Source organism: Sinohyriopsis cumingii, chromosome 18 (assembly GCF_028554795.1).
Source record: "Sinohyriopsis cumingii isolate HCF-2022 chromosome 18, ASM2855479v2, whole genome shotgun sequence".
Lineage (NCBI taxonomy): Eukaryota > Metazoa > Mollusca > Bivalvia > Unionida > Unionidae > Sinohyriopsis > Sinohyriopsis cumingii.
Genome location: NC_142978.1, coordinates 31,171,447 through 31,283,679, shown reverse-complemented (window position 1 = coordinate 31,283,679; position 112,233 = coordinate 31,171,447). Strand labels below are relative to the sequence as shown.

At 36.9% G+C, this 112,233-nt stretch overlaps 2 protein-coding genes across 2 annotated transcripts; one reads left to right on the top strand and one right to left on the bottom strand.

The window, feature by feature from the left end:
• Nucleotides 1-3,701: 3,701 nt before the first annotated feature.
• Nucleotides 3,702-38,858, top strand: LOC149776320 (putative actin-related protein 2/3 complex subunit 2). Its single transcript, XM_089942806.1, has 11 exons — nucleotides 3,702-3,865; nucleotides 9,000-9,034; nucleotides 10,617-10,675; nucleotides 12,668-12,721; nucleotides 14,183-14,228; nucleotides 20,699-20,885; nucleotides 26,760-26,853; nucleotides 27,517-27,643; nucleotides 29,019-29,119; nucleotides 32,849-32,949; nucleotides 36,783-38,858. The coding sequence occupies exons 1-11, from the start codon at nucleotides 3,792-3,794 to the stop codon at nucleotides 36,805-36,807; spliced, it is 903 nt and encodes a 300-aa protein (XP_089798932.1). The 5' UTR covers nucleotides 3,702-3,791; the 3' UTR covers nucleotides 36,808-38,858.
• Nucleotides 38,859-41,981: 3,123 nt separating this feature from the next.
• Nucleotides 41,982-58,784, bottom strand: LOC149776319 (collagen alpha-4(VI) chain-like). The gene is made up of 7 exons (XM_089942805.1): nucleotides 58,275-58,784; nucleotides 57,331-57,476; nucleotides 49,961-50,081; nucleotides 48,153-48,278; nucleotides 46,477-46,590; nucleotides 43,807-44,358; nucleotides 41,982-42,857 (listed from the first exon to the last, which is right to left on the bottom strand). The coding sequence occupies exons 1-7, from the start codon at nucleotides 58,333-58,335 to the stop codon at nucleotides 42,280-42,282; spliced, it is 1,698 nt and encodes a 565-aa protein (XP_089798931.1). The 5' UTR covers nucleotides 58,336-58,784; the 3' UTR covers nucleotides 41,982-42,279.
• Nucleotides 58,785-112,233: the final 53,449 nt, after the last annotated feature.

The following is a 112,233-nucleotide window of genomic DNA, read 5'->3' as shown; positions in this document are numbered from 1 at the left end:
TTAGAATCTTATCGACAAATCTCCACTAACCAGTCTGGAAACCTAATCATTTGTGGCTACATCAGTGCTCACAATGAACTATGAGGAGAAAGTAGAAGGGATAAAAGAGGCAAATTAATTGAAGAATGGATTGCTGAATCAAACCTAACTATACTCAATGATGGGTCTAAAACTCGACTTAATCCTGAGGATGGCTCCCTCTCAGCAATCGATCTTACTATACGTGCACCCAAACTAGCCCAACTTATAAACGGGTGGGTTGATCAAGATAACACTTTAGGTAGCAACAATTTCCCCATCATGATCTCCCTCCAAATATCAGTTCAGCACAACCCCCTTATAAGGTCGAAGCTAGATTATGGATGCCAAGTTTACAACTCGGCGAAACATACATTACTGAACAAACTGGATACCATCCAAAGGAAAGCATTATCTGTTTGCATTTGGCACTCTATTATCGACATAACTGGACGAACTTCAAGTCCTCACCGGTGAACTGTCATTAAAATTAAGAAGACAGGAAATGCTCCTCCAATACTCCAATCGACTAACAAATCACACCGACTCGCATCCTACAAAAGTAATCATTAGCAAATGCAATAAACCGTTTAGCCGCAAACTAGTTCCTAACCCACCAGGTGGTAAACAAATCCTAGAACTCAGGGAAAAGCTGCCAACACTTGCTCTACAAGAAGAGTACACTCACTCCCCTGACCCCGCCCCTTGGACAGCCCTTATCCCTAGGATCAACACTAGAGTCACCAATTATGGAAACAAATTGGAACAAGAATCTAAACTCAAAATCATCGTATCAATGGAATAACAAAACACCTACTCCGGCTTCGTAAAAATTTTCACTGACGGGTCCAAAATAACCGAACCCCCGAGAGCAGCAGCTGCAGTGGTTATTTCCGAATTCAACATACAAATGGGATCCAATTTACCAGACCACCGCTTTACTTTTACTACAGAGTTCTGGGCAATAATAGAATCATTAAAATGGATTAAAGACCAAGAAGTTCCAAAATCAGTTTTCATCAGCGACTCACATAGTGTAATAGAATCCATCAAATCTCACAACACCAAATCAAGAGAGCAATTCTTGGCTAGATCTTTCTATATGCTTAATGAATTATCCACAGAGGATCAGAGAGTTGAATTCATGTGGGTACCCTCGCATATGGGAATCCCCGGTAATGAGCTAGCCGAAAAAGTCGCAACAAAAACATGTTAGGGAACCCTAACCCTGCCCCACTCAGATATAGCATAACAGAAGCCCAACGCATAACAAGAAACTATATTATCCAGGAATGGCAGGAGCACTGGAACACCATTACCAAAGGCAGGATACTCTGCTCCATTATAAAAGAAACCAATAAGTCCATCAAACCACCCAAAGTGAACAGCCTGGACCAAAACATTATCAATCGTATCGTAACTGGAAAAACAAAATTAGCAGGAAGTTTTGTCAAACATCTAGGACCCAAGCCTGGTAATATCAATTGCTATCACTGCAAAACCATTGAAGACCTGCCACATATATTCAATAGCTGCTCAAAATATCAGGTAGCTAGAATGGACTTTCAAAAAGCCCCCCCCCCCCCATTTGAAACATTACCACTTACCCAGATATCCTCAAAAATAACAACCCCAACATAAATCTGACATACCAAAACATACTTAAATTCCTAGACACACCCAAGCTGAAAGAAAAAAATATAAAAAAACCCTAAAAACATAAGATAAACAAACCGACCTCACTTAAAAATAAATTTCCACTAGCAGATTGTCACCACTGACATGTCCATGGGGAACCTGAGTACTCAGCAAGGGTGTCCCTCTAGCACAAAAATAAGAACCTGTAAAACAGACATAACCCACCCAAATACTCTCTAAAACCAGACTAATATACATAAACAGACGGGCGCTTATGATACGTACCCAGGGACCTGACTACTCAGCAAAGGCCAGAATGCTCTCTCTCTCTGAACAATTTCCCATTAGTAAATTGAGAATGATTAAACGAAGTTTACTCGGATAAACTGACAATAACGACTTGGTAAATGATGTTGACTCTTCCCTCCTAAATATTGGCTGAGGTCCTTTTCATAACTGAGCAGAAAAATTCCTCAAAAATCCGATCGTAGCATTCGTATTCTATTGGAGTATTGCGGTCAGTCTTAATTTAGTTGCAATTATTATGATAAACATAATGCCCATGGCTGATATACATGCATGCGATGTGAGCTATTTATAGTATGCCCCTGATGTTGCGTATTGCAACCCGAGTGTAATTTAAAAAAATATTTCATTGTCGTTTTGTCATTGTCATTGTTATCTGCTTCTAACAAATTCAATACACAGCAATGGCCCAATGTATTACAAGTAGAAAGAACAAGTGTATTAAATCTGTTCGGAAATACTCATCTCGATTAGATGTGCATAGATATAAAATTAAAAGTAGGCAGTCCAAGTTTGGATGGAAAACTTTTATTTTGAATTTTGCTTCTGCACTGAGAGACATTAAAAAGTCCTTGATTTTCGGAATGTTTGTTGGTTATGTACATATGATTCATTTTGTTTTAATGGCACCACTTTGCACACGTTATTGGTTATATCATACTAAAGAAACGGGGGTTAAGTGACTTTTACAGCGCCATAAAAGCATCCGACTTGGGCTGGCCTGATAAAAATACATTCCAATTAAATCTGTTTTGTGCTCGATTTCCTTCCGTTCCAGGCGCAAGACGATAAGCACTTCTTGCAGTATTGGGATTCCTATTTGTGTCTTGTTGTGTATCCATTTCTGTATTTAGCGTTAGCGTAATCCTACTGCGCTTGCTTGTACACTCGCATGCGACAAAAATTGATCAACAAAGTAGTTATTATTTAATTTGAAGGAAGCTTGACTTTGATGACTTGAATCACTACATAGAGAGATATATAAATGAATAAAAGAGCTCTCTAATTGAATTTGAGAGGTCTCTAATTTATTTGAAGACCTCTTCAATTCCTTTATAGATTTATCAATTTAGAGAGGTATATATTAGAGAGCTCAAAGATCGAATTACTTATCTCTCTTCTTCATTTGCAGAGATCTCCAGCTGAATTATAGATATCTAATCTCCAGTTGAATTACAGAGATCTGCATTTCAAATACAGACATCAGCGATTATTAATTGAGGATAATCATTGAATTAGAGAGGTCGCTAATTTATATAAAGAACTCACTAATGGATATATATGAGATGCCGTAAAGGAGAAATCCAATACCTCATGTGTTCACTTGTAGAGCTAATTTATTTGGAGAGTTCTCTAGCAGAGAGCTCTGTATTAAATGTAATATGTGTAGAAACGAATGCACATATATTTGTCCACGTCGTACAGCAAGCGTGTTGCATGGGTTCGTCATCCAAACAAACTGTTGCGTGGATTCAATTATTAATTGTAATTTTAAAAAATTAATTTTATGCATTATTTTAAAATTTATTATAATTTTTTCTGTTGAAGAAAAGAAAGCAAAACAATAAAAATAGAAACCAGAAATATAGTATAACACCACAATCAAAGAGCAAACCAAAAATAAATAAATAAACTGTATTACCAATACTATCCGAACGTGTTAGCAGTGTTCGTTTTTCGTTCTATATTAATATTCTTATTTTTAAAGGGAGTTAATCAACCAATGAAACTAACTCTTTCAATCAGCTTAGGTTTCTGCTTCCGCCACACACCCAGTGGGCACTATCGGAGCAAAGTAGTTGAATTTTTGCTTCAGGCTAAGTTTCATAATGATTCTATTAGAAATAAATAACAGAATCGTCGAAGAGGCTCTTACACTTAAAATTAAGAATGCTAAGGAAGGGTAAGGAACTTTGTTTGGTACATTTGTCGGTGAATTTTCAGCCGGTAATTGTTTCAGGTCATTCGCTGTCATTTTACACTTCCGCATATCAAGTCCTGCACTTTAACCAAGTTCGTACAAATTGTGACTGCGAACAAATAGTTTTGAAATTCATATGAAGCCAATGGCTTGAATTTTTACTGATATCGCGATTCATTACCTTTAATTATGTAGGATAGACTTATCCATGAGTTAATTTAATTGGGGCATACTGTAGAACGGCATCGTTAAATTTCTTGTCGCGTACATACTGCATTTTATTATCGAAGAGTTTTTAGAGTTTGAAAGCGTGGAAATTGACTCGGACATACATCTGACAGAACCATGATCTAAACCAGTAGATTTACAAATTTTGATCATTTTGAGCAAAATCTGATTTTGATTGGCTTCAAAACCAGATTTTGTTTTTGATTTTTTCTTCTTCTTGGCACAAGTTTTATGTTTCAAGGGGATTGAAAACAAAAAAAGCAAGTACATTTTTTTTGGGGCCATGGTATATATTCTCTTCATGCAACAGTAAAACAGCAAGTTTTGAACATGAATTAGATTGTGATGGAAATTTTTACAGTAATAATGCTCACATATTGTCAAATAAATGAAAAAGGAAGTGTTGTTTATCTTATAGTTCACTGCAAAGAGTTTATGTATAAAGTCCAATAGCATTTTTAGTTTCATTTTGAAGACCACTGATGATATACACTGTGATTATTAAGTGTCACACTTGAGAGGCTATCAATAGTTTTCTGGTCCAGACTTTTCTTTGAATCACTTTATTTGCAAAGAATTGAAATTATTGTAATGACATAACAACTATGCCCATCCTGCTCTAACTTTAACTTTCCTGTTGTGGTGGTTTGTAATGTTGCTTAATACACTCTAAGCCAAGTAGGAAGTTCCTGACTAGACTTGGGATGTATTCAGCCTCAAGAACTTCTTTCTCTTTTTGACTCAGATCCAAAAATCTCATGGAAAGCGTCAATACTGTAAAGTTAAAAAGAATAAATTGATCTAGACTTGAAACAAAGAATGAAAAAGTACATGATGTATTTATGCTTTTATTAATAATTTATCCCAAAATAAAATAAACGCAGTTTATTGACCACATCAGGACAATAAATCAGTGGACAGTTTCATACTTTGTTGATTGATTCATGTTTTACCGAACTGTTCAAGTACTGCACAGTTGCATATGATTGTGGGGGTAATTTTGGTTAATAGATATGTCCATTCTGGAATATTTGATTTAATCGTAAAGGAATGTATGCACAAAAATAGACAATTAAACAACATAGCTGCTAGCCATGATTCACGGTGTGCAATACTCCACTGGAAAAAATATACTCCATGTACTCCACTGAAAAAAATATCTTCATATATAGAGAAGTGCTCAGAAACTGAAAACAAAGTAATGAAAGGATCATATAGAAAAATAAATGTTATCAGCAGTGTATGCTACAGTGAATTCAACTGTTTCTCACAAACAAAAATGTGCATTCTCCTACCACTATCTAATATAAGCATGTTTTGGTGCCTCTACCACCGTTCAATGTAAGCATGTTTGGATGCCATGCTATATTTCCATACACTTGCTTCTTGAAACCCTATGTCAATAATTGCCATACGAATGGACAGTTCATTGAGCCACTTGATGGAAATATCCTCTCTTGTAAAACAGTGTTTCAGGAAGTACATTTATTTATGCTATCAAGGCGCATAGTATTAGGGTTAAATTGGTTATTCAGTATATTAATGTATCAATATTTTTTTCTATATCAATAGTCATATTGATTAAGAGGTGAAGAATCAATACAAATTGATATTTACTCTATACAAGCTACTTTAATCTTCTGCAGTTGTGAATAAGTATTAGTCATTTGTATTTTTATTCCTTAAATTGGGAAGTCATCTGAGGTATCCACAGCAGGTACATTCATTTGTCTATGTTAGTAACAAAGAAAAACTATTGACAACATCTATGAAATTAGCAAACACAAGGTGACTAACTCACCTGGTTTGAAATCTGCCACCCACCCCTCCAGTTTCATGCTGATTATTTTAGTCAGCTCAGCCACTAATAACATATATCAGTGTAAAGAAGACATTCCAGATTTGTTCTTACAAAAATGGAATTGAAGCTGCCTCGCTTGGCGCTCAGCATTAAGAGGTTAGTATTAGGACTGGTCGGCCTGGTGTGAGGATAATGTGACTGGGTGGGACATTATGCTACATGTCTGCAGCATGATGCCCCAGTGCTGGACATCACTATAAACTGTCACACTGCAGACATCATAGCGATATGACTGAAAAATTGTTAAAGCTACGTTAAAAATCAAAATCTCACACACATACACCAGATTTGTTCTCCATATTGATCATTTACTAATCATGAGGTTTCAGTGTTGCTTCACATCTTGTCCACATGTTTTGAATATGAGGGCTATGCTAATTTGATGTGTTATCCTAGTTGGTGGTTACTGTTTGTTGAATTATGGAGTAACACTATTACTGCAGTGTATGTGTGTGTGGCAGTTTCCAAACTGCATAAGTTACTGTCACCTTGTTAATTAGCAGAAGAGGAGATGGTGTTTTTAATAATTTCCCATTTCACTCATGGAAGCAATCATCTTTGTCAATGGTAGTTGTTTTGCATCTGTAGGAGGTACAGTGTGAAGGATTTGTAGTTATCTCCACTGCCATACTCAGATTTGTTCTAGATAAGATTTTCCTCGCAGAGGGAACTTGCACTTTTTTCTATTTTGAAGATAATACCTTAATGCCATCAAAATTTGAGTGAAGGTATGAAATTGGTACATGTATTCAAATGTTGTAAAGGCATTCGTTCATTGCAAAACAAAGTTGGCATAAGTGTATTGCTTCCCCCTACATGGTAGTGAAATGAAATGTAAATAGCAATCAGAGATAATATAATATTGGAAATTCAAAACAAATGAAAATGGCATATGTTGCCTTTGCAGATGGAATCGTGTGGCACATTTTTTTAAAAATCATTGGTTGTCCCTGTGCAACCCAGTTTTGGAAATAATCAGTAAGATATATCATATTTCTCCCAACTTGAATGATAGTAGAAAAATGAATGCAGCCAATAAACAAAATTACAACCAGGTTTGGTGAGGTTCTATGCCAGTGAACAGAGACCCTCTGACTTTACTTTTCTACTACCTGTATATGTGCTCACGAGTTCAATTCAAATGCAAATGGCACAGACCCAGTTCTGACAGGACATAATGTACCAGCAGATTTGGAATAGCATAGTTTGTTAGGAGTAATCAGCAGAACAAACGTAGATCCAGATCTGCGGGCACATTATGCTATGGCAAATCAGGGTCTATGTTGTTTGCACATGGACTTTACATTTCTATGCTCTTTATTGATGCACAGTAGATGCACATTATTTGGAAGTTGTTTGGGATTGACTGGTTTCTTGAGTTTAGTTTTATATAGACATGCCATTCTATTGCTCATGGAATATTGGGGCACCAGTAATTGTTTTGAGTTTTGGGGAAATAGGACTTGGGAATAGTTTATTTTGCAAACTTAATTTGAAAATTTTCTACATTTTGGTGAGTCCTTAAAAGCCAAACATTTTGTAATTTTTGGGAGTTTGTCATACAGTTAACAGAAAATAGGAAGACAGGGCCTGTAGCCCATGATCAAGACATTGTGTTAAAATATGCGACCTTGGCCTCAGTCACTAGAGGTTGAATAAGTCTATTAATAGTATAGCTTTCTGATTATTTATTCAAGATACTAACAGATTCATTATATTTTCTAAATCTTTCGACAGACTCTCAGTTGTACAGGAATGAATCATTATGAAGCTAAGTTGGATCATTCTGCAATATGCTTGCTTGAACCTTTGATCTTGGGGTCAAGGTTGTAGTCATGGAAAAATTGCATTAAGGCTTGGTTGGAGTTGATAGACTTTGTTCACATTTAGGATAAATCATGATGAAGCTAAGATAATGAAATGTTTGACATGTCCACTGAAGGTTGCACATTTTACTTCATTGCTTTATTGATGGGATTTACATGCAGCCTCAGGCCTTCTGATATTTAGATTATGCAGTTTAGTCTTAGGAGGCACTGCAGTGCAATTAGCACACCTTAGTGACTATGTGAACTGAAAGTGTGAAGGGGAATTGGTGCTGGTTGAAGGATCTGAACAGGATCTGAACAGGTTTTACTAACACCCACAAGGAAGATAACCCAAACAATCACTATTTATTACTTCCCTTTTATATTTTGTTACCTGGGTGTTCCAGCATTTGAATGGTCTGTGTGCAAAAGCCTTTACTTCATCAAAGATAACTAATAGTCTTTTTACCCAAGGTGTCTGTCTTGTAGTGAAGTATAGACATGTAATTTGGCAGTACTTAATTCCACAACAGTAAGCCCCAAAACCTGAAACTTGAGAATTTTTGTTTGATGACAATTTACTTAAACTAATGAATGAAACCAAATCCAGCCTTAAAAACAGTTGAAAAATTCAGTTTATTTTTCAGATAAAAATTGTTTTGGGTTGGCAGTTGAGAATTTGGAACAGTATGAAAATATAAACTGTTACAATATGTATTGGCCAAATTGTACCTTACTGTACCCTTCCCTTTAAAATGTCTGGTTTCAGAACTTAAGTTGTGGAAGAAAAGAAAACTGATTAAAGTTGCAGAAAGGTTGTTAAAATCACATATGCCATTTCTTAAAAAGCTCAGCATTTGCTATTACATAATATGCCACCTCGCTTCAGAAAGTATTTTATTTTCACTCTTAAGCTCTGAAGGTTCATTCCATGAGTTTCAGTTTCCACCCCACATTTAGACACCCAAGGATATTCAACACCCAGGTCTGATCCAAAGGTGAACACAGGCAAGAAAATTCTTACATATAAACTATAAGGCCAGTATTTCTTCAAATGGTTGTTGATTTAAATATTTTTTTCTTATTTTATTTCACTATAATTTGTTTTAAAAAGCCACTTTTTATATTTATTATTGTTAATAAATATAAAATATTTACACATTTTTATTGACACAGCACTTTAAACATTTAGTTAATTTGTTTTATTTCATTGTTTCAGTGGGAAGCCAGATAGTATAGACATCACACTTGCAGGTGAGATGCCATAGTATTATATACCCTTTATCCTTTGAATGGTAAATTTGTTACTTTGCAGCATTGGGTAATTTGTTGTACAATCTGTTTAATTTTATTGCACATATATGACAAAATTTTGTCAAAGGCTTGTGAGTTTTGTAGAAATGAATACAGAAGGTAAGAAAGTTAATTTTTAGAAAAAAAATTAGAACAGTGTTGCCCCTGCATCATTAGTAAGGGCAAAGTACTGCTTGCCTGTCAGGTTATTTTAAGCTTGGCAAGGTTACTTCTAAGGGTGTTTGTTTTGAACTCTACTGCTACAATTAAGTTCTTTTGAAAGTCAAGATGGAAATTTCATATTGTAGCTTTGTAATATATATATATATATATATATATATATATATATATATATATATATATATATATATATATATATATATATATATATATATATAATCTGAGTGATTTGATATTTTTTCAAACACTTGTCCATGACATGTTTTTTTTTCTTCAGAAAATTTACTTGTACCACCTACATTATTTTGGTCCCAAAATTTCAATTTTTGACCTGGGTTTGTCAAGATCTATGCAGTTTAATCCACATTAAAAAGAAAAGAAGCAATGTACAAGATATTTATTTCTTCAGACTCTTAATTCTTTTGTTTTTATATTTGTTAATGTAAATTATATGCACAATTTTTTTATATCTTTCCACTTTCACTTGAATTTACCTTTGCCATGTTTTTTAATTGGCTGCACAGACTGAAAGTAGCCCTGTGAAGTTTACTCTGTATGACGGATTTATTTCAACATTTTTCATGAAATTTTCACCATATATGTAAAGTCTTCTGCAAATCAGCATGACCTTTTCAAGAGTTGCTCCACTGATATCAAAATAGTTATGATAATTAGTGGGTAAAGCATGTGCAAAAATATAACTACCTGCATTGAAGACTGTTAAACATTAGGTAATACTCTTCTGTATTCGTAAACTGTTTAACTTTTGTGTAATTGATCTGTCAATCCACTTATTCTCCATCATTAAAAAACTCCCTCGTTATAATGTCCATGGGAGCCATAGAGTATACTTCCTTATAGTGTATCTACCTTGTAATGAAGTACAATATACAACACTACCTCATTTAAACACTGCCCGTGAAAGCCATATAGTATACTGCCTTATAGTGAAGCTACCTTGTAATGAAGTACAATATACAACACTACCTCATTATAACACTGCTTTATAGTAAGACTGCCTTATAGTGAAGTATGTCATACAGTATTCCCTCATAATGCTGTCCATGGGAGCCATAGAGTATAGCACTCAATAGTGAGGCTGCCTTATAGTAAAGTGCATTAGACATACAATTATATTACCACTTGATGAAATGGAGTCCATGATCATACTTGGCTCATAACAGGAAAGCTGATGTCATTAGTTGAGGGAGTGTTGTATGTAGCAGTGAGTTTTAGTGTGCATGCATAATTCTTTAATGGGTGTATTTTTAAATGCAGGTAGCTATGCTGTTTTTAAAGGTTAATGCTAGATTTTGTTTAGAGTGAGAGTAGATATAAGATAAATTGTTTATTTATTTTGCAGATTTTGATGGGGTATTATTTCATATATCAAACCAGAATGGTGAAAAGACAAAAGTAATGGTAAGTCAATCAAGTATTATGTCAAATAATATTACTAAATCAGTATATTTAAATTTGTAAGAAGTTTAGACGAAGTGATAAAAATTGCATAATGTGTTGTTACCTGATAATTGTGGCATTGTTAATATCAACCTGGGTGCGAGAAGAATTTTTTGCATTAAACTTCATTTCTCACTTACTTTTGCATGTGCAAGCATTGATAACAATTTTCTTCACTAGAAAATGTACCTGCTTTTCTTGCTTTAAAGGCTTTGATATTTTGGGGTTCAAGGGATTAGTTTGTTGATTTGAGGCATGTTCTGTATTTAGCTCTTGTTCTAAGATTTTATGATTAGACTTGAAGTGTTTGCTTGTTACAGGAGGCTGATACATACTTACTATTTGGCAAATAATTTAGTGAATAAATATATGTATTCTCCCCATAAAAAAAGCAACAAGTGAATTCATTGGTATTGGAAAATTTCATTGAGGAACTCAGGTTTACTACTGGATGCATATTTGAAGTTGTATGATCATTTGAACTTTAAGTGGAAACATAGATAAAGAAAAATGATACGTGATTAAAATGAAGTTAACAAAGTTCATGGCTGTTTAATTCATCAGAGTATGGTCTTTTTACCTAAGAATCTCTCTCTTTTAAAAGACAAGCAATTTCCAAACAAATTTTCTACCTATCTGTTGAGCTAATTTTGGTAACATGTATGTTTGTCTTTGCTCTTGTAATTATATCTGCTTTCTTCCTATTTCTTCTTCATCTGCTTATTTTTATGTACTATTTACTGTGAAAAGTCGTATCATTATATCAGTTATGTTATAATTTGGAGTTGAATTTGTCTTCATTGGACATAACATTTCACAAATCTTGCTGAATAATGCCATACTCTTCACAAATCTCAGCCTGGCCAAAATGTGCCTGATTAAGGAATTCAAAGCTATCAGTATGGAAAAAATTCTGTAAAAATTATTCCCCTTTCTGGATTATATGTCAATTGGCTAATTTTGTTTGCCTTAAATGTGTGATTTGGCATAATTTGTTTTTCATTATAAAGTTAACTTGCCTTTGTCAGTGATAACAGCACCATTTAGTACCCTAAAATTTTATAAACTACAATTTTGTTTTTCTTCATTTTTTTTCCCCAGGCTATGGTTTTGTTTTTCCATTGCTTAGAGATGAAAAGTCTAGTGAGTTGGGTGACTCAGGCCTATTCATGACAGTGGGTTACCTTCCCTTGGTAGCATAACCCCACTACCGCACTGCTATAGACACAGTGGTAAATTTCCATCTGGAGAAACCTGTACCTGGATAACTTTATGACACTTAATTTACATTGCATTGACAGTGTCCTTAATTTACATTGCATTGACAGTGTCTTTAGCTCTTACATGTGTTTGGTGTAGAATGTGAAGATCGTGTATAACGTGTCTTAGAAAATTATTTTGGTATCATTTAACTTCAGCAATGAAAGACAAGTCCAGTGGCAAGAGGGGAGACATAATATACTGATGGCATCAGAGTGTAATGTGTCTGAGGTGCCACACTTAGTAATTTTCCTTTACACTTGTTCCATAGTGGATTTCAATGCATACATATTGAATGTTAGTAGGAACCAACCATAGCTTTCATTTACTAATAGACAAAGGCTTAGATGACCAAAGGTCAGAACATCATTATAGCAGTTATATGTTCTGAAGGTATAGGAGTGTGGAATATTATAGTATTCCTAATCCTAGTACTGCATAACCTGTTTTGAGAAACCATCTCTTGTCAACATAAATGGTCTCAGAAGACAGATGGTTGTCACTTTAAAAAAAAATGATTTCTATATTAAGAATCTGGTCAGAAATGACTGATGGTCTCCCAGGTAAGTGGTTTCCGTACAAATGGTCTCCCAAACATCTGGTTATACAAAGAATGTTCTGGTATATTAACATGACCTTATGTTATGTAAGTTTTAAATTTATGAACACACGTGTAATATCCTCTTTTGACAGGTCAGCATCTCACTCAAGTTCTTCAAGGATTTGCAAGAACATGGGGCAGATGAGGTGAGGCAATAAAAAATTTTCTTAAGTTTTGTTTGTTATAACTCTACTCCTGTATGTACATGCTTATAAGTCAATTCAAACTGCCAACAACAAAGATCCTGATCTGCTGTCGCATAATGCACCTGCAGATCAGTGTCTATGCTGCTTGTTTTGAAGATTACTCCTAGCAAACTGCACAGACCCATATCTGCCAGCCAGCACATTATGTGATTGCAGTTCTGGGCCTGTGCAGTTTGCAACTAGACTAGTCTTATAAGTGAGTGTATACAGTGGCCACACAAGTCTACAAGAATCCAGAATTGTTGTTCCTTGTGGTTTTGTTGATCTTGAGAATACATTTTGCCATTTTGTCTTGCCTGCTTAATCATAGACAAGGCAAAGAATCTCTCATTATGTTGCAAGTTTTGCTGTTCGTATGGATAGCTGTCATTCTTTGACTTACAGTCAGTACAATTTTGCCCTGTTGCACTGATCCACCCCTAAGGCAATGTCGGTCTGTTCAGTTTTTTTAAGGAATCCCTCCATATATACAGCATGATGTCCATCCTGTTTTGCCAAGAATAGTTTGTTTCTAACATTAGACATTTTTCTGTATTTAACTTGTTTGAACTTTTGATATTGAAAAAGCCATTAAGACTATGTGAAAGAACAAAACTCAAATTATAATCCCAAAAGGAAATCATTTGACATGAGTGGTTACCTCCCTTGACATTTTTTTTTATGGCTTCTGTATAAACATTTCATACACAGTATCATTTCAATAGAAAAGGCTTATAAAAAATGTAATTTTTCTGAATAGATTATTTCATAAAGACTTGAAGCATTGACTGTTCTTTAACTAATTTTTGTGGGTAACAATTTGTGTGGATTATGTGGTTGTTCTGATCCATGAAATTTAAGACTGATTCAGGAAGCTTTACCCTTTTGCTGCCTTCCTCTTTGTCAAAGTCAAGATCACCCAAATATCTATACAGTTTTGGATGAATTCCTAAAAAAATTATGGCATGATGTCTATTCTTCTTTGCCAAGAATAGTTTCTACCATTGTTTACTTTATTCTGCAAAGATATTAGATGAAATATTTTGATGTATGTATATGAGAAACACTTTTTAAAAAAATAAAACAAAAATATGCTAGTCACAGATGTTGGTTAGGGGATTTGTGTTTATGAGAAAACCTATTTTTATATGCTTTTTTATTACATCATATTTGCTTCTGTCAGGTGACATTGAGTTTAGTTTCAGTTGGTGTCGAGTTCCTCCTTGCTATTTGAGTTTAATTCAAAGTGAGTTACTCTGCTGTCCTGTAAGTTTGACCTTTGAACAGTTTCTATGTTCAATAATAAAATAATGGTGGCTGACATTTTTGCAGATATTTATGCATAACTTAGTGTGCAAGCTGCTTTTTCTTCCATATCCTCTATATCTGCATCTTATAATTAACCTATACTCTTGATTTCAGTTGCTAAAACGAGAATATGGTAGCTTACTGGTACCAACAGAAAATGGTAAATATCCAATATTTTTGCAATAATTTATAAAGTGCAATTAATACTTTGACATTGTATTTTTCAGGACTTATTATTGTTGGAGTATTTAGGAGTAATTCTACACCATTTCCCCCTTTTACATGCTATAATAAAATACGCAGTATTCCATTCATAAAATCACAGGGATGTACACTATATACTCGCTTATGATTCGGGTCAAATGCAAGCAACATAGACCCTGATCTGCTGGAGCATCGTATGATGGCAGATTTGGGTCTATACAGTTTGCAGTTGGACCTGACTTGTAAGTGAGTATATACAGTGAGTCAGCAATCTTGATCCATTCCAGTGTGGTGGATTTATGATATTAATAATCATCAAATATGACATGACACTAATTGAAGTAGATAAAATTCAGTTATGAGCTTTAATCATAACCACACTTATATACACTTATAAGTTGAGTCCTAATGCAGACATCTTAGACCTTCATTTGCCATAATATCATTTTCTGGCAGATCAGGGTCATGTGTTTTTGTTCTCCTGATTACTCCTATACTGTATGTCAGCATGGTTATGTAGGCACATTTACTCAGCTTAAATATTAATTGTTGTTCATAAATTTAATACTAATATCGTTTAATCAAAAGTCTTTTCAGTCCTCACTGTTGAATGTACCTTAAATGTCATCTGAAAATTCCGGATGAAAATTATTGATTGTTATATACTTTTACAGTGGTGGTCAGGTACTAAGCTGAGTAAAAAATAACAAATATCAGGGTATAATGAATTTTATTTCAACACAGGCAGCTTTCATTGGGGTATTATACACGTGACATTCAGTCTGGTTTGACTGCTCTGGTGGCCTAAGTGGTTAGATTGTCTGCCTTGGATGTGTGATGTTGTGGGTTCAAACCCCAGCTGAGTCATACCGAAGAGTTATAAAAATGCTACTAGCAGCTGCCTCGCTTGGTGCTCTGCATTAAGAGATTAGTGTTAAGACACAGACTTTCTTGAGTTTGGATGATTAGTATTATGACTATGATTTAGTGATACAGACATGTACAACAAACTCGTAGATCTAGAGGCTAAGAAAAGGTCAGCTACAGTTGGCCACAACTTACTGACATAATGATAAATGAATTCTCTTGGGGTAATAAAGCATATAAACACTTCCTTGGTGAAATATAATTTTACAGCAATAAAACTGCCACACTGCAGACAACAAGATAGCAATAGGACATGAAAAATGTTAAAGCTACATTAAAAAATCCAAATCACACACACACACACACACACACACACACACTGCCCAAAATTTTCTAGGGAGGTCTGTTTGAAAATAGTATTGAAAAACAATAAAACATTTAGCTTTAGAAAAATATTCAATTTTCCTTACTTTGTTTTGACAAAGTGTTGCATGGTTCTGCTTATGTAAAGATGGTAATCTTGAAAATAGGTTACTATCAAAAACAGGTGGCAGGTGTAGAGTACAAGTCATCATTTGCAACTGTTACTTAATGAAGAATGAAATAAAGTTAATTCCTTCTAGCAGCAATAAGCCTAATAATCACTTGATTAGAATATGAAACCACCATTAAGTCTAATAATCACTTGATTAGAATATGAAACCACCATTAAGTCTAATAATCACTTGATTAGAATATGAAACCACCATTAGCCTAATGATCACTTGATTAGAATATGAAACCACCATTAAGTCTAATAATCACTTGATTAGAATATGAAACCACCATTAGCCTAATAATCACTTGATTAGAATATGAAACCACCATTAACCTAATGATCACTTGATTGGAATATGAAACCACCATTAGCCTAATGATCACTTGATTAGAATATGAAACCACCATTAAGTCTAATAATCACTTGATTAGAATATGAAACCACCATTAGCCTAATGATCACTTGATTAGAATATGAAACCACCATTAAGTCTAATAATCACTTGATTAGAATATGAAACCACCATTAGCCTAATGATCACTTGATTGGAATATGAAACCACCATTAAGCCTAATAATCACTTGATTAGAATATGAAACCACCATTAAGTCTAATAATCACTTGATTAGAATATGAAACCACCATTAGCCTAATGATCACTTGATTAGAATATGAAACCACCATTAACCTAATGATCACTTGATTAGAATATGAAACCACCATTAACCTAATGATCACTTGATTAGAATATGAAACCACCATTAAGTCTAATAATCACTTGATTAGAATATGAAACCACCATTAGCCTAATGATCACTTGATTAGAATATGAAACCACCATTAAGTCTAATAATCACTTGATTAGAATATGAAACCACCATTAAGTCTAATAATCACTTGATTAGAATATGAAACCACCATTAAGTCTAATAATCACTTGATTAGAATATGAAACCACCATTAAGTCTAATAATCACTTGATTAGAATATGAAACCACCATTAAGTCTAATAATCACTTGATTAGAATATGAAACCACCATTAAGCCTAATGATCACTTGATTGCAATATGAAACCACCATTAAGTCTAATAATCACTTGATTAGAATATGAAACCACCATTAAGCCTAATAATCACTTGATTGGAATATGAAACCACCATTAAGCCTAATGATCACTTGATTGGAATATGAAACCACCATTAAGCCTAATAATCTTTTGATTGGAATATGAAACCACCATTAAGCCTAATAATCACTTGATTAGAATATGAAACCACCATTAGCCTAATAATCACTTGATTAGAATATGAAACCACCATTAAGCCTAATAATCACTTGATTAGAATATGAAACCACCCTTAAGCCTAATAATCAATTGATTAGAATATGAAACCACCATTAAGCCTAATAATCACTTGATTAGAATATGAAACCACCAATAAGCCTAATGATCACTTGATTAGAATATGAAACCACCATTAAGTCTAATAATCTTTTGATTGGAATATGAAACCACCATTAAGCCTAATAATCACTTGATTAGAATATGAAACCACCATTAGCCTAATAATCACTTGATTAGAATATGAAACCAACATTAAGCCTAATGATCACTTGATTAGAATATGAAACCACCATTAGCCTAATAATCACTTGTTTAGAATATGAAACCACCATTAAGCCTAATAATCACTTAATTAGAATATGAAACCACCAATAAGCCTAATGATCACTTGATTAGAATATGAAACCACCATTAAGTCTAATAATCTTTTGATTGGAATATGAAACCACCATTAAGCCTAATAATCACTTGATTAGAATATGAAACCACCATTAGCCTAATAATCACTTGATTAGAATATGAAACCAACATTAAGCCTAATGATCACTTGATTAGAATATGAAACCACCATTAAGCCTAATAATCACTTGATTAGAATATGAAACCACCATTAAGCCTAATAATCACTTGATTAGAATATGAAACCACCATTAGCCTAATAATCACTTGATTGGAATATGAAACCAACATCAAGCCTAATGATCACTTGATTAGAATATGAAACCACCCTTAAGCCTAATAATCAATTGATTAGAATATGAAACCACCATTAAGCCTAATAATCACTTGATTAGAATATGAAACCACCAATAAGCCTAATGATCACTTGATTAGAATATGAAACCACCATTAAGTCTAATAATCTTTTGATTGGAATATGAAACCACCATTAAGCCTAATAATCACTTGATTAGAATATGAAACCACCATTAGCCTAATAATCACTTGATTGGAATATGAAACCAACATCAAGCCTAATGATCACTTGATTAGAATATGAAACCACCCTTAAGCCTAATAATCAATTGATTAGAATATGAAACCACCATTAAGTCTAATAATCTTTTGATTGGAATATGAAACCACCATTAAGCCTAATGATCACTTGATTAGAATATGAAACCAACATTAAGCCTAATGATCACTTGATTAGAATATGAAACCACCATTAAGCCTAATAATCACTTGATTAGAGTATGAAACCACCATTAGCCTAATAATCACTTGATTGGAATATGAAACCAACATCAAGCCTAACGATCACTTGATTAGAATATGAAACCACCCTTAAGCCTAATAATCACTTGATTAGAATATGATACCAACATTAAGTCTAATAATCACTTGATTAGAATATGAGACCACTATTAGGCCTAATAATCACTTGATTGGAATATGAAACCACCATTAGCCTAATGATCACTTGATTAGAATATGAAACCACCATTAGCCTAAGAATCACTTGATTAGAATATGAAACCACCATTAAGTCTAATAATCACTTGATTAGAATATGAAACCACCATTAGCCTAATAATCACTTGATTAGAATATGAGTCCACCATTAAGCCTAATAATCACTTGATTAGAATATGAAACCACCATTAAGCCTAATGATCACTTGATTGGAATATAAAACCACTATTAGCCTAATAATCACTTGCTTAGAATATGAAACCACCATTAGCCTAATAATCACTTGATTAGAATATGAAACCACCATTAAGCCTAATAATCACTTGGTTGGAATATGAAACCACCATTAAGCCTAATGATCACTTGATTGGAATATGAAACCACCATTAGCCTAATAATCACTTGATTAGAATATGAAACCACCATTAAGCCTAATGATCACTTGATTAGAATATGAAACCACCATTAGCCTAATAATCACTTGATTGGAATATGAAACCACCATTAGCCTAATAATCACTTGATTAGAATATGAAACCACCATTAAGCCTAATAATCACTTGATTAGAATATGAAACCACCATTAGCCTAATAATCACTTGATTGGAATATGAAACCACCATTAAGCCTAATAATCACTTGATTAGAATATGAAACCACCATTAAGCCTAATGATCACTTGATTAGAATATGAAACCACCATTAGCCTAATGATCACTTGATTGGAATATGAAACCACCATTAAGTCTAATAATCACTTGATTGGAATATGAAACCAACATTAAGCCTAATAATCACTTGATTGGAATATGAAACCACCCTTAAGCCTAATAATCACCTGATTAGAATATGAAACCACCATTAAGCCTAATGATCACTTGATTAGAATATGAAACCACCATTAAGTCTAATAATCACTTGATTAGAATATGAAACCACCATTAAGCTTAATGATCACTTGATTGGAATATGAAACCACCCTTAAGTCTAATAATCACTTGATTGGAATATGAAACCACCATTAGCCTAATAATCACTTGATTAGAATATGAAACCACCATTAGCCTAATAATCACTTGATTGGAATATGAAACCACCATTAGCCTAATGATCACTTGATTAGAATATGAAACCACCATTAAGCCTAATAATCACTTGATTGGAATATGAGACCACCATTAAGCCTAATGATCACTTGATTGGAATATGAAACCACCCTTAAGCCTAATAATCACTTGATTAGAATATGAAACCACCCTTAAGCCTAATAATCACTTGATTAGAATATGAAACCACCATTAAGCCTAATGATCACTTGATTGGAATATGAAACCACCCTTAAGCCTAATAGTCACTTGATTGGAATATGAAACCACCATTAAGCCTAATGATCACTTGATTAGAATATGAAACCACCATTAGCCTAATGATCACTTGATTGGAATATGAAACCACCATTAAGTCTAATAATCACTTGATTGGAATATGAGACAACCATTAAGCCTAATAATCACTTGATTAGAGTATGAAACCACTATTAAGTCTAATAATCACTTGATTGGAATATGAAACCACCATTAAGTCTAATAATCACTTGATTGGAATATGAAACCACCATAAAGCCTAATAATCAATTGATTAGAATATGAAACCAACATTAAGTCTAATAATCACTTGATTAGAATATGAAACCACCATTAAGTCTAATAATCACTTGATTGGAATATGAAACCACCATTAAGTCTAATAATCACTTGATTGGAATATGAAACCACCATTAAGTCTAATAATCACTTGATTGGAATATGAAACCACCATTAAGCCTAATGATCACTTGATTAGAATATGAAACCACCCTTAAGTCTAATAATCACTTGATTGGAATATGAAACCACCATTAAGCCTAATGATCACTTGATTAGAATATGAAACCACCATTAAGCCTAATAATCACTTGATTGGAATATGAAACCACCATTAAGCCTAATAATCACTTGATTAGAATATGAAACCACCAATAAGCCTAATGATCACTTGATTAGAATATGAAACCACCCTTAAGTCTAAGAATCACTTGATTGGAATATGAAACCACCATTAAGCCTAATAATCACTTGATTAGAATATGAAACCACCATTAAGTTTAATGATCACTTGATTAGAGTATGAAACCACCATGATTAATGTTCTGAAATATCTCTCCCTTATGCTGCTTTTTTTATACTGAATTATTTCAACTAATTTTTAAATCTTTTACAGGGTACAATGCCTCAGTGGTGATAGACCTAGAAAACATACCTTCCAACTGGGAGGAAACTGTGAAGAAGATTGGTCTATTGAAAAGAAACTGCTTTGGTTCTGTGTTTGAAAAATATTTTGAATTTCAAGCAAAAGGAGAAGGTGGTCACAAAAGAGCTGTGATCCATTATAGAGATGATGAAACAATGTAAGGATGAAAAATTATTTTTAAAAGAATTATGTTCACTCCAGGGTTGAGCAGATCTTTTTCATACACTTGGTAAAATGAAGTCTCTTGCCATGATCATGTTGTTATAATTAACACCAAGTTCAGTACCATTCCTCTGGGGTACACAAAGAATTTCCGTATTAAGAAAATGGTTTACCATAATGGGCTAGACATTGGGCTGTGTTAAAGAAAGCTCTCATGTTTTGTTTTAATGTTAGTCTGATTTTGTTATGAGAAGGCCTTTTGTGTGACATGTCAGCAGATTAAACTTCAGGGATTTTCTGGCTATTGTCATGCATATAATTTGAACTGTCATGAGATGTGATTGGTTCAGTTCCATTGACAAATACACTGGTTGAATTTCCAACCTGTGCAAATGTGGGGCATTGTTTTGCAATAACAGCAAAGCAGTTTTCCTTCTGAATCAACGAATTGAAGCCAGGGATATTTATCTACCCAATGCTGAACATTTTCCAATCTCAAAATAGGGTTATATTTTACAATTTTTTGTTGCCACAAAGTCTGGCTTATATCTTTTTGGAGAAATAGTTGCCTTGCACTCGGACATAGTATTACCAGTCAATACATGATATAAATAAACACACATAGAGGGGTAGAATTGAGCCTTTAGTAAGCCTTGAAGGTGTAAATGTCCAGATAAAAGTTAATAAATTGATTGTTGCATGAAAATAAGCACTTGCCCAACTATTTTTAAAATAAGAAAAAGCACTTGTCCTGGACAAGTGACTTACTTGCCCAACTTCATCCAGGATGTTAGGCTGTGTGATTTACCATTAGAGAAGAGTAATTTTTGTAAATCTTTCAGAAGGATTGGAATCTTTGTCAGTTTTGTGCTAATACTTGGTAATAAAGTTTAAAGCAAAAAGAGATGACTGTTTCTTCAAACAGAGGCTCTTCTGTTTGGGGGAGATAGGTAGATGCAGACAAGTAGACAGTAGATGCAGGCAAGTAGACAGTAGAGGCAGACAAGTAGACAGTAGATGCAGGCAAGTAGACAGAAGTTTATTCAGTTTATTATGGTGTAATGTGTTCAAGCATCCTTGATGCTCTCCCAGTTAACAATAATGTATCTGGAAGCAACCTTGAACCCACAATTAACAGTAATACATCTGGAAGCATCCTTGATGCTCTCCCATTTAACAATAATACATCTGGAAGCATCCTTGATGCTCTCCCAGTTAACAATAATGCATCCTTGATGCTCGCCCAATTAACAATAATACATCTGGAAGCATCCTTGACTCCCTCCCACTTAGCAAAAATATATTTGAAAGCATAAGTTGCTTTATAGGGATATACAGTAGTCCCCCTCTTATAAGGCCACCTCTAATGCAGCAGGGAAGTGGCCTTATAATGCGGGTGGGCTTTCTAGAGGGGGATGACAAAGGCGAATAGTAAATACATATGAAAAAAGTCACAAGTACATTTAATTTTAAATATTTAATATTTTAATTAAAAAATCACATGCATGATGTGAAATAAATGTAAAACAAACTTTGTCATCATTTTCAAAAGAATGCTATGAATAACCATTGATATAGTTTTAAAACTGTCTTTATAATTATGTTACAGTTCACATCATCTGTCACTTTGTTGGTAACAGTCTAAAAAACAAACCAGTCTCATCACATTAAAAATATCCTTGCTGTCATATCCCCTGCATATATTGTGTAGTCTTTTGTTCCAGTCTTCGACAACTTCATTATTAACATCAGCTGATTCGCCGCTAATGACAGAACACTTGATATTGTGTCACACTTGAAATCTGTACAACCATCTGTTACTTGCGCCACAAGTTGCGGTAAAGTCGTCATATCCCAATTCAACCGACAAACTTTTTGCTTTTTCTTGTCTTTCAAATCAGGATACAAACGTCTCCTGGCTCAAACAATCTTCCTTTCTCTGTCCATTTCACCTTTCCATTTCTGCAGAATTGTTTCATTATCTTTCACGATATTGTTTATCTGAGTCTTCCCGACATTAGTTTTCTGCAAGGATCCTCGACGCCCCCCCCCCCCATCAGTTGAATTACTTTCACGTTCTCCTCTAAACTGAGAATTTTTATTTTCCTCGATGACATGTTGATCTTTTTGCAGTAAGTTATTCATGTTGCCAACTACAATACTGATAAAACAATTTTGTATGCATCTAAACAAATTGCCGTGTGTTTTTAAAGGAAGTGATCTTGTCACGTGATTCGTTAGTCACAGTCTGGTACCCTATTGTTTTTATACATTTCTTGAAACTAAGTGAAAGAAGCCAAAACGGCTTCGATATGTACCATTAACATCACGCAGATTTGACCTCGCGGCCGCTAAGATTCGTAATTTTGACAATTATTGTCAGTAGTAATAGCCACTGATTACCAAAGTGAACAAGCTCAACATCTTGCTAAGGGAAGCCATAAAGGCTATTAAACCATTTCCTGCTGACTTGGGTATTGTACATCGATACTGCCACTTCTCAGCTGTTACTACTGTTTGATAATTGTAATCTTAACAATTATCAGAGTGACGAAACCGGAAATCTTATGATAACACAGCAGTAAGGCTAATTGGATTACATGTACGTACCCTTTTGTATGGATTAAAATTTGAGTCTTTCTTGGTTTTTATGGAATAAATTTGGCTTCTCGTGAGGCGTAAATGATATAATATTAACCTTAGTGGTAAATGTACTTTACTCAACACTTCTTTCAGTAACAAAAACATGACATCGGGAAACAGAAATCGGATTACTTAACACACATTATGAATAAAATACTGGTTCTGGATACATATTCATATAAAATGCGGCTGCTTGTGAGGGGTAAATTTTATAATTTTGCACTAATTTGCTGGTCGCGTTAGCCGGGTGGCCTTTCGCGAGGGGTACTTTTGAACACAAACTTATCGGTGCCAACGGATTCTGGCCGTAAGGAGCGGGTGGCCGCTGGTCAGGGGGGCCATTCAAGAGGGGGACTACTGTATGGGGAAGCAAGGGGAAGATGGGATGACTTATGGTATAATTGTTTTAAGATTATTTATATGATGTAAGCTAATATTAGACAGTGACTGGATTTATTTGCTTATTGCCTTTATTATACCCTTCTATAGAGGTGGGGGTATATAGTAATTATGTCTATCCATCTGTCCTTCTGTCTGGCACACAATCTCAAATCTCACTAGTACCATTAATCCTTGCTAGTACAATTAGGACTGTAGCGTTTTAATGGATTGCCATGAAACATGGGAAATGTTATGGTCATTACTTGAAGTTGTGCATTTTGACCAGTTGTTGACTCCTATAGTTTTTGCTTTAGTTATTGCCTTTTTGTCTTTTACCCTAATGCAGTTAGTCCTGCAGATGGATTGCCATGGAAACTTGATCACTATTTTGGTTATCGCCTGATAATGTGCAAATCAACAAATCACTTTGCTCCTGCAGTATTTAGTTCTGATGGTAATAAACCAGAAGAGCATATGGGATGGACTCTTGTCCATCATCCAGCATCCATCTGTAAGCTTTTTTCTGCGGCTTGTGATAAACTTCTTGATGGATTCCCATGAAATTTAATGCATACATTCACCTCATTGTCTCATTGGTTGTAAATGAAAATGGTACTGCTCAGACATCAAATATGGCCACCACATGAGCCATCTTAAAAACCTTACCACTAATCCACCTGAAAAGATGGTCATATTGACAAGGAACTTTCACTAAAAGATTTCATTATGATGTCTTGTTGGTCCTAAATAAAATGGTGATGATCTGACATACTGTATGGTTACCACAGCAGCCATCTGGAAAATCTTGTTATTGCTACTGAATGGAAAGTCATCAGCATAAGGTTTTCACCAGAAATCTTCTTATGTTTGGTCTTAATAAACATTTTGACTATATCTAATATGGCCACCACAATTGCCATCTTGAAAATTGTAGCACTAGTTCTCCTGGATGGAAAGTCATATCAACATTGGGCTTTTATTAGAAGACTTCTTGGGAGCCCCAGGAGGCCAAGTGGTCTAAGGCACTTGTTTTCACAAATCACTGACCTATGTTTACATGGGTTCAAGTCTTGACTTGGCACTTGGGTATGTGAAAAAGCTTGCATTAGCTTACCACGTTTCTGGTTTCATCATTCACCAAATATACTGGCTACCATATATACCCTATGAAGTGCTGAAAAATGGTGTTAAACCAACAAAACCTCAACCACCACAAACCAGAAAACTTCTTATGATATCTATTTATTATTCAGTCTGATATCCAGTGTGGTCACCATATCAGCCATTTTGAAAATCTTGTTATTGCTGCTTCTTCTAAATGGAAAGTCATATTGACATGGGGACTAGTAATCATATCTAGTGAGTTCTGAATAAAAATGGTGTCATTCTGAATAGAAATACAGCTGCCATGGCAACCATCTTTAAAATTATTTTGTTGCTACTACTATAGAAAGTCATATTACATGGGTTTTCACTGAAAGACTTCTTATGATGTATAGTTGGTCTTGACTGAAAATGATAATGACCTGACATCCAGTATGGCTATCGTGGCAGTCAGCCTGAAAATCTTGCAACTTCTCCAGAAGAATTGACATTTTGTTGACATGGGGGTTTTCACCAAAAGACTTCTTACAATATCTAGTTGGTCCTATGGAAAAGGGTGCCTCACAGAAATCCAGTAATGTTGGCATTATAAACTAATTCTCCTAAATGGATGGACATATTGGCATGGGGTTTTAACCAATAGCATCTTTTTGGCTTCTAATTGAAAATGGTGCTGATTTGGTTGTAACTGGCTAATTTGAAAATCTTTTAGCTCAAGAATGTCAGAGATGGTTTCAACACTCAGCATTTTTTTAAATACAATTTGTCTTTTCATGATCAACATCAGATCACTCTTTCCACAGTATTTAAGAGTTATTGGCCTTGACTTGCAGATGAATGCGATGTATGAATGAATCTTCTTAGCACACCTAGTTTCACACATTTTAATTGATTGCTATAAAATGTGGGAAATATTATGATTATCATCAGATGATGTGCATGTCAACAATCACCTTGCAGCTGCAATTTAAAAAAAAGTTATGGCCTTGTTTGTCATGCAGCAGAATGCTGTGTTTGACAAGACAAAATCTTCTGAATGAAGTTTATCTTGCAGTATTTTAATGATTTCAGTCAGTGTTGGTAAATGTTTACTGGTTATTATTTAAAAGATGCACACATTTATGAATCTTTCTGCTCCCATAAAATTTGTAAGAGTTATCGACCTTTTTGACTTACCATATGTACTTGCTTATGAAATAGTCCAGCCACAAACTGCACAGACTGGGTCTGCCAGCACAGTATGCACTGGCAGATCTGGATCTGTGCAGTTTGTTGGGAGTAATCATAGACCCTGATCTGCAGGTACATTATTCTATGGCAAATCAGGATATTTGACTCAACTTATATGTGAATATATATGCTAATAGCTGGCTACAGTGTGTAATTGTATCTTGTGAATCCAACTACTCTTGCAGGTTTTGTTGGACTGTTGTGAAATTTTAATACATAGTCTAGTGATCATGCAATGATGCATCACATTCAAGGATATTCATGTTGACTAGTCGTTGTGCTGACTATTTTCAGAAGATTTGTGCACCCTTTTTTTCTTCTTTTTTTTTATACTGTAGGCTCATTGCTGCTATCTGATAGAAACAAGAAGGTGTGGATATATTTGCTGTTTTACACGAGCAAATTGCTTACAATTCTTTTGGATAAATTTAGATAATTTACAATTTACAGAGAAGAAAAATTTTGATCTTTAAGATTTCAGTTTCACATTTAATTTTTGCCCATATTTTAGGTACGTGGATGCGCAAAAGGATAGAGTAACAGTAATATTCAGTACAATATTCAAGGACGATGATGACATAGTAATTGGCAAAGTGTTCATGCAGGTTTGTATAGGAGTTTGTGCATATTGTACATTTCTGTATAGCTATGCATTATATAACAATCATAACAGTTTTGTCTCTTGTTCAGTCTGATGTGAAACTTTTCTTCTCTTAAATGAAATTTTTCAAATAGTTGTATAGATTTCATTTTGAAAACAACTGAGATTCTTGTTTTTCACATGGCAGAAATCACTGATTTTATTAATTAAAACCACAATATATTGTCAGAGAGTGCAGTGACATTGAATTAATATAAAGAAATCACACTTTTGTATAACATTGCATCATAATGTCATGACAGTATTTAAACCTATCATGGGTTAAAAGGCAAATCAGCCTGTGGTTGGATTTCTTGACTAATCTTGTATTTGGTTATTGTGCGTATTGTGGAATGTTGAGCAATATCAGGCCCACATTGGACTCTTGTCTTAATTTTAAATTAAAGGTGGTTTGGGTTGCCTGATTGGCTGGTTTGGGATGACATTAAAATTCCAATTATTCGATATTGTAGTTAGATATCTGCATTTTATCACAGGTATTTAAAGACTTTTTTCCTACATTATTCTGTTGTTTTCATGTCAGAATAGTAATCAGTACTCTCTATCAGGTGAATCTGGTCAATTTTTACAAAATATTTTTAAAGCTGAATAATGGATTTAATTTCAGGAGTTTAAAGAAGGCAGGAGAAAGTACCAGCAGGCCCCTCAAGTTTTATTCAGTCACAAAGATCCACCCCAGGAACTTCAGAATACAGATGCCAGGGTGGGGGATAACATTGGATACATCACATTTGGTAAGAAAGGGATAGGCATTGTTCTTGATGGGGTTTGACTATGTTACTTTAATGCTTGTGTAAAGTGCTGAATAGGTTGGTTTAAATATCTTTGATTGTTGACAAGTGAAGTTTACTCTAGAATGCTTTCAAATCAAGAATGTCATCTAGTGAACTTTAGTGTAACATGCTGAGTCCTGAAATGCTAGTTGATATATGGTACTGAGTAGTGGAAGTTTAATGTAACTTGTAGTTTGATATGGACTGCAGATTTATGAAATTTAACGAACATGCTCTTTAATATAGAGTGCTTATAAATGATGTTTAATGTAATATCTGGTGAATACTGAATGTAAATTAATGTAGTTTTATTATTTTGTGTTTGTATTTCTTGTATTTCATGGTATTTTATTGGCTTCAGTGGCCTAAGTGGTTAGAGTGTCCACCTCAGATGCAGGAGGTCAAGGGTTGAAACCCTGGCTGAGTCATGCCATAGACTTATAAAAATGGTACAAGCAGCTCAACATTAAGGGATAAGTGTCATGACTGGTCAGCCTGGTGTCAGGATAATGTGACTAGGTGGAACCTCATGCTACATGTCAGCTGCATTGATACCCCAGTACTAGACTTCACTATAAACTGCCACACTACAGACAGACATAGCGATATGACTAAAAAGGTGTAAAGCTACATTAAAAATCCAAATTACACACACACATTTTTGGCTGTAGAATGCCAAGGAAATAGGAACTTACCCAGGCACACATTGAGGCAGCCAATTTAGTCTATGCAGGTATGGAACCTGTTACCATTAGATTACAACTCTGATGCCCTAGCAGCTGAGATACTGTTATTTCATTGTAAAGTGCTTATGAGTTGAGCACAGTGCATCATATGTATAATTTGATTATCACAATTATATTCAACGTCTTAAAAAATACTCTCTGTCTTTGTTTCTCTAGATGATTTTAGTTACTAGTTGTGTGATTGGTTGGATAAGTCAGAGAACCTAGCATTCTCTTATAATTTTCCAAATTAAAATATATATTATTGCTATTTTAATCAATCTAACTGAACTGAAATCTTTCAGGAAAGCAAAATATTCGATAAATAGGATGTACAACCCAATGCCAACAACATGGCTTGTAATAAATTTGCTGGTAAATAACTTTACTTTATGGATATAATAAGTTTAAATATTACAAATATGTGAAAAGGATATTATCCACAAAAATATACAGGCAATATTTCTGATTACAATCTATTGTTACCCAATTATGATGAATCAGTTCCTTATGCTGTTATTGTTATTGTTTCTTTGCCTAGAAACAAGTAGAGATACTCTTGAAGTTTGAAAGCCTACCTTCAGTATATAAGCATTCTTTCTTCTTTGCAGTGCTGTTTCCTAGACATACCAGTGCCAGTGCTCGAGACAACACTATCAACTTGATCCACACATTGAGGGATTATCTACACTATCACATCAAGTGTTCCAAGGTCAGTCAGTGACAAGACAAGTCTTCTTTCTTACCATCTGGACAGAGTTATCCCTAGCTTTTGTCATGGATAGATTCATGTATCAGACCCTAAGAATTAAGTTCACATGATTCCCATGTATTGTTGTTCTCTTGACATCATAGATGCAATATTGAAATGTTCAAATTATCACTGACTTGTCGTCTTTCAGATTTATTCTGCCAAGTTTTAATGCATGTGAAAGGTGAAATAAAAAATGTGTTCAGGGTAAGGAAATGTAACTTTGGTAAGAAAAATTGTATGAAATAGATCTTTGGTAATGAATACCATTGTTGGAGATGGTTTTTGTTGGAAGAGTTATGAAGATGGATTTTGTTGGAATAGTTATGAAGACCATTGTTAGAGATGGCTCTTTTCAGAATAGTTATGAAGACCATTGTTAGAGATGGCTCTTTTCTGAATAGTTATGAAGACCATTGTTAGCTATGGCTTTTGTCAGAATAGTTATGAAGACCATTGTTAGAGATGGCTGTATTCTGAATAGTTATGAAGACTATTGTTAGATCCGGCTTTTGTCAGAACAGAGAGAAAATGAGAGAGAGAGAGAGCGATATTGAGTAAAAAGTAGTCTCCATTCGTATGGTACAGTAATTAAAATTTAGAAAAATTGACAGTACATTTCTTATTTGTTCTGACTTTTGCTTTACTGAATACCCAATATTAATAAAAGCAGACCATGTCAAGTAAAACATGTCAAAGGGGAGAAGGACTCAAGAAAATATTAACTGTAAAAGATAAGTTTACAAGCCTTTATATGCAAGGAAATCTATTATACATACAATTTTAACAGGCTTGGTTAAATTGAAATTTCTGAAAGATTTGCCTGTTTTTCTTTGAATTAAATTTATGGATTGCTCTGGCATGGTCAGAGTTGTTTTCTTTCTTATTATTATTTTCTTTGAATTTATTGTCATCAAAACTCATACTGTGATCATTAACAGTTATGTAGTCATTTGTTTGAAAAGGGGTCTTAGTAAGATTTCCTCAGTTTGGAAAATATTTCCACTTCTTTGTCTTCATGTACTTTTTATGTACTGGGTTGGACTCTTAATACCTTCTTGAATGAAGAAAAAGGCTTGAAAAAACATGTAATTTTTTCCTTCTAGGAACATATATTTTTAGCTCTGCTGGTCATAGATCACAGTGACAATCTTAAAAATCTTGCTGTCTCCCAGAATGGATGATCATTATGAAATATGATTTTCACCAAAAAGAATCTAATAATGTTTTTTGCTTTGTCAGAATTGAAAATTGTGCCACTTTGTAATTCTTTATGTGTACTAAGGCTGCTAATTTGAAATTCTTGTTATTGCTGAAGATTATTAGAGAGATGTTCCTGGAAATTATTTTTGCCTAGTAGAGCATCAGCCCCTTCAAGGGTCTCTTGTTTTGAATGCTATTTAGATACTACTTAGGAAACCCTTTTGGCAGGATACATCCTTATCACAAAAGTGGGTTACTATGAGCAATATTTCATGTTTTGAATGCTATTTAGATTAGATACTGTCTACTTAGGAAATCCTTTTGGCAAGATACATCCATGTCACAAAAGTGGATTAGTGTGAGCAATATTTCATGTTTTGAATGCTATTTAGATACTGTCTACTTAGGAGAATGAAACTCTTTTAGCAGGATACATCCTTGTCACAAAAGTGGTTTACTACAAGTAATGTTTCATGTTTCACTCATTTTGCATAAATTATTTGTTTGAAGATTCCTTATCAGATCCTGTTCAAACTGGGATCATGAAATGTGATTGCAGGTGTCTATGTTTGTAGCCTTGCTTTACTTTTTTGTGGTTTTGTAAATAAAAAATATTGTTGTTGGTATATAAATGTATAGATTTGCCCTTTCAAAATTTGCATATTTTGTAGGCATTTCAAATCATGGTTTAACCTCTGCAAAGATAACAAATGCAAAAGAAGAAAACTTTTTCAGCAGAAAATGCAGTCGCTTCAGTTGTTAAAACAATACTGTCACCTGCATGAGCACAAATAAAACACCTGTCAAGGCTAGTTTCTAAATGCTCAACATCAAAGGGAGGTGATGCTGTCAAGTAAAGTATATGTATGATCTCTTACTTGAAACACTGTCCATAAAGTTTTACCATTTATGAAAGCAGAGCATTACCACAAAAAGTGATAAAATTAAACTTAGATCCTGTCAGTTATTATTATCATTCCACTTGTAAACCAAACATGTGACCAGATGCCCCTTGCTCCATGCAGTTAGCAGGCAGTGTCAATATTTGATGTATTAAGGGCATCAGTGTGAGGATGCTAACTAAATCAAAAGAAAATCACTCACTTGTTTGAGCCTGCCTCATGTACAAACATTTCAGCTTCTAGATGTGACAATAAATAAAAATTACATGAACCAAGAAAATTTCAAATCTTACTTCCACTACCTGAATGTTAAACAGGTCCAGAGGTCTCGCTAGGATTTTAAAACTAGGAGTCCATGACTCCTATTTTGGAAAAAACAGGAGTCCCACCAGCAAAAGTTGCAGTCCCCTACCAGAAGCATATTGGGCATACCTAAAGTGGCTAAATTTCCAGATGATTAGAACCAGTGGTTGCCAATGAGTTTAATTTTCTAACTTCTTAACACCACTGACATATAACTCTTCGTTGTCCATTGAAGTGAGAGTGAATCATGTCAGGCCAAGGAAACGTCTTACTCCATGCTCTAAGCTAAGCATAACACATGGTGTTCCATGTGAAATATCAATTCTAGCAACTTCTAGCACGCTGTTGAATATTATTACAATCTTTGTCAATTTGCCCTTTAACCCCAAACTACTTATCCAGTTTGCAAACAGCATTTTGTCTAACTCTCAACATGTCTTGATTTCGAGGTCACATGCACTGCTTATTTGGCTACACTTGTTGTTGTTGTAGGGTTTAACCTCATTTTTCAGCACATGGTAGGCTATACATGGCAGCCAGTATTAATGGTGGAGGAAGAACCTGGTAAAATCCCAGAAAGAACCACCGACCTATGAGAAACTACTGGCATGCTTTCTCACGTACCCACATTGGCCAAATCGGAGACTCAAACTCACGCAGCATCTCCATATTAAAAAACAGATATCTATAATACTACTCTTCCAATAATTATGCTTAGATGATCCATTGTTATTACTAATGCACTCTTACCATAAAACAGGTTGTTATGACCTTTATTTGTTTATTTTAGTAAGTTGAATTTTGTGTTTTATGTTCATCTGTTGGATTCTGCTCCTGTTAGAATCATGCTGCTTGATAATAGTATGTATCTCTGAGTACCTGCCCCATACAACCTAAACAGATCACTGTGACCTTTCTATGCTTTGATATAGAAACATGCTGTCTTTTTATAGTATCCCTACTTTGATATAGAAGAAAATTCTGTCCAATTATACTATTCTTGAGCTGTGCTATATAATTCTTTCTCATTATAATATCCCTGCTTTGATATAGAAAATAATTCTCATTATAATATCCCTGCTCTGATATATAAATAATCATTATATTTTGTTTTATGACTTTTATGCTCTTTCACATGGGTCACTTGTCAAAGGTCAAGGTCACTTGAGTCTGACTATATTTCCACATGATAAAACAATGTTTTTGATGGAGTCGATTAAAAGCTTTGTTGAGGTCAGCTGTGTACTTAGTGATTACATTATTGTTCTTGATTTTCCTGCAGGCCTACATACATTCAAGAATGAGGGCTAAAACATCAGATTTCCTGAAGGTCCTAAACAGAGCAAGACCTGAGCAGAAGGACAAAGAAAAGAAAACAATAACGTAAGGAATTCCATTGTATTCGCGGTTGCCCACATTCCTTTAAATTTGTATTCCCATTCATGACAGTAGCAGAGGCATATAGTGTTACCCTTTTCTGTCTTCATCTGCTACACCTTTATTAGGTCAGTTTTCTGGTACTATGGATGGGTCTCTGTATTCCATGAACACATTTTTGGTTCAAGTATGGCTAGACAATAGAACCTAAATTTACTTTAATATCAAAATCAACCAGATGTATAAAAACATATTGTTTCATAATTGGCCAGTTCCAACCTGATTGATACAAGGCAATTTAAGCCTTGAAAATTGTTCAGATTTCAGAATTGTATGTATTGGTTGAGCATTGTAAGATTTTTATTTGGTCCAGTTGATCCATCTATAATTCCTACTGTCTGTCCAGAAAAAATCTTTTTAGCATGATTAAATTAAAAAAATCCAACTTTGACAAATGGAATTTTTACAAGCATGTATGAAATGTAGATGTCATAATTAAATTTGAGCGTCACTGCAATCAATTTTAGCTCAACTGGTCATAGACAAGTTTGTTATTGCTTCATCTACATTTTTTGGAGGACTGCAGTAAAACATATTCCTCACATGGTCTAGTTTTGGTCTTAACTGAAGATGGTTTCTCTTGTCAAACCTCTAATATGGCTGGCTCTGTGGCCATCTTGAGAATCTTATTACTATTCTTTCTGAATAGATGGTCATATCAACATGGGATTTTCACTAAATGACTTAAAAGGTTGGTCCTAAAAGTGTAAGTGTTAATAATGATGCTTTTGTGCCTTTTTATGTGCAGGTTTTCTGTGTACTATAGAAAACTCATGTATATTACTGTATAGCTTCCGCTGTTGTCAGATATGTAAGTTTTCTATACATGGTTGACTTGTTTAGCATCCAGCTTATACATATATTTGCTATAGGCAATGTTTCAGTGATTTTACCTGTATAGGCAGCCAATTATTGGCCTTCCTACAGGTATCATACTACTAGAAATAATTATTTGGCATCCAGTTGGTAAATGTATTTATTATAAGTAACACTTCAGTGATTTTATTTGTTGAGTCAGTAAAAAATTAGCCCTTTTTCAGGTAACTTATTACTAGAATGGATTATTTAGCATCCACTTAGTAATTATTAAAAGTGACAATCTTAATCTTTACCTGTAGAGGTAATGTGCCCCATGTTACGGGTATTTTTGATTTTGTGTAACTATGCATGGAGACTCCAGGTTCATAAGGCAGGACACATGCTGCACTATGAATAGATGTTGTCTGTTCTGTTTTGTCTTGCAAGAGCAGTCTGACAACCATTCTACATGTGTAGTTTCTGCTGGTTATCATTCCTTGACTTGCATATTAATGGACAAAAGTCCATGGACAGCAGTTCTGTGAGACCTAATGGGAAGGCTCAGAAAGCATACCTTGAGGGACAAAACATCATCAGTTTGTATGCAAGGGTTCAAAACCTTATCATTAACTTGCGAGTGAGATGGAGAGCAATAACAGCTACAGTTGCATTCTCGCATATCAGAATTATGGACCTGCTATGTGGGTCAATATCTAGTACCCCATTTCAACCTCATTCATGACCAGGCTTGGCCATATAACTGATTGCAATGGGCCACAACCACAGTCAATCATACAGCACCAGCCACCAGACAAATGAACTTGTCTAGTTCCTTGACTTGCATCCTCAGCAACCATAAAGTACAGAGTAGCTCAACTAATTGTGGTAATTGAACATCATCAGCAATATACCTATCTACAGTATTTTTCAGTAAGGCTGAATACCTTGTTTATTGTTATGGAAGTATATGCTAGTTTCAGGACATTTCAGAAATCTGTTTATCATCATATTTGCAATTACCGACAGCAGTGACATTTGAGATGTACTCCTTGTTAACATTGGGAATAATGTGTACATGCACAGTATTCAGCAGAAGCTAAGCTCAGAGTGACTGGTTTACCCTTTTTTGAAGTCTGCCGCTAATTAAATGAATGAGGTTTATGTTCAGTTTACTTGCTGTTTTTACAAGACACTATTAGTGATTCATTTGAATGATTATGGCAGTTGATTGGCAGTAAACTTTAATTTGTGGACAAATTTGCCAAGATATGCCAAAATCAGTGACAAACACTTTTGAAACTGTGACATCCTTATCGGTGCTTATACTAGGTTGACACAGTAAAATAGCTGCATGGCAGAAAATGAGTTGGGATTTTAATTTATAGTTATAAAGTCAGTCCCACTCATATCACATGAAAGTGCAAATACTGTATTTACCCATGTACATATCCATACTCAATTGCAATATCAGTGTACATCATCCTTTTATTTAATGACAACTGTAAATAAGTCATAGGTGGCTGGAATAAGTTGCATTTTTATAATTATAGGTTACTGCATTTGTATTGGAAAATATGAACTCCTTTTTTTGGATGGAATACTGCACAACCTTGGGACTGCAGTATATCCATCTGACAAAACGAGTTCATATTTTCCCATACAAATGCAATAACCTTTTTGTTATAGGCTCATTTTCTTATTCTGCCAAAGGCTTAATTACATAAACAAAATACACTACAAGAAACAACGTAAATGAATGTATGCCGTATTCCAAACTAAATACAGAAGCGCAGATTCATCATTACACAACAACAACATTATTAATGTGCACATAACTCCGCCCAGATAAATTTGAACTTGTCACACACTAGACACGAGACATAAGTTTTGAAAGAAAATGGCGTTTTTGTCTACTTAAAATTGAAATTTGGAGTCATATTGTGTATGAATGTGCATTGCAACAAGTTTTCCATTTGATCTGGAATGAAAATTTTTTGATAATTTTGTCGATTCTACGAAATTTCATGATTATGGACTGGATTCATCTGTGCAAGTTGTACATGAAATACATCGGATTGAAGCAGTGCGGGAGAAGCGTGTTCACATCTGCAAGTGTGTTTGTTCTGTCATTGACTATTTAAAATCATAATGTGGGAAAAATATGAAGTGGTTCAGTTGCAATTATCAAAAAGACACTATTGAATTTAATGTTTATTTCATTTTGAGTGCAGTAAGGAGGATGTAATTGCACTTGGAATATAATGGAAATTACAGTTCAATTTTAAAATGTGTAATCAACGTATGACATGGCTCATGTAATTCGGATTTGCAGAACTAAGAAAGTACATTTTGAGGAAATTCTGAATGTAAATCTGATTTTTTGCCATTTTTATTACGAGCTAAAGGAGACAGTTTATGCCTTTATGACTTGCATGTTATTTGTAGGTACCAAGCAATTTTATGAAATCTGGCATCTATCGCCAAAATCCGAAACATTGTATCAAAAATGTTAATGCGGAATGTGGCAAAGCAGCATTATGTGGCAGTCCACGAAACATCTGCTTCAGTTCATTCAGAAACAAATTTAATCAACCAAAACGTAAAGCATCTGCTACATGAGAGTACATGATTTGTTTACATAGTAGTTCCTAATACACTATTGAGCACACATGCCCTGCATGTGAGTACAATATGAAGGTGTACAATATTGTAAAATACTGAACGATTCTGACAATGTAAAGTTAACAGAAAAAATAAATGAGCATATAATAATGGTTGGGAAGTCATGGGTTTTATTATTTGGGAATATAGGTTGAATAAGTGAAGTTCATATGCTTTCTGGTGGTAGAATTCTTTACATCCTGGAGAAAAAATCTTGCATATAATACTTCCGGACAATGGAAGTTCTTCATTATGCTGTGTTCACAAGTCTTCTCATTGAAATTATCTAATTTATTTGTTTTGTTTTTTTTCTTTTTCAGTGGAAAGACATTCAGACAAACATAAGAAGCTGCAACAGGCATTGACTTATATTTGGTGAGGGTATCAAAGATTATCCGTTTTCTCATCTGGAAAATTTTAAAAACTTTTTTGCAGGTGGAAGAGATCCTATGCAAATTGCTAGAATTATGTCAAATCTGTGCTTCATCAGTGAAGGAGATCCCTTGCAAAATTCTTAAAGAGGAAGGCCATATTTAAAAAAAGACTGTATCACACTGTAGCTTGCATTTCAAGTTACAGCTTACATGATTTGTTGAAAAGTTGACTGACTAGATCAGACTGCTCACTGTTATAGATCAGTCTTGTTAATCTAATAAATTAATGCAGCATTTAAATGTAGGTTGGAGTGAAAGGCACTTAATTGAATCATCTAAAGCTGACGAAGGTAATCCATACTGTAAATGTATGTTGACCAGTCCACTTAAAACCTCTTGGGGAGGGAGAGGGTTTGCCTGTGGAAAAAGTGCCTTCCAACAACTGATTACATTTATTCCTAGAACAGTCCTGACTGTGCACTTTGAACTATTTTTATTTCCATTGACATTGATAAAGTTGTTGACACTTGGCTTGCATGAAAGTACTAATACTGTACTGATCCATGTACATATCCATAACCAATTGCAAACACTGTACACCCAGATATTCTATCACATCATGTACTGGCAAATAAGGATAAATGCCATTGCCTTGAAATCATTGAGAAAAAACCCATCTGCCTCTACATCATTATATGCTGACAGATCTTAGTTTATGCTAGTTGCCCAAAAGCATTCATAGAACAAATAGTATAGACCTTGATCTCCCATCATATTACATGACAGCAGATCGGGGTTTACAACATTTACTGTGAAATTCTTATCTAATATGAGCAAATAATGGTTTGGTCGTTTCTGTTGACGGCATTGGATCAGCTACTGTTATATGTCCTTGGGCAAGGCATTTTATTCCAGTTCCATGTTATGCAATATGACCTTCAAACTTTCACTGTGCCATAAAACAGCAGTACGCATATTACCAGCTCTGTACTCTGAACTCGTACATAACAATTTTCACAGTTTAGCTGAACATTTAATTGGTAATAAATTGTGTGTGTCTTGTATTTATAGCAAAGACATTTCTCATTATATAAATAAATTCATGGTTTGTTGTTAAGGAAGATTTGCAGTAATTGTTGGTGGTCAGATTTAACTAAAATTGACATTTTTTTTCAAACTTTCTATGGCTTTGTTTGCTAACATTATTGAAGTGGAACCACTAAATTCATGGTTGAAGTGGTATTGTAAGGTGTCTTTATCTGGAATGAATTACTGGTGTAAGACTTTTCTCTCCCAAGATGAAACCATATGTTTCCTTTGTGTGTTACACTTTTGTCTTTCTCTCTTCCTCTTAGTGTCTAGATCACCTAGCATTTATGACAGCACAAAGTAATACTTTGCTACATCCAAGATATAACTTACATTAGGCAAACGTCAGTTTATGGAGTTTGAAACATTTTGATACATTTCTGGATCTGAGACTGAAATCTTGGATTTGAAATCTGAAACCTTCAGTTGTAAGAAGATTGAAGCTAGATTCATACGTAAATTTCTCAGACAGTTGTCAGCCATTATTAACTTTTTCCCCCCAATTTCTGCTGCATTCAGAAACATTTGATTGCCATTTGTCCATTGTGGAAGTCGCTAGGGCTGACATTGATTTAGGATAGATGAATTAAAAGCTGTGAACTGAATATGCTCAAACAAAAATATGCTTTTCTTTTATCTTCAGTTCTTTCTTTGCATTTTCCTTTTTTTTACAACGGGATTATCTCCGAGGAATGAGTTGGCTGAATCAGTTCATCCATGCAATAAGGGCCCCACATTAAATGTCTCTAACAGGATAGTGTAATACAGATGTATATGTACTGATATTAACTATAAATAATAAATAGTAATGAATTATTGTGATGTAAATGAACATAATCATTAAAAATAGATTTGGTGACTGATTTAAATATTGCTAATATTCAACTATACTTGTAATAATTTTCAATAATAATAAAGTGTAATCTTTGACAACATGCTGTTTTTTATTTGTCTCATAATATTCTTAATAATATGTACAGCAAAGTGAGATGTAAGTATTATTTTTTAAGGTTTTTGTATATACCCACCATATTGTGGAGTATATTCTATGGTCCATCTTTCCATCCAGACTTACTTCATTTCTGTGCATTAACTTGAGGTTTCCAGCATAGACTGAATTATATTGTCTTAAAGCAAGTAACAGAAAAGAGTGAGAAGCAACAAGCCTTGAACAATTCCACAAATAATTTATTTCCTCAGAATACAAAGTGGGAATGTTAAAAACAATAGAACTTAACAGTATTGCAAATTAAATTCCAAATAATCATAGAATTACAGACACAAGTCCTAATGATTAAAGTTTGGAATAAACTTTAGTGGAAATTCAAATTAAATTCAACACTGGAAGTGTTGATGTGCCTGGAGTCAGCCCTTGTAGTGGTGATGTGCCACCAGTCTTTTGTTAGATTACAATAATACAATCCAAGAGTATATCCTTATTTAAAATTTCACTATAAATTCAAGTCTTTTGTTTCCAAGAGTGTTATTTTTTATGGGCACTTTGTGTTTCTAGTGAATAAATAGTTTGAATAGATAAAATTCTGACCCACAAGGTCTTGAAACACGAATGAATGATTTCTAGAAGAAAAAAACATATAGTCCTCTTCTTGACCTCTGTCATAATTATCATCTTCTAGTTAAAACTATTACATAATGGAAATTAACCTTCTAGAAGGTTTTTAATGTTTACAAAATAAAATCTTTGTATTAATTAGAATATAAAATGTATTGAACAGAATGTCCTTGACTTGGGCTAAGATAATAATCTTAATAATTAACCCATACTGACAGGAAACTATTTGCTGTGTATTAGTGTTTTACATATTTAAAAAAATGATTCAGGTCAAGTAGGTAATGAACTTTTGGAAAATGTCCAGTCCAACATACTATTGTCCATAGCATAAAATAAAGTGAAAGAAAAAATAAATAAAAAAAACTAACAAACAATGTAAATTAAATATACATTACATCTGTTACAAGACTTTTAAAGTAGCTTGCATTTGTTTTGAGGGGAAAAAAATATTGATTTTGCACTCCAAAGCCCAAATCTCAAAGACTGAATAAAGGAATATTTGAACAATACTGTGTAAATGGCTTGCATTTAAATCAAGAAAATGCCTATTGATTTGGGGTAAAAGTATCAAGTATCAGACCTGCATCCACATTTACTAACTGGCGTCCACATATACTAACCAGCATCCATACTTACTAACCAGTACACTGTTACTGACCATGCACATTGACTAACCAACACATACTAAACAATATAAAGTAGGTGGTACAGTGAGGAAGAGCAACACCTATACAAATAAAATACAACCCCAAACCAAATGGTAGTGAAAGGAATTTTTTTTTTATAAGCACTCATACATTCACTCACATATGCAATCACTGATATGTATACTGTCACCCATCTAAAGACAATGGGGTGGGTAAGTTTTGTATTGAAGATAAACAGACAAAAGACAAACATAAAACCTTAAGTGTATTTTTTACAGAGGGATTAGCCCTGAGAGAGGATGCTTTGTTTTATTTTGTTTGGCCCAAGTTGCCTTATTGACCATACCTCCTAGGCCTGGATCTCCATACATCACATGATTCCGGGACTACTCGGCCCATAGCAGAGTCAGCCCATTAACGTTATTTTTTTTCCTTCAGTTTTATCAAATATTTAGTTACTTTTTAAATTATTTCTTACAGAAAAATTAATCCGGGATTTAAATCGGGCACATGAAACCTCTAATTGACAAAGCCTGTCTAGCTGAAAACAAAATTACTTGAAACCTTTTAATTCTGGGATTTATTTATCACAAATTTGAAAATTTCAAATTCGATGTAGCGAAACCTACGAGTATATGAGTTTTATTAGATTATTAGAAACTGTTGAAAACCTCAAAACTTTTACAATTTTAAACTTCAATTTAATTAGTTAAATAGTTAAACTGATTCATTTTTCACCAGTTTCAAATATGCGGCTCGCATCGTTTACAGCAGGCAGCCGCTGAATCACTGATAAATGAAGTCTAATAGGTGAATACTTACATTTAAGGTTGTCATAGATATAAGGGTAAAATAATATTTTTTTTTTCAAGTAACAAATTTAGTTAGAGAAGACTATATAGCAACATTATATATATATATATATATATATATATATATATATATATATATATATATATATATATATATATATATATATATATATATATAGAGAGAGAGAGAGAGAGAGAGAGAGAGAGAGAGAGAGAGAGAGAATATATAGAGATTCCTTTTTATCACAGTTTTATTTCAGCAGAAATTATTTAGGTAGACGAATGAATAATTTCGTTCATTCCGACAGACGCTGTACCTTTCATTTGTTATGCGTCAAAATAGTCCCAAACAAAGTTGAAATAGCAAAAGTATATTATACATTTTTGCTAACTATAAATCAAGGAATAAGCTCCATCCAAATAAACAGAACATTTTACAAAAGACAAGATATTTGCCAACACAAAATGTCAAATGCGTGTGATGTCACATTGTTTGATACGGTGCGCTTTACCGGACTGAGTCGGCCTATACAAGACAGTGCGAGTGTTTACGTTGTAATTTAACATTGCAACTAAACATTACATTGTTGCGATGTTTTGTGAAAACAAGATTACTGGATGCAGAAATGCACATATTTACTGTAATGTATTTGTCACCTGATAGTTGCAGTATTTGATTTGGACATTAGATTGTACAGAAGACGTAAACAAATCTCTTTTTGAGTCGGAATTGCATCACATATTTACCGCGTAAATATGCTGTGTTTGATAAAGTTCTTTTAGTAGGGGAGACCGGTTTATGTCAAAAGTCTCCTGTGGGAAAAAAGGTGAGTTTATTTACTTCAGTAAGTTCACATTTAAACCAAGCTTGTATATAGTATTTTCCATGCTACAGATATACCGCTACTCCATCCTCACCCCCACCCTCGATATGATCTGAGCAATACTGGTAGTCTTACTTGTTGCTATTGTTCTTGTCTTGGGGGGGGGGGGTCGACATTTTCATGTTATTTTCATGTTGGCAATATTGAAACAGACGAGACTATCTTCCCCAATTCCCTTTCGCGAGTTGAAGAAAATATATGGCGGCCAAAAATGTGCGGATTTAAATCAGTGGGCGTGTCTTTGTGCAAGGCACTTTATTCCAATTGTCTTGGCACTAAATCACCTGCTTGTGTTGCTGTGCCGTAAAACACCAAACCAAACCAAGATATTAATTTCATTTAAAGTGACTATGAATACACTTAGATTATATCATAGACTGCAAGCTTAACTTGTCTGTTGTTTACTGTGATTTCTAAACCTCATTAAAAAACATACTGTTAAAGATTGCAGGTATTGTATTCGATTACACCTTTGAGAGATTTCAGGACTGAAATATCAGTATATTGGTCCTCTCCAAGGTGATAAAACATATAAGGATATGAAGTAATATCTAACAGTTTCTCTCGATTAACGAAATTTCCATGTCCTATTGCTACAACGATCTTCCCTTCATTCCTTAGAATCTCGATTTTCTTGCTTGCTCCAGTGTCGATGTTGTTTCCATTTGTTAGAAATATAATTACTTGTCGCTTCCCTTCTCTTGCGCCACTTGCACTTGTGAATCCATTATTATACACAAACTCTACAGCTTTTGTGATGTTTGCAGGCTTTGGATATTGGTAAAGAACTGAAATCTCTCGGTGCATTTCAATTGCGGAGGAATATTTTTGAAATCCGAATACAATTTCCGGTTCCGCTGCATATCTTATGAGACTGGCCCTCACTTTATCTCGCCCAATCGTCAAAATCGAGGTAATATATTGCAAGGCGTCCAGAGCACCTTGGAATTCAGACAAAGCCACAGAACTGCTTGCATCCAGGACGTACAACACGTCCGCGACCTCGTTCAAGCAAGCTATCAGACAGAAAGAAAATATTTAATAATAGTAATGTAATGAAATGAATTACGAAATTCTGTATCCAATAACGTTATGGCCCTGATAAGAGATTTGGTGAAACGACCTTGATTTAAGTGAAAATACGTCTGTGAAACTCAAGCCATTGTTATTTTCTGTAGTCTAAATATATCTTCAGAAAGTCAGTTAGGAAAGTTTGGTGGAAGAACTACAATTTGAACGTTTATGTCATAGTAGCCATTTCATCATTCCCAAACTGTGTAAAAAGAGTTATGGACATTTATAAGCTGTGCTTAAGCATACCAGACAAAATAAATGTAAATCCTACATGTAATTTATTTGTCACCAATCTATTCATCTTGTCATTATTCATACATTATCCTTCATCCAGCCATTTCCTGAACAATCTATTCATATTGTTATCACCCATACATCATCTGTCATCCAGCCATTTCCTGAACAATCTATTCATCTTGTCATTATTCATACATCATCTGTCATCCAGACATTTCCCGAACAATCTATTCATATTGTCATTATTCATACATCATCTGTCATCCAGCCATTTCCTGAACAATCTATTCATATTGTCATTATTCATACATCATCTGTCATCCAGCCATTTCCTGAACAATCTAGTCATATTGTCATCACCCATACATCATCTGTCATCCAGCCATTTCCTGAACAATCTATTCATATTGTCATTATTCATACATCATCTGTCATCCAGCCATTTCCTGAACAATCTATTCATATTGTCATCATCCGTCATGCAGCCATTTCATGACCAATCTCACCATCGAAGGTTATTTTAACATTCATTAGTAAATCATTTTTCCAAGAAACATTAAACAGCAGGGAACAAAATCTGAGATATTTGACAAAAAACCGTTTCGGAAAAATGAAACAGAAGAACAAAGATACTATGCCCAGTTATCTATTTACCTTCACATACGTAAGATCCAATTTGTGTCTGAATGTTGTTCAGACCATCGTGATTCGATACTGTAAAAACTCTGTTATCATCACTTGCAATGTCTTGAAGTTCTTCATGTAAAATTTGGGAACCAATTCCAATGGCGACAATATTCACTCCAGCCACCTTCAATAGGTCTGCTTGACCTTTTGTGTCCAATTTATCAGAGGACATGCCATCAGTTAGAACTATAACATACTTTCTCACCATCCTTGTCGACTGAAGGAGAACGGTTCTTGCTGCGCTCAAAGCGGCGCCTGTATACGTTGATCCCGGTTTGTACTCAATATTGTCAATGGCGCCCAACACACTGTTGTTATCATTGTGGGTCGTCCAATCGAATTCCACCGTTGCGTCAAAGGAAAATGTAATGACGCTAACCTGAACATACATCGGACCTACGTAGACCGACTTGACAAAATCTTTAATAAACTTCAACTGTTTGTTGAAATTGTCTAATTCCTGACTCACAGAAGAATCAACCAAAAATACGACATCTGCGGGGCCCTGCTTGCACCTATCTGGAGAAAAGGATTGATTAGACTGAACAAATAAATTATTTTCTTTACGTAAAAACAAACCATCAGTGTTACTGCGCTGTAAACATCACATACCCCATACCCTTATAGTATTTGCTCACATACCCATCTGCTTGTACACCCCAAGCTTTTGATTTTGAAAACGAAAAGCATCAATAATATACAAAATGCACAAAACTTACTTATTTCATTCAATGATTTATAATTTCTAACTCGACTGTCACTAGTATTTTCACTTTCTTCGCAATTTTTAACCTACCGGAACTTGAACATTAACGCGGCGTTCATATTTTGTGGGCGAATCTGTTTTTCACACATCAGCAGTCATATAGTTCACTGTGTTCCGTAAGCTCCGGATAATTTCGGTATCGTCGAATTGTTTTGTTGGTGGGAAATATTAGAATTAGACATCGCACACTACACAGGACGCAGCAGACACAGTGTATGTATGTATATATATATATATATATATATATATATATATATATATATATATATATATATATATATGCGTGTGTGTGTGTACTCATTTTTTTTTTGCTTCCTTAACTTTACATTGTCAGGATCGTCCAGTATTTTTCTATACTGTACGGCTTAATACTTCACGGAACGTTTGTCTAAAAATAGTGTCGTGTGTTAGGAGCTTCTTTTGATTGTAAACAAACAGTATACGATCATGTAGCAGACGCCAGAGCTTTTCATTTATTAGATGTGTCTGTGGATGAACTAAACAAGTTGTTTGGTCCAGTTTGAAAGTAGAGATGATAAAGCTGACGATGTGTATAAGTTCATTGAGAAACAAAAGAAATTTTCAACCAAACAAACGAATGAACGTAATATTCGCAATGTCCATAACAAACGTGGGAGACGCAGTATTGAAAATACAATTCTAATAATTTTAACAATTATTTAGGAGGACTGTTTATAAATATTTGCAAATCGAAAGATTTCGACTATGACCCAATCAATGGCAGAATAGAGACACAGCTGGTGTTGAATCATGGCCAGTGCCTCTACTACTCCAATCAAATATATATCGTAGGGAATTGACCTAGCTTGTATATCCAGTTCATCGCAAATAGAAAAGCAGAATTTTAGTTGGATCGACAGAAAAACAAAATCCATCCATTCCAGACCAATGAAAAAGTTGGCTCAATGCGCATTTATTCACAATATGACTCTAGATTTCAATTTTAAGTAGACCAAAACGAGAATGAGTAATTTTTGTGCATTTTTTAAAAATGATTTTGATATTTTTCGTTTTCAAAAAATCGCAAGGGACGTGAAGACTGATGGTGGAGTGGGCGATACAATAGTAAAAATAAAATATGATTGTACTTGAGGTGCGGACGCGCGCGCGTGTGTGTGTGTGTATGTGTATGTGTATGTATGTGTATGTGTGTGTGTGTGTGTGTGAGAGAGAGAGAGAGAGAGAGATGTCAATTCGACGGTGGGACCTCTGGATATGTAATATAAATGCTCAGTACATCTTATACTGTTATACTCAGTGAATGACGTAAAATTGCCAAGGCCTCGATTCACAACATTGTCGAACAAGAAACACAAGTACATGTAAGCCAAATTTCGAGAACAAAAAGTTCTTAAGGTATCATATTGTTGTGCATATCTGTATCTTTCGACGATACCTGGCCATGCTCTTAAGCTTCGAAACTTTTGTGAAGGAAATTAAAAATCAGGCTCAAAAACTAAGATATTACATGTACAATACACAGCTGTCATTAAAATTATGCTAGTAGAAAAATCGATGTAAAAAATAAACGCTCAACTTTTAATGCTTCTGAATTTATTATAATTCAAGTTATCGTAGTCATAAAATATATAAATTTCAAAAAAGGAGATGAGCTCGATGTTTATTATTTTTAAAATAAAATATGTTCGAGAATAAGTGGCCTGGATAAAACATCTTACACGTTGAATGAGCCTTGAATTTTCACCAAAACGAGAACTTCAGAGTAGTGCGGGTTCGATGGCCTTTGCACCGCACAGAGAGAGAGAGAGAGAGAGAGAGAGAGAGAGAGTTTGGTACGAAGACAGGCTGTTATAACGATTAGATGGAGGGATGAGCAAAAGATGACAAACCTAATTCACAGTCCTTGCCAACGAATCTTTCTGGACAGCTACAGTTGTAATCGTCGAGAAGATCCCCACATACGCCATCATGTAAGCAAGGGTCCGATTGACACTCATTTATATCTAGAAGGGCAATTTTGACGTACAATTTAATTAAATGTAATTCACTTTTACGTTATAAGACTATTTAAAAACAGAAACGGATTTAAAGAAATTTCGTGGTGATATTCTTTCTGTGATCAATACATGTCAACTTTCAGACGACTCTAATCGAATAGGCAGAGCAGCTGTCTGGGTAGGACAACGCGGACAAAATTCAGGGAGCCCACAACGGTCAGGGGGCCACCGCCATCACAATTTGTAATTCAGAGGGACATAGTCACATATTGGAGGATTTATCCGAAGGCCCACAAATCCTGTCCGCAGTCCTGCTGATATAACAAAATATCAAATTCATATATAGTAGGTTTTATCAAGCTGTGCTTTTCAATTTGTTCCAAAACAGATTCCTATTACAGCTAAGGAACTTTTAGCTCCTCGTGCTCAGCTTTAATGAGTCATTATCGTTATCTACTGCCTTTCTAAAATGTTCAAGGTGGCAGGATTCAGTTTCGTAAATTGGCCCTTGGAAAATTTCTTTACTTAAGGCTATGGTGTAATTTTCTTAGCTATTATTGTTTACTATTCAAAGATGCGGATATATTTGTGAACTAGGTGTTTCGGGCTTATGTTGTTCTTGAAATTGATGACAGGCAGATACACCTTCCATAGTTACTCTGCAATATATTGATAGTGAAATACCAATAGTCGGCTAGGAAGAAGAGCTAGCCTCACACAGCAGTAAACACGTGGGTCCGGGGCAAGTAGAATGTCTCAAAAATGGCTTGGATGACAACTATATTCAACTGCATCAGCCTGTTTAGTACACACTGTTTTTCAGAATTGTCATCTAGGAAAAGGGCTTGTGTTTGCACTGTGAGCATCACATGGTGTAAAAGATGACCGTCGGACATGAAAATTGCAAGTAGAAAGTTGGGATTGGGGTGTTTAAACTTCTGCTTTGAACTGCCTTTGACTTCTATGGTCTAGTGGATACTATTCTTATGCTTTGTTTTAATATAGATATCCAAAAATATGGACCTTTTTGACCTCACTTGTGTATTTCATTTTTTATGAATTTGTATACTAGGTCGCTGATTGCGGCATTAAATTTGTACATAAAAACTGGCCCCTGGCCCCTGCCCCCCCTCAAATTTCGTCTGGAAACATTGCTGTGATACGGCTGTTTAGTGCTGTAACAGAAAGCATCACAATGAGCCCGCCCCCTAGTGTCTATAATGAGGAACTTTATTTAGCTACATACATTATGAAAGATAAAATAAGTATACAGCGAAGCTCCATCACAAATCAGAAAAGGGTGGGTTCAAACGGTAATGAAATGAAAAGTAATTATAAACTTCTACATTTAAGTTAATCTAGAGTGTGAACGAATATAATTACAAAAATACACACGGACGCCAAAGTGATCTCTATATCGTTTTCCGCCAAAGGGCGGGCTTTACAGAAACTATTTTTTTAAAAACACCTTTTGTTTTTGTTTTACTGCTCCCAAATATAATTTAACCTTACGCTGAAGTATGAACAAGACACCTTAGTTTGCTACTTGCAAACATCTGTTCACTTACCAATGTTGCAATCCGAGCCAGTAAACCCAGGCTGGCAATCGCAGGTGAAGTGTGTAGAATTTATGTTGTTACATGTTCCGCCATTCATGCACCTAGAAAATCCTGGCCCAAGGACATCACAAATGTCTGCAATATATTCCAAAGTATAAATCTATCTAGGTCTGTAAACTGCATGCATGCTTTGTTCTCATCTTTTCGCCTCTTAATAAGAAACGGATTCGTATATATCTTAACTTACAATCTCTTGTATCTCGTGCACACTGGCCCAAGTGTATATGAAAGATTTTACAGATGTACATTGAAAATAAAACTCTTAACTTATTAATTCCTAGAAGAAAAAAAAATCACTCTTTACAGGATATAGAAAACAAGAGCACCCGACACTGTTAATAGTCCTGTGTGTAGGTACTAGAACGGCACGGTTGACTCTAGACATTATTGATCAGTGGGTCTCAGAGACTTTGATCTTCACCTCTTAACCCTGTTACCCCCGAAAGCAAACCCTTTGCGATATTTGTTAAATACAGTGTAGCAGGCGAACTGTCTTATGTGGGATATTCTGACCGTAACCACTGAGCTTTGTAACCCAACATCTGTAGAGTATTTCTTTCCAATACGAGCAAGTTTAGAGCCATCAGGTGGTGTATAACTGAAATTATTTTACGTAAACACTCCCTTGTTTGTATCACTGTGGCCTTAACCGTCGACCTTCTTATCCCCAGGTCAGTAGTTTTCTTTCGTGCTCCTAGTGCAAGTTATCTACAAAGTTTGGTCGTTATATGTGGTCAAGAACTGAATTTCATGCGTGGAAACAATCTTATTTGACTTTCGTTGACCTTGATCTTTGACCTAATGAAACTTTATATAGGTATTTTTCTTGTCTTAAATAATGCCCATCCTCAAAGTTTGATCGAGGAAAAAAGTTAGAACAAAATGCTTCTTGATGAAATCCCTTCTGCCATATCCTTGTCTTTTTACCCCAAATTTAGTAAGTGATTTTCTTTCTCCACGCGCAAGTAGTCCACAACGTCTTATCAATATATGTGGTCAGAAACTAAAGCTATTTTGCATAAAATAAATCATTTTTCTTCTCGATCCAAAATGATTTTGACATTAGACATTTTAAACCCTAAATAAAATGTTCCTTTCTTACCCCCACTGCAATCCTTTTTTCAAATTTTGTGGAGGCGATCCGGGAACATGTTCAATGTGTGGAAACTACTATTCTTTTTTGAGTTAACATGACCTTGAATTTGAAGATTGTTTGTTTTTTCTTTTTCTCCAGGTGCAAGCTATTTAAAGATCTCGGTCAAGGTATCCGAGCTACAACATAAAGTTATTTTCTGAGACATATTTCTTGTTTTAATAACAGTGGTCTTGATCGTACACTTTTTGAATCAAAATCTATATATCTTTTCTTATTCCAAGTGTAAGTGTAACCTGGACAGCATTATAACATGATACACTATATCTTACGGTGGGCGGATATACAGTACAAATATATCAATGATTTCGCCTTTAATTAAAGAGATAACGAAAGGAACGTCAAATGTATATGCTTCTGCGCATGCTCACTTTGAAATGCTTCTATTTCCTGTACAGTGCTTAAAGAGATCCGTATTTTGTAATATCTACTAAAGATATGACGGACCTAAACGTGTTCGGCATTATTTGAATCCAATGTAATCTTTCAATTTTAAAATTTTGGCTTGTTTCATTTTCTGGACTCTTATAATGTTACTCTGGGGGATTTTGAATCCAGCAACATTCAGAAAACTGAAGATACTTGAAACAACATTCATACATACTCTTACAGTCAGTCTGATAATGTGCAGGACACCAGTGGTGCTTTTCACTTATGGTACATGTTTGGTTCGCTGGGCAAGCTCCTGCGGCTTTCGTGCACAAAAAGTCCCTGACTGGCTCCGTCTAAGGCAAGGAAAAAACGAGTCCTTTAGTAACATAAAGTTCAAAGTGTTTGTGAGTGAGTGTGATTTGGATTTTTAACGTAGCTTTAACAATTTTTCAGTCATATCGCTACGATATCTGCAGTGTGACAGTTTATAGTGATGTCTAGCACTAGGACATCATGACGCAGACATGTAGCATGATGTCCCACCCAGTCACTTTATCCAGACATCAGGCTGACCAGTCCTAACACTAACCTCTTAATGCTGAGCGCCAAGCGAGGCAGCTGTTTGTACCATTTTTGTAAGTCTATCTTATGTCTCGGCCGGGTATCGAACCCACGACCTCCCGTATCCGAGGCAAGCGCTCTATCAACTAGGTCACTGGAGCTGTCTCAAAGTGTTTCTTGTTAATAATTGCACTGTCCCAAGTAAAGATCAAGCTAAAGATCATTAAGTTTCATTGTCTAATTTAGGAAGAAAATTCACAGAAAGCTTGATTCAGATGTAGTCCTAATCTAAATTTAAATGCTTTCAAAGTTATAAAATAACTATCATGATCGTGGTTTCATTGTGCTAGAAGAATTCAACGTCATTTTTTAATTATACGTTTTATTTTCATTTTTAAATCTGTACTTACGCAATCAGCACCCTAATTTCTTGTTAATGAATTAGTCTGATTCTCATATAAGTCAACATAAATTACACTTCCATCTTGAGAAGTCAAAAATACATTCAACTGGCTTACAGGTTTTATTTCTACGACTTATTATCTGCACGTTGTGCTAGTGAGCGTAATTAAAAAGAACACGTGAATATGGATTCCAAACTCATTCTTGTAGTCTAACATTTTACTTTCCGTATTGTAAAGAACATATTAAAAAGCTTTTATTATGTCTCTTTTATAAAACCCTTTATTTTGCGTGATTATGCCTCTATATATACGGCAGGTGCATAGTTTTTAGGCTTGTCAGTTCCACGCATGCGTACATGTGCTGTGTTCTACTTCACATCGTTGATTTGAACACAGGGGTTCGTTACAAAGAGACCGCTCCGGTGGCCTAGTGGTTAGAGCGTCCGCCTCGGATGCGGGATGTCGTGGGTTCGATCCCTGGCCGAGTCATACCAGAGACTTAAAAAATGGTACTAACAGCTGCCTCGCTTGGCGCTCAGCATTAAGAGGTTAGTGTTAGGACTGGTCGGCCTGGTGTCAGGATAATGTGACTGGGTGGGACATATGTTACATGTCTGCGGCATGATGCCCCAGTGCTAGACATCACTATAAACTGCCACATTGCAGACATCGTAGCAATATGACTGAAAAATTGTTAAAGCTACGTTAAAAATCAAAATCACATCACATCACACATCGTTACAAAGAAAATTTGGAGTCTCAGTCCTTGAATCAAGGGACGGGGTTCTAATCTGTAACAATATAGCACAAGAGAAGACACCAGTACTCACCCCTCGGGAGTTCCAACACTGCTAGTGCTCTTTGCTTCCACTAGATATATAGAATGTCTCGTAGGAGATTAGACAAATATTAAAATACCTGCAGGTACGTGTAAACTACAACGTCACACAACTGAGATAGGTCTTTCATGCAATCTGTTTAATTCAGCTCATTCATCGGGTGGCCGAGTGGTCTAAAGCTCTCGCCTTTACTGCCATCTCACCTTTGTGTGGGTTCGAGCTCCTGGCTCTGCCAATGTGGATATGTGAGAAAGCTGCCAGTAGATTCCCGTAGGTCGGTGGTTCTTTCCGGAGTTTCCCCGAGTTCTTACTCCATCAGTTATATCAGCCGACATATATTGATTATCTTGCGCTGATGAATGGCGTTAAAACCACAAACAACAACCACATTACGTATTTATTGGTTGTAAGATATGTGATATTGCTTTTACTCTGGTAATTTTATGTCTGGAATGTAACTTGTCAAACTTTACTGTTGCATAGGTCTTTGTGTTTTGTGTAATCGTGTATTAGGCATTTTACCTTTTTTTGCTTCGTCTTGCTTTTGTGTGCCTTTCTCTGGATACATAAACCTACTAGGCACTGAGTTGCCATGATTGTGTTGATGTGCCATTAAATCACATCCATCCATTCATCCATCCATACATACATACATACATACTGTTCAATTTTTAATATGCACGAATCTAAGCTTTTGACACCTGTTTTAATGTTTGTATGCATGGTTTACATTATTTATACTTGTCTGTGTGGGTCTTTAAGTACTGTCTATGTGTGGGTCTTTTAGCAATGTCTGTGTGTGGGTCTTTTAGTAATGTCCATGTGTGGGTCTTTTAGTAATGTCTATGTGCGGATCTTTTAGTAATGTCTTTGTGCGGATCTTTTAGTAATATCCATGTGTGGATCTTTTAGTAATGTCTACGTGTGGGTCTTTTAGCAATGTATATGTGTGGGTCTTTTAGTAATGTCCATGTGTGGGTCTTTTAGTAATGTCCATGTGTGGGTCTTTTAGTAATGTATATGTGTGGGTCTTTTAGTAATATCTATGTGTGGATCTTTTAGTAATGTCTATGTGTGGGTCTTTTAGTAATGTATATGTGTGGGTCTTTTAGTAATGTCCATGTGTGGGTCTTTTAGTAATGTCCATGTGTGGGTCTTTTAGTAATGTCCATGTGTGGGTCTTTTAGTAATGTCTATGTGTGGATCTTTTAGTAATGTATGTGTGTGGGTCTTTTAGTAATGTCTACGTGTGGGTCTTTTAGTAATGTCCATGTGTGGGTCTTTTAGTAATGTCTATGTGTGGGTCTTTTAGTAATGTATATGTGTGGGTCTTTTAGTAATGTCTTTGTGTGGATCTTTTAGTAATGTATGTATATGGGTCTTTTAGTAATATCCATGTGTGGGTCTTTTAGTAATGTCCATGTGTGGGTCTTTTAGTAATGTCCATGTGTGGGTCTTTTAGTAATGTCTATATGTGAATCTTTTAGTAATGTATGTGTGTGGGTCTTTTAGTAATGTCTATGTGTGGGTCTTTTAGTAATGTATATGTGTGGGTCTTTTAGTAATATATATGTGTGGATCTTTTAAAAATGTATATGTGTGGGTCTTTTAGTAATGTATATGTGTGGGTCTTTTAGTAATGTCCATGTGTGGGTCTTTTAGTAATGTCCATGTGTGTTTTTTTTTTAGTAATATCTATGTGTGGATCTTCTAGTAATGTCAATGTGTGGATCTTTTAGTAATGTATGTGTGTGGGTCTTTTAGTAATGTCCATGTGTGGGTCCTTTAGCAATGTCCATGTGTGGGTCTTTTAGTAATGTCTATGTGTGGGTCTTTTAGTAATATCTATGTGTGAATCTTTTAGTAATGTCAATGTGTGGATCTTTTAGTAATGTATGTGTGTGGGTTTTTTAGTAATGTCCATGTGTGGGTTTTTTAGTAATGTCCATGTGTGGGTCTTTTAGTAATGTATATGTGTGGATCTTTTAGTAATGTATGTGTGTGGGTCTTTTAGTAATGTCCATGTGTGGGTCTTTTAGTAATGTCCATGTGTGGGTCTTTTAGTAACGTTCATGTGTGGGTCTTTTAGTAATGTCCATGTGTGGGTCTTTTAGTAATGTCTATGTGTGGATCTTTTAGTAATGTATGTGTGTGGGTCTTTTAGTAATGTCTACGTGTGGGTCTTTTAGTAATGTCCATGTGTGGGTCTTTTAGTAATGTCTATGTGTGGGTCTTTTAGTAATGTATATGTGTGGGTCTTTTAGTAATGTCTTTGTGTGGATCTTTTAGTAATGTATGTGTGTAGGTCTTTTAGTAATATCCATGTGTGGGTCTTTTAGTAATGTTTGTGGGTCTTTTAGTAATGTCCATGTTTGGGTCTTTTAGTAATGTCTATATGTGGGTCTTTTAGTAATGTATGTGTGTGGGTCTTTTAGTAATGTCTATGTGTGGGTCTTTTAGTAATGTATATGTGTGGGTCTTTTAGTAATATATATGTGTGGATATTTTAGTAATGTATATGTGTGGGTCTTTTAGTAATGTATATGTGTGGGTCTTTTAGTAATGTCCATGTGTGGGTCTCTTAGTAATGTCCATGTGTGTTTTTTTTTTTTTAGTAATATCTATGTGTGGATCTTTTAGTAATGTCAATGTGTGGATATTTTAGTAATGTATGTGTGTGGGTCTTTTAGTAATGTCCATGTGTGGGTCCTTTAGCAATGTCCATGTGTGGGTCTTTTAGTAATGTCTATGTGTGGGTCTTTTAGTAATATCTATGTATGAATCTTTTAGTAATGTCAATGTGTGGATCTTTTAGTAATGTATGTGTGTGGGTTTTTTAGTAATGTCCATGTGTGGGTCTTTTAGTAATGTCCATGTGTGGGTCTTTTAGTAATGTATATGTGTGGATCTTTTAGTAATGTATGTGTGTGGGTCTTTTAGTAATGTCCATGTGTGGGTCTTTTAGTAATGTCCATGTGTGGGTCTTTTAGTAACGTCCATGTGTGGGTCTTTTAGTAATGTCCATGTGTGGGTCTTTTAGTAATGTCTATGTGTGGATCTTATAGTAATGTATGTGTGTGGGTCTTTTAGTAATGTCTATGTGTGGATCTTTTAGTAATGTATGTGTGTGGGTCTTTTAGTAATGTCTACGTGTGGGTCTTTTAGTAATGTATATGTGTGGGTCTTTTAGTAATGTCCATGTGTGGGTCTTTTAGTAATGTCCATGTGTGGGTCTTTTAGTAATATATATGTGTGGATCTTTTAGCAATGTATATGTGTGGGTCTTTTAGTAATGTATATGTGTGGGTCTTTCAGTAATGTCCCTGTGTGGGTCTTTTAGTAATGTCCATGTGTGGATCTTTTAGTAATGTCTATGTGTGGATCTTTTAGTAATGTATATGTGTGGGTGTTTTAGTAATGCATATGTGTGGGTCTTTTAGTAATGCCTATGTGTGGGTCTTTCAGTAATGTCTATGTGTGGGTCTTTTAGTAATGTATGTGTGTGGGTCTTTTAGTAATGTATATGTGTGGGTCTTTTAGTAATGCATATGTGTGGGTCTTTTAGTAATGTATATGTGTGGGTCTTTTAGTAATGTCTGTGTGTGGATCTTTTAGTAATGCCCATGTGTGGGTCTTTTAGTAATGTCTATGTGTGTATCTTTTAGTAATGCCCATGTGTGGGTCTTTTAGTAATGTCTATGTGTCGGTCTTTTAGTAATGTCCATGTGTGGGTCTTTTAGTAATATCTATGTGTGGGTCTTTTAGTAATGTCCATGTGTGGGTCTTTTAGTAATATCTATGTGTGGGTCTTTTAGTAATGTCTATGTGTGGGTCTTTTAGTAATATCTATGTGTGGGTCTTTTAGTAATATCTATGTGTGGGTCTTTTAGTAATGTCTATGTGTGGGTCTTTTAGTAATGTTTATGTGTGGATCTTTTAGTAATGTATGTGTGTGGGTCTTTTAGTAATGTATATGTGTGGGTCTTTTAGTAATGCATATGTGTGGGTCTTTTAGTAATGTCGATATTAAAACTCAGTAGAGCTTATGTGATTGTGAAATCCAACTACACACTTTTTTGGGGGCCTAACTACTGGAAGCTTCATTAAAGTTATAACTTTGTCAACACAAAATTAACGAAAAGGAAAAGGTTGAACTCAGCATCAGCTATATAGACTCACACTTTGTGACCCGTGGATTCTTTCAGCGGCCATTGTCTAGTGCGTAACACGTCTGACTGTCATGAGAAAGATTGGTTAGAATCTGTTGTCTCCATTATATTTTTCTGCACGTGATGTTACTTCATTGCCCTTATCTGACCATGCAGCTCTTCGTTTTACACAAAATTTGAATTTTGTTTGCTCAGTTATAACGTTATAAGGAAGTTCAATACTTATTTTTAGGTACAGCTTTGCCCATGTGAACTTGCTGGCTCTACGCTCTTTACCAGTTTTAGAGTTAGTACACGCTAGGGCACAAGGGAGTAGGTGTAGAGGGGTTTCGAAAATCCACGTGACTGCAACATTATAACAGTTCCCTTTGAATATAAAAAATGGATGTCCATCTGTTAAAGTGTCCTTAGTATAGAACATCAAATAAAGCAGGAATAAACTTGCATATAGGCTAGAAACCTGCCTGTGATAATCCAGGGTTACTTATTGGGGGTTCTGGCTAAAAATATTTATAATGTTTACTACATTTTGTACTTTGTTTATATGAAATACAGATAATTTAATAATAATAATAATAATAATAATAATAATAACTAGAAACGTACTCGTTCTATTCCGTTCTTATGCTTATTTTGTAATTTTATGATCGATAACGATTGAAATATCTCCAATAAAGAGACCTCTCTCTCTTCACGTACGCGTGAGTGTGTGAGCGTTAGTGTTTCTGTGTGCGTGTGCATCCTAAGTAGTTATGAAAGTTGTTAAATAATATTTCAGAATTCGTCAGGTCTCTATTACTTTTCATATTTTTGTTGTTACATGTCAAAATTAGATGGCCCGAATTGAACTTTTGTTTTTACATTACTCATTTCCTAAATATGTTCCAAACTTTATGGGGGGGGGGGCATATTTCAATTAAAATTTTATTGGAACAGTCTTATTTTTAAAAAGAATAAAAATTTAGTTTACATTGTAAAGAAAATGAAAACACTATCGTAAGCGGTGCAAATAGTCCCCCACCCCCACCCAAAAAAAAATGACCTACGCAGTGAAAATAATCCGTTTATGAAAACACTAACGTAAGCAGTGCAAATATTCCCCGAGAATAGTCTTTCATTATTTAACAGATTCGTAACTTGTCCATTCAAGTACATGTATTTACGAGCATCAATATATTTTTCTTGGTGTAAATCTGCCCTTGTATCCATCCTTTGTTTTGAAGACAGACATATGTCTTTATATATTGTCGTAAATGCTAATAAATTCATAAGATGGCATCGTGCTCACCTTAAAGAAAGTTGCAAACGGGTCATAAAGTTCCACGAAGAAGTATAGAACGCTATCAATTCCCCCAATTTGCCTTAATTTCGAAATTGGTACAAGACACAAACTTAACACTCAGCAAACAACGATGCTTTTGTGGAGTTAATACGGGTATTGGTCCTTACACCATCAGTGTCCTTCACACAAATGCACAACCACAAAAATCGTTGTCAACGATAATAAATTTACTCATCTCATGTAGCTTTCCTATTTGAAATTTGAAATTGTTGGTCAAAGAAATTTATATAACTCTACAAACATGTACTTTTGTTGCACATTTACGGGGAAAATCAATCTATACATACGTGACACTGGTTGTGAAATGTTTCACAAGTTGATTCAAGATGCGCATCAAAGCACCAATCGGGATTCGATCCTAGGAATGATTTGGCACTTTTCTCGCCAATCCCTATACCTTCCGGGAGATGAGTGTGATTTTCGTGAGATTGGACTGTAAAACAGAGCGAAGTTAACATTATCCCAACTTCTATAACTTCCGTTTCCGGTTCATTAGATGAGACAAGTATATAATGAATAAAAAATACAGATTTACTTTTCCATAATCATTATGATCTAAACCATTTAGTGTTTCTCTTCGAGTTCGGACAATCTAGCCCCAGCGAAGTAAAGCATACTCAGGAAAACAAATAATATCTTGACAGAGACTGAATACTGATGTGACGTTTTTTTAAATTTGGGATTGCATCTGAAATTACATCTGTGCGGATTTCTCTAAAATATGAGAGCAAAGAAAGTATTGTGTTTATCTGAGCTAAGTTTCTTATTTTTCTTTATATATTTAAAAAACAGAAAAGAAAAATATAAAGGATAGAACACAACACACTTTTTACACACGCTATCTAAGGTACGCGTTATGAATTTTTGTATCCGCAAACAATTCTTGACAGGACGGTAGATATACAGCTATTGACAAAGTTATGCCAATTCAGCTGTTGACAAAGTTAAGGCAATTTAACAAAGGTACGTTGAATTGTTAGAAGAAACAAAGACTGACATCCTTCACCTCTTTCACAACGTTCTTTGCAGAATATTCTTAACTCTGGTGGGACCACCCTGTCCTAAAAAAGACATAATGAAGGAAAGAAAATTGAAGTGCATCTCAAGTCAGCAGTTGTAGTTCAGTTATCCGTGTGTGTGTGTGTGTGTGTGTGTGTGTGCGTGTGTGTATTTTAAACGTGCTTGAATTAATTAATCTGTTAACAAAAATATATTTGAAATAAATACCTACCTGCCAAGTATAGAAGACAAGTCAAGGGAAGAAAGGAGAAGGTACGAAAGGAAACAGCCATTGCGTCTTATGGAATACAGTCAGCTCCAGGTCGTATTCAGAGCAGAATGTTTATGTAGTCAAGTTTGTCAGAAACATGTACAACACATCTATGTCGCTGCTGCTAGGAACCAAGTTTGCTTGTACAATAGTCTTCTTCATGTTAATCACAACAAGGAAGTTATGGCTGTTTTCGGGTCGTCTTGACACACACTAGGTTTAATTTTACGGTGATCAAATATCAAGCGGCAAATAATGTTGGGCCATTGTTCGCTGTTAAAATATATATGCGTGTGGTTCTTATCGCCCGCTAAGAGCAAAGAAGGTTGTTATTGTTGTTATTGTAGGGTTTTACACCATTTATTAGCACAAAATAGGCTATACATGGCGGCCAATATTAATGGTGGAGGAAGAACCCGGGAAAATCCCGGGAAAGAACCACCGACCAACGAGAAGCTACTGGCAAGCTTTCTCACATACCTACATTGGCCGAACCCACGCAGACAGAGATGAGATGGCAGTGATCCGTAACGGTGAGCGCTTTAGACCACTTGGCCACTAAGAGGCCAGGCAATAACACTGGACAACAAATTTTTACAAAAGTCATGTTACTGAAATAAAATTAGTCAATTCTTATCAATTTTTATGTGCTGAACACGAATATGACAGTCAAATTGCAAAATTGGCTCTAGTTTTTTTGTAATCTGCAAGAAATTAATGTTTACATAACGAAATGCATTCCAATAGTAAAAAGTCAACTGTAATAGCCTACCTATAAAAAATCAAGTCATTGACTACATCTTAGATTTCTTCGCCTGTCTCTTGTACAGCTGTTCGGGAGCATCTCTGAGGAGTGTCCAGCTGCCTTAAGTTATCGTATGTCTCTTTCATGTGGACAGCATACGCTACTGGAATAGATGGAAGAATGTTTCCATTGTGCAAAAGCACAGCCTTGAGACTCAGTTTCGAAGAGTCCACAAATAGTCTCCATTCTTGTGGGTCATGAGTGATTTTTAAAGCATTCATGAGGCCCTCAATATCGGAACAGAATATCAGATTACTTTCCTTTCTGAAGAAAGGCTCCAATTGCTGGTGGCGCTTTCGATATGCAGTAATTGTGACATCTTCTTCTAGAAGATTCCATTGTTGGAGTCTTGATCCTAGCAATTCTGCCTTGTTCTTTGATAAGTCCAAATCACGAATCAGGCCATTTAGTTCTTCCTGTGTTATTCTGTGTGGGGTTGATGATGCACCACAGTGAAAATCTGGATCACTGCATGCTGATGGACCAGGAGAAGAACAGGTCGACTCACCTTTGTCTTCGTCAGATGAATCAAGAGAATATTCTGCTGGAGGTTCTGGAATAGGAAGTCCCTCACCATGTGGAACTGGTCTCAATGCAGACGGAATGTTTGGGTAGACTATTCTCGACTTCTTTCGCTTCGTTATTCCGCCGGAAAGAGGAGGAACCAAGCAGAAGTAACAGTCATTTAGGTGGTTGCTTGGCCCTCTCCACACCATTGGGACTGCAAACGGCATTGATGACCTTTTGCAATTCAACCACTGTGAAAGCTGTGTCGTACATGTAGCACAGCATATATGCGGAGCCCAAGGCTTGTCTTGGTCACCAACCTTGCATCCGAAGTAAAGATGATATGCCTTCTTCACTTGAGAATTGATACTTTTCTTCTGGTTGGCAAATGTCACTTCCCCACAAATATAGCAAAAATTGTCCGCGGTATTAACACACTTTCGAGGCATTACTGTTCTTTATTGTACGTAAATGGATAAAATAATAAGTTTTATGTAACAGTAGCTTGAACTGTCTCGCACAACGTCTAAAATATTTTAAATGCTGAACCTATCTGATTGGGCTTTATATAGTACACTGCTTACGTCAGCTTCAGCAGCCGCCTGGCATTAGTATAATAGGCCTACACATGTATAGTACACTGCTGACGTCAACTTACTTCAGCAGCCGCATGGCATTAGTATTGCATTGCATCAGAAAATGATGCAATCAACTGTGGATGATGTGAGCATGATGGTATTATGCAATGTTACATCATTATTCCGGATGTTGCTGCAGTCCTACTGGAGAAATTTACACAGTGAAACATAGAAAATGAGGTATATGAATATCTTCAAAACGAGAGCCAATACAAATTTTTCACGGTTATATTCGTGTTCGGCACACCAAAATACTACAGATTAGGGCCTTTTCAAGTCAGTAATGATTTCACTGTTGACCAGTGTAATTCAAGTAGGACTAAATGAAAATCGTGACAAAGCCCCGCACCGGCACCTCAATAATTATGTTTGCATGTCCGGACAGGGCTCTGAAAACATATACCGGTATGTTATAATGACAGAGCTATATGCCTCGAACAGGGCTGGGACCTCCACCTCCAATCACCCCTACACACACACACACACACACACACACACACACACACACATACATATAAGGATGGATAAGAAGGATGGATAGGATGGATGGAATGGATGGATAAGAAGGATGGATGGAATGGATGGATGAAGAGATAGATAATAAGAACTGGAACTTATAGGGTGTCCTAACGTTCCAAGCTAAGTAAGCCTTTTATCAGGGGAGAAAAATAACAGAATAAATACACAGAAAACAATACTTTAGAAAAATCCAGAAAGAATCCAAGATATGATGCGACGATAGTGTTTTGAAATCATGGTCTTTTCATCCAGACTCTAGGCTTACTGTGTGATGTCTCCAGGATACTAGAGTATGGTACAATGCATAATTGATAGCTGTCAACGATATACGATGCTAAAAAGAAACTTTGTTGAAGCAAAACTAAAAAAGGCTTGTCTCCCTATCTCAGAATTAATCTATACTTATTTTCAGTAATAATTCAAGCTATAATTGCATCGCGATCTTGAAAGGATATAATTTAACATCAGTTTGTAACAGACACAGGAGGCAAATTACTTACTTTCATCCCATCAGTAAACAAATCACTCTTCCCGATTTGGGGAAACCCCGTTCTGGCGTTACAGGAAAACCCAGGAGTCTTCTTTTTATTATCAAAATCTTCTGGAACTACGTCAAAAGTTGAGCTGAACGATACTATTGACATTCTTAATAATAAAAACAGTATATAGCATTAAATGTAAGTGCACTGATTAAATAATATTCGGTGTAGGGCGAGAGTTACATGTGAGCAAATACGGCAATTTTGTTTTATATCCTTTACAACAGTAGAATAACTTTCATAAAAGTGTCAGAGAGGAAGATATATTAATCCCAGACGCAGTTTCAAATATTTACAGTGGACTGACATCACATTCTGTTTGACTAATATGGCAGGTAATATCGTATGTTAATTGAAATCGATACCTTTGCTTGAAGGGTCTTCCGGTTGAAAACAAATCAACCACAAGGGCATCGAATTCATATGTGACTGGTTATAAATATAAATCAATCACGTATGGATAACTCTCCGGCGCAACCCATGTATCAGATTTATTTTATTCAAAATTTAAACGGCTACATGTACATTTTCAGACGTTGCCTATACATTCTTAAGTTCTAAATCTTTACTTGTGAAGTTGTAACATTACACGAGTTGTGTACACATTCATACATACAAAGCTTTTGCTACTTAAGTTCTCATATTACAGGTTAAAATAAATTACATCCCGGTCTACGAACACCAATGATATTTCTGTTCTAGGTCATATGGTGCACAACGAATGGCAAAGCACAATGTCACAGTCCAGGTAAAGAATGCTGATATCACAAAATAACTTAAAATGATTTTAATAACATCAATAAGGATACAAGCTATATAGTGATTAACTGGACGGTTTTCAGAGAAATTAAAGAATTCTTTATTGAATTTGTCATTAAAAAAACCCAACAAAACGGTATTAAGGGTCAAGGTGCACTTGTTTACAAGTTTGGGTGGAATCAAAGTATAGTCAATGATAATTGTGTTACTATATAATAATATGACAATTAAAAATGTTAGTGTGGCAACATTAAAAAAGACATCCTATATTGTTTTAAAATGATGCAGACATATACAGATCACATTCAATGGCCGTATTATCTAGACGAGGAACCATCAACTCTGAAATTAAAGTAGATCTTGAACATCTCATCAATTCTACAAGACCAATTCACCGATTCAACATACAACTGAGATTGAATTTAACGACAACAACCTTAGTTTTAACGAGCACGCGATACCTCTTCGTATGAAGAAGCTGTTTCTGAAGCAACAATAGTAATGTAAAATTTTACATCAATAGTTTCATACAAGCACTGAAAATGCTCCAAATAGCTGACAGAAAATGTTTCATTTGTAAATGGATGTTTTATTCGCTTGGTTAATATACGACCGAAGCAGCCACCCAAGTACCCCCACCCCAAAAAACTGCAACGGGTGGGCGAAGGTAAAAACTTCAGGATAATTAACAAAACATATTCCACGAGGAAAGAAGCATTTTGTCTACATTGCTAAGCAAAAGAAGTGTATCACACTAAAAATCATGCCATGTAATGATGTTCTTTTGGCTAATCCAAGTATCTACTCGACTATACTGTTCAAACCTGTTATGCTCAAATAAAAATAATGATTCACCTGATGTAGGCGTACCTGGGAGGTTATGTGGAATTAAAGTAGATTTAGGAGGACGATATTGTATGATGTGCAGAATGAGAATGAGGAGTCGGGGAGGTGGTGGGCAAGTAAGATAAACAGTACATTCTGCTAAATATGTTATAAAATGAACTGTTAATATAGTTATTGCTTTCGCTGCACCAGTTGCAGCTATTGTTACACCCTTGTCTTTGAACACGTTGTCGCAGCTTTTCACCTGATTGTAAGTTTTCCTCACCACATAATTAATTTCCCAGTGTTTACTCTGAAGCCGACACCCAATTTTACTAGGTTTCCTACTTCACGGACTTTTATAAATTCATCTCTTTCAACCATTTCCTAAAACAAAACAAATCCTAAAGCAAAACAATTCTTTCTTTGAATCTTTGTCTTTGCTGGTGTCCATTTTAATCAATACAGCATGTTTAAACATATTTCAGCATCAGATATTGTGCCAGTCTTCGTTGTTTATGTATCCACTTGTGTATCTATTGATATAATCTCTGGAATTTGTATCGGTTTTCTGATAGTAATTGGTACTTCAATAAGACGTTTACGTTGCATTTCTTGTAATGTGGGCAAAATCACCTTCATATACAGTGTTAACAAATGTTTCTGGTTTGACTTTATACAGATCCAATTTTATTTGGGGGGTTTTCAGCCTGGATCACACGTGGATTGCCTGTTCTTCATATTCAAATTATTTCTCCATTTGTGTCGCAAAATATAGTGTGTAATCTTTAACTCTAAAATCATTTTCACCACCTTCTTTTGTCCTTCGCGTTTTTTAGATCGCGAATTGTGTACACCTTGTGGTATCTGTTGACAATATCTATTTTGGGAATGTTTTGGGGAGCTTTAAAACCTTCTCTTGCTTGGCTATGGCCACCTAAATGTGTCTAAATCTTTTCGAATTTTTCAGTTTATTTAAAGTCATCTCTGATGTAGTTTGCAGGGCTTTAATACTCTTCCATACCAAATTTGACCACCTTCTGTAAGCTGTTGTTATTGAAATGGCCAAAAATGGACACGTACTTGTTGGGTACAAATATAAGTACTAGTTTATAACATTTATATACATATCTATTTCAAGATAATTATAGGGAAAATGTATTTGACAATACATTTTAAAATCTTGTCGCTAATGGAGTTAGAAATATTAAAAAATTCAACTTTTTATCCCTGATACGCTTCCATCTCTTCACTCGAAGGAATTTCGTTACCGTTTGATCTGTTTTCCTGACCAGTATGTATTCTTTAACTGCCAGGTTGATATATCTTGTTGTGTTGTTTGGATCAGACAAATCAAAAGTGGCACGTGACTTGATATGATCAGGATCATCTTCGCTTATACATTCAGGTTTTATAAAGTTGGACCACCTCTTGTATTAGTAGATATATATATAAAATATAGTGCATTGAATGCCGTGCCCGATTTAGTATTCTCTCTTCACCCATACAAAACCTGAATTATAGCCAAATGTGATATTTTGAAGTCTCAATGACTGGCAGTTTTGTTTCATGAATCCCTTTCAAGGGCATTTGTTATCGTTATTCCACTAATTAAATGTTCTTTCGTCGCTGCATGTTTTATTATACTATCTTTATAATTGTTTCTATATTCTCTGCTTGGGCTCAGACCATATCATTTCTTTATATTCTCTACAATTAATCTTTCACATTTTTAATACAAATAAATGGACCAAGAAAGAGGGCAAGATACAAACGAGGTAACCTTGCAAAGGAAAAAGGATCATCGTAGAGTTGGATTTAGTATGTAACTTGGAAAGTGTTCAGATGAAGTTGAACGAGTTAAAGCTGGATAATTACAGAAGGAACACGATGTTGGAAGAGTATTTACAATAGCACTACTATTGCTGAAAAATAAAAGCACACAAGCAAAGAATTGCGCAAGGTATGACAGCATATTGCAACCCACGACAGAGTCATTCATTCCATTACCTGTAATGCTTTCAGAGAGAGTTTGGTCTGAATAAGTTTTCAATTTAATAATTCGAGTGTCTTTTGCCCGATTCACAATCGGCTACACAATAGCGAGTGAACTTTTACTTGACAAGATTTTAGCAATACATATAATCTGCAAAGCAAAATGATTGAAATCGGCAACAAAGCAACAGTTACATGGGTAAAATACGTTTTAATCAAAGAGATTAAACATTACAAAGACAAGAGAAGAAAATGGTATGCAAAAATTTAAAACAGTTAGAAGCAGGTATTTAAACAATTTTTTATGTTGACTGGGATTTGAACATCCAGACTTTTTTTCCCCATCTGGACTAACTACAGGTATGGTTGTTCCATTTACGACCACAATATTTAACACTGCTTAATATCAGTTGTTTCGCAAGCTTTGAATGAAAAATTAATTCGCAGCAAAGTTTTAAGGCATGATGAAATAATCACATAATCCCTGGCTAATTTGAAATGTATAGATGAGTGGTAAGTAAAGCAATCGCTTAGAATGAAACCATTTTTATCTTTTACGAATAAAGCGGATACAAAGACAATCCCCCCCGCCCAAAAAAAAAAAAAAATCAGTAACGGGAAGAAACTAAGATAAAACCTTCAGGAAAGCAGGTTGAAAATTGAAATTCCAACAAATTAACTTTTCAAATCACCAGATCTATATTATGATCAAAGATTTCCTCGATAACGAGACCTATTCAGTATTTGTTATACTTGTAATCAACATATATGTTTGAATCATACTTAGACCTGAATAAAACTTTCATTTTTGTGTTATATATGGTTATCTTGGTTCCATAATCACTGAAGAGGGATCAAGAGCAGAAATTTTGTCAAGAGCAGCACAAACAATGGCAGCTATGTGTTCATTTTATTTTGTCCTGAATTGTTTGACATGTTGGGCGGAAACATGGATATGAGAAAGGCCATGCTCAAGAAAAACGAATTACCAATCATTTACGACAACGAGTCTTTTAGCAAGTTATTTCGTGCCCCGGTAGAACTGAACCAAGGACTGAATTTGATGTTTGTGTACTCCGATGTGGTGGAGTATAACGTGGTGGGACGCACCTCTGTGCCGTTACTGCGTGTCATTCCTTTCAAAGTGGATTCTGCCACGGTCACTGACGAGGAAGGTGGAAACACTTACCACGTCCACCGCGAATTTGTACATCCTCACTATTTGCCTGTCAGCAAGTCGTATTTGGACACGGTCAACATTGCTATAAAAGGAGATCTGGGACAAAATATTCCATTCACCAAAGGAAAAGTCACGGTGAAACTCCATTTTCGAAAACGGTTCTCTCACGATTCGTAAGTCATGTATCCAGTGTACCGAGGGGTTGCTCGACAGCGAGGACACGGTTTAGGAGATATGTTACAATCGGCCTTTCGTTCGGTGTCCCCGGTGTTGAAACCGATGGTGACACACGGATTGCACGCCTTGAAAGATGCGGCACTGACACAAGGCAAAGAATTTCTCCAAAATGTCATCATCGACAAACAAAATCCTAAAGAAGCCTTCATGAGGGCAGGCAAAAATGTCTTGCTGCAAACGGGCAAAAACCTTTTGGGCCGACGAGACACACCTATAAATGCCCTGCACGCTATCGAGTCAGGCATTCAGCAAGGACAAGGCAGAAAGAGACGACGAAGAAAACACCCTTTCACCAGACTTCACACGTCTAAAGCTAGAAAGGCAAAGAAAAGAAGAACCGTTCGAGACTTAGAAGTTTTCGATTATTGAGAAAGAGAAAAAATGATGCACCGAGAGTCTTGCGCCTGTTCCAAGTCGGAAGTGGATCTGTTTGCCATGCCCCCCACCATGATGACCATGCAAGAATCCCAGTGGGTGGAATTTCATCCCGTCTCCTCTTTGACGGATTCCGCTCACATCGAGTTTGAAATCAAAGGACAACCCGAAGATTACATCGATCTGAATAGCAGTTACCTGTATTTGAAAGTGAAAATGATCAAAACGGACAACACCAATCCAGGAGGCGATGCTAGAGTAGCTCCTGTCAACAATTTCATGCATTCCTTGTTCAGCGAAGTGGACTTGTACTTGAATAACAAACTGGTCAGCAGCAGCATGGATACTTACCCATATCGTGCCTACCTGGAAAATCTCTTGACGTACGGAAAAGAAGCCAAGAATACTCATCTGGATGCTTGCGTGGCATGGAAACCTGACACGGCAGTTGTAGGCAGTTTAGCGACACAGTCCTGACAGAAGATGACAATCCTCACAATGTGGGGTTTAACGACCGTCGTAAGAAAATTCTGCAAGGGCGATGTTTAGAGCTGATGGATCGTTTGCATTTGGACATGTGGTTGCAAGAAACGTATTTGCTGAACGGGGTGGATATCCGTCTGAGACTGAATCGTAGCAGTGCCGCTTTTCATTTGATGGCCCATGCCAATGAATACAAAACTATCATTCAAGAAGCCCGACTTTATGTCCGTCGTGTGGAAGTGTTACCTAAAGTGGGAAACGACGTCAGTCAGACGTTGAGTAGAACGACCGCCAAGTATCCGATACGACGCGTAGAAGTGAAAACGTTCACCATTCCCGCTGGACAGCGATCCATGATCGAAGATCATCTGTTCCAAGGACAGTTACCCAAACGTTTGATTGTTGGTATCGTCAGGAATTCAGCCTTCAACGGAACCCACGATCAAAATCCTTTTGAGTTTCAACATTACAATGTGTCCAAGATCGAAGTCAGTCGCGACGGCAAGACCTTGTGTACCCGACCCTTTGAGCCCAACTTTGGTGTCGCGAAGAATTATTTGAGATCGTACTTGTCCCTGTACGAAGCCACCGGACAGTTAGGAACCAACACCAGTCACGGTATTTCGTACGACGATTATGCAGGAGGCTATGCTTTGTGGGGTTTTGATTTCACTCCAGACCAAGGCAGCGACGAGGGACATTTCCACCCTATAAAATCGGGTCAGATTCGTGTGGAACTTCAGTTTGCAAATCCACCTCCAGATCACACAGTGAACGTCATCCTGTATGCAGAATTTGACAATACCATAGAAATCAACAGTTTGAGAGAAGTCATTCTAGACTATTAGAAGCCATGGAAGACTGTTATCCCTCTTTGCCTAGTGGAGAAACTTTGAAGATGGAATGTGAGGAGACCGGGGAAGAAGAATCTCAAGACAAAGACGAAGAAGTTATCATGATGAAGTCAAGATGGCCAGAACAAGAAGCCCATTTAGTCTCCTGTTTTGCCAAACACTTGGTCGAAAAAATGACAGAATTGATCAAGAAAGATTGCTATGGATGTCAAAACGATCATCCCAGTCAAATTCAACACGATAAATGCCTAATGCTGAGTCAAGAAGAAAAATTGAACGAGTATCTGGACGAAGCTTGGAGTCTCATCTCGGACGAAGTCGTGTTGCATCAGTGGTATAAAGACTTGCGTGAACATTCTTGTCCACCATTAACCACTCAAGAGATCCATCGTATCGAAGCTCTCCTGAATCAGAGTGGGGAGACGAAGCGAAGAAACGGTTATTTGTCAGAAATTTTCAAGCAAAAAGTCAGGATCGAATTGATGACTTATTATTATCTGTGAAGAAGAAAAAAAACCACACAAAACATGGATACCTGGGAACTTTATTACCTTTTGAACCACAGTTCGTACACTGCTTCTTGGAATCCTGTCGTCTGTGCTAAAGATGAACTCCCTCATCGCAAACCTCAAGACCATCTAGCTTATGTGATCAACACGGACGACAGTCATCTCCCAGGAACCCACTGGGTAGCCGTCTACTTTCCTCAAGAAGGATGTGTGGAATATTTCGATTCGTATGGATTGCCCCCTTTGGAAGACGATATCATTGACTTTATGAGAAGAAATGCTCAGACCACCCGATTCAATAATGTGAAATTACAAGGCACAGATTCCTTGGTGTGTGGACAGTACTGTGTGTATTTTCTGCATCATCGCAGTCTGGGTTATTCCTTAGAACATTTAGTGACTCATTTTGATCCTCGTTCTTCTTCTAGAAACGATGTGAAAGTAGATCGATGGTTTTGTGACCATTATGCTTATCTTTTGTCTCAAGCTAGGAAACGTAGTGTCCATCAATGGCCTAATGACTTCCAACAGTGGAAATCACAATTTCATTCACAACGTTGTCAGCCCTGTTTAAAGTAGAGTGTTAATTGAAAAAAATGTTTGATGTTATATTGTTGGATTATTGTTAAAAATGTTATAGTTGTTTGTTAGTGTTAAGTGATTTTGAATAAAAAAATGTTGTGTTTTGAAAAAAATGCCTTTGTCTTTTGTTTGGCTATAGGAATTTTGATTCATGCTCTTTGACTTCTTACTATCCCTCTCATGACACTCATTGAACGTTGCGGCTCGAAAACCGTGGAGGGATGTTTTCCTTCACGTCCGCGCTTTGACTTTAAGAACCGGGGTAGTTTCCAGTCTAACCATCCATTGTCGACTCATCCTTCTACGAAGATGTGCTCCAAACTAGCTAAGCTAAACGAAGCCTACGTGAATTTGCATAGGGTCAGACACAGTCTGATACCGAAGCCAGAAGAGATAGAGAATGTGAGAATGTTAAAAGTCACTGAAGACCTGATAGAAGAGCTCTTCAGAGAAGAAGTGAACAGGGAGAAAGAAGAATGGACAGAGAAGTACAGAGTTCAGAAACAGCAGAGAGAGCAGCAACAGCAGCAGCAGCAGCAGCAGCAACCTGAACCTGACAGAGGCTTTGTCGATTGTCGTATCGACACCAAAGAGTTCTTCTTCTCTTTCCGAAGAAGCAGACCTATCGCCAGAAAGTCTATCGTCAGAGGACATCGCATTCTTAGAAACTAAAAGATTGCCATAGCAAACAAAAAAACAGCCCTTTTCAGGGCTACCCATACCTCTAGAAAAGAAATAGTAATCCATTTGCCAATGTGTGTATGTAGAGTAGTGTGAATATAAACACTGACTCTTTTTTATAGTGCGAGTGTATGTGTTTGTGTATATGATTGTGTGTTTGTAAGTGCTCACGTACGTTGGTGTGGATAGTAGATTAAGATCATGGTTTTTTTTTGCTGTTGACATGTGGGGAGAGTAGATTTGGGGTTTGATTGGATTGCTTTGCGTATGTGGATAGTATATTATTGGTTTAATAAAATTTTTTAGAATAGTGATGGGTAGTATAAAAAGTGAGTGAGTGTTTCTTTGGTTATGATCTAGGTAAGATCAATTTTGTTTTAGGGGGATGTTTTCCATCACGTCAGCGCTTTCAGTATAAATTAAAAATCGTTCGGCAGTCTAGCTACCCTTGTTGATTGATCAACACCACCAGAATGAACACCAGACTAGCTAAACTGCTTGAACTTCATGTACACCTGGAATATGCCAGGCGTATAGTGAATGAGCTGGCTGCAGAGGCCATCGTAGAAGAGGGAAGGATGAAAGAGGAGGAGAGAAGAAACAAAGAAGAGGAGGAGAGAAGAAACAAAGAAGAGGAAGAAAAGGAGAGAGGAAATTTCAGAATCCCAGAGACAGAAGATTGGGGTTCTGAAGCCACTTATCCCGCCTCTGGTCTCTCCCAAAAAAGAATGAAAAGAGACTGGGGAAGAAGATGTGTGTGTGGTGCCAGGCCTGGAAGGTGCCATCATTAACCAGGTGTCACTGGAGTTCAAAAACAAACAGCCCTTTTCAGGGCTAACCAATACTCTCTAAAAGAAATAGTAATCGATTTGCCAATGTGTGTATGTAGAGTAGTGTGAGTATAAACACTGACTCTTTTTATTTGTGTGTGTGTGTGTGTGTGTGTGTGTGTAAGCGCTCACGTACGTTTGTGTGGATAGTAGATTATTGGGTTTTGTAAGAGCTTAAGTTGGTTTGTGTGAATAGTAGATTAGGGTTTCATTTTAATGCTTTGCGTGTGTGGATAGTAGATCATATGAAATGAGAAAAGTAGGGGATGTTTTCCTTCACGTCCGCGCGTTGTTTGGTTATGATCTAGGTAATATAAATTTTGTTTTAGGGGGATGTTTTCCATCACGTCCGCGCTTTCACTATAAGAACCCACAGTGTTCGTCGTTCAAACCATTCTACAGAGAATAAAAAAGAAGATGGCTTCAAACCAACTTGATAAAATGAAAATATTGCAAGACGTCCTGGACAATTTGGGTATGATGGAGCAAATGTTAGTGAGGCTAAACGAGGATCACTATTCTTATAGTCAAAATCGAGTGAAGATGGAGATCAACAATTTAAGAAAAGTAAAGGACATGATCAGTGGTCTGATGAAAGAAATAAAGGAGGAAAAGGAGGATGAAGAGGAAAGGATAAGGATGAGAGAATGGAACGAAATAATTGAAAAAGAAGAAGAAAATGAGAAGAGGAAGAAAGAAGAGGAGGAGAAGCGGAAAGAAGAGAAAAAGAAGAAAAAGGAGGAAGAAAAGAAAGAAAAGAAGAGAAAAAGTGTAGGACAGAAAATAAGAAGCTGGTGAAGAAATAGAAGAAATTAGAAGAAGAAGAAGAAGAAAACCAAAGGCCCTTTTCAGGGCCACCCACATTTCTCGAAAAGAGATCGACTTTCAATTGCCTACCCCATTTTTTATTTAATATGTGTGTGTGTGTGTGTTCTATCCCTCTCCCTTATTCCCTTTCCATAGACCCCTCAGGTCGGGACCTTATTAAAATAGGGTCCCGACCCTGTTCCATTTTGTCGCTCAACAGACCCACAATCTATTCCCATGTTAAATTTACATTGTCCCCATATTGTCCCATGATTTTTCCCCAAGTTAAATTTCCATTGTCCCCAGATTGTCCCATGATTTTTCCCCATGTTAAATTTCCATTGTCTCCAGATTGTCCCAAGGGGTCCTGTAATGGTAATTCCCATTGTCTCCAGGGTATCCCACTTCACTACTGTCATTATAGTACATTAATATACAGTAAAATCCTGCAATTTCTGAATGACTTTGATCAAAGCCAGCTTGGGTCATGAGTCCTTTTCCGGGTCAATGAAAACAGTATTCTTGACCATAGTTCATATTTACTTGACTTCTACGTTTCCCCCCACACTGCTTTACAACCAAAATAAAAGGCATCTCAAAATAAAGAATGACTCCTTTCCAATCATTCCATGGTAAAAATCAGTCCCTGTCATGAATGTTGCACAGTAAAAGGTATAGCCAAAGAAGAAAACTTAGAACTACTTTGATCTACACCCAACGGGAAACATTTTTCTCCTGGCCTGACCCCAGAAAATGCCTCCTAGTGGTCATCTCAGCACTTCCGTTCTGGATTACAAATGACAGTATGAATATCAGATAAGGGATACCTTCTACAGAGTATTATGCACGTGTGGGTTCGTGTTCTAATAATGTAACGATAAAAGTATGATAAAAGCTGGTGAAATAAAATATTGTTAAGACGATACTATTAATTATTAATAAATGATATATGGATAAAAAGAAAATCAAGGCAATGTTTACTGGTCTAAAATTCAATTTAGACACTTTCTGCAATCAACGATACATGCCATAAAGAGTAACGGATTTCTTCGGTTAGTCTATTCCACTATACAACTGTGCTATAATAAAAAGCGTAATAGTAACATTTCGCAACTGTGTGTTTTGAGCGTATAGAAAATGGGTTTATACTTCGGATTTATCTCCTGAGTTCCTGGGGGTCAGAACGAAGTGGTGTTGCAATTCACGGAAAACAGTGTTACTGGGATCATATGGCTGCAGTCTTTGTCATAAATGAGATATGTACTTGGTAACTATAAATACTGGCTAACTGACTTTTAACTGAATCTGGATGACCAAAAATCATATATCAGAGGAATCCCTAAGTGTTGTAATTGTCTTAGCACTATTTTATATGAAAGTAATGTTTCATTCACAATGACGACCAATTTATCGGGAAACCAGATCACTATGTGAATACCTATTCCGCTTTGAGATATTTCTTTGACACACACACACACACACACACACACACACACACACTTTCTTCTTTGTTCTGTTTTAAGCAATCAAAATTAGTATATATTTTCTAAGACATATGGGTTGCCTTGATACGAGTAGTTTGAAAATGGTCAACATAAAATTCATTGATTTTCCAACATTCCAGTGTTTATCTTTATTCAACGAAGCCTTTGATTCAACATTGTATATTCAATGATTTATGTTAAATATGTTATGAAATTTATAATGTGTTTTAAAACGTTTTGGCAAAATATCGCAACCCAAGAAATTCCAGCACTTGTATTGCCGACAAAACCAGTATGACACACTATAAAAATTATTGTGAAGTGGAATGTAACAAAGTTACAAACCAGACTTTTAATATTGATGCGTGTCACGTTCCTGGTTGACTCAGATTACATAAACAGACACTACTCTCTCTCTCTCTCTCTCTCTCTCTTTCTCAACTAAAATAGCCCATCTACTAGGCTTTGTGTTTATGAAAACAAATAAAATGCTTCTCTCTTGTATATCCATGTGCAATGTTAGATTGTGTCCGCGTATATGTTTTATGGCGCGTTTGTATGTGCTTTAAGTTACCCATTTTAACCGTCATAAAAGAAAAAGTAATCTTTCTCTGCTTTAGAGCTAAAAAGGCAAATATTACAATCAAATGAAAGCCATGGCTTGTGTTGTGGACAACAACCAACAACCCCTCCCCATCTCATTCTTGTGTTTTTCTGTAATTCGATACTTTGTTTTCATTCGTAACTGTAGACCATGATATATTACTTTACCGTCTCCAGCATGTATGTGGCATTCATGATACAGCCTTACTGTGGTTCAAGTCCTACTTTGGTCAACAGGACACAAACTGTATCTGCCAATGGAATACACTCCAGCCCAGTTGATCTATGTTGTGGTGTTCCACAATGGATCTGTTCTTGGACCTGTTCTCTTCATTCTGTACACTCAGCCGCTCTCAAGTGTCATATGTCATCATCCAGTATCTCACCAATTGTACGCTGATGACACCCAAATATACAAATCTAGCTACCCAACTGAAGTTGATGATACCATCCAAGGTGTAGAGAGGTGCATTTCTGATGTGAAATCATGGATGACATGTAACAAGCTGCAAATGAATGATGATAAAACTGAGGCCATTCTGATCACAACACAAAGACTTTCTCATTCACATCCTTTACCTCAAACAATAAATATCAGCAACACCAACATTAAATTCACACAATCAGTACGAAACCTAGGTGATACTCTGGACAGTACTCTCACATTGCACCAACCTATCATGAACATATGCAAGGATGCATATCTTGCGCTGAGACGCATCAGCACAATTCGCAAATATCTTTCAGTTGATGCCACTAAAACACTTGTGTGTTCATTAGTACTTTCAAGACTGGACTATTTTAATTCAGTTCTGTCTGGTTCATCTCAATATCTGCTCCAGAAACTTAAAAAAGTTCAAAACACAGCTGTTCGGATCATACTTAGAGTACCACGATCAGAGCACACCTCCCCGCTGCTCTGTACCCTACACTGGCTATCCATTCGATCCAGAATCAAACACAAAATTCGTTCTCTGTGCAACGTTTTACTGTCGGACTCTAGTCCAGCATACCTAGCCGACCTCACCCATGTGTGCACACCAGCAAGATACTTACGCTCCTCTTCTAACAATCGTACACTCATTATTCCCACTATGAAAACAAAGTCATATGGACAGCGTTCTTTTGCATACCAGGGCCCAACAACGTGGAATGAATTGCCCACTGAATTTAGACACAAAGACACAGTGATCACATTCAAGAGGGCTCTCAAAACTCACTTATTTCGACTTCAAGAACAAACTTAAAGACCTAATAATGTTTCCTACCTTAAATATTCTCGGCATGTTTTTTTTAATGTTTTCTAATTTCATGGTGTTTGTTTTTGTAATCATATCATTATATGTTTTTTTTTATCTTATAGGTGTTGTCTAATGTTGTAAAGCGTTTAGAGCTTCTAAAGATTAGGTGCTATACAAAGTCCTCATAATTATTATTATTATTATTATTATTATTATTATTATTATTTTTAAAGTCTTACATTAGCTAGCTGTTCGTTAAGTTTGTTTGTGAGAAAATAACGTTTTCTTTTAAAGTACATCGTCTTCGGTGATTATTGTTTATTTTTTAATTCTCAATCTATCTCTATGTTTTCGATCAATGTATCTTTTTTATTTTTCTCTTGAGGAAGCATGTTTGAAAGCGAGTGCACTAAAACAAATATATTCCCATCCATTTGCATGTGCTTGTAAGCATGAAAACAAACATAATGCCCACGGACTTTGCATGCAAGTTTGTTTGTATATTAAATACAAAATAGTATAATTATAAGAATTTTAAGTATGTTTCTTAACATTATGTTAACATTTCTCTCGAGGACCATATTGTCTCAAACATGACTTTAAATTTCCATAGATTCCACAGTGAAATCCACAATATTAAATTACCATTATAGTCTATAGTAGTCCAAACGCCATCCTATTTAAATGTCCAAAATCTAATTTTAAATTCGTCTTGTCCATATGGGCACCAATAACTACTTCCATATATTGAATTAAAGATTTTGAGGCAACACGTGAACTGAAATATTCATGGAAAGATCAGAATCTTCACAGCAATATGGAAAGTGGTTATGAATGTCTTCCCATTCAATCACAATCGGAATCTGCCATTCCACTTCAGAATATAAAAGAAGAAAATGACAATGGCTATAATGCGACTATATTGACTAACAAGAACAAGTTTAAAAGTTAAATTCGTCAGATCAGGTATCACGGCACTAATTTGATATGGTTTCCTGGTGACCCTCCAGTGACCACTCAAAAAATCTTACATAGTTTGTTTTATTGTGAGCCACGAAATTAAGAAAAATGCTGGGAGCCTTTAATTTTTTCATCTAGAGGCAGATGTTTAGAGTAATATACCCACCGTATCGGTATCTTCTGGCATGCTATTCAAGTCAAAGACGCTGATTTTAAGTGAAGGGCAAACAGGCAAAACTTTAGGTACCGGGCTTGCACTTAGTTTTGATGGTTACCCATTTGAAGAAACTAACACTGCATTAACATGTTGCACAACGTGTGTCATTTTCTTAGGGCATGTTTTTGTGTCAATGAGACAATCTTCAAATTGAGATAAAGCAAGAGTTGTTGTAACTTGTGCATTTCTATCATGTGTGAATGACTGAGATGCTATGTGCACGATATAATTCAATTGAATTCTTCTATTGTAATGTATATAAAGAATTATGGGGCCAAAAGAATAAAAAAGACAACACGTGTTTACTTGAAGATGAGAATATGTGTTTCCTATCGACAGGAAAAAAAGACAAGTTTTAATTTTAAAGTCAGATTTCAAGCTGGAGCAAGTTAATTTGTTTCCTTTTTGTACAAGCTGTTCTATCTTATCTCCTTTTTATTGTATCCACTCTTTGCAAAATATCTACCTGCAATTTATCTTCATTTTCCTTTCCTGGCTCCGATATATGTACGGAACAGGCACGTGTAACTTTTGTGGTGTTGCAAATATTATGTATTGTTTTGTCCAAAAACAATATCACAAATTCTGACAAAAATGTTTACAAATGTAAAACAACAACAATAAAAACAATCATCGTGAAGACATTTAGAGCAACCTGGTCGTGCCAATGAGACAATAAAAATGGTAAATCTTAGAATAATATACAGTCCATATCTTGAATCTCATTTTCTGACCTCAGATGAAATTGGGGTAATTATCTATTGACTAAATATGCATGTAATAAAATATGTTCTTTTCTCAACACAACAGGAACTCAACTATATAACTATGTAGGAAGCGTTACTAAAATTATCAATATTTGTACATTTCATTTTTTTTTTTTAATATTTCTGAATTTTTCCGGAAATGTCTCCCAAATGTCTCACAATGAACATAAGTAAAACATTTCAACCTGGCTCGGTCATTTCCATCAAGTCGGAGAAACCTCCCAACGCAAAAGACTGAGGTTGTGCCGATTGCACATTGGAGGGCAACGATTTTGATTCGTTATGTCTTAGCTACTCTGGTATTTTCCAGTTTAGGCTGAGATGTAGCAATGTTTTTGAAAATTGGCTCGCTAAGGAAATAACTAATCACTGAAGCAATCACGGAAATATTGATAGAGTGGACACCCATAAATTAAGTTCGCATTGATGGCTAGGAGGGGGCTTGAGAAAAGCGTACGCCTCCGCATGGAGAGGGGGAGGGGTGACTGTTAATAAGTACATACGTTCTGGCAGTCAGGAGGTCAATATACATGAGGTATATAAGCTATTTTATTACAAAATTATAATATTTTAGTCTGTAATGCGCCTGTAACAAGCCCTTAAACGAATTAGTTTAAAACTGCTTTTCTGATTAATAAATTTATTTCATCTTTAATAGTTCGATTGTCCCAGCTATTGTGTGTGTGTGTGTGTGTGTGTGTGCGTGTGTGTGGGTGGGTGGGTTGATAAACATGCGTACGTGCGCGTGTGGTAGGTGGGTACCAAAGTGTACGCTGTGCAACGGAAGGGGTCGAAACTGGCTGACTTTTTGCGTAGGTACTTATAGACGTCCCCTTTTGTGGATAAGACACGAAGCAATAGTTTCGAATGTCTTAAATAAGTTATGAGTGACTTAACGCACAGATAGTATAGAATAGGAAAATTAGAACGTAGTCATCAAATGGTCAGATAGTGAACAACGTTAGCCTGTATTAATTGGCAGTAGGAGAGGGTTTTGTCGGGTTTCCCCTTTATACTGATATAAGCAAATGCCTGTGGTCTACACTGGCCACAGTTAGATAACTGTTATATGACATTCATATTTTTCCCAATGCAGTCCTTAGCTGGAATTTATATTAGATTCAAAGGTCAATATAGTAAACGTGAGAATAGTAGTCATCAAATCACTCTATAATCAACAAATTTACTGATATTATCTCTAATTTTTGTCATCATTTACGATGCAGATGAAATAAATTGACGCATCTCTTAATACAAAGTTTATCGATGATCAACCATGTTCTCCATTACGGTATTAATGCTCAGTCTCGGAGGATATGACTGATTATAAATAAATTCAGATGGTTTATTTTATGGAATGCAATACATTATGTTATTTGCTTCATGCTGACCGAACAACAGTCGGTGAATTTTGTTGTATTAAAGTTTATTTATATTTTATTACTGTTATACTTTACCAGCTGGTTTCGAATTGTGGTACTTTACTTCGATTTCGAAGTATTCCATCCTGCTGACGATTCTCCCAAGTTCAGAAAACCTGTATTTATTTTCATCTTCAATTAAACAAACTATATTATAATGCAGGTCAACGATGCGTTAAGCATCAAATATGGAGAATATTTTCAAAATGTACAATGGCGTGTTATTACAGAGCATTATTTATAGACTAAAACTCCGCACCTCTGATAAAATTTACTGGCACCAAATTCCCAAAATTGACTGTTAATGATGTCTCTGGATTTGTACGTATGCATTAGCTTATATATATCAGAGCACAGAGACTAACCACTCCTATAAACGTGCAAGCAAACTCGAAGATCCAAAATCTCGCAAATCATGGAATAGATCTGAGGAGATGAAAGGCATTGGTCCCAGGCTATTTCAATATAACAAAGTTTCGTGGTGAACAGGCAAGTTTTTTCTTCTTCATCTGGACGAAACGAATCATCCATAATCTTTATAAAAGTGGTCAAAAACATGCTTGTGTTCTTTATATCAACATATACACAGTCACATTTCGTAGTGGATTTAATATTTGCTAAAAGCTACGATATGTAATGATACGTCGAGCAAGCATCATGGCAATGCAACCCTTTCTCGTCGAAAGCATTTCATTTAATTAAATACAGAGAAAATTATCAATCTTGTGTATAAATCGACAAAACGTGACCTCCAGAAAATTAATTAGTTTACAGCACGGTCCAATAATATTTCAGCTTTAAATATGTTATATAATGAATCCTTGTAGATCTTATGGAACGAGTAGAGTTACGGTTGCTTATGTCAAATGTGAAATTTACAACTCCAGGCGATCTGTTGAGCGAAGCACATTTCCGATTAATGCGCATGCGCGCAATGTTTCTGCTGTAGAATGAAACTTGTTTTGGATCGCCATGTCAGTCCGAATCGGTAGTACATGCAAGCAGCTTATATGACTTTAGGATAAATATCAAATTTAGCAAATTTTGTTTGAAAGGTTATATGTATATCTCTTTTTATTTGGACAATAGCACATATCTTCTTTACTGTTGATCTCACTAATAAATAACTGAAGTTCCTACTGATAGTGTTCTCGTCGTAGTATTTTCCGAAGCATGAGAGATACTGGTAGGCATGTATTGGAGGTTCTATTATAATACAGTATACTTGCTCGTCGTCATTAATCTTTGTCATTCTATTGTGAGGATTGGGTGGTGCCCAATCTCTCCCATACCAGTTCATTCTGTCCCAGTGTCGTAGTTCAAGGAAAGACACTTTACTCCAATTGGCTGGGCACGATGAAACCTCTTTTGTATTGATGCGTCTTTAAGCCTTAAATAAACAAAACAAAATGTATCCGCATTCATTAGAAGTTCACTATGCACGCACCCTTTGATATAACCCGTCTGCTTACTCGGATATTAGGAGAAACATATACAATCCTTAAATATCTTTATTCTTTTTTTTCTCAGAATATAGGACACATGGGGATTTTAGCCACGATCTTGGACTTCATTGTCATAAGCTTAGGACTTGCGTGCACACATTATATGTGGAGCCTCTTTAAAGATTTTAGACAACGGAGAGGGAACCGTTCTAAGCTTACTGCATACACAGTCTTGCTTTGTTGAGCCCGCAGTATTTGTAGCCAGTCAGCTATTCCGTTTCGGTTGTTGCCGGTAACAGAGCAGCAAACATCCAATTGTGTACCATGTAGATATGACGTAGATTGTTGGTCACTTGGTGACTGTTGCGTAGTTTCACTATACTTATTTATTAATTCTTCTTGTCAAAGCACGCAACAAGTTTGGCAACGATCTAATGCAAACATTATCTCAGATTTCAATTTTGAAATGATCGCATATTTTCCAGAGGCAGATGTGGGCGTCGAGATGATGGCAGTATTTGGGTGTGTTAGAAACGAGGGCACTTTTCTTGATTATGATCTACAGGCTCCTGTTACATCAGTGATTACACACGTTACATACAGAAATATATATTGTGCCAGGTGCCACGGAGATCATGACGTCATTCGTTGGGACAGATTCGCAGGTTATGAGACATCATTTGATATAAATGCCATCTCTACCATGACTGAGTTTAAAAACCCTTTTTCAGAATACAACTGTTCCTTACTATATGAATTTCCTTTGAGCCTACCGCTTCTTAAATTCCAGCCATGCTTATCCAATAGCGATGATTTCGTCATATCAGCTTGTAATAAAACTTGTAATAAAACTGGATTGTGGATGAATTATGGCCATGACATAGAATTGGCATGCGAAAAATTAAAAACTAAGGATATCTTTTTATCAAACTTTCGCAACATTTTCTGTTATGTGCAATCCCAGCATTGTCACTGTTCACCATGCCGTGATTATCGACCGTTGCAACCTGACGGGAGAATGCTAATTAAACGACAAAGGTCTAGAGGATATATGTCTAAATCAAACCTGACGGGAGAATGCTAATTAAAGGACAAAGGTCTAGAGGATATATGTCTAAATCAAACGTCCCTATATACTACTATCAAAGGCTAAGACCATAAACAACTCATATCGTATGCTTTGTAACGGAAAAGAACCATTTAGTAATACCTTCGAAATTCACCAAGGGAATCTTATCTTTATTATATCCAGTTCTTTGAATGGACCTGTTGCACGTATAAAATTCTCAGAAACCTCATTATCGAATTTATCAGGAAATAGAACATGTTGTATAAATTTGCTATTAAAAGTAAATCCTTACAAATGCATTTCCAATGAAATACGTTTTTTTTTTAAAACGCATCTCTCAAACTTTAATGGAGTATTTGTCCAATTTCCGACCACGTGTATCTCCCCAATTGTTAGGTAGATAAATGTCGTGTTTTTAACTTTTTTGTTCAAATTTGTAGATTGTTAGGGTAATTATTTAAATAACATAAAACATAATACATTTTTGTCCATGTCAGTAGAATAATCTTTAAGCTAATTTTGTAAACATGTTTCTTTGGATGTGAGTTAGGACATTTGTCTTTCCATTCGAAATTCCTGGTTTTCCAGATGTCTTTGCATTAAAAAGTGACCTTGTTTAAAACTTAGAATGTCCTAAAATGAACATTTAGCCCTCATCCTGGTCCTGTTATTGTGTCTTAGGTTTTATTTTAAGGTAGTTGATATCGGAATTATTTAGTCCTATCTTAACATCTGTAGTGTAGTCAGTCTTTTGTGTTCAGTTATAATTTGAGAGATTTATTTACTTAAATTTTCATTGGAGTTACAAAGAAACTCATTGATACCTTTGGACTAAATCAATATTTAGGGATTCTTGGGAATTCATTTAAAACTTTCTGGATTATATCTTTGTGATGCACCGATAGTGTTAGCACATCGACATCTGTCTGGCTATTGGTACATCAGCACATTCAAGATTGAAATTATTATGACAACTCCATACTTTTGTACTTTTAGGACTACTTGAGATTAAATTCACAAGACTGTAAGTTACTTTTAAAGTTTTACTTTGTATTATAGGGAAATAAATTATATGTTGAATTTTACTAAAAGTGCTTATTTTGCTCTTTTGCCTTACTTAGTTTAAGACCATAGAGTCGTAACGCTATTACCTCATAAAACAACATCCAGATCAGTAGATTTGTTCACTCATACCTATCGTTTGTAAACTTTTGCATTTTTCCCACAGAGGTAGAACAATATATTCAATTATTTGTATAAATAAAAAGAGATAAATTCTCATGAACAGTCATGTATTTTTGCATTCCTAGACATGGACCATTATTGAACAAATGCATACCTATGTACTTATGAATCTACATCTTCGAATTCACATTAATGGGTTTGTTCGTTTTTGTGGTCTTTTTCAAACATCAAACACCATATTTTTATTTGCAAGTGCTATGAATAAGGTTGCAAGAGCGGATACGTGATTCCAGATTATCCATCATGGTTTGCTAACATTACTTCATCGTCTGCAAATAATAACAAAAGCAGAGACAACTTATCAATAGAGGAAACATCACCTAAATTTTCATTATGATGTTTGTTTGTAATAATATCGTTTATCACAAAATGCAAACAAAATAAGTGAAAGCTACTCTCTATTGTATCTTACACAAAATAAAAGTAATATCAGTACTAGGAGTACTATCTGTAGCAGGAGTAATAGCAGTACTAGGATTAATAGCAGTAGTAGGTGTAATACCAGGAGTAATAGCAGTACTAGGAGTAATAACAGTACTAGGAGTAATGTAAGGAGTAGTATTAGCAGTAATCGCAATGATAGCAGAAGTTTTATAGTTATTATTATTATTATTATTAGTAGTAGTAGTAGTAGTAACAGCAGTAGTAGTAGCATCAGTAATAATAATAATAATAATGAGGATTTTGTACAGCGCCAAATCTTTAGAAGCTCTAAGCAGTAGTAGTAGTAGTAGTAGTAGTAGTAGTATTTTATGTATTATTAATCGGAATGAGGTGGTGTTGGGCTTCAAAATACATCTCCAATGTCATAACAGTTCGACGCATTTTTTGAAATGTGCACAAGCACACAACAAACACACACACGTATGCACAGACGGAGGGATAATAATTATCTACCGTATTCTCAGTAAATAAACATGCATATATATATATATATATATATATATATATATATATATATATATATATATATATATATATATATATATATATATATATATAAAGCACAAAGCCATATTCGCATCGCAAAAATAGCCAACCACTGCAACTCCAATCGAGTTCCTCGAGATGCTACTGACTGAATCGAGCCCTTAATCGACATAGAACGCACACGTAAGGAACGATAATGGATAATACAATTAAAAACTCATGTAGATTTCGGCCTAAATAAAAAAACTCAAACTTTCCTTTTGCAATCTTATCAACATTACAGACAGTCATCAGAGTTTTTTTCTCACATGTACGCAAATTTTGCGTTAATATTTACTCAAGTAATTCCCGAAGTAATGACATTTATTATTATTATTATTATTATTATTATTGATGTTGTTGTTCATTATCGCACCACAACATTCTTTTGACATCTTTACTTTAGTACCTCCAATAATAATTTTACATTGATATAATTTCTTTAGTAAATTTTTGGAGTTGGTGATGAGGTTTCGTCACGCTGTTTCTGTCCTTTCTCGACAACCTGGATATAAATCAAAACATAATGGTTCTCTTTGTGATAGACAAAATAATCAAACTCGAGTTGTTTCACAACTGTTCCTTTTGATATCTCTTGCAGCCGCCCCCCCCCCATGTCATGCAACCATGTAGGAGTTCTTAGTTTTTCTTGATTTTGTGTTTAGTGTTTGTTTTGTGTTTTTCTATTCCGATTTGACCCTGACGGATAGCTTCTTTAATGCGCAACATTGGAAAACCATTTGAATTAGTGATTTTTTCAATTTATGTGTGTGTGTGTGTGTGTGTGTGCAAGAGAGAGAGAGAGAGAGAGAGAGAGAGAGATTTACTGGATTTTAAATTTATTTATGTATTCTTTTTATTTATCTTTACGTGAGGAAAACGCACCAAAAACAATTTAGCAATTTAAAATAATTTCATTGGTACATCACTCTATATATGTAAACTAGTGACGATCGTTTCAGTCAGAATAAACAGCAATCCTATATATAAATTAAGCAAATAAACAGTTTCATTATATGCTGGGATCCATAATTTAGTGCTCCCCTGTGTACGTCTTTTTAAGAGTGGGCTTTCTGAACAATTACGCAGGTCATTAGGCACCCGCAGCAAAACAGATTTATTCTAATGCCAGAGATATGTTTGCATTAACAAAGGTCATAGGCTAGGATATACTGTATCATCAACGCTTAGCCTGGCTTATGTTAGTTCAGTTTTCTGTTTATTATTTATGCCGAATAGTGCCCTTGCATCATATTTTCAATGATCGAAAGTGTTAGTTTAAAATGTTACTCTTTCATTTCCCACAAAAGTGCTATTGACCAGTCATGGCAATAAGATTTGACGATAAATAAATAAATAAATTAATAAATAATGCTTATTTTCCCTTCAATAAAAGTTGTAAATGCTGTGAAGATACATAATTGCATCGTATATACAAACAAACACACATCAAGCTTATCTGAAGCCGAAAATGAGACAAGTTTCTATATAAAACTGTAGTTTTTCATGCAAACTTAAAAAGGTGACAACTGTTAGGTAATCTACGGTAAATGTAATTTGTATGTCCCTGTATTTGTGGTAAAGTTTGTATTCACTACATGCGAAGGATAATTGTATTTTCTACCTGAACTGAATCGTTGAGTTTGGTTTTGTGAATAACGCGTTTATCTCAATCTGAGTCTAGAAAAACATTGGAAATTCGCCTTGAATTACCGTGTCTACCTGTTTTGTTGTTGTTGTTGTTGTTGTTTTCTTTTTTTTTTATAAAACGCAGATTAGATTATAATTTTAGAAACATACCTCCTAATTATAACTAAGATTTAATCTTGTAAACGTTTGGAACTTTCCAAATGAAATTTTCCGTCAGGTTGCACGTTTTTAATAGAAAATGTTAATTGTGTCATGCGGTCAAGTAGAGGACCATATACTCCTTTTTTATATAAATTATTGATTTCTGTTGTAATATCTGAGCAGAATCCGTTGTATTATTGTTGTGTTCAGCATTGAATTTGGGCTGGAATTTATTTATTCAAATTATTTAATTCATGTTATTTTTCTCAAATTTTTAAAACAATAACATTTCTTGGAAGTGGAAATTTTGATTTCATAGTAAATTTGAAATAAAGATATATTCTTGGATTGTACTAGTGTGATTCAACTGTTGTTACATCACTACGACACATGCGACAACATACACATCAACACTTCTAGCGTGAGATTTTGTTTTTGCGGAATACCAAATCATTATTACCTGTATTATAAATTGCTGGATAATTGGAATTTGTTTTGTAATACCGTAATTGATTTTTATAGTGTCATTTTGTATTTCACAGAAAATAATTTGTTGCATTCTACATAACATGTTGGCTTTCACTCTTTTCTGGTTAAGCCCAAAGAGTTTTACTATTTTGCTAATAGTCTATAGTCTATTTTTGAGCTAGCCAGAGTATTAATTGCACTGAAAACTACCTAATGTCACGTGTGATTTTTTTTCTTTCTTTTTCTTCTCCTCTGTCATGGTTGTTCTCTGTTTCGTTTCGCCACATTTTTCGAGTTGTCCATGCATGTGGATTCTGAGTTGTACTGCGTTCCCACTGCAAACACTAGTGCTTGTGAGTATTTTCTTTCACTGAACCTTCCATGCATGAAACTTAGGATCGTACTCCTTTTCCCTTTGCAAAGGATCAGGGTGAACGTTTCCGCCCCCATCCCCATTTTGTTATCGCTATTATTTTGAAGTGTCTTGCCATAGTCATTAAAGTCCAGTGTGGCGCTGTTTGTGTGTGTAGTGTTGTAACTATGTTTTCTGTATGGGCTGGCACTATCTATGTCATATCGTAAGAGTTACGGGTTAACTATTTAATGTTCAGTAATGGCATGATACATTTGGTAAATACTCCCTGAGGAGTAGTACTGTCAGTAACTGGAAAGTTGTGTGGTGGCTTTTCAGCCGTTTATACTCGATGGAATGCGTAAGGCGTGGTGTTGCAATCGGAAAACCAAAATAGTGTCGTTATCTGAGAAATCCCTTGTAATTTTTTATGCCGTCAATATGAGTTGGTGATGATACACGTGGAATTATTATCCGTCTGCAAGTTGTCCTCAAAATAGGAGATATCCACGCATAAACTGACGGTAAACATTGAAGCACAGCGAGTCGCTAACACTTCTTAAATTTTCTGCTTCTCATGGAGTCAGCGTATTCTGTTTAGAAGTCTCAATTTGTTACAAAATGTATATCTGCATTTTTTCATTTTTTCATATGAAAATGTTTATGTGTTAAATGTTGATGTCTTTCCATGACGCGTAAAGCCTTACCGGAATGAATTAGTTTTAAAATTGGTGATTTGTAGATCCTGATCACGCTAAAATATCCATAGTACGCTGTATCTTTCCAAACGCAACGTTAAATTCCCATAGATCCCCTATCGACCCAAAGGCTAATTTTAAGTTCCTTTAGCGCCAATAACGACCCAAACGTAATTTGATTAATTCCTATGTTTATTTTCATCATCAATGCAGCGTTGGATTCATCTTTTCAGATCTAGTGATTTTGTTTTGGATAAAATTCTTTACATTTTCATTTGAAATTTGCCTTCACTTTTATGTTCAAAAATTGTAAAGGTAAAAATGTGTTTAAAATAAAAATTGGCACAAAGTAGCAACCCAATAAATTCCGTTACTTGTAACTATACATTAGACAAAATCAGCATTCAACTGTAGAAATTGTCACTTGGTTGATTGTAACAAAGTTACAAAATAAAAATTCGACATTGCTGTGTATCATGTTCCTTGTTGACAAGCAGACGAGACAGATTTTGTGAATTTAGGTCCGGCGTTTGTCTGTAATTGGGTTCATTTGTTATATCTAACTATCGCATTTATACAAGTTAATTTTCATCAGTTTGTAGCATGTTATGTTTGATACTGAGATAAATATTGAAAGTTGGTTGAGAGGGGTTATTGATTGTGTGCTGAAGCAGATCGTCTTTTAGTAATTATTTTATTTTTTCTTGATTACACTTTTTATATCTCTTTTTCGATCAATGAATCTCTCGATATCTCTCTTTTCTGAGGTAGTTTTTGATAGGATATGTGTTAATTAAAACAAAAAATACCACCTGACTTTTTATGTGAACGAACGTTTGTATGTATCAACTAAAAGTATCCCCTTCCCTTGTACGTGTAGTTGAGTTTGTCTGTTTGAAAACAAATACAATTCTCCTCCCCTTTCATATGCATGTGCGTTTTAGTGTTACATTGTGTCTTCGTGTATATCAAATGTAGACCCATTGTAATGAAAGTCTTCCCACTCCAGCATACTCTGAAGCAGTCAATCCATTTCATAATCTTTGGGGGTGGGGTGACGATGACGATAAATGAGACATAAGAGTTTTGTAGTTTTGGTGAGAATGATCTAGAAGAGTATTTCAGATTATTTTCTAATGTATTTGTACAATCTTTAATTAGTAATAATGTAAAACAGAATTTATTAATTTTAATTTTAATGCGACTTTACTGTTTTAATCAAATTAGAAAGAACAAGTTTGAAAGTGGAGTTTACCAGTGCAGGTGTCACGCCACTAATGTGCTACGGTTTACTGGTGGCCTTCAAAAGATGGCCAACAAGTCTAGATTGTTTTATTGTGTACATGAAAACCAATAATAATGAGTGGTGACTTACGTTGTTCCATTGCAGAGGCGGAACTTTGAACTACTACACGGTGTCACCGGTATCTCTTGGCATGCTATTCAAGCCAAGGATGCGGATTTCATTTTCAAAGTGAAAAACAAATATGCATCATATTCTTGTACTGACTTTGCACGTAGTTTTGATGGTGACACATTTAAAAAGACTAAAACTCCATTAATGTACTGCTCAACGTGCGCAGTTTTCTTTGGGCAATTTTATCTCCAAAATATTTGCAAATTGAGATAAATCAAGAACTGTTAGGATCTGTGTAAGTCTTGTTCTGCTTGATTGGGTGAGATGTTATGGGCATGATATAATTCAATTCCTTTTTTGTTTTTTTACATCAGCAAATATGTAACTAAGTGCATGAAAGATTATGTAGGACAAGGCATTTAAAATAGGCAACATCAGACACAGTATGTGTCATTTCAAATGAAACATCATTAAAAGCAAAAATATATGCATTACAAATGTCGTTAATAAACTGTTGTTAATTTTACAATTAAACTTTAAACGTGTACACAGAGAGACACAAACACACTAAAACAATCTTTCTAATATAATACAACAGTTAGTAACAGGTGACAATGCTCTATTGATTAACTGGTCGATTGATGGAAGACAACCATTAAAAGATGCGACACCAGACACTTATATTTTTCTTCATATCAAAGGAATCATGCAAAAGATGTCCTATACATTTCGTATAATATGTTCACTGTTGTGTAATAATTGGGATCATTATGAATATACAAATTACAATCCCAAAAATGTATTATCATCTTCAATAACCAGTTTGGAACTGGGCAAAATATCAGTTCTTTAAGTATGATTGGCGCTTTCTATATACCTCTTTCAGTTTCATCACTTATAAAGATAGTTGCAGACAATGTTGGTGTATATTCATGGTTTACATGATAATGTCATATTATCAATTAGAAGATCTATTTGCCAGTGTAGTTTTTATGGCAAACAGAAATCAAATTTGAATCAAAGGATTTTGTTGATCCAAACAAGATCAAAACCGAGATTATGAAATACGTGATATTAAGATTGGTTTAGGCCAAGAGACTTACTGATTAGAATAGAGTAGAATCCTGGAAACACAATAAAACCAAAGGCTCTTCTGACGTCTAGTGTTTTAAAAAATACCGTTTAGGACTGTATGCAAAAGCAAACATACACACGAATATGTGCCTATCTCTCTAGCAGTCACCTATGTAGTTCAAAACGAGGGTAATTTTCACTTGTGTGAAAGCTATTTGGTCAAATAACATGACAAACACATGCAATTTATGTTTGCTAATTTACAGCTCTAACCTTTTTGCTATCATTTATATATCACGTGGTTCTCATTACCGCCCACAATCAATGGTCTGTATATAAATTAACTGGAACCATAACTAACCCAGATGAACCGGAGATCTGGACTTACAAACATAATAGTATCTATTTGATGAGAAGAGACTGATTCATGGTATGTACTCCTCACGTGGTTCACATTACCGCCCACAAGCAATTGTCTGTATATAAGTTAACTGGAATCATAACTAACCCAGATGAACCGGAGATCTGGACTTACAAACATAATAGTATCTATTTGATGAGAAGAGACTGATTCATGGTATGTACTCTCTCTCTCTCTCTCTCTCTCATATAAATATTAATACACAAAAACTCTTTGCTATGCACGGTTAGTTGAACATATTTATGCACATTTTGCGAAAATGACACACGGTTAAAGGAATGGTAGATAACGAAAACGTAAACTACATATTTCAATGACTTTATATGTTTCAAGTGATAGAACACACGAGGCTAGAAGAAGATTTTTTTAAAATCTAGGAAATAATTCAGTTTTAAATTGTTACCGAACGTTATACGTCCACAAAGCTCCCAAAATAAAATCAAGATGCGAACGGTTCAGCTGATGCGTTCATGCTTTATGACGTCACATTAATTTTGACGTCAAAACGTTAATGAAATAATTTTGATCAACTGATTAATTAACATGTTATGCTTTAATGCAAGCCTATAAACCACGACAGTTAACAAGAAACAGCCTTCACATAACCCTCCCCATTATAATTAGGTAATATCCGCTTATATGTAGATATACAATAACATTACTGCAAAAGAAATGCATCGTAAAATCACATCTAATGGTTTAACTTAAGGTAATTCTTCTATTTGTTATCAATGAATATTTTTACATAAAGTACACGCGAATTTCTAAGATATAACAATATCCCTGTTGCCATATAAAATAGTTTCCGTATTGGTATGCTCAGAATTACCTCCCTTAAAATCTTAGAGCTTTTCATACCTGCATCAGTCATTCTACTCATCCCTATGTCCATAAGGTCATATCCTTCTAAACCTTAGGTTCAAATTTACTAAAACTGGTGGCTTACTTGTTTATGAAGCAAAAATATGCAAGGCGTGGATTATTTTGGGCTCTTTTAACAGCAAACTATTAGATGGTGGTTAAAAAAAGATTTATATTAAAATTATATTCTAAAACTTTTAAAACGCTTTTGCACGTGGTTATTACATGGGCGTAGAAGAACGAAGACTGTACTGTAAAAACTTCTTCTGATTAGGCCATATAAAAAAGCGCTGACATTTGATATGTTAGCCATAGAAGTAACTTTAGTTTCAATGGTCAATAGATTCGAGCTCCAGTTTTGAATATATCATCACGCTAACATTGGAGATGGAAGGAATGGATATGTACAAACTCGGAACGTAAGAAATTGATAGGTTTTAAAGATTGACATTAATATTAAACATTCAAATATCGGCAGTCTTCATGCTTTCAACTGCAACCTTTGACAGTCGGTAATAATATCTTCCAATTTAATAAACATTCCAGATTTTCTTCCTAAGACTCTATTTATATACCTATTTTATCGCACATTGTTTCACTAAATATTAAATACCCATAAAGAAGTGTGATACAGTTAAAATATTTTTAAATTGCATGAAAAAACTGAAGATTTCTTGAAAGGTTAGGAATGATATAACTTATTTTTCAAAAATATAAATGCTGCAAATTGTACGATCATAAAAGAGAAAACCCATATTTGATCCTTTCAAAGATATACATATCGCAAAAGCTGTGCTGACGTGCAGTTAGACCCTAATACAAACATACAAACTGTCTCAGACAGTGATTAATAAGTGGACCTTGACACATGCTTCCAAGAACAGATAACCATTTAATATAACTGTCTGCGGGTACCCCTGGTGGCCGAGTGGTCTAAAATGCTTGCCTTCAACGACCACTGCCAGCTCACCTCTGTCTGCGGTAGTTTGAATCTCGGGCACGACCAATGTGGGTATGTGAGAAAACATGTCAGTAACTTCCCGTGTGCCGGCGTTTTTATTGCTACACTTTGTCAGATGTCAAACAAAGAGGTACACGCATGTTAATGGATCATATTACTGTTAGGAGCTATATCTATTATTGCGAACCAGTCTAGGGACGAGAGACAAGCCAATCATTTCCATCACTGATTCAGATGTTCCTGCAGAAATCTAAAAACTGAATAATACAATTTAAATATATACAATGATTTAATAAATGCAACAAAAGTTAATATATAAAGCACAAAGGAGATTAATTTCAGATTACATTTTATCATATATGACAAGCTTGTGGTAATTATAGAAATAAAACTAATGAAAAGTGTGTTGGAAACTTGGAAATCAAAACTGCCGTAAAATGTTTGCATTATTGTTATATAATGATTCAACAATCCTGTATAACTCTTAGAAAACACGTATAGAGGTGCGAGACAATGTAGTCATTCAATACTTTGCTGCAGGATTCTAAAAGTTAATAATCAAAAGTTGTCAAATCAACAATGAACTCAGATTTGCTCACTTGTTGTTGTTTTAGGTTTTAACGACATTTGTCAGCACAATATTGGCTACACATGGCGGCCAGTGTTAATGGTGGAGGAAGAGTCTATTGAAAACCCCGGAAAGAACCACCGACACACGAGAAACTACCGGCAAGCTTTCTCACATACCCACATTGGCCGAGAGTAGTTAATGGGGATCTTATAGGGTCTATGGGATTTATCATTACAAACACCCTTGGGAACATATAGGGTCTATGTAAATTTAACATGGAGAAAAATCGTGGGAACATATAGGGTCTATGGGAATTAACATGGCCAAAAACCCTGGGACAATATAGGGTCTATGTAAATTTAACATGGACATAAACCCTTGGGACTGTATAGGGTCTATGTAAAATTGAAACAGGGAGGGTCTCTATTTTTTTTTAAAAAAAATAAAAAAAATAAAATAAAAAAAGGGGTAGGCAATTCAAAGACTATCTTTTTTCGAGAAATATGGCTGGCCCTGAAAAGGGCCTTTGGGTTTTCTTCTTCTTCTTCTTCTTCTAATTTCTTCTTTTCCTCCACCAAGTTCTTATTTTATCTCCTACACTCTTCTTCTCTTTCTTTTTTTTCTTCTCCTCCTCTTCTTTCTTCTTCTCTTCCTCCTCTTCTTTCTTCCTCTTTTCATTTTCTTCTTCTTTTTCAATCTTTTCGTTCCATTTGCTTATTCTTATTCTTTCCTCTTCATCCTCCTTCTCCTCCTTGATCTCTTTCATGACACCACTAATCTTGTCCTTTGCTTTCCTTAAGTTATTAATTTCCATCTTCACACGATGGGGACTATAGGAATAATGGTCTTCAACCAGTCTTAATAGCATCTGTTCCATTATTCCTAAGTTGTCTAAAACGTCTTGCAAGGTTTGAATTTTGTCGATTTGGTTTGACGCCATCTTCTTTTTATTCTTTGCAGAATGGTTTGAACAAAGAACACTGTGAGTTCTTATAGTGAAAGCGCGGACGTGAAGGAAAACATCCCCCTAAAAAACATAAAATGGATCTTACCTAGATCATGACCCAACAACGCGCGGACGTGAAGGAAAACATCCCCACTTTTCTCATTTCATATAATATAAACCTCAACTATACTCTCCACATACGCTAAGAATCAATAAATAAACCCATAATCTACTATTCACACAAACTTACTTCATCATTTACAAACACAAACACACAATCACATACACTCCCACTATTAATAAAGAGTTAGTGTTTATTTTCACACTACTCTACCTACACACACACTGGCAAATCGATCGTTATTTCTTTTCTAGAGTATTGGGGTAGCCCTGAAAAGGGCTGTTTTGTTTGGAACTTCATGGACACCTGGTTAATGGTGGCACCTTCCAGGCCTGGCGCCACATACGCATCTTATCCCCCAGTTACTTTTTACCTTTTGGGGGGAGAGAGCAGAGGCAGGATATGTCGCTTCAGAATCCCAATTTTCGCTCTCTGGGATTTTGAAATTTTTTCTTCTCTCCTTTTCCTCCTCCTCTTCTTTGTTTCTTCTTTCCTCTTTATATCTTCTTTCTTCTTCTTCTTCTTTATATCTTCTCTCCTCCTCTTCTTTGTTTCTTCTTTCTTCCTCTCTTATCCTTCCCTCCTCGACAATGGCTTCCGCGGCCAGTTCATTTAATATGCGCCTGGCATATTCCAGATGCACATGAAGCTCCAACAGTTTCTCAAGTCTCGTGTTCATTTTTTGGTGTTGATCAATCAACAAGGGTAACTGGACTGCCGAACGAGTTTCAATTTATACTGAAAGCGCGGACGTGATGGAAAACATCCCCCTAATAACATAAAATTCATCTTACCTAGATCATGACCAAAAAAACAACAACGCGCGGACCTAAAAGAAACACTCACTCACTTTTTATGCTACCCATCACTATTTTAAAATTTTTTTTATAAATCACTTCAATAGACTATCCACATACGCAAAGCAATTCAATCTAACTCCAAATATACACCTCAAACACTAAGAAAAGATATCATTTTAATCTACTATCCACACCAACTTACTTGAGCTCTTACAAACACAAACACACCAACACATACACTTTCACTATCAATAAAGAGTTAGTGTTTATTTTCACACTACTCTACCTACACACACACTGGCAAATCGATCGTTACTTCTTTTCTAGAGTATTGGGGTAGCCCTGAAAAGGGCTGTTTTTTTGTTTGCTATGGCATTCTTTTTTAGTTTCTAAGAATGCGATGTCCTCTGAGGATAGACTTTCTGGCGATAGGTCTGCTTCTTCGGAAAGAGAAGAAGAACTCTTTGGTGTCGATACGGCAATCGACAAAGCCTCTGTCAGGTTCAGGTTGCTGCTGCTGTTGTTGTTGTTGCTGCTGTTGTTGCTGTTTTTGAAGTCTGTACTTCTCTGTCCATTCTTCTTTCTCCCTGTTCACTTCTTCTCTGAAGAGCTCTTCTATCAGGTCTTCAGTGATTTTTAACATTCTCACATTCTCTATTTCTTCTGGCTTCGGTATCAGACTGTGTCTGACCCTATGCAAATTCACGTAGGCTTCGTTGAGCTTAGCTAGTTTGGAGCACATCTTCGTAGGAGGATGAGTCGACAATGGATGGTTAGACTGGAAACAACCCCGGTTCTTAAAGTGAAAGCGCGGACGTGAAGGAAAACATCCCCCACACGGTTTTCGATTCGCAACGTTCAGTGATTGTCATGAGAGGGATAGTAAGAAATGAAAGAGCATCAATTCAACATTCTTATAGCTAAACAAAAGACAAAAGCATTTTTTCAAAACACAACATTTTTTATTCAAAAATCACTTAACACTAAACAACAACTCTAACATTTTTTAACAATAATCCAACACTATAACATCAAACCATTTTTTTTCAAATCACTAACATTTTTTCTCAATGGACAATCTACTTTAAACAAGGCTGACAACGTTGTGAATGAAATTGTGATTTCCACTGTTGGAAATCATTAGGCCAGTGATGGACACTACGTTTCCTAGCTTGAGACAAAAGATAAGCATAATGGTCACAAAACCATCGATCTACTTTCACATCATTTCTAGAAGAAGAACGAGGATCAAAATGAGTCACTAAATGTTCTAAGGAATAGCCCAGGCTGCGATGATGCAGAAAATACACACAATATTGTCCACACACCAAGGAATCTGTGCCTTGTAATTTCACGTTATTGAATCGGGTGGTTTGAGCATTTCTTCTCATAAAGTCGATGATATCGTCTTCCAAAGGGGGCAATCCGTACGAATCGAAATATTCCACACATCCTTCTTGAGGAAAGTAGACGGCTACCCAGTGGGTTCCTGGGAGATGACTGTCGTCCGTGTTGATCACGTAAGCTTGATGGTCTTTAGGTTTGCGATGAGGGAGTTCATCTTTAGCACAGACGACAGGATTCCAAGAAGCCGTATACGAACTGTGGTTCAAAAGGTAATAAAGTTCCCAGGTATCCATTGATTTGTGTTTGTTTTCTTCTTCACAGGTAATAATAAGTCGTCAATTCGATCCTGACTTTTTGCTTGAAAATGTCTGACGAATAAACGGTTATTCGTTCTGTTTCCTCACTCTGATTCAGGAGAGCTTCGATACGATGGATCTCTTGAGTGGTTAATGGTGGACAAGAATGTTCACGCAAGTCTTTATACCACTGGTGCAACACGTCTTTGTTCGAGATGAGACTCCAAGCTTCGTCCAGGTACTCGTCCAATTTTTCTTCTTGACTCAGCATCAGGCATTTATCGTGTTGAATTTGACTGGGATGATCGTTTTGACATCCATAGCAATTTTTCTTGATCAATTCCGTCATTTTGTCGACCAAGTGTTTGGCAAAACAGGAGACTAAATGGGCTTCTTGTTCTGGCCATCTCGATTTCATCATGATCACTTCTTCTTCCACAGTCTCCTCACATTTCATGTCCCAAGTTTCTTCACTAGGTAAAGAGGGATAACAGTCTTCCATGACTTCTAATAATCTAGAATGACTTCTCTCAAACTGTTGATTTCTATGGTATTATCGAATTCTGCATACAGGATGACGTTCACTGTTGCTGGTAGTTTATCTGCAAACTGAAGTTCCACACGAATCTGGCCAGATTTTATAGGGTGGAAATGTCCCTCGTCGCTGCCTTGGTCTGGAGTGAAATCGAAAGCCCACAAAGCATAGCCTCCTGCATATTCGTTGTACTCAATGCCGTGACTGGTGTTGGTTCCTAACTGTCCGGTAGCTTCGTACAAGGACAAGTACGATCTCAAGTAATTCCCGTCACCAAATTTAGGTTCGAAAGGTCGGGTACACAAGGTCTTGCCATCACGACTGACTTCGATTTTCTTTACGTTGAAGTGTTGAAAGTTGAAAGGATTTTGAGCGAAGGCTCCGTTGAAGGCTGAATTCGAGACCATACCAAGGATTAAACGTTTGGGTAACTGTCCTTGGAACAGATGATCTTCGGTCATGGAATGCTGTCCAGCAGGAATGGTGAAGGTTTTCACTTCTACGCGTCGTATGGGATACTTGGCGGTCGTTCTGCTCAACGTTTGACTGATGTCGTTACCCACTTTGGGTAACACTTCCACGCGTCGTACGTAGAGTTTGGCCTCTAAAATTGTGCTTTTAGGATTGCCAGTCTTAGTAGCATCAGCATCAGCCAACAAATGGAAAGCGGTACTGCTACGATTCAGTCTCAAGCGAAGATTGACCCCGTTTAGCAAATATTTCTCTTGCAACCACATGTCCAAATGCAAACGATCCATCAGTTCTAAACTCTTTTCTTTTAGGATTTTGCTTCGTCTTGCCTCAAAGCCGTCATTGTCAGTTGCGTCAAACTTGCCCGCTTCGTCATCTACCCACAGCACACAGGCATTGAGATGACTTGTCTTGGCATCTGTTCCGTACGTCAAGAGATTTTCCAGGTAGGCACGGTAAGGGTAAGTATCCATGCTGCTGCTGACCAGTTTGTTGTTCAAGTACAAGTCCACTGAGCTGAACAAGGAATGCATGAAATTGTTGACGGGAGCTATATTCTCAGTGTCTGTTACTTCACCATTATCCTTATCTAGAACTTTGACTTTCAAGTACAAGTAACTGCTATTCAGATCGATGTAATCTTCGGGCTGTCCCTTGATTTCAAACTCGATGGGAGCGGAATCGGTCAGTGAGGAGACGGGGTGAAATTCCACCCACTGGGATTCTTGCATGGTCATCATGGTGGGGGGCATGGCAAACAGATCCAGTTCCGTCTTGGAACAAGCGCAAGACTCTCGGTGCATCATTTTGTTCTGTTCTTTCTCAATAATCGAAAACGTCTAAGTCTCGAACGGTTCTTCTTTTCTTGGCTTTTCTCGCTTGAAGTCTGGTGAAAGGGTGTTTTCTTCTTCGTCGTCTCTTTCTACCTTGTCCTTGCTGAATGCCTGACTCGGTAGCGTGCAGGGCATTTATAGGTGTGTCTCGTCGGCCTAAAATGTCTTTGCCCGTTTGCAGCAAGACATTTTTGCCTGCCCTCATGAAGGCTTCTTTAGGGTTTTGTTTGTGGATGATGACATTTTGGAGAAATTCTTTGCCTTGCGTCAGTGCCGCATCTTTCAAGGCGTGCAATCCGCGTGTCACCATCGGTTTCAACACTGGGGCCACCGAACGAAAGGCCGATTTTAACATGTCTCCTAAACCGTGTCCTCGCTGTCGAGCCACCCCTTGGTACACTGGATACATGACTTACTTACGAGTCGTGAGAGAACCGTTTTCGAAAATGGAGTTTCACCGTGACTTTTCCTTTGGTGAATGGAATATTTTGTCCCAGATCTCCTTTTATAGTAATGTTGACCGTGTCCAAATACGACTTGCTGACCGGCAAATAGTGAGGATGGACAAATTCGCGGTGGACGTGGTAAGTGTTTCCACCTTCCTCGTCAGCGTTCGTGGCAGAATCCACTTTGAAAGGAATGACACGCAGTAACGGCACGGAGGTGTGGCCCACCACGTTGTACTCCACCACATCGGAATACACAAAGATCAAATTCAGTCCTTGGTTCAGTTCTACCGGGGTACGAAAATACTGGCCAAACGTCACGTTGTCAGAAATGATGGGTAATTCGCCTTTCTCTTTTTCTACTTTCTTCCTCATCTCCATGTCCCCGCCCAACATGTCAAACAATTCAGGACAAAATACAATGGACACGATTTTAGGCCGCTCAAATTTCATCAAGAAGCGACGAGCTACTTTGTGGTACTCTATGGTGACACTTTTGTTCTTGACAATCTCAAAAGCTTTCCCAAACACGCCATTAAACCTGGAGGCTATGGCGCTGACCAAATGATGACCACTGAAATAATAGCCTGGGAGAATGGACAAGTGGTAGGTGGTCGTTTTAGTTTTGTCATCATAGTCTTTAATGTCAGATATGGTTCTCTTATCCAACTCCTGTTGCAATTGCTCGTCATGAACTTCCACCTTAAACCAATTTTGCTGGGCAATGACATTGAGGACTTGGGTCGGGTGAATCATTTCTACTAAAGCCACTTCCCAATGGGCTTCGTGATCTAAGGGGATGGCTTGAGGTAATTTGGCCGTGTAACAGCACAACGTGTTGTGGGGAAACACCTCCATGGAACTGTCACTGGGTAAGGTTAAGTAAAATTGATTTTGGTGACTCATAATTCTAGAGTTCTGTGGCTGTCCGAGGGGATATTACTGGACGTCAGAGGTGTGTCTCCGCCCAAAATGGGGTTCTGGTTGTGGTTGTTGGAGTGGTGACTGGCACTGGCACTGGACACAACGTTCCCGTTCGAGGAGAATTTCAGGGAGGGATTGGGAAGCAGGTAACCGATGCAACTGCTCAATAAAATGGTCCACAATTGTTTGTCTCCTTGTTGCAAACTCAAATTGGCGATGGCTGCCCCGATGACACAATACACCACGAAGATTTGGCAGAAAAAGACGATTTGCGTTTTAGGCACACGTTCTCCACACCACACCCACAAGGGTTGTTTTTGTAAATCTTGCACAGAAGAACTAGGGGAAGGAGGAGTGGTCGACGTAGCTGCGTCTGCTGCTGTGTGAAAGGGCATGATGGTCACTTCTTCTTTTTATAGTCGATGACTTGCGAAGAGTCGATCCAAGAATCGAAACTGGGTGGATATCCTTTCCAACGTACTTTGACTTCTTTGACACGTCGTTTGCCCACTTTACGGGTTCTGCGTTCGAGAATGCTTTCGATGTCGTACACGTCGTCTTCTTTTTTGGTGACACGTTGTAACTCGGGCAAATAAAACGTTCCTTTGAGTACTTCTCCGTTCATGTCTTCCAATTTATAGACGGCAGGATGACGGCCATGTACTCGTCCAGTGACGCGAAACAATTCGGTTGTCCAGTTAGGTAAGTAACCTTTGTCGAAAGTGCGTTTGGTTTTGCCAATGCGCACCCAATCTCCTACGGTCAACTCTCCACTTTTCTTGGGGACAGCCCTCGTCGGGGACGTACCGAACAGACGCTCAAACACCAACACTTCATTGTCGGGAGTCACGTCTTGCGGGGCACGTCCGATGCTTCGATGGTAAGATTGGCTGTACGCTTGCACCAGGTGCGGTAAGATGTCGATGTACTTCAGAGTGTGGTGATGCGTAAAATATTTCCACATGCGTTCTTTCAAAGTGCGTTGAAAACGCTCCACGATGCTGGCTTTGGTTTCGGGATTCTCGGTGGTAAAAAAATGAATGTCACGTTTCTTTAATTCTTTTTGGAAAGCTTGGTTCAGAAATTCGGTGCCTTTGTCCGTTTGCCATCGAAGAGGGTGACGGCCACTTTGTTTCAACACTCGTTGCAGGGCTCGCACTAACTCGCTGCTGGATTTGGAAGTCAAGGGCACGACCCAGGCAAATTTGGAAAAGACGTCGATGACACAAAACAGATATTTGTAGCCACGATTGTAGCTGGCCAAATGAGAGACATCGGCTAAATCGGCTTGCCATTGATGATCGATGCCTTCCACTCGGGTGCGACTTCTGGCAAACTTGCGTCGAATGGGTTTGTGCAAAGTGTAGGTAGCTTGTTCTTGTAACCATCGTTGCACTTGAGGTAAACGGAGACTTTTCATTCGCGTTTTGGCAGCACGATACAATTTTTGAACTCCTGCGTAACCTGCAGGATGCGAGGGATCGTAGTAAATGCTAGCTAAGACTTTTTCCATTTTTTTGTGTTGATTGGTGTCTTAATAAGGCACCCACTCTTGGAAGAGGCTACTCTTTTTCTCTTGGGGTATTTTCTTGGATTGCAAGGCTTTGCGTGTGCGACCGGCAATAGGTGTCGAAGAGGAGGATGTCTGAGCAGGGGATATCGGTTCTTGTTTCACTTCTGTCTTCACTTTCTTTTTCTCTTGTGAGGAAGAAGGGGTGGCCATCATCTTTTTAATCCATCCAATTCTGGAGGTAGGTGGTGTTGTTAACTTGCGTACTTTTTCTGGTGGAGTTTGAAACCCTTCTTCTTCTTCTTCTTTTCCTTTTTCTGTCTTGACCACTGGTACCGGTACTGGTACTGGTACTGGTGATGGTGCTGGACTTTTCATCAAGGTCTTAAAATCTTTCAAAGTGGGTAGAGCTGTTTCGTCTAAAGCTTTCTGGTGAAAGAGTTGCAGTCGTTGCAAGAGTTGACCGTACTTTTGCGATTTTTCTGTTTCGGACAAATCTTGGCGATCCATCAAGGATTGCAATTCGTGTTGTAACTGGGACATCTCGCTCAAATGGGGATTGGGAGGTAAATGCGGGGTGCGTTGTTCTTGCCACCGATGGTATTCCATCCATCGTTTGTAAGGCACTAAAGCTAGTTTTCGTCCTTCCATGGGGTTGTCAGGGGTCGATTCTGAGATCTTGGAACTTCCGAGGCTTTTTTATCTTGCTCCCACCAGTCCTCCCAACATGGTTCCCAAGACTCCTTTCAGTATGGGGCCTAACAAGAGAGGTAAAATGCCTCCACGTTGGACCAACATCTTCTTTTTTTGACGAATGGGAATTTTCTTTTGAACCATTTGGCGAAGAACGTGACGATGTTTGCCTAAGCATTGTTTCTGGTGTTTGGACAAAGGGATCGTGCCTTTCAAAACGTTCAAACAACATTCGCACACGGTATCGATGACCTCTTTGGAGGCCGTTTGAATGAGTTTTTTTCGTAGGGGTGAAGAAGCTTTTGACAGGACAGATAACAGGTCCCCATGTTTAGCTAAACGTGGTGGCAGTCCTTTCCTTTTCTTTCCTTGGGGTTTTCTGGAGGGTGACATTTTTTGCTTGTGGGTTCCGGGACATTCACCGAACAGACACTAACGTCGATGACTTAACGCACGCCCTTTTATCTTTTTTTTGGGACTATCGCTTTGTCATAAAGGTGACAATGTTTTTCCCAAAATCACCAAGGAATCCTCCCCTTTGTTCACGCCTCTTTTTCTTGGAACGACTGTGTCTTTTCTTAGGGTAATGTCGATGCTTGGCTAAGCGCTTTGTCGGATGACGCGTCTGCCTTTGTCTCTTTCTTTTGTGGCTTCTTGGAGGTGACATCTTTTTTACAAGTTCACTGATACCCCGACTTGGTCACAGGCTCTTTTTATACTGGAACGCGTCGCCACTGATTGTCTTTACGTTTTATCAGTTTGAGGACAGGCATGACACGTCGTGCAGGGGTACGCAACGGACTAAATCGAGCCAGTTCTTGCTTGGACAAATCCAGTAAACTTTGTAACATGCCCGATCTTTCTTGGACTTTGATTTTGGGAGAAGGTACTTTGTGAGCAGCAGCCACTGCCACTAAATTGGAGGGTCCTGCCACTGGGGAAGTTCTTTTGGGGGTCATCAACGGAGATGTTCTTGGTGTGATCAACGTCTCCAAGTACTCTTCAGTTCTGGGTGTCATCAACGGAGAAGTGGATGAACGTGAGGATGCCGGAGACGCAGTCACTGCCGTGGCAGGTCGTGGTTTGCGAGTGTAAGGTTGCGTCCTGGCCGAAGTGCCTCTCTTGCGACTAGTTTTCTTCTGTGGACTTTTCTTTTTCTGGGGACTTTTTCTCTGTTTCTTTTTCTGGGGGCTTCTTTTCTTTTTCCGGGGTGGTGGTGTCTGGTAAGAGGAGGGTCCTGCCACTGGAGAAGTTATTCTTCTTGGGGACCTGGTCTTTTTCTTTTTCTTTGGACTTTTGTCTTGGGGATAACTTTGGGGGCATTAGGATCCCATCTTAAGAGTGAGCGAATGATGACCCCTCCTAGAGTACCGCTCCCTCCAGGTTTCAAAATGATTTGTTTTTTGGTTTGAGTGTCGATGCGGGGATCGGCCAGTTGGACCAAAGCGACTTTGTTTCGATCGAAAAAGCGTTTGGTTTGATGAGGAATCTGAATGATTCCTTGGAGTAATTGACGTGCCGTCACCGTGAACCATCGTAAGACTTCTTTGAGACTAGCTTCTAAGACACGGGCTCGTGTTTGTGGATCTTTTTCTCGACTGATGCCATACAAGGCACGAATCAATTTGACGGGAAGATGCGACTGAAGGGACGTCATGTTCACACTGTGTGAGACAGACGAAAAAGTGTCTGAGGTTTTTATAGATTTTTTGATGGGGAGTGAAATGAAGTCGAGGACGGAGACGTGTACAGGACAGGCCCTCCGTCTTGGCACCAGTGGTGAAACAAGTGGGTACGAAATCGCAAATCCTCGGGGGTCGTAGGTTTCAAATCGACGAGTAAATAGGCGTGTGGCGTTTGAGTGGCATCGTCGTACGCCTGAGTCAGCCAAGGCGTTCCTAACTGTTTGGCTAAGACTTGCACTTGCGATTTATCTCGAGGGCTTTTAAACAAGACCACGTAATGCGCATTGAGACTGATGGTGCGATGGGCTTTACTTTGTTGAAACAAATTTTGGGTGATGTAAATGACACTGGCATTACGGTGATGCCCTTTGCGCGTGAACCACAATTTAATTTCTTCTTCGTCTTCTCCTAACATGTCGTCGAAAATGACCAAATGGGTTTGACGGGAGTCAGAGACGATGCCGTCGTCTTCTTTAGGAATGCCTTCCACAAACACGATGGAATCGCCTTGACTTTCTCGCAAGAGGCTGTACGCCGATTGCCACTCTTTGTAACACCACACGATCCGTTGAGGTGGCCGATCGATCAAATGATGTTTATGTTCGATCAAACGTTTGACGAATTCGGTTTTGCCTGAACCGCTAGGTCCAGCAATGAGCATGTTAAAGGGATGGCGAAGATACAAAGCCTCCCAACTGGCACGATCTAAGTGTTCGTCGATGACTTTGACAGTAGAGGAAGAGGGAGCAGAGACAGCAGAGGTAGCCATGGTGTGAGAAATGTCACTTGTGACACGAAAACGAACAAGACAAGAGTTTATATACTTTTTCAGAACACGTTTATTGAATGTTTTTTTATCAAACATGAATACGAAAGACAAAAATACATAAAAGCCAAAGGCTTAAGTACAAGGATAAAAGGCACATGATAACGATGAACGTGGAATAAACACAAGTGTCTGTACAACAATCACATCTTTTGGGTAATGTTCTAACCAGTTCAACAGGGGGTAAGGTCACACAAGTGTCCTCCCGAAAGGGTCTTTCAGGTCTGTCCACGACAGTCCTGTCCTGGGTGACGGGTTCTTCTGGCACCGTCACTAACACGGGTTGAAAAGTAACTTTTTTCCTTGAACAACTCTCGTGCATACTGGGCCACTTCTTGGGTCCAAGCCTCAAAATCCCATTCTTTCCAGGCACGGACATCTGTCCAATGGGGATGTAAGTCACAAGCTACACACACATCGTCATACACGTCTTGGGTAGCTAAAAGTTGACGAATCTTTTTTTCCCGTAGAGGTCGAGAAGTATCCAGATGAAAACGCAAGGCTTTGAGCAAAAGGAGTTTTTCGTGACCATTTAAGGCCATGGAGGTGGTAAGTACTGATCGTAAAGAGTCCACAAAGAATCGGCTGGTAAACGAAATCCCAAAAAACAAGTCACTAAGACACACACCACTTGTCGTCCCAAATTGAATGGATACAGTTCTTGTAATAATCGATGGTAATGATCCACGGTTTGAATATGGTCATTGAGTTCCTTCCACGGAATCTGTTGGATGACATGTGACATAAGTCGTGGCATGGCAGCCTGTTTTTATAGTCTCTTTGTTTCGGAAACAATACACGTACTTTCTAGCCAGAGATCTTCGTTCTCCAGTAGGGAATCTAAATCTTGCATACTGTAACCGAAACTTCAGAGTTCGTTTAGAAGTTTCCTCTTCCTCTAAGTAGATTCCACGTAAAATATGTTGATAATCCTTTAACTCGTCTTCCTCAATGTATTGCTGTAGGTGAATCTCGAAGTAACCAAAATAATGAACATTTCGATCATTCACTAACTCAAAGTGTTGAACAAGGTCTGACCACTGAAACAATTTCTGACGAATCAGTTCTCTTATACCATTCAGGTACCAGTGGTTAAAGATCTGGTGACGTAACGGATGCAATTGTTCTTTACGTTTGACTTGTATTTTCACCAGCTCTCGGTAAATGCGTTCTCTCAACTCCACAGGCAAGCCACGAATGTTCTCTAGCAAAGTATCCATGAATAGGTCATTCTAAATCTTCTTTGGTCTGACACAAGAAATGTACTGTTTGCACAAACATGGTTTCACTTCAGTGTCAAATTTAAATCGTTGAGTCACTAATCTACACATTACAATTCGTTCAGAAGTTTCCTCTTTCACTAAGTTGACATTGTGTTCAAGATGTTGGTAATTCGTTAACTCTTCCTCTGGAATTCGATGCAGTACGTTTACAATGATGTAGGTAGAATCGTCCATACCAAACCAATCCTTTTTAAAACTAGAGGATCGTTGATCAATGTCTGTCCGATGGAACACTTTCAATTGAATCAATCCTTGTATAGCCTTCAGGTACCAGTGGTTCAAACACCGGTGACGTAACGGATGCAATTGTTCTTTACGTTTCACTTGTATTTTGACCAGCTCTCGGTAAATGCGTTCTCTCAACTCCACAGGCAAAGCACGAATGTTCTCTTGTAAAGTATCCATGAACAGATTATTATGGTAACAAGTTACTTCAATGTCTCGGTCCCACTAAGGGTAAGTAATGACAATTCGGTGACCATCGAGCATGTTCTACGTAGGCCGAATCTTGCGGTTCCCAGTGGTGAAGTGTCACATCGCAACTGAAGCACCTGACTTTATCTCCTTCGCCCAAGTAGAAAAATCCGGCTCTGGCTAATTCTTCGGGGGTCGGTCCTGCCAGATACTTTGGCCATTTTCCTTTGAACGATTGAAGACGATTTTCAAAGTCGCAGTATTCCGACAAACGCACAGGAAACGAATATTCGTTTTTCACAGGTTCGTTTCGATGAGGGTTGAGTGACATGGGTAGGAGTTTGCTCAAGGCTGGATGACATCCGTAGGGGGGTAGACGTGAAGGTGAACATTCCCCTTTAAAACGAAACCCAGTAAAATGTCCAAGAGGACGAGCAGCATCGCTTTCGCATCCCACAGGTTTGACACGCACAGCATCACTTTCCATGATAGGGGTAGGGGCACTAAAGTTCCCATGATGCTTTACGGCATTGCTCAGGTCACAAGGTACAGCATCGTATCCATCGCAAGGCTCACAATCGCACTCGTCTGCAAACTCCGTTACGCAATTACAATGGTAACCACATGGACAATCGCAGTTTCCTTCCGGACATTTTCCGTCGCAATGCCTGGGTCTTATCCATCCAGTATTAGTCACACTAGAGGAAGATACAACTTTTTTACAATCCCCAAACTGGAACGATGTCTCTTTCAAAGTATTCATCTTGTTTGCTCGGTCTTGGTAGTCACAATGAACTATCGATCTTGTCTAGGGTTCCTTTTTATATACAGACCAATACCGACGTGACCGTACGGTAACGTAAAGTGATTGGGAAGTCGCACTCGCTTCTGGTACACGATTTGATAGACTTTTTCCAAGGGTCGACTGACGATGTGGTGAGTGGGTAAACGTACAATCTTGTTCGGTTGGTAAGTGGTCACTTTAAAGTTTCCATCCTCTTCCGATTGCAAGGCTTCTTTCAATACCCCAAAGTTGACCACTCGACTGGTACGATGATTCAGAGTCAGTCCTTTCACTTTGCACGTCGTGTGCACTTCTCCTTGTTTGTCCCGGTATTCGTAGCCGTAATTTTTGGGACCGCCACTGACGAAACTTAGAATCTTGTCGTCGGGATGCTCGTCTGTCCAGGCTCCTAAACGGTCTCCTTCGATGTCAGGGTGATGTTGAATCGGGTGATGGATGTAAATGCAACTGTCCGTGTCAAAGTACAGGACGCGTTCTTCTAACAGTTCTAAAGCTTCGTACAATTTTAAGCGAGCATGGGCTGTCACGTAAGCCGCAATGATGACATTTCCAAAAGGGTCGTCTTGTACAAAGTCCAGATCTTCTTCGTAATTGACTAAGATCAAATCCTCGCGAACGACGTCCACGTGTTTCATGAATTTGGTTTTGTCGTGAATCATCTGAAAGTAGCGGGAAGGTTCTGTCAAATATTCCGTCTTGGGTAAACACGGTCGTTGTGCCATTTTACCCCACAAGCAATTTAACATCACTTTGGCAAACGATCGCCTGCCTTCGTTTTTCTCGATGTGGTCTAAAGTGATGCCTTCTTGTTCGTAGTATTTCTCTTTGAATTGTATTTGGTCTTCGGGAGTGTGACACCAGGACGGATAGCCGCTGGCTTCTTGCTTCAGTTTCAAAAAGGCATCCACGTAGTCGGCGAAAATGCCTTTCTGAGTGGGGTCACCCTTGCGATATTGTTGTGTCTTGGGAAAGTGGCAAATTTCGTACACTTCTAACAGTTGGTATCCCATGTCCAGAGCTTTGAACAATTCTACGCTGACCCAGGTTCCCGTCAAGGCCCGTTCTTCCTGGCTGTGATGACAAGGCTGGTCTTGGTTGCACGTTTCGGCACAAGTACGGCACAAGGGAACATCAGTTTGCCTTGACAATGGTGAGGTAAGACGGGATGGTATAGGTTCGTGGGAGGCAAAACTTTACACTTGATCAAGCCTTCGTATTGTCGAATGTTTTTCAGGTCGATGTGTTCCGTGAACAATTGCGGGTGCCCTACAGGAAAGCGACAATATTTGCACACGTAGGGATACAGCGAACACACGTCCAAGTATTTGATTTCTTCTCCGTTCTCTTCGTCGGCTTGGTACAGCAAACAGGTGGCATTGGTCCTTCCTCCGTACAAACTATCCCTCGGGTTCAGCGGGTCCATGAACTGGTAACTTTCCACGAGGCGTTTAAACTCGGGATCGGTTTTCATACGGTGATCGTACTCGTGTTCCCACATTTCCACCACTTGGTATCCTTGCTGTTCTAACTTTAGGCTTCGCTGACAAGTGTCCTGGTACAAGTCTTCCATGGTTCGTTGTAAAAACAGATTTTTAGTGCTACGATCAGGGTAACAGACGGGACATCCGTGAAATAAGCAACCGTTAAACTCGTACACGATCTTGGGGTTTTCTAAGTCCCAGCCATCGACCGAATACGTTCCGATGGTCTTTTCACCCCCTCCGTTGCGGGCATGCTGAATCCATTTGTTTTCCTTGTCGCACAAGTAATGTAACCAACGTAGGGCTTTGACCGAGTATTGACGTTTGACATAGTTGGTCGTTTGAGGACTGATGACAGCCACGGTGTTTTCAGGCATGAATCGTTGTCGATACACTAAGGAACACGCTTTGGCAATGGTGCAAGCTTCTTTCAAAGGATCGACCCCTCCGTGTTCCATGAACAGTTCTCCACAACAACGCCGTAAAATGTCCACGTCGGAACGACAATACTTTAGCATTTCTTCCTGAAAGTCGAAAGGGTCAGAGGCATGAGCCTGGTACCAAGCGTAGAAAGCTTCTCGTTGTTCGGTACGCATGTTGTCGGGGTCGTAATAGTGAGCCTCAGGTAAATGGGGTAGAACGGCGTGTTGATTGGCTTCCGTATTGAAAAAGTGTGGAAAGTACCCTTTAGCCATTTCTGTCATTCCAAACGTTTTAGGCATTCGACTCAAAGGCATGGCCAAATAGCTGATCGAATCTTTAAACTGTACTTGTCCCACTTGCATGAAAATGATCTTGGCTCCGTTCAAAGTCACTTTAGGACGTTCGGTGCCATGTTCCGTATAGTATCTGAGAAGAAACTGTCCATCGTATCCGGAGAAATTGTGAGCCATCACCGTGGCATGACGATGACAATCTCCGTAAAGTCCGATGTCCTCTTGGCTCCACGTCTTGTCGATGGGGTCTAAGACCCATTGGGCAAAATCGGCTAACGTGTTTGGCCCCCGAAAGATTTTTTCACGCCCTCCAGGAATCTTGCTGCAGTGAGGGCAATGACTGAAGATAGGTTCTTGAATGCACTTCTCGCACGCTCGATGAGCCACGCAGAAATTAGGAATGTGAATGCCAGTCTCTTGCATGCATTCGAAATCGAAAAAGATGAAATTGCCTTTCTTCTTGTGACCGTCCTCTTTCTCTGGTGGGGGTTGGTATTTTTGCACGTAACATTGGTGTTCCAAGTCCACGATGTGGTGACAAATGTGACATTTCTTTTTTCCTGAACATACGTGTGCCTTGGTACTATTGGTACGTATGCCTTGTCCACACGTAGGGCACAATCTCAGGAGTTGACAAGCACATTTCTTCTGTGAACCTTGCGTTTTCAGATGTTGTTGGTAACAGGTAGGGCTGACAAACGTGCGCAGACAAGTGGAACAAGGCACTGGTTCTTCGCTCAGACAGGGTGAAGAGGCCAAACATCCTGAGCATTTCGATCCACAATGCTTGTGTTGCTCTCGATTATTATAACCATGGTCACATTTCTCACAGTAATAACCGTATCCCAGGAATCCGGTGATACTGGTAATGGTATCGAAATGGTCATCGTGATGATAAACATGAATGTATTTTCCGTCCTTAAAATCTTGCCCTCGAAACAACAGAGACCCGCGCACTTCTTGAGGGTACACTTTCAAGGTGTATCGTGGAGCTAGGGCATCTTGCAATTTTTGCATCTCAGGAATGCCACAGGGTGTGTCTTTGGACATGCCAGCTTGTCGTAACAGGAGTTCTGCTTCACTTCGTTGTTTGGCTCGGTCCGATTGTCGAATGTTCTCCCAGTCTCTTTTCCATTCTACCGTGTCGTTCTTGTTGGCATAGGTTCGTCCCACCACGATGGCACGGGCTAAACACATCTGGTCATGAGGATTGTGAATTTGGACAAGGCTACGCTTAATGCTGCGAAGGTCGTTCACCAATAACATCTTTTTGCGTCCGGTCCCTTGAGGAGGAGAGACGTGGGTCATGTCCAATGTGGCTTTTCCATCGGTGATGTCAAACTGGTCATTAGATTGTTGCACGTGTTGAATCTTGTCCATGACTTTGGAAGCGGTCAATTCTGCAGGGGTGCTAAACTCGATCCAAACAGGGGATTTCAAACCGTCGTGTTGTATGGAAAGTCTCAAGCGATCGTCTTATTTGGGTTGACATTGTCGCTTTAGTGCAGTGAGCAGAGAATCCCACACTCCGGTGATGAACCCTTCTGCTTTCTCTAACGGTACTTCGGACTTGAAATCTTTAAACTTCACCGTGTATTTGTAAGCCGTGGTTCTAAATTTTCTAGAGGAGCGCTTTTCCGTCTCTCGAATGGAATAGTACTTTTCAGGGTTGACAAAGGGTGGTGGACTTGGTTTAGAGGGTTCGGATTCTGGTTCACTCATGTCCTCTTCAAAATCACTGGCATGAATTTGTGCCAATATTTCAGCCCTGGTACGAGGCGATAGATCACGTTTCTGCCTCTTACTTTCTTCTTCTTTCTTCTCGAATGAATGGGATCGTTTCATCTTGAAAGCAAAACGTCAAATGACTCAAGTTCAAACACCATGAACTACTTTATAGTCATAGCAGACCAGCGTATATAAAAGGGTGTGTGTCTTGTCCTTTCACTATTCATTTCACTCTCAAGCCGAGCACAACGATGGAAGAGACTAACCAGATGGAACGTTTCGTCAGAGCTTTGCGAGGGGTCATTAGAAAATTCTCTTCAGACCAGCCTACGGACTACTCTCCTTCCTTTCGAGATAAAAGTCAAGATACTTGCTATATCTGTCAGAAGAAAGGGCATTGGTCTTCAGAGTGTCCAGACCGTCAAAAAACAGGAGCTAAAAAAGACAAAAGTAAAGATACCTGTTATTATTGTAAAGAAAAAGGACATTGGTCTCCAGATTGCCCAAAAAAGAAACAAGAGGAGTCAGAAGAAAAGAAGGATTCTTCAGAAGAAGAGAGGGATTCTTCAGAGGAAGAGAGGGATTCTTCTGAGGAAGAAAGAAGACAGGTGAAGAAAAAGAAACAGGAGAAAAAAAGAAGAAGGGAAGAAAGCGAGGAGGAAGAAGAGGAAAAGAGTGTGACGGTGAAGAAATTCAAAAAACAGAGAGACTAAACAAGGAGAAAAGAAGAAATCAATGAACTTTTTATTAAAGTGTTGTGATGTGAATTGTGAATTGGATTGTAAAAAATGGAGAAAAGAATAAATGAATGATATAAGGTAAGAGTCTTTGAGTTTTGATTTTAAAATAAGAAGCTACACTCACGCACTCATACACAGACACGTACTATAAGGGTAAAATGGGTGGGGTTTATTTTTGAGTTATTGGCAAATTGAAATTGTATTTCTTTTCGAGAAATGTGGCTGGCCCTGAAAAGGGCCTTTTTTCTTTATGGTGCAGGGGTGAGTTTAAGCAATCAATTTTAACTGCCTTAAGCCTTTGCCACGGCCAAGGCCTACTTCTGGACTGCGTAATGATGATAATGATTGGGTTGAAATCACTAAGGGTGGTACGGTAGGCTTAGTCACAGGGTTGACGTGTTTAGCTCGGGAAGGTCGTATTCTCTTCGGTCGTGATAAAGAAGTCTGATACATTTGTTTCAGACTTCTTAACTCCGCTAAAATGTCCAACAGTACCGTGACCGTTTGATTTTCACCCTCTTGTTTCTTTGCTGCTACTTCTTCTTGCTGTTGTTTTTTTCTTACCTCTTCTTCTTGTTGCTGTTGCTGTAAGAGAAAAGCCTGTTCCGCTTCCTTTTGTCGTTGTATAAATTTCTCCAATTCTTCTTTCTGTCTCTGTCTAAAATTCTCCACTTGCGGTAATGAAGAAGGTAACGAAGGTTCTGGAACAAATTCTTGCGAGGAGAGAAAATCGACAAAATCCCAATTCACCTCTTCTGAAAGTAAGTCCGGGTTCCCTTGGGCGGTCTCCCCTGCTGGTGCACCCCATTGGATCGTTTTCTGAGTTTCCGTCATGTTGAATCACTGTCGCATAGATTGACTGCACACAAGCGCTAGCGAATCTATATAGACTACGTGACGTCACAGACTGCTCTCTTCGGATTGGATGCGGGCTGACTGAATTCTGTAACGCGTGTTCGGATTGGTGAATGAACTCAATCCGTTTCAATCCTTTCTGTCCCTATAAATAAGCGCAGTTCACTGCATTGATTCACCTATTGTAGGAGCCTCAACATGTGGACCGACGTTGAATCTTCAACCCTTGTGTCAACAATGATGTTCAGGACGGACATGCTCATGTATGTCCGATCCAAGTGGACCGTTGTCCACAGGACCAGCAGCAGCCTGTGGATAAGAAGAGTCTATATAGAGAGACAAGGTTGCCTCAAGAGGACTCTGATGTATGGCCCTGCTGTAAGACGAAGTTTGAGGACAAGAAGATGTCGCAAATGCCCTTTATGTTAAGGGCATATTAACATAAACCAAAGGCCCTTTTCAGGGCCAGCCACATTTCTCGAAAAGAGATAGTCTTTGAATTGCCTACCCCTTTTTTTATTTTATTTTTTTTATTTTTTTTAAAAAAAAATAGAGACCCTCCCTGTTTCAATTTTACATAGACCCTATACAGTCCCAAGGGTTTATGTCCATGTTAAATTTACATAGACCCTATATTGTCCCAGGGTTTTTGGCCATGTTAATTCCCATAGACCCTATATGTTCCCACGATTTTTCTCCATGTTAAATTTACATAGACCCTATATGTTCCCAAGGGTGTTTGTAATGATAAATCCCATAGACCCTATAAGATCCCCATTAACTACTGCCGAGCCCGAAACTCGAATAGACGCAGATAGTGGTGAGATGGCAGTGATCCGTAACGGTGAGCGCTTTGGACCACTAGGCCACTCGACCTCCCCCTCCTCCCACCAAAAAATGTTGTCTGCCCGAACAATGGTCTGAATCAAGTAGGTATGGCAAATAAAGACTGTTGCGCAAATTGCCAATAAAACTCTGCATTTAAAATTGCTAAATCTTTTTACACTATTCACACTTATTACAGCATTCCAAAAACATAACGAGCCAATATCATGCAACTATTGGAGTGGCATGTGTGCTATTCGCTAGAAGATTAAAACTGAATGAATACGAGACAATGCAATTTCATTTACTTTTGTACATTCATTTTCTTTCTCCGTGTGCTCTCCAAGTCTAATTAAAAACGTGATGCTATGAAATGGAAATGTTGGTTATCGTACTTTATTAGTTTCTTACATGCTGTTCTTGTGCCTTTCACCTCCTCATTATTATGTGACCCTAAGTATTCATCCAAAATTTTCTGTTCCATTCCACAATGGACATAGAGGGAATTTCACGGAGTCCACATTTCAATTCGAGGATACG

Bases quoted from the DNA above. Each gene is read 5' to 3' on its own strand.
- LOC149776319 (XM_089942805.1), bottom strand. From the start codon at position 58,335: ATGGCTGTTTCCTTTCGTACCTTCTCCTTTCTTCCCTTGACTTGTCTT. The intron at 44,359-46,476 runs GTTTGTCATCTT...CCTTTTCTCCAG, and splicing joins TGGCAAGGACTGTGAATTAG to ATAGGTGCAAGCAGGGCCCC. The intron at 42,858-43,806 runs GTAAATAGATAA...TCTGTCTGATAG, and splicing joins TGGATCTTACGTATGTGAAG to CTTGCTTGAACGAGGTCGCG.
- LOC149776320 (XM_089942806.1), top strand. From the start codon at position 3,792: ATGATTCTATTAGAAATAAATAACAGAATCGTCGAAGAGGCTCTTACA. The intron at 14,229-20,698 runs GTAAATATCCAA...AATCTTTTACAG, and splicing joins ACTGGTACCAACAGAAAATG to GGTACAATGCCTCAGTGGTG. The intron at 26,854-27,516 runs GTTTGTATAGGA...ATTTAATTTCAG, and splicing joins TTGGCAAAGTGTTCATGCAG to GAGTTTAAAGAAGGCAGGAG.